At 40.2% G+C, this 106,154-nt stretch overlaps 2 protein-coding genes and 1 non-coding gene across 5 annotated transcripts; 1 reads left to right on the top strand and 2 right to left on the bottom strand.

The window, feature by feature from the left end:
- The first annotated feature begins 3,494 nt into the window (after window positions 1–3,494).
- PFKFB1 (6-phosphofructo-2-kinase/fructose-2,6-biphosphatase 1) lies at window positions 3,495–70,688 on the top strand. Of its 3 annotated transcripts, none has more exons than XM_060086621.1 (14): window positions 3,495–3,591; window positions 43,331–43,456; window positions 47,382–47,409; window positions 48,247–48,313; window positions 49,635–49,709; window positions 50,152–50,208; window positions 52,121–52,242; window positions 55,338–55,545; window positions 58,292–58,438; window positions 61,933–62,037; window positions 66,302–66,431; window positions 69,084–69,146; window positions 70,207–70,271; window positions 70,623–70,688. In XM_060086621.1, the coding sequence occupies exons 1-14, from the start codon at window positions 3,495–3,497 to the stop codon at window positions 70,680–70,682; spliced, it is 1,350 nt and encodes a 449-aa protein (XP_059942604.1). In that variant the 3' UTR covers window positions 70,683–70,688. The 3 variants fall into 3 exon arrangements, with proteins under 3 accessions (XP_059942604.1, XP_059942603.1, XP_059942601.1); XM_060086620.1 differs by having other exon boundaries at window positions 47,316–47,409; XM_060086618.1 differs by having other exon boundaries at window positions 47,301–47,409.
- A 2,295-nt stretch (window positions 70,689–72,983) lies between these two features.
- LOC132482145 (trophinin-like) lies at window positions 72,984–81,025 on the bottom strand. The gene is given in 14 exon segments (XM_060087234.1): window positions 72,984–73,059; window positions 73,150–73,678; window positions 73,681–74,893; window positions 75,687–75,801; window positions 76,350–76,411; window position 76,706; window positions 76,828–76,870; window positions 76,963–77,042; window positions 77,738–77,829; window positions 78,266–78,345; window positions 78,606–78,669; window positions 78,785–78,889; window positions 79,538–80,692; window positions 80,981–81,025. Coding segments are annotated over 14 exon segments (3,660 nt in total).
- LOC132482813 (small nucleolar RNA SNORA11) lies at window positions 76,036–76,164 on the bottom strand. The gene has a single exon (XR_009530979.1). It is a non-coding gene; the product is annotated as a small nucleolar RNA SNORA11 (small nucleolar RNA).
- Window positions 81,026–106,154: the final 25,129 nt, after the last annotated feature.

The following is a 106,154-nucleotide window of genomic DNA, read 5'->3' as shown; positions in this document are numbered from 1 at the left end:
TAATGAGATTCTCCCATATACTCCATACTTTGGGAGGATGGTCAGGATCTGTGGGCCACAGGTAGTCACACTTTATGCTTTTCCTCCATAGAGTTAACCCCAAATTAGAATTTGTGACTCAGCTCTTGGTCTTGAGTGAGTCTCTGATACTGAGTGAACAATTTTTTCTATAACCAGTTAATTGGAACTTTTTCTTTTGGTGGGGGGACTTTATTCTTTTGTTCTTTCTATTCTGCCCCGTTCAGGGTTGAGAAACTTTCTAGATCCTACTACCACCTTCTACCTTCAGACCAAGTTAGTTCCCCCACCCAGTTCCCTGGATAGCTCTCTTATAAAATTTACCTTGTTGAATGGGGGGTATTTGTACACATGTTCATCTCATCTAGGGCAGAGAGATGTAGATTGAGGAAGTCTCCTCTGTGCCAGGGCCTGAGCTGGACACCTGGAAACAGATCACAGATAACTGAGATCCAGTCCCCATCCTTAAGGAGCTCACAGTCTAGTAGGAAAGTAGACCGGTAAAAGGTGGATACTTGCTCAGATAAACAGAAGCATATAGGCAATGTGGGAACCAAAGCCAAGGCTTCTCAGAGGAGGTGAGCATTGAGCCTGGCCTTGAAGAGTGAGTCAGATTTCACTGAGAATGGAAGGGAAGAGAAGGCATTCCAGGCTGAGCAAAGGTCCAGAGGCAAAAAAGTACACAGTAAGTTTGGGGGCCTAGTGAGCCAGCTGGCACAATTTAACCACAGGGCTCTAAAGAGAGACATGACTGGAGAGACAGGTTTGATTGAGAAGAGCCAGGGCTGAGGACTTCCCATAAAGCTTGTTTAGTTTTCTTACTTCTGGGGATCAGAATTGATAACAGTGGTTAAAACACACACACACGCACGCGCGCGCGCACACACACACACACACACACACACACACACACATAGTTCCAGGTAGTTTTAAGTTGGGTTTTCAAGCCTGGACCCCAAGTTTACCCTTTCAGACCTTGTCAAAAGCCCTTTAAGCTCCTATCTCAGATTTCCTGCTGCTAAATTTATCTTTCTGCCTCTTGGCAGGGTCATGAGGACAAAATTGTAAACATAGAAGAGGGGTTCACGTGACTGGATTGATTACCTCGGACAAGCCACTTTCCCTCCCTAGACTTCAGTTTCCCTGTGAGGTTAGTGAGAATGTTTGGAAGGAGCAACTATGATGAGGAATATGTTTCTTTGTGGGCCATGGAAAACATACATGTTCATACATACAAAACATACATAATTCAGATTATTAGCCTTAGCAGAGTGATACCAGTTAGGAGACTTATTAGGATTAAGAGAGTCGCATCTCTTCCAAACTCTAGTTCTAAGACTCTAAATGTTCTGAGCTAATCTAGAAGACCACATTCTTAAATCAAGCTTGATTGATCAGTTAACCAAAGAAAAATCCTGGACTGGAGAAATCGGATCCCCAGTGTTCTATTTCTGACTTGGTGACTTAATTTACTATAAGATCTTAGGAAAATACTTCCCTCTCTAGGCCTCCATCTTCTTACCTGAGAGGGTTGGATGCAATGATTTCTAGGGGACTTCTGTATCACAAAACCAAAAAAGTAAAAGTGAATTCATCTTTCTAACTGATTGGCATGAGCTCTTTGTTTATTATAAATGTTAACCCTTTGTCATAATTTTGTAAGTTTCCTTTACTGAGCGTTTCCTGAATGCTCAGCATTACACCAGAAGTTGCATATTAGCCAAAGAGGTAACTGATCTTTTACTTCACAAAGGGAATCAGAGTGTTAGGTAGTATATAATGAACATTTTCCAGGTTACTTTATATGTGTTGACACATTGACTCTTCAACAACCCTAAGGGAGTAGGTACTCTTATGAGATGAAAACACCACAGCACTGAAAAATTGTCTTCTACCCAGGGTGTCATAGCAAGGGGCAAAGGTGGGACTCCACTCCAGTAATGTGACTCCAGAGCCCATTGCTTTTAACCACTGTGATCCACTGCCTCAGTAGATTCATTTAGAAGGGCAGGCTTTGAAATGTATTGAAAGTTTGGTATGATTTATACACAACAACTGGAGGGAATCTAACCCTTATGTAGACTAGGATCCTGAGAATGTATTTTAGGGAACTTCTTAAAAGGCAAAGTGGAGCTGAGAGCATTGGAGGTCAGGGATGGGAGATTGCTATCCCCATGAGATTGCCCCAGTGTTGCCCAGCTCAGTGGAAGAAATTGAGCTTCCTTGTAGCCAATCACTGGAGGTTCATCAAGGGGTGGGAAGGTTGCAAAACAATGAAGTAAGAGCACACTTGGACATCTTCCAGGTAAGCTATGCTGTTAGATGAGTACTACACATAAAAGCTTCAAAACAACTGGGGGATGGGGGAGGGTAAAGCAGAGACATCTGGGTAGGATGGCTCTGGCCTATGGACTTGTCCTACTTTGAGGCCATTGCTCCCAACTCACCACACTCTGCCTACTGCAGCCTCCCCCTTAAGCCTCCATCCCCATGACTTGGCATGAAGAACTTTAGTCTGGTTCTGGGTCAGATCACAATGCCTTTCTCCCTAAGGGACCTGATGGCAGTTGGCAGTCATGTGAACAGTTCTTATCATCTCTCCCCCTAGCAATGGCTGCATTCACTTCTCTTCCCAATGTGTCCGATTTACTCTGATTTATTTAACTTTGGCTGGAGAGAGCATAAAGATGATCAGATAGTGCCCATCTCTCCAAGAGTGTCCTGGGCAGCACATTTTAGGAGAGAGAGGCCCTTCGGTAGGAAAGGTAGCAGAATTCAGGGAAGACAAGGGTTGCAATGCCATTTGCGGGGGAGGGCATAGAGGCAGTAAACCTTCCACTTCCAGTTCAGACCTAAGATTGCTAGCTCAAAACATTGTGTTTTTCAGTAGGGACTTTGTGTTTGTGTGTTTGTACTTGGGAATCTTGCATTTCTGATGTAGATATCTGTTTCTGGGTTGGAACTTGACATTCTACTTGGGCCTGTTTTTTATTTTGAAGTTATGAAAGCTGCTGAGATCTGCCTGCATCACCTTTGCCTCCCCACCCCACACAGGATATAAGCACATGATCTTCGGTCTTTTATTTGCATACTCTACTAGTCCTGTCTTCATTGGAGGGAAGTGACTGGCCAGACATGGGCTGTCTTGCTGGCTGCCTTCCTTGTTGGGCTCCAACTTATCTCCTATGTACACAGCCCTTGGAGTTCAGAGGCCTCTGCTGACCTCTGTCTAACCTCTCCTCTGCACCCAAGCCCCCACTGGTACATACAGGAGCAGAGGCAGACAAGGCAGGCAATGACTAGGAGACAGGAGAGGGGCTGGAGACAGGCTGCTAGAGGGCTCAGAACCCCAGCACCTCCCTGTCCCAACTCTGTCTACCACCTGCTGTGACCACAGCAACAGAAGAGACAGCTAATAAGACAAAGTGAGGCCCGGTACCTTGAGGACAGTGGTGTCATTAGCTGCGACGCCTAAGATGTCTCGAGAGATGGGAGAACTCACCCAAACTAGATTGCAGAAGATCTGGATTCCACACAACGGTGGCAACAGCAGGCCGCAACGCAGGAGGGGCTGTAAGTGGGGTTTGCTTCCGTGGGCTTCAAGGTGGTGGTGGTAGAGTGGATGTAGAAGAGCAAAGGACATGCCCCCCAACCACCCCCACCCCAACCTGAAAGTTGGAATAGATGAGCAGCTGGATGAAATAGCTGTAGGATAGATAACAAGAGGCTAATGTCAAAAAGGTAGAGAAAGACAGACAGAAGGAGAGAGATGAAGACAGAGAAAGAATGAGGATTATATAAAAACCATCTTAATCAGAGGGATTTTTGACTAGGAATTTTTCCTTTCTTACCCAGAGCTTGTCTGGAATACTTCTTGTTTGAAATTTGATGTTTCTAGTTCAGTGTTAGCCTAAATGTTTTATTTTGGTGACATCAGTGAAGTGGCTGGAAATTAGTACTGTCTGATAGTGCTTGGGTGAAATAAGGTGATGGTTCCTGGCATTGTTTCTCAGAGGACAGGTGCAGGGTACACAACAGTACCGTATCATTGGTCGGTTTTGCTCCTCCCCTTTCTCAGGCCTCTTCTAATAAGCCTCTGACTGGGTTGGGAAAGGCTGGGTGTCCTTTCTCCTGAATTGCCTTCTTGGCATATATGGACACTTTTGCTGCTCTGGGGAGTTGAGGGAGAAGACATTCAGGGAAAGCCTGCTGGTGTAATGTTCACTTTGAAAATTGAAGAAAGAGTAGGTTCAAAGGGGAAGCAAACAAAACCTGTAAAATATATTTTTTAAGTAGAATATACCATTTCCCATAGATAACAGAGTACAGTTGCAGATCAAGGTGCTGCCAGCCCAAGAATTTTGGCCTGAGGAGCCATAAGGTGTGCAGAGATAAGACAGCTGTGGAGTGTGGGACCCAGACATCTCAAGGACCAGCTGACCAAGCTTCCACTATGCTAATGCTAGAGGAGGTCCAGGCTCAGGGCTAGTGAGGGGAGGATCCAGGAAGATGTAGGATGTCAAATATACTATGTAGAATGGAGGGTGTGGATAGAGGGAGAGGGGTAAAAACCAACCTCCTGTTCTTCCTCCTCCTCTCCACCAGCAGTTTCAATCTCTCATCTGGTGATCTAGGAGCCTGGATGAGACTGAGAATTACACCCCACCCTCACTCACCAAGCCACTCTTTACTCTTTCTAAGGGGCTGTTGGGTTTAGCTGGCAAGCAGGCAAGCCACTCTCTGCATACCTGGGTCCTCCATTGTTAGGACCCTTATATTCCTGGGAACTCTGTCTTTCAGGTTGGATAAATAATAGATATAAATGTTTGTCATATAGAGGGTGCAAAATAAATATGTGCTCACTTTATTTCTGAGCCCGTCTTTCCTCAGCTGTAAGACAGAATTAATACCTACTTTCCCATGTTGTTGAGGTGATTCAGTGATTCAGACTGCCTAGCTTTGAGTCCCAGCTCTGCCACCTCCTGCCTCTGTGACCTTGGACAATTCTCTTAACTTACCTCTCCTTCCATTTCCTCATCTGTCAAAAGAAGTTAGTAATAGTGTTGTGAAGATTAGAGAGCTAAAGCATATAAAATGCTTAGAAGAATGTCCAGTGCATAGTAAATACTCAATAAATATTATTATTATTATTATTATTATTTAAACAAGAAGGTGGGTGTGTGGTCTTTTTGCCCATCATATCCCCAGCATCAAGCCTGAAGCCTGGCACATAGCAAATTCTCAGTAAATGGTCGCTCTGTGCTACGTCCACTCTACCACTCACCATAGCCAAGCATGGGGCTCTATGTATACAAGACAGTAACTCATTAGTGATTGACTGAATTATGTCAGACCGCAGATATAATAAACTTAGATAGTGCCCTGGGCAATGTCTGCCTCACCTCCGTTGCTGAGGAGGCCAGGCTATTTACCCCAGAAAGATCTGAATTAATTCCTGCTTGGAGCATCCTCTCTCGAAGACCTGCCCACCCCCACAGTGGGCAGTGGGGGAGGGGAGGCACACAATCACTTAATGACTGTTTTGAGAATTAAATGCATTAACGTGTGTAAAGTGCTTGAACAGCTGTGTATATTCATCTGTGACTTGGTTTTTCGCATTCATTGTTATGTTTTTTTGTGCCATGTATAATATTTTTGCATGCAGTTGTAGTTTGTTTATTCTCCTTACTGTGTAATATTACATTTTGTGAATATCCCATGATTTACTTATCCATCTTACTATTGATGTACCTTTAGGTAGTTTCGTTTTGGGTTATAGACAATTATGCAATGAGGATTTTTGTCCCCATACACACACACACAACTTTTGGGATTTTGATTGGAATTACAGTCAATCTGTATATCAATTTAAGGATAATTAACATTTTGTGATATCGAGTCTTCTGTAAACATGGTGTGCCTTTCTATTTAGACTTTTTTGATGTTATTTGAGTGAAGTTTTATAAGTTAAAAGGGCTTATACATCATTATAAGACTTTATTTGCTTATTTTGTTGCTATTGTATACCTTTTTAGAAAATTACATTTTATACCAATTTATTGCTAATGAGTACAAATATAATTGTGGGTTTTTTTGTATATTGTATTTGCAACTAGCAAACCTGATAAGCTTTCTTATTAATTTTGATAATTTATATGTAAATGACAGTTTTCTTTTTTCCCTTCCAATCCTTATTTTTTTAAATCTCTTTTCTTATATTACTGCACTGCTAGGACCTCCTACCTTCAATACATGCACAGCAACGTCGAATAGAAATGTTAGTATTGTGCATGTTTATGTTGAACCTAATTTTAAAGGTAATGCTTTTAAAGTTTCACCATTGAGTAAGTTTGCTATAATTTTTTTTGTAGATACCATTAACAGGTTAAGAAAGTTCCAGTTTGTTCTTAGTTTGCCAATAGGATTTTTTTACTCCTATCTACTTTATTTACTATTATTATTATCCAATAATAATTATTTAACAGAAGATTTACCTTCTTAGCAATTTTTAATGTGTACAATATTATTAACTATAGGCAGTATGCTGTACAGTAGATTTCTAAGATGAATTTTTCTTGCATAACCAAAACTTTGTACCATTTGACTAATACCTTCTCATTTCCCCTGCCCCATCCCAGCCCTTAGCAACCACCATTCTATTTTTTGCTTTTATGAGTTTGACATTTTTAGATCCTTCACATATGTGGTATCAAGCAGTATTTGTTATTCTGTTCTTGGTTTATATCGCTTAGTATAATATTCTCCAGTTTCATCCATGGTGTTGCAAATGGCAGGATTTCTTTCTTTTTAAAGCTTGAATAATATTCCATTACATATATGCATGTATATGTACATTTTCTTTATCCATTCATTCACCAGTGGGCACTTAGGTTACTTCCATATCTTGACCATTGTGAATAATGCTGCGGTGAATATGAGAGTGTAGGTATCTCTTTGAGATCCTGATTTCAATTTCTTTGGATATATACCCAGAAAGGAGATTGCTGGATCACATAGTAGTTCTCTTTTTAACATTTGGAGGATTCACCATACTGCTTTCCATAGCAACACCGATTAATATTCCTACCAACAATGTATGAGGTTTCCCTTTATTTCCACATCCTTGTCAACAGTTGTATTTAATTTTTTTAAGATAGCCATCCTAACTAGTGTAAGATGATATCTCACTGTGGTTTTGATTTGCATTTCTTTGATAATTGATGATGTTGAGCATCTTTTCATATACCTGTTGTCCATCTGTATGTCTTCCTTATAGAAATATCTATTCAGGCTCTTGCCCATTTTTAAAGTAGGTATTTGGTTTTTGGCTGTTGGGTTGTAGTAGTTCCCTATATATTTTGGATATTAACTCTTTATCAGATATAAGGTTTGCAAACATTTTCTACCATTCCACAGGTTGGCTTTCATTTTGTTGTTTCCTCTGCTATACAGAAGTTTTTAATTTGATGTAATCCTACTTATCAGGATTTTTTAAAGATGAGTAGATGTTGAATTTTATAAACATGCTTTCTGTATCCACTGAGATGACAGGTTGATTTTCTATTTTAATCTATTAATGTGAATTACATTAGAGATTTTTCTTGTTTGGAACTTATCTTGAAATCCTAAGATAAATAAAAACTGCTGGATTTAGTTCATTAATACTTTGTTCAGGAATTTGGAATTTTGTTTATGAATGAGAGTGACCTGTACATTTTCCATTCTCATAGCTCCAGGTCCCTGTTTGACTTTTGTGTCATAAAATGAAGTGGGAACTATTTCCTTTCATTCTATTTTCTCACAGAGTTTGTCCAAGGAACTATTCGTTCTTTAAATATTTAGCACAACTTCCAGGTAAAAACATCCGGGCTTGGTGTCTTCTTGTAAGAAAAATTTTAATGGATACAGCCTTTTAAATAGCTATAGAATCATTCCAGTTTGCTATTTCTTCTTCTCAGTGTTGTTAAATTATGGTTTTCTAGGAATTTTTCTATTTCATGTCATTTTTCAAATTTATTTGCATAAACTTCTTATCTCCATCTTTTTAAAAATCCCTGTTGCATTTATATCCTCTTATCCTTGTTTGCTTGTACCTTCTCTTGATCAATCTTGCCAAAAGTTTGTCACTTTTATAAGTTTTTTAAAATAGTCAACTTTTGGCTTTCTGATTCTTTCTGTGATGTCCTTTGTTTTTTATTTAGCTATTTTCCTTATCATTATTCTTTTCTTTTCACTTTACTTGGATTTATTCTGTTGTTCTTTTTTTAATTTCTGGAGTTGGATGCACAGCTTATTATTTTTCAGACTTTCTTCCTTTTGAATATAAGCATCTGATTGTATAATTGGCCTACTAAACAGGGCTGATATTCCAAAGATGCACAATTGTATGGACATATGAATTTTTAAAATATTTCCAGGCCATTTGGTAAATAGGCACTGCTCCAGGCTTTCTTAGTTTCTCCATCACTTACCCAGTTGCTCTGGCCACCTCAGTCCCTTTCCCAGGACTGCTAAAACCTACAGATTATCATCTAGCAACTAAAGGGTTAATGCCTGACACAGAAGGAGGCCTCTACCAATTGGTGCCAAGCCCTTGGGCCAGCTTCTGTTTTGACAGATCAGTGCCCTTGCCATTTCCAGTTTAATTCCATTCTCCTTAGAGAACAAACTTTGTATGATTTCAATTGTTTGAAATCTATTGAGATTTGCTTTATGGACGAACGTGTGATAACTTTTGGTAAAAATTCCATGAGAACTTGAAAAAATGCACATTTTACAACTGGGTTCAGAGTACTATATACTTCAATTAAGTCATGTTTGTTAATCTGGCTCAAATGCTCTATATTCTTCCAGGATGTTGTCTGCTTGTTGATATGGAAAATTTGTTAATGTCGCCTTGTAACTATGTCAATTTTGAAGCTTTGTAAATAGTTCCAAATTTAGAATTGCTGTATATTTCTGGTATATTGAATATTTATCAATGTGTAAGGAAATTATTTCTGGTAATCTAGTATCATGGCATTTTGTCCTACAATTTTTTCCCTGATATTAATATATATGTATATATATTTGCTTTATTTAGCTTTATATTTGCCTGGTATATCTTTCTTACACTTTTTAAAAATGTTTTTAACCATTTTTATTGAAGTAAGTTAATTTACAATGTTGCTAGTTTTAGTTTCAACTGTACAGCAAAGTGATTCAGCATATGTATATATGTATTCTTTTTCAGATTCTTTTCCATTATAGGTTATTACAAGATATTGAATATAGTTCCCTGTGCTATACAGTAGGCCCTTGATGTTTATCTATTTTATATACGCTTGTATATGTTAATCCCAAACTCCTAATTTATCTCTCCCCCTCACCCCTGTTATCCCCTTTGGTAACCATGTTTGTTTTCTATGTTAGTGAGTCTATTTCTGTTTTGTAAATAAGTTCATTTGTATCATTTTTTAGACTCCACTTATAAGTGATCTCATATGATATTTGTCTTTCTCTGTCTGACTTACTTCACTTAACAGTATAATCTCTAAGTTTATCCATGTTGCTGCAAATGGCATTGTTTCATTCTTTTTTATGGCAGAGCAATATTTGATTGTATATATGTACCACATCTTTTTTTTAATTTTTTATTTTTATTTTTTTTTTGCTTTATAACAAATTTAATCAGTTATACATATACATATGTTCCCATATCCCCTCCCTTTTGCATCTCCCTCCCACCCTCCCTATCCCACCCCTCCAGGCAGTCACAAAGCACCGAGATGATCTCCCTGTGCTATGCGGCTGCTTCCCACTAGCTATCTACCTTATGTTTGGTAGTGTATATATGTCCATGCCGCTCTTTCACTTTGTCACAGCTTACTCTTCCCCCTCCCCATATCCTCAAGTCCATTCTCTAGTAGGTCTGTGTCTTTATTCCTGTCTTACCCCTATGTTCTTCATGACATTTTTTTTTCTTAAATTCCATATATATGTGTCAGCATACGGTATTTGTCTTTCTCTTTCTGACTTACTTCACTCTGTATGACAGACTCTAGGCCCATCCACCTCATTACAAATAGCTCAATTTCATTTCTTTTTATGGCTGAGTAATATTCCATTGTATATATGTGCCACATCTTCTTTACCCATTCATCCGATGATGGACACTTAGGTTGTTTCCATCTCCGGGCTATTGTAAATAGGGCTACTATGAACATTTTGGTACATGTCTCTTTTTGAATTATGGTTTTCTCAGGGTATATGCCCAGTAGTGGGATTGCTGGGTCATATGGTAATTCTATTTGTAGTTTTTAAAGGAACCTCCATACCGTTCTCCATAGTGGCTGTACCAATTCACATTGCCACCAGCAGTGCAAGAGTGTTCCCTTTTTTCCACACCCTCTCCAGCATTTATTGTTTCTAGATTTTTTGATGATGGCCATTCTGACTGGTGTGAGATGATATCTCATTGTAGTTTTGATTTGCATTTCTCTAATGAGTAAAGACGTTGAGCATCCATTCATGTGTTTGTTGGCAGTCTGTATATCTTCTGTGGAGAAATGTCTATTTAGGTCTTCTGCCCATTTTCGGATTGGGTTGTTTGTTTTTTTTGTTATTGAGCTGCATGAGCTGCTTGTAAATTTTGGAGATTAATCCTTTGTCAGTTGTTTCATTTGCAAATATTTTCTCCCATTCTAAGGGTTGTCTTTTGGTCTTGTTTATGGTTTCCTTTGCTGTGCAAAAGCTTTTAAGTTTCATTAGGTCCCATGTGTTTATTTTTGTCTTTATTTCCATTTCTCTAGGAGATGGGTCAAAAAGGATCTTGCTGTGATTTATGTCATAGAGTGTTCTGCCTATGTTTTCCTCTAAGAGTTTGATAGTGTCTGGCCTTACATTTAGGTCTTTAATCCATTTTGAGCATATTTTTGTGTATGGTGTTAGGGAGTGATCTAATCTCATACTTTTACATGTCCCTATCCAGTTTTCCCAGCACCACTTATTGAAGAGACTGTCCTTTCTCCACTGTACATTCCTTCATCCTTTATCAAAGATAAGGTGACCATATGTCCGTGGATTTATCTCTGGACTTTCTATCCTGTTCCATTGATCTATCTTTCTGTTTTTGTGCCAGTACCACACTGTCTTGATTACTGTAGCTTTGTAGTATAGTCTGAAGTCAGGGGGCCTGATTCCTTCAGCTCCGTTTTTCGTTCTCAAGATTGCTTTGGCTATTCGGGGTCTTTTGTTTTTCCAAACAAATTTTGAATTTTTTTGTTCTAGTTCTGTGAAAAATGCCAGTGGTAGTTTGATAGGGATTGCATTGAATCTGTAGATTGCTTTGGGTAGTAGAGTCATTTTCACAATATTGATTCTTCCAATCCAGGAACATGGTATATCTCTCCATCTATTTGTATCATCTTTAATATCTTTCATCAGTGTCTTATAATTTTCTGCATACAGGTCTTTTGTCTCCTTAGGTAGGTTTATTCCTAGATATTTTATTCTCTTTGTTGCAATGGTAAATGGGAGTGTTTTCTTGATTTCATTTTCAGATTTTTCATCATTAGTGTACAGGAATGCCAGAGATTTATGTGCATTAATTTTGTATCCTGCTACTTTACCAAATTCATTGAGTAGCTCTAGTAGTTTTCTGGTAGCATCTTTAGGATTCTCTATGTATAGTATCATGTCATCTGCAAACAGTGACAGCTTTACTTCTTCTTTTCCAATTTGGATTCCTTTTATTTCCTTTTCTTCTCTGATTGCTGTGGCTAAAACTTCCAAAACTATGTTGAATAAGAGTGGTGAGAGTGGGCAACCTTGTCTTGTTCCTGATCTTAGTGGAAATGGTTTCAGTATTTCACCATTGAGGACGATGCTGGCTGTGGGTTTGTCATATATGGCCTTTATTATGTTGAGGAAAGTTCCCTGTATGCCTACTTTCTGCAGGGTTTTTATCATAAATGGGTGTTGATTTTTGTCGAAAGCTTTCTCTGCATCTATTGAGATGATCATATGGTTTTTCTCCTTCAATTTGTTAATATGGTGTATCACGTTGATTGATTTGCGTATATTGAAGAATCCTTGCATTCCTGGAATAAACCCCACTTGATCATGGTGTATGATCCTTTTAATGTGCTGTTGGATTCTGTTTGCTAGTATTTTGTTGAGGATTTTTGCATCTATGTTCATCAGTGATATTGGCCTGTAGTTTTCTTTCTTTGTGACGTCCTTGCCTGGTTTTGGTATCAAGGTGATGGTGGCCTCGTAGAATGAGTTTGGGAGTGTTCCTTCCTCTGATATTGTTTGGAAGAGTTTGAGAAGGATGGGTGTTAGCTCTTCGCTAAATATTTGATAGAATTCGCCTGTGAAGCCATCTGGTCCTGGGCTTTTGTTTGTTGGAAGATTTTTGATCACAGTTTCAATTTCAGTGCTTGTGATTGGTCTGTTCATATTTTCTATTTCTTCCTGATTCAGTCTTGGCAGGTTGTGCATTTCTAACAATTTGTCCATTTCTTCCAGGTTCTCCATTTTATTGGCATAGAGTTGCTTGTAGTAATCTCTCATGATCTTTTGTATTTCTGCAATGTCAGTTGTTACTTCTTTTTCATTTCTAATTCTATTGATTTGAGTCTTCTCCCTTTTTTTCTTGATGAGTCTGGCTAATGGTTTATCAATTTTGTTTATCTTCGCAAAGAACCAACTTTTTGTTTTATTGATCTTTGCTATCATTTCCTTCATTTGTTTTACATTTATTTCTGATCTGGTCATTATGATTTCTTTCCTTCTGCTAACTTTGGGATATTTTTGTTGTTCTTTCTGTAATTGCTTTAGGTGCAAGGTTAGGTTGTTTATTGGAGATGTTTCCTGTTTCTTAAGGTGGGATTGTATTGCTATAAACTTCCCTCTTAGAACTGCTTTTGCTGCATCCCATAGGTTTTGGGTCGTCGTGTCTCCATTGTCATTTGTTTCTAGGTATTTTTTAATTTCCTCTTTGATTTCTTCAGTGATCACTTCGTTATTAAGTACTGTATTGTTTAGCCTCCATGTGTTTGTATTTTTTACAGCTCTTTTCCTGTAATTGATATCTAGTCTCATAGCATTGTGGTCGGAAAAGATACTTGATACAATTTCAATTTTCTTAAATTTACCAAGGCTTGATTTGTGACCCAAGATATGATCTATCCTGGAGAATGTTCCATGAGCACTTGAGAAAAATGTGTATTCTGTTGTTTTTGGATGGAATGTCCTATAAATATCAATTAAGTCCATCTTGTTTAATGTATCATTTAAAGCTTGTGTTTCCTTATTTATTTTCATTTTGGATGATCTGTCCATTGGCGAAAGTGGGGTGTTAAAGTCCCCTACTATGATTGTGTTACTGTCGATTTCTCCTTTTATGGCTGTTAGTATTTGCCTTATGTATTGAGGTGCTCCTATGTTGGGTGCATAAATATTTACAATTGTTATATCTTCTTCTTGGATCGATCCCTTGATCATTATGTAGTGTCCTTCTTTGTCTCTTCTAGTAGTCTTTATTTTAAAGTCTATTTTGTCTGATATGAGAATTGCTACTCCAGCTTTGTTTTGGTTTTCATTTGCATGTAATATCTTTTTCCATCCCCTTACTTTCAGTCTGTATGTGTCTCTAGGTCTGAAGTGGGTCTCTTGTAGACAGCATATATATGGGTCTTGTTTTTGTATCCATTCAGCCAATCTGTGTCTTTTGGTGGGAGCATTTAGTCCATTTACATTTAAGGTAATTATCGATATGTATGTTCCTATTCCCATTTTCTTAATTGTTTTGGGTTTGTTATTGTAGGTCTTTTCCTTCTGTTGTTTTTCTTGCCTAGAGAAGTTCCTTTAGCATTTGTTCTAAAGCTGGTTTGGGGGTGCTGAACTCTCAGCTTTTGCTTGTCTGTAAACGTTTTAATTACTCCATCAAATCTGAATGAGGTCCTTGCTGGGTAGAGTAGTCTTGGTTGCAGGTTTTTCTCCTTCATCACTTTAATTATGTCCCGCCACTCCCTTCTGGCTTGTAGAGTTTCTGCTGAGAGATCAGCTGTTATTCTGATGGGGATTCCCTTGTGTGTTATTTGTTGTTTTTGCCTTGCTGCTTTTAATATGATTTCTTTGTGTTTAATTTTTGACAGTTTGATTAATATGTGTCTTGGCGTATTTCTCCTTGGATTTATTCTGTATGGGACTCTCTGTGCCTCCTGGACTTGATTAACTATTTCCTTTCCCATATTAGGGAAGTTTTCAACTATAATCTCTTCAAATATTTTCTCAGTCCCTTTCTTTTTCTCTTCTTCTTCTGGAACCCCTATAATTCGAATGTTGGTGCGTTTAATGTTGTCCCAGAGGTCTCTGAGACTGTCCTCTGTTCTTTTCATTCTTTTTTCTTTATTTTGCTCTGCAGCAGTTATTTCCACTATTTTATCTTCCACCTCACTTATCCGTTCTTCTGCCTCAGTTATTCTGCTATTGATCCCATCTAGAGTATTTTTTATTTCATTTATTGTGTTTTTAATCAATGCTTGATTCATCTTTAGTTCTTCTAGGTCCTTGTTAACTGTTTCTTGCATTTTGTCTACTCTATTTCCAAGATTTTGGATCTTGGAAATAGAATCTTGGATCATGTTTACTATCATTATTCTGAATTCTTTTTCAGGTAGACTGACTATTACCTCTTCATTTGTTAGGTCTGGTGGGTTTTTATCTTGCTCCTTCTCCTGCTGTGTGTTTTTCTGTCTTCTCATTTTGCTTATGTTACTGTGTTTGGGGTCTCCTTTTTGTAGGCTGCAGGTTCGTAGTTCCCGTTGTTTTTGGTGTCTTGCCCCAGTCGCTAAGGTTGATTTAGTAGGTTGTGTAGACTTCCTGGTGGAGGGGACTAGTGCCTGTGTTCTGGTGGATGAGGCTGGATCTTGTCTTTCTGGTGGGCAGGTCCACATCTGGTGGTGTGTTTTGGGGTGTCTGTGGACTTTTTATGATTTTAGGCAGCCTCTCTGCTAATGGGTGGCATTGTGTTCCTGTGTTGCTAGTTGTTTGTTATAGGGCGTCCAGCACTGTAGCTTGCTGGTCGTTGAGTGAAGCTGGGTGCTGGTGTTGAGATGGAGATCTCTGGAAGATTTTCGCCATTTGATATTATGTGGAGCTGGGAGGTCTCTTGTGGACCAGTGTCCTGAAGTTGGCTCTTCCGCCTCAGAGGCACAGCACTGACTCCTGGCTCCTCAATTTGGGATGATGTGTTGTCTATTCATGTATTCCACAGATGCAGGGTACATCAAGTTGATTGTGGAGCTTTAATCTGCTGCTTCTGAGGCTGCTGGGAGAGGTTTCTCTTTCTCTTCTTTGTTCTCAGAGCTCCTGGGTCTCAGCTTTGGATTTGGCCCCGCCTCTGTGTGTAGGTCGCTGGAGGGCGTCTGTTCTTCACTCAGACAGGACAGGGTTAAAGGAGCAGCCTCTTCGGGGACTCTGGCTCACTCAGGCCGGGCGGGAGGGAGGGGCACGGAGTGCGGGGCGAGCCTGCAGCGGCAGAGGCCGGCGTGACGTTGCACCAGCCCGAGGCGCGCATCGCGTTCTCCCAGGGAAGCCGCCCCTGGATCCCGGGATCCTGGCAGTGGCGGGCTACACAGGCTCCCGGAAGGGCGGTGTGGACAGTGACCTGCGCTCACACACCGGCTTCTTGGCGGCGGCAGCAGCAGCCCCAGCGTCCCACGCCCGTCTCTGGGCTCCGCGCTTTCAGCCGCGACTCGCGCCCATCTGTGGAGCTCCTTTAAGTAGTGCTCTTAATCCCCTCTCCTCGCACACCAGGAAACCAAGAGGGAAGATAAAGTCTCTTGCCTCTTCGGCAGCTCCAGAATTTTCCCGGACTCCCTCCCGGCTAGCTGTGGCGCATTAGCCCCCTTCAGGCTGAGTTCTTGCCGCCAGCCCCAGTCCTCTCCCTGCGCTCTGACCGAAGCCCGAGCCTCAGCTTCCAGCGCTGCGCGCCCCGGTGGGCGAGCAGACAGCCTCTCGGGCTGGTGAGTGCCGCTCGGCACCGATCCTATGTGCGGGAATCTTTCCGCTTTGCCCTACCCAGGTATGTGGGGAGTTTCTTTCCTTTTGGGAGGTCTGGGGTCTTCTGCCAGCGTTCAGTAGGTGTTCTGTAGGAGTTGTTCCACGTGTAGCTGTATTTCTGGTGTATCCGTGGGGAGGAAGGTGATCTCTGCGTCTTACTCTTCCGCCATCTTCCCCGGAAGTCTCTCCCCACATCTTTTTTATTCATCCATCTGCTGATGGACATTTAGGCTGCTTCCATGTCTTAGCTATTGTAAATAGTGTTGCTATGAACATTGGAATGCATGTATATTTTCAAATTAGATTTTTCTCTGGATATATGCCCAAGAGTGGGATTATAGGATCATATGGTAGCTCTATTTTTAACTTTGTAAAGAACCTCCATACTGTTCTCCACAGTAGTTGCACCAATTTACATTCCCACCAACATTATAGGAGGTTTCCTTTTTCTCCACATCCTCTCCAGCATTTATTATGTGTAGATTTTTTAATGATGGCCATTCTGACTGGTATAAAAAATGTTTTTGATAGAGATATAATTCACCTACCATAAAACTCACCATTTTAAAGTGTACAACTTAGTGGCTTTTAGTATATTTGCATGGTTGTATACCATCATTACTAATTCCAAAACATTTCAACACCCCCCAAAGAAACCCCATACCCTTTAGTGTCGTTCCAGATTCCCCTCTCCCCTCAGCCACTGGCAACCACTAAAATCTACTTATTGTTTCCATAGTTTTGCCTATTCTGGACATTTCACATTAATGGAATCATACAATATGTGGCATTTTGTATATAGCTTCTTCCATTGGGCATAACATTTTCAAAGTTAACCTATGTTGTAGCATGTGTAGGTACTTCATTCCTTTTTATAGCTGAATAATATTCCATTATATAGATACACCACATTTTGTTTACCCATTCATGAATTGATGGAAATTTGGTTTGTTTCTGCTTTTGGCTATTATGAGTAATGCTGTCATGAACATTCTTGCACAAGTTTTTGTGTGCACATATGTTTTCATTTCTCTTGAATATATACCTAGGAGTGGAAATGCTGAGTCCTCTGGTAATTCTATCTATAATGTTTTGAGGAACTGATAAACTGGTTTTCAAAGTGGCTTCACATTTTACATTCCCAAAAGCAACATATGAGCATTCTAATTTCTCTATATCCTCACTAACATTTTTTTAAATTATAGCCATCCTAAGTGTGTATGAAATGATATATCACTGTGAGTCCCATTTACATTTTATTCATGCCTAATGATGTTGAGCATCTTTTTATGTACTTATTGGCCATTTGTATATCTTCTTTGGAGAAAAGTCTATTCAGATTCTTTGCTCGTTTTTAAACTGGGTTATTTGTCTTTTTATTTGGGTTGATTTTTCCTTTTTATATTCTGGGAACTAGACTCTTGTCAAATATATGGTTTGCAAACATTTATTCCCATTCTGTGAGCTATCTTTTCACTTTTTGAAGCACAAAAGTTCTTAATTTTAATGAAGTCCAATTTACTTATTTTTTCTTTTGTTGTTTGTGTTAGGTGTCATGTACCTGAAGCCATTGTCTAATCCGAGGTCACAAAAATTTATGCCTAGGTTTTCTTCTTCTAAGACTTTTATAGTTTTAGCTCTTACATTTAGGTCTTTGACTCATTTTGAGTCAATTTTTGCATATGATATGAGGTAGGAGTCCAACTGCATTCTCTGCATGTGGATATTCAGTTGTTCCAGCACCATTTGTTGAAAAGACTTCTTTCTACCACTGACTTGTTTGGGCAGCCTTGATGAAAATCAGTTGACCATAAATTAGAGAGTTTATGTCTGAGTTTTCAGTCCTGTTTCAATGGTTTATATATATATATATATATATATATATATATATATATATCCTTATGCCAGTACAACACTGTCTTTATTACTATAGTTTTTTAAATTAAGTTTTGAAATTGGAAGTGTGAGTCCTCCAACTTTGTTCTTCTTTTTCAGGATGATTTTGGTTCTTCTAGGCCCCTTGAATTTCCTTATGAACTTTAGATCAACTTGTCAGTTTCTGCAAAGAAGTCAGCTGAGATTTTGATAGGGCTGTGTTGAATCTGTAGACCAATTAGAGAATACTGACACTTTAACATTATTAAGTCTTAGGTCCCTGAACATGGGTTGTTGTTCCATTTATTTAGGTCCTCTTTAATTTCAACAGTGTAAGTTTTCAGAGTATAAGTTTTGCATTTCTTTTAAGTATTCCTAAGTATTTTTGACACTTGTAAATTGAATTGTTTTTATTAATTTCATTTTGCTTGTTCTTGCTTCTTTATGGAAATATAATTTTTTATATATTGATCATGTATCCTGCAACATCACTGAACTCATTTATTAGTACTAATAGATTTTTAATGGATTTCTTGGAATTTTCTACATGTAAGATCATGTCATCTGCAAATAAAGATAGTTTTATTTCTTTTCTTTTTTAAAATTTTATTTATTTATTTATTTATTTAACATCTTTACATATACATATATCCTCCTATCTCCTCCCTCTTGTGTCTCCCTCCGCAATCTGGAGGGCTTTTTTTCTTTTTCTTGCCTAATTACCCTCACTACAACCTCTAGTACAGTGTTGAAAAGATGAAGTGGTAATAGACATCCTTCTCTTGCTTCTGATTTTAGTGGATTAACATACAATCTTTCACCATTAAGTGCAATATTAGCCATGAGTTTTTCATAGATGTCCTTTATCTGACTGAGGAAATTCTCTTGTATTCTTAGTTTGTTGTGTGGTTTTATTATGAAGGAGTGTTTAATTTTTCAATTGCCTTTTCTATGTTCACTGAGATGATCATGTGGTTTTGGTCCTTTATTCTAGTGATGTGGTGTATTACAGTACTTGATTTTCAGAGGTCTAATTAACACTGCATTCCTATAATAAACCTAACTTGGTGACAGTGTATAATCTTTTATTTTTTCTGGATTCAATTTGCAAATATCTTGCTGAAGATTTTTGCATCTATATTCATAAAATATTGGGCTATAATTTTATTACTCTCTGATATCTTTGTTTGCCTTTGGTATCACAGTAACACTCAAGGAATGAGTTAGGAAATATTCCCTCCTATTTTATGAAACAGCTTTTGAAGAATGGGTGTTAATTCTTTAAATGTTTGGTAGAATTCTCCAGTAAAACCATCAAATCCTGGACTTTTCCTTGTGACAAGTTATTTTGGTTACTTATTCAATCTCTTTACTTGCTATAGATCAACTAGATGTCTTCTTGAGTCAGTTTTGGGAGTTTGTATTGCTTTAATAATTTGTCCATTTCGTCTAAGTCATGTATTGTGTTGGCATACAGTTGCTCATAGCACTCCATTATAATTATTTTTATTTCCATAAAGTCAGTAGTAATACTCCTCTTTCATTCCTGAATTTATTTATTTATTTATTTTAACGTTTTTATTGGAGTATAATTGCTTTACAATGGTGTGTTAGTTTCTGCTTTATAAATAAGTGAATAAGCTATACATATATCCCTCTATCTTTTCCCTCTTGTGTCTCCTGCCCTCCCACCGTCCCTATCCCACCCTTCAGCTAGTCACAAAACACCGAGCTGATCCCCGTGACTATGCGACTGCTTCCCACCAGCTATCTATTTTACATTTGGAAATGTATATATGTCCATATATATACTACCACTCTCTCACTTTGTCCCAACTTACCTTTCCCCCTCCCCATGTCTTCAAGTCCATTTTCTAGTAGGTCTGCATCTTTATTCCCGTCTTGCCCCTAGGTTCTTCATGACCATTTTTTTTTTTTAGATTCCATATATATGTGTTAGCATACGGTATTTGTCTTTCTCTTTCTGACTTACTTCACTCTGTATGACAGACTCTAGGTCCATCAACCTCAATACAAATAACTCAATTTCGTTCCTTTCTATGGCTGAGTAATATTCCATTGTATATATGTGCCACATCTTCTTTATCCATTCATCTGTCGATGGACACTCGGGTTGCTTCCATGTCCTGGCTATTGTAAATAGAGCTTCAGTGAACATTGTGGTACATGACACTTTTTGAATTACGTTTTTTTCAGGGTATATGCGCAGTAGTGAGATTGCTGGTTTGTATGGTAGTTCTATTTTTAGTTTTTTAAGGAACCTCCATACTGTTCTCCACAGTGGCTGTATCAATTTACATTCCCAGCAACAGTGTATGAGGGTTCCCTTTTCTCCACAACCTCTCCAGCATTTATTATTTCTAGATTTTTTGATGATGGCCATTCTGACCGGTGTGAGATAATATCTCATTGTAGTTTTGATTTGCATTTCTCTAATGATTAATGATGTTGAGCATTCTTTCATGTGTTTGTTGGCAATCTGTATATCTCCTTTGGAGAAATATCTATTTAGGTCTTCTGCCCATTTTTGGATTGGGTTGTTTGTTTTTTTGATATTGAGCTGCATGAGCTGCTTGTAAATTTTGGAAATTAATCCTTTGTCAGTTGCTTCATTTGCAAATATTTTCTCCCATTCTGAGGGTTTTCTATTCGTCTTGTTTATGGTTTCCTATGCTGTGCAAAAGATTTGAAGTTTCATTTGGTCCCATTTATTTTTTTGTTTTTAATTCCATTTCTCTAGGAGGTGGGTCAAAAAGTATCTTGCTGTGATTTATGTCATAGAGAGTTCTGCCTATGTTTTCCTCTAGAGTTTGATAGTGTCTGGCCTTACATTTAGGTCTTTAATCCATTTTGAGTTTATTTTGTGTATAGTGTTAGGGAGTGTTCTAATTTCATTCTTTTTAATGTAGCTGTCCAGTTTTCCCAGCACCACATATTGAAGAGGCTGTCTTTTCTCCACTGTATATTTTTGCCTCCTTTGTCAAAGATAAGGTGACCATATGTGTGTGGTTTTACCTCTGGGCTTTCTAAATTGTTCCATTGATAAATATTTCTGTTTTTGTGCCAGTACCATACTCTCTTGATTACTGTAGCTTACTAGTATAGTCTGAAGTCCAGGAGCCTGTATCCTCCAGCTCCGTTTTTCTTTCTGAAGATTGTTTGGCTATTCGGGGTCTTTTCTGTTTCCATACAAATTGTGAAATTTTTTGTTCTAGTTCTGTAAAAAATGCCAGTGGTAATTTGATAGGGATTGCATTGAATCTTTAGATTGCTTTGGGTAGTATAGTCATTTTCACAATGTTGATTCTTCCAATCAAAGAACATGGTATATCTCACCATCTATGTATCATCTTTAATTTCTTTCATCAGTGTCTTATAGTTTTCTGCATACAGGTCTTTGTTGTCCTTAGGTAGGTTTTATTCCTAGATATGTTATTCTTTTTGTTGCAATGGTAAATGGGAGTTTTTTCTTAATTTCACATTCAGATTTTTCATCATTAGTGTATAGGAATGCAAGAGATTTCTGTGAATTAATTTTGTATCCTGGTACTTTACGAAATTCATTGATTAGCTCTAGTAGTTTTCTGGTAGCATCTTTAGGATTCTCTATGTATATTATCATGTCATCTGCAAACAGTGACAGCTTTACTTCTTTTCCCATTTGGATTCCTTTTATTTCTTTTTCTTCTCTGATTGCTGTGGCTAAAACTCCCAAAACTATGTTGAATAATAATGGTGAGAGTGGGAAACATTGTTTTTTTCCTGATCTTAGTGGAAATTGTTTCTGTTTTTCACCATTGAGGATGATGTTGGCTGTGGGTTTGTCATATATGGCCTTTATTATGTTGAGGTAAGTTCCCTCTATGCCTACTCTCTGCAGGGTTTTTTTTTTTTTTTATCATAAATGGGTGTTGAATTTTGTTGAAAGCTTTCTCTGCATCTATTGAGATGATCATATGGTTTTAATTCTTCAGTTTGTTAATATGGTGTATCACATTGATTGGTTTGCAGCTATTGAAGAATCCTTACATTCCTGGGATAAACCCCACTTGATCATGGTGTATGATCCTTTTAATATGCTGTTGGATTCCGTTTGCTAGTATTTCACTGAGGATTTTTGCATCTATTTTCATCAGTGATGTTGGTCTGTGGTTTTATTGTTTGTATGATCTTTGTCTGGCTTTGGTGTCAGGGTGATGGTGGCCTTGTAGAATCAGTTTGGGAGTGTTCCTCCCTCTGCTATACTTTAGAACAGTTTGAGAAGGATAGGTGTTAGCTCTTCTCTAAACGTTTGATAGAATTCGACTGTGAAGCCATCTGGTCCTGGGCTTTTGTTCGAAGATTTTTAATCACAGTTTCAATTTCAGTGCTTGTGTTTGGTCTGTTCATATTTTCTACTTCTTCCTGGTTCAGTCTCGGAAGGTTGTGCATTTCTAAGAATTTGTCCATTTCTTCCAGGTTTTCCATTTTATCAGCATAGAGTTGCTTGTAGTAATCTCTCATGATCCTTTGTATTTCTGCAGTGTCAGGTGTTACTTCTCCTTTTTCATTTGTTATTCTATTGATTTGAGGCTCCTCCCTTTTCTTCTTGTTGTGTTTAGCTAATGGTTTATCAACTTTGTTTATCTTCTTAAAGAACAAGCTTTTAGTTTAGTGATCTTTGTTATCATTTCCTTCATGTCTTTTTCCTTTATTTCTGATCACGTCTTTATGATTTCTTTCCTTCTGCTACCTTTGGGGTCTTTTTGTTCTTCTTTCTCTAATTGCTTTAAGTGTAAAGTTAGGTTGTTTATTTGAGATGTTTCTTGTTTCTTAAGGTAGGATTGTATTGCCATAAAATTCCCTCTTAGAACTGCTTTTGCTGGATCCCATAGTTTTTGGGTTGTCATGTTTTCATTGTCATTTTTTCAAGGTATTTTTTGATTTCCTCTGATTTCTTCAGTGATCACTTGGTTATTAAGCCGTGTATTGTTTAGCCTCCATGTGTTTGTATTTTTTACAGATTTTTTTCCTGTAATTGATATCTAGTCTCACAGCAGTGTACTCAGAAAAGATACTTTCAATTCTCTTAAATTTATCAAGGCTTGATTTGTGACCCAAGATATGATCTATCCTGGAGAATGTTCCATGAGCACTTGAGAAGAAAGTGTATTCTGTTGTTTTTGGATGGAATGTCCTACAAATATCAATTAAGTCCATCTTGTTTAATGTATCATTTAAAGCTTGTGTTTCCTTATTTATTTTCACTTTGGTTGATCTGTCCATTGGTGAAAGTGGGTTGTTAAATTCCCCTACTATGATTATGTTACTGTCAATTTCCCATTTTATGGCTGTTAGTATTTGCCTTATGTATTGAGGTGCTCTTATTTTGGGTGCATAAATATTTAAAATTTTTATATGTTCTTCTTGGATTGATCCCTTGATCATTATGTAGTGTCCTTTGTCTCTTGTAATAGTCTTTGTTTTAAAGTCTATTTTGTCTGATATGAGAATTGCTACTCCAGCTTTCTTTTGATTTCCATTTACATGGAATATCTTTTTCCATCACCTCACTTTCAGGCTGTATGTGTCCCTAGGTCTGAAGTGGATCTCTTGTAGACAGCATATGTACATGTCTTGTTTTTGTATCCATTCAGCCAGTGTATGTCTTTTGATTGGAGCACTTAATCCATTTACATTTAAGGTAATTATCAATATGTATGTTCCTATTACCATTTTCTTAATTGTTTTGGTTTTGTTATTGTAGGTCTTTTCCTTCTCTTGTGCTTTCGGCATATAGAAGTTCCTTTAGCATTTCTTGTAAAGCTGCTTTGGTGGTGTTGAATTCTCTTAGCTTTTGCTTGTCTGTAAGTGTTTTAATTTCTCTGTTGAATCTGAATGAGATCCTTGCTAGATAGAGTAATCTTGATTGTAGGTTTTTCCCTTTCATCACTTTAAATATGTCCTTCCATTCCCTTCTGGCTTGCAGAGTTTCTGCTGAAAGATCAGCTGTTAACCTTATGGGGATTCCCTTGCATGTTATTTGTTGTTTTTCTCTTGCTGCTTTTAATTTGATTTCTTTGTGTTTAATTTTTGATAGTTTGATTAATATGTGTCTTGACATGTTTCTCCTTGGATTTATCCTGTATGGGACTCTCTGTGCTTCCTTGACTTGATTAACCCATATTACCCATATTATCCTTACCCATATTAGGGAAATTTTCAACTGTAATCTCTTCAAATATTTTCTCAGTCCCTTTCTTTTTCACTTCTTCTTCTGGGACCCCTATAATTCACATGTTGTTGCGTTTAATATTATCCCAGAAGTCTCTGAGACTGTCCTCAATTCTTTTCATTATTTTTTCTTTATTCTGCTCTGCAGTAGTTATTTCCACTATTTTATCTTCCAGGTCACTTATCCGTTCTTCTGCCTCAGTTATTCTGCTATTGATCCCTTCTAGAGAATGTTAAATTTCATTTATTGTGTTGTTCATCATTGTTTATTTGCTCTTTAGTTCTTCTTGGTCCTTGTTAAACGTTTCTTGTATTTCCTCTATTCTATTTCCAAATTTTGGATCATCTTTACTATGATTATTCTGAATTCTTTTTCAGGTAGACTGCCTATTTCCTCTTCATTTTTTAGGTATGGTGGGTGTTTACATTGGTCCTTCATCTGCTGTGTGTTTCTTTGTCTTCTCATTTTGCTTAACTTACTGTGTATGGGGTCTCCTTTTCACATGCTGCAGGTTTGTAGTTCCCGTTGTTTTTGGTGTGTGCCCCCAGTGGCTAAGTTTGGTTCAGTGGGTTGTGTAGGCTTCCTGGTGGAGGGGACTAGTGCCTCTCTTCTGGTGGATGAGGCTGGATCTTGTCTTTCTGCTGGGCAGGCCCACGTCTGGTGGTGTGATTTGGGATGTCTGTGATCTTATTATGATTTCAGACAGCCTCTTGGCTAATGGGTGTGGTTGTGTTCCTGTCTTGGTAGTTTTTTGGCATAGGGTGTCCAGCACTGAAGCTTGCTGGTTGTTAAGTGGAGCTGGGTCTTGGCGTCGAGATGGAGATCTCTCGGAGATTTTCTCCATTTGATATTACATGGAGCTGGGAGGTCTCTGTTGGACCAATGTCCTGAACTTGGCTTTTCCCCTTGAGACGCACAGCCCTGACCCCTGGCTGGAGCACCAAGAGCTTTTCATCCACATGGCTCAGAATAAAAGGGTGAGAAAAAGGAAGAAAGAAAGAAAAAGATAAAATAAGTAAAATAAGATAAAATAAAAAACAAAAAATAATTATTAAAATTTTTTTTAAGAATTAAAAAAAAAGAAAGAAGAGAACAAACAAACCAAAAAACAAATCCACAAATGATAACAAGTGCTGAAAACTATACTAAAAAAATGAGATTAAAAAAAACCCCAAAACAAACAATAAAAAAACGGACAGACAGAACCCTAGGACAAATGGTCAAGCAAAGCTATACAGACACAATCACACACAGAAGTATACACATACACACTCACAAAAACAGAAAAAGAGGAAAAAAACTATATATATATGTATGTATATATACATATATACATACATATATATATGCATATATATATGTATATATATACATATATACACACATATATATATGCATATATATATGTATATATATATATATATATATGTATATATATATATATATATATATATATATATCTCATTGCTCCCAAAGTCCACCTCCTGAATTTGGGATGATTTGTTGTCTATTCAGGTATTCCACAAATGCAGGGTACATCAAGTTGACTTTGGAGATTTAATCCGCTTTTCCTGAGTCTGCTGGGAGAGATTTCTCTTTGTCTTATTTGTTTGCACAGCTCCTGGAATTCAGCTTTGTATTTGGCCCTGCCTCTGGGTGTAGGTCACCTGAGGGCATCTGTTCTTCCGCTCAGACAGGACGCGGTTAAAGGAGCAGGTGATTAGGGGGCTCTGGCTCACTCAGGCCTGGGGGCTGGAGGGGTATGGAGTGCAGGGTGAGCCTGCAGTGGCAGAGGCTGGCGTGACATTGCATCAGCCTGAGGCACATTGTGTGTTCTCCCAGGAAAGTTGTTCCTGGATCATGGGACCCTGGCAGTGATGGGCTGCACAGGCTCCCGGGAGGGGAGGTGTGGATAGTGACCTGTGCTTGCACACAGGCTTCTTGGTGGCTGCAGCAGCAGTCTTAGCATCTCATGCCTGTCTCTGGGGTCCACACTGATAGCTGCGGCTCGCACCCCTCTCTGGAGCTCCTTTATGCGGTGCTCTTAATTCCCTGTCCTCACGCACCAGGAAACAAAGAGGCAAGAAAAAGTCTTTTGTCTCTTTGGCAGTTCCAGACCTTTTCCCGGACTCCCTTCTGGCTAGCCGTGGCACAGTAGCCCCCTTTAGGCTATGTACACGCAGCCAACCCCAGTCCTCTCCCTGGGATCTGACCGAAGCCGGAGCCTCAGCTCCCAGCCCCCACCCATCCCGGCGGGTGAGCAGACAAGCCTCTCGGGCTGGTGAGTGCTGTTCGGCACCAGTCCTCTGTGCAGGAATCTCTCCGCTTTGCCCTCTGCACCCCTGTTGCTGTGCTCTCTTCCGTGGCTCTGAAGCTCCACCCCCTCTGCCACCCGCAGTCTCCACCCGTGAAGTGGCTTCCTAGTGTGTGGAAACCTTTCCTCCTTCACAGCTCCCTCCTACTGGTGCAGGTCCCGTCCCTATTCTTTTGTCTCTCTTTTTTCTTTTTTCTTTTGCCCTACTCAGGTACGTGGGGAGTTTCTTGCCTTTTGGGAGGTCTGAGGTCTCCTGCCAGCGTTCAGTAGGTGTTCTGTAGGAGTTGTTCCACGTGTAGATGTATTTCTGATGTATTTGTGGGGAGGAAGGTGATCTCCGCGTCTTACTCTTCCGCCATCTTGCAGCTCCTCCCCATTCCTGAATTTATTCCTTTGAGTTTTCTCTCTCTCTATTTTTCTTGGTCAATCTAGCTAAAAGTTTGTTGAGTTTTTTAATCTTTTCAAAGAACCAGTTTGGGGTTTGTTGATTTTCTTTAATACTTTTCTATTCTGTATGAAATTATAATATCCCTCCTTATGGTTCACATACTTGTGAATTTCCCAAAGTTCTCTCTGATGTTAATTTCTAATTTCACTCCATTATGACTGGAGAACAAACTTTATATTATTTCAGTACTTTTAAGTTTACCATAGCTTATTTTATGACTTCGACTATGATGTATCCTAGATAATTTTGATGCGCACTTGGGAAGAATGTATATTCTGTTGTTTAGAGGTGGAGTGTTTTATAGATGTCTCTTAGGACTGGTTTGTGTACAGTGTTGTTCAAGTCTTCTGTTTCTCTGTTTATCTTCTGTGTAGTTGTCCTATTCATTATTGAAAGTTCCATATTAAAGTCTCCAAATATTGTTATCAAATTGTCTATTGCTTGCTTCAATTCTGTCAGTTTTTGCTCCATGTATTGTGGGGCCCTCTTCTTAGATATAATTATAATATATTCCTTACGGATTGACCCTTTTGTCATTATATAATGTCCTTACATATCTCTAGCAATGTTTTTTTTTTTATTTTTATTTTTTTTATATTTTTTTTTTGCAGTACGCGGGCCTCTCACTGTTGTGGCCTCTCCCGTTGCGGAGCACAGGCTCCGGATACGCAGGCTCAGCAGCCATGGCACACGGGCCCAGCCGCTCTGCGGCATGTGGGATCTTCCCAGACCAGGGCACGAACCCGTGTCCCCTGCATTGGCAGGCGGACTCTCAACCACTGCGCCACCAGGGAAGCCCCTCTAGCAATGTTTTTTATCATCTCTTTCATCTGATCTTAGTATAGCCACTCCAACTTTCTTCTGGTTGGTCTTTGCATGATATATTTTTTACATTCTTTTACTTTTCATCTATCTGTGTCTTTGAATCTAAAATGTATTTTCTGTAGGTATCATATAGTTGGATCTTGTTTTTAATCCAGTTAGACATTTTCCACCTTTTGATTGGATTGCTTGATCCATTAACATTTAATGTTATTATTGATGTAGTTGGATTTAAATGTGCTACTTTTAAATTTTCTATATAGATTATGTCTTTTTCCTTCTATTCCTCCTTTCTTCTGCATTAAGTTAATGTTACCTAGTTTAATATTTAATTCCTTTAATAATTTTTTCACTGTATATTTTTGAGATATTTCCTTAGTGGTTGCTTTAGGGCTTTCCATATACATCTTAACTATTAGAATCTACTTTAGATTTTTACTAACTTAATTCCAATAAGATATAGAAATGTTACCACTATGTATCTCTATTCCATTTTCTTTTTTTGTGCTATTATTTCATACATATCATATATTTACATGCTAAAACCCCAACAATACATTGTTATAATTGTTATTTTATATAATTTTATGTTTTAAGGAAGCTGAGAAAATTAAGGAGAGCACATATATACTTATAAAGTTTTTTTTTATATTTACTGTCTGATTCTGTTCATTTTTTCTATGGGTTTGAATTAACTTCTTATATCATTTCCTTACTCTAATATAACTCTTTGCTTTGTGACTTGGTTAGGCTATTTTAGTGAATTCTATTTCTCTGCTGTGTGAAGTCTTTGGTGTTACTTCTTGGAGGGCATAGACTTTGGGCTCACTTTGAGTATCTCTTTCCCTGATTACTCTACTAAGCTGTCAGTCTCATCTGGTATTACACTCTGGGATCCACTAATTATTAGCTGATTGCTATTATTTTTTATATTGCCCCAAGGCATACATTGCTCAGCAGTGTTATCTAATTAAACTCTGGCAAAAGTAGTCTTTGAGGTTAGCCCTGACCTGAGGAGGGCTCATCTTTTTTTTTTTAATTTATTGATTGATTTATTTAGTTTTGGCTGCATTGGGTCTTCATTGTTGGCTCTTACTTGCTGTGTGTGGGCTTTCTCTAGTTGCGGTGAGCAGGGGCTACTGTTCGTTGTGTTGTGCAGGCTTCTCACTATGGTGGCTTCTCTTGTTGCGGAGCACAGGCTCTAGGCGCGTGGGCTTCAGAAGTTGTGGCACGCGGGCTCAGTAGTTGTGGCTCGCGGGCTCTAGAGCGCAGGCTCAGCAGTTGTGGTGCACGGGCTTAGTTGCTCCGCGGCATGTGGGATCTTCCTGGACCAGGGCTCGAACCCGTGTCCCCTGCATTAGCAGGCAGACTCTCAACCACTGCGCCACCAGGGAAGCCCCCAGGAGGGCTCTTCTTAATTGGCTCTTTCTCTCTGGTGAACTAGCTGGTCTATGGTTTAGCTTGTTGCTCTTAATTAAGTGGACCTATTGTTTTCAAGAGCACCCTTAGGCTCTTGTCTTATGGATTGCTTCTCTCCATGGGCAAACCTTCTGATCTGCTGCTGTGGGTGCTGGGTGGGGAAGTGTCCTCTGGTCTTCTCTGTTTGCCTATCCTGGTGTAGTACTTCTGGCCTCTGAGCAAGTTGGAGTGAGGGTGATCAGGAACCCAGTATTCTCAGCCTACTGCACCTGGGGTATAACGAACATCCTATGGGTAGGGACTGGATGAGGGAAGGGCATCTCCAACCTCTGAGCTACATTTGCTACTGCAACTTGGAGCTGGAAGGGATGTGAGGTGCTGACTGTCTGACCCTCCCACTGAGGTACCATATCATTTGATTGGGTGAACTCTCTTTGTGGGAAGGGAGCCCCATCTTTTTGGCTATACACACACACCTGGAGTGGAGGTTCCATTAAACTAAACTTGGGGGGCAGAAGTGAGGATCATGGCAAAAATGCCACAGATTCTCACTGTTCTTACTGAATTTTGGTTGATTTTTTTGAATAAATGTTTCATGTGCTGTATCCCATTAGGATACTTTTCAGAGACTTTAAAAGGTTATTTTTTTAAATAATATTTGCCAGTTTTGCTTTTTTCACTGGGGAGTGGGTTCGCAGAGCTCCTAATGATGGAAGTAAAAGTCTCACAATTGATTTTTTTGTGTTGATCTTGTTCCTTCATCCTTGCCGAACTCACTTGTTAGTTCTAAGAATTTTTATACCTTTGGGGAATTTCTATATAGATAATCATGACATCTACAAATAGGAAATATTTTATTTATTCTTTTCTAAACCGTATGGTTTTTATTTCCTTTTACTGCCTTATTGCAGAGGTTAGAACTTCCAGTACTATGTCCAAAGAGTAGAGAGAGTGAACATCTTTACATTGGTTCTGATCTTAGGGGGCAAGTACTGTCTTTTACTTTTTAAAAATTTATTTATTTTATTTTATTTATTTTTGGCTGCATTGGGTCTTCATTGTTGCATGCAGGCTTTCTCTAGTTGCAGAGGGCAGGGTATACTCTTCGTTGTGGTGCACAGACTTCTCATTTCAGTGGCTTCTCTTCTTGTGGAGCACAGGCTCTGCACACGGGCTTCAGTAGTTGTGGCACGAGGGCTCAGTAGTTGTGGCTTGTGGGCTGTAGAGCGCAGGCTCAGTAGTTGTGACACACGGGCTTAGTTGCTCCATGGCATGTGGGATCTTCCCAGACCAGGGATCGAACCCATGTCCCCTGCATTGGCAGGTGGATTCTTAACCACTGTGCCACCTGGGAAATCCAAGTCTTTCACTTTTAAGGGTAATAATGACAATAGGTTTTTGTTGTAAAGATTCCTTATCAAGTTTAAGTAATTCATTTCTATTCATAACTTGCCAATAATTTTTATCACTAATTAGTGTTTAATATATGAAGTGTTTTTTCTACATGAATTGTCATATTTTTCTTCTTTAGCTTATCAATATTGTGGGTTACATTAATTGATTTTTTTGAATGTTCATCTAGCCTTGCGTACTTGGACTGAATCCCACTCAGTTATTGCATATAATTATTTTTATGCAATGTTGGATTCTATTTGCCAACATTTTCTTGATGATTTTTATATTTAAGTTCATGAGAGATATTGACCTATAGGGGTTTTTTGGGTACTCTATTCATCTTGTTTTGGTATCAAGGTAATTCTGGCCTCATAAAATTAGCTGGGAATCCTCCCTTCTCTTTTTGTTTTCTTGAAGTTATTGTGTAAAATTTCTGTTAATTCTTCTTTAAATGTGTGGTAGATTTCTCACATGAATATATCTGAGCATAGAGATTTCTATTTCTGGAGATTTTATTTTTAATTCAATTACTTTAATCATTACAGGACTATTCAGATTGCCTATTTCATCTTGGTTGAGTTGTGGCAGGTTGTGGTTTTCAAGGAATTGGTCTATATATTCTAAGTAGTCAAATTTATAAGAGTAAAATTGTTTGTAGTATTCCCTTATTAGCTTTTAAATGACTGCAGGATATGTAGTGATATAACCTATTTTATTTCTGATAATGGCCATTTGTGTCTTCTCTCTTTTTATATTTGTCAGTCTTGCTAAAGGTTAATCCATTTCATTGATCTTTTTTAGGAATCAACTTTTTATTGTATTCATTTTCTCTATAGTTTTTCTGTTTTCATTGATTTCTGTTCTTATCTAATATTTCTTTCCTTCTGCTTGCTTTTGTTTATTTTGCTCTTATTTTTCTAGATTTTTAAAGTGGTAACTTAGATTACTGATTTGAGACTTTTCCTTTTTCCGATGTAAGCATTTTGGTGCTATAAATACCCCTATCAGTACTGCTTTAGCTGCACCCCTCATATTTTGAGAAGTTGTTCTTTAACTTTATATCAGTGCTATGTGTATTTTCAAAATTTCTTTTGAGACTTCTTTTTACAGTCATGGATTATTTAGAAGTATGTTCTTTAATTTCCAAGTGTTTAGAGACTTTGCTGTCTTCCTTCTCCTGTTGATTTTTACTTTGATTCAATTAGGATCAGAGAATACACTATGTTTAATGTCAATCACTTTTGATTTACTGAGTATTGTTTAATGGCCCAAGACATGGAAATGTACCATGAGCACTAGAAAAAAATATTTATTCTGTTGTTTCTGGGTGTAGTGCTTTATATATGTCAATTAGATACTGCTGATTTATTGTGCTGTTTAATTCTTCTATATTATTGCTGATTTTCTGTCTAATGATTCTATTAATTCCTGAGAGTGTATGTTGGAGTCCTCAGGGATATACTTGTGCATTTGTCTTATTTCTCCTTTTAGTTTTTGCTTCATTTATTTTGAGGCTCTGTTGTCTGGTATGTGTACACTTTGGATTATTATATATTCCTAAGGGATTGATCTTTTATCATTATATAATTCTTTTTTGTATGTAGTAATTTTCTGTGCACTGAAGTCTAATTAACTGGATAGTAACAGCTACTCTTGCTTTTTTAAAATTAATGATTTCATGGTATATTCTTTTTTCTTTATAATATATATTTATTAACCCACTTAAACATGAAAATAATAAACCTACTACATGATAACATAAATAGCACATTTTTCATAAAAATAACTTTATTCCCCCTCAAAGAAGGTAAAGAAAAATTGTTTTATGAATTTGCAAATCTCTTTTATGTCTGGCTTAATAGAAGATAGATGTATTTTCGTACCTTCTGCATTCAATCTGTTGCAATGTGTTATCTTGGTTGAAATATATGAAGAAAATTTGTCCTCCTATACAGTAGCTTGGGAAAACAGCAATATGCTAATAGCCTTTAGTTTTAGATAATTGTATTTTTCTTTGATATTACACACAAATTAGACAATTGGTAGTTGCTTTTTTATATTGTGGCAGGAACACAACATGAGATCTACCCTCTTAACAATGTTTTAAGTGCATAATAAAGTATTATTAATTATAGGCACAATTACAGTAGATCTCTAGAACTATTCACCTTGTATGACCCAAACTCTATACCCATTGAATAGCAACTCCTCATTTCCTGGCAACAACTATTCTACCCTCTGCTTTTGAGTTTGACTATTTTAGATATCTCATATAAGTGTAATCATGCAGTATTTGAACTTCTGGAACTGGCTTATTTCACTTAATATAACGTACTCCAGGTTCATCCATGTTGTCACATATGACAGGATTTCCTTATTTTTTAAGGATGAATAATATTCAATTATATGTATATACCATATTTTCTTAATGCATTCATCAGTTGATGGATATTTAGGTTATTTCTATATCTTGGCTATTGTGAATAATGCTTCAATGAACATGGGAGTGCAGATAATTTCTTGATGATCCTGATTTCAAGGATAGTCTCTTAAACAAATTGTAGTGTGGAAACTGGATATCCACATGGAAAAGAATGAAATTGGACCCTTATCTTACAACATACACAAAAATCAAGTCAAAATTCGTTAAATATTTAAATATAAGACCTGAAACTGTACAACTCTTAGAAGAAAACTTAAGGAGAAAGCTTCATGACATTAGTCTAGGCAGTGATTTCTTGGATATGACACAAAAAGCACTATCAACAAAAGCAAAAATAGGCAAGTGGAACTACATCAAACTAAAAAGCTTCTGCATGACAAAAAAACTTAACTGTATTTGAATGGATCTATTTCTGGTTTCTCTATTTAATTCTTTTGATCTTTATGTCTATCCTTTGCCCATACTACACTATACCTTTATAATAAATCTTAATATCAAGTAGGAAGTTTCCTCCAAAATTGTTCTTATCTTGCAATTATTTTAGTCAATCTAATTCCTTTTACTCTCCATATTTTCAGAGTACAGGTATTTTGCCTCTTTAGGTAGGTTTATTCCTATGTATTTTATTATTTTTGATGCAATTGTAAATGGGATTCTTTCCTCAATTTCTCTTTCTGATCTTTTGCTGTTAGTGTACAGAAATGCAACAGATTTTTGTATATTTATTTCATATCCTGCAACTTTAATGAATTCATCAATGAGCTCTAGTAGTTTTCAGGTAGCATCTTTAGGATTTTCTGTGTATAGTATTATGTCTGCAAACAGTGACAGTTTTACTTCTTGTCCAATTTGGATTCATTTTATTTCTTTTTCTTCTCTGATAGCCATGGCTAGGACTTCCAAAATTATGTTGAATAAAAGTGGTGAGAGTGGACATCCTTGTCTTGTTCCTGATCTTAAAGGAAATGCTTTCAGCTTTTCACTGTTGAATATGATGTTAGCTGAAAGTTTGTCATATATGGCCTTTATTATGTTGAGATAGGTTCCCTCTATGCCCAATTTCTGGAGAATTTTTATCATAAATTGTTGAATTTTGTCAGAAGCTTTTTTTGCATCTATTGAGGTGATCATATGGTTTTTATTCTTCAATTTGCTGATGTCATGTATCACACTGATTGAGTTGCAGATATTGAAAAATCCTTACATCCCTTGGATAAATCTCACTTGATCATGGTGTATGATCCTTTTAATGTGTTGTTGGATTTGGTTTGCTAGTATTTTGTTGAGAATTTTTGTGTCAGTGTTCATCAGTGACATTGGCCTGTAATTTTCTTTCCTGTGGTATTTTTGTCTGGTTTTATTATCAGAGTGATGGTGGCTTCATAGAATGAGTTTGGAGTGTTCTTTCTTCTGCAATTTTTTGGAATAGTTTCAGAAGGATAGGCATTAATTCTTCTCTAAATGTTTGATAGAATTCGCCTGTGAGGCCATCTGGTCCTGGGCTTTTGTTTGTTGGGAGTTTTTAAATCACAGTTTCAATTTCATTACTTGTGATTGCTCTGTTCATATTTTCTATTTCTTCCTGGTTCAGTCTTGGGAGATTGTACCTTTCTAAGAATTTGTCCATTTCTTCCAGGTTGTCCATTTTACTGGCATCTAGTTGCTAGTAGTAGTCTCTTATGATCCTTTTTATTTCTGTGGTGTCAGTTGTACCTTCTCCTTTTTCATTTCTAATTTTATTGATTTGAGCCCTCTCCCTGTTTTTCTTGACTCTGGCTAAATGTTTATCCTTTTGTTTATCTTTTCAAAGAAGCAGCTTTTAGTTTCATTGATCTTTTCTATTGTTTTTTATCCCTAGTCATTTATTTCTGCTCTGATCTTTATGATTTCTTTCCTCCTACTGACTATGGGTTTTGTTTGTTCTTCTTTATCTAGTTGCTTTAAGTATAAGATTACATTGTTTATTTGAGATTTTTCATGCTTCCTGAGGGAAGATTGTATTGCCATAAAATTCCCTCTTAGAACTGCTTTTGCTGTGTCCCATAGGTTTTGGATCTTCTTGATTTGTCTTTAGGTATTTATTGATTCCCTCTTCAATTTCTTCAGTGATCCATCGGTTGTTTAGTAACATATTGTTTAACCTCCATGTGTTTGTTTGTTTTACAGCTTTTTAAAAAAATTGTAGTTAATTTCTAATCTCACAGAGTTGTGTTGGAAAAGTTGCTTGATATGATTTCAATTTTCTTAAATTTACCAAGGTTTGCTTTGTGGCTCAGCATGTGATCAATCCTGGAGAATGTCCCATGTGCACTTGAAAAGAATGTGTATTCTGCTGCTTGTGGATGGAATGCTCTATAAATATCAATTAAGCCCATCTGGTCTAATGTGTCATTTAAGACCTCTGTTTCCTTATTGATTTTCTGTCTGGATGATCTGTCCATTGATGAAAGTGGGGTGTTAAATTCCCCCACTATTACTGTGTTACTTTCAATTTCTCCTTTTATGGCTATTAGTATTTGCCTTATAAATTGAGGTACTCCTATTTTGGGTGCATATATATTTACAATTGTTATGTCGTCTTCTTGGATTGATCCCTTGATCATTATTTAGTGTTCTTCTTTGTCTCTTGTAACAATCTTTATTTTAAAGTCTATTTTGTCTGGTATGAGTATTGCTACTCCAGCTTTCTTTTTTTTCCATGTGCATGGAATAACTTTTTCCGTCCCCTCACTTTCAGTCTGAAGTGGGTCTCTTGTAGACAGCATATATAGGGGTCTGTTTTTTTGGTATCAATTCAGCCAGTCTTTTGATTGGAGCATTTAATATGTTTAAATTCAAGGTAATTATCAATATGTACATTCTTATTGCTGTTTTGTTAATTGTTTTGAATTTTTTTTTTAGTGTTTTTCTTCCCTTCATCTTTTGTTCCCTTCTCTTCTGGTTTGATAATTATCTTTAGTGTTGTGTTTGTATTCTTTTTTCTTTTTTGTGTATGTATCTATTGTAGGCTTTTGTTTTGTGGTTATCATGAGATTTTGATATAGCAGTCTCTCTATATACTATATACAAGATAGTTTTAAGTTGCTGGTCTCTTAATTTCAAATGCATTTCCAATATCCTACATTTATACTCTCCTCACGATTTCTGGTTTTGATATCATCTGTATGCAGATGATTTCCTACCTTTACTGTATGTTTGTCTTTACTGTTGAGCTTTTCCATTTGTAATTTTCTTGTTTCTAGCTGTAGCCTTTTCTTTTCCACCTAGAGAAGTTCATTTAGCATTTGTGTTAAAGCTGGTTTGGTGGTGTTGAATTCTCTTAGCTTTTGCTTTACACTTTTGATTTCTCTGATGAATCTGAATGAGAGCATTGCTGGGTAGAATATACTTGGTTGTAGGTTTTCCCCTTTTGTAACTTTAAATATATCCTGCCACTCTTTTCTAGCCTGCATGATTTCTGCTGAAAAATCAGCTGATAAGTTTATGGAGATTTCCTTGCATATTATTTGTTGCTTTTAATATTTTCTCATTGTCTTTAATTTTTGTCAGTTTGATTAATATGTGTCTCGGTATGTTCTTCCTTGGGTTTATCCTGTATGGGACTCTGTGCTTCCTGGACTTGGGTGACTGTTTCCTTTCCCGTGTTAAGGAAGTTTTCAGCTACTATCTCTTCCAATATTTTCCCACGTCCTTTCTCTCTCTCTTCTCCTTCTGGGACTCTTATAATGTGAATGTTGTGCATTTAATGTTATCCCAGAGGTTTCTGTGACTGTCCTCATTTCTTTTCATGCTTTTTTCTTTATTCTGTTCCACAGCAATGATTTCCACCATTCTGTATTCCAGCTCACTTATCTGTTCTTCTGCCTCATTTATTCTGCTATTGATTCCTTCTAGTGTATTTTTTATTTCAGTTATTGTATTGTTCAACTCTGTTTGTTCTTTATATCTTCTAGCTCTCTGTTAAACATTTCTTCAACTTCTCAGTCTGTGCCTCCATTCTTTTCCCAACATCTTGCATTATCTTTACTATTATTACTCTGAATTCTTGTTTGGGTATTTTGCCTATCTCCACTTCACTTGGTTGTTCTTCTGGGGTTTTATCTTGTTCTTTCATCAGGAACATATTCCTCTGCTGTCTCATTTTGTCTAACTTTCTGTGTTTGTGGTCTCTGTTCTGTGAGCTGCAGGATTGTCATTTCTTTTGCTTCTGGTGTCTGCCTCCTGCTGGGTGAGGCTTGTCTAGAGGCTTGTGCAGGCTTCCTGGTGGGAGGGACTAGTGCCTGACCACTGTTGGTTGGGGCTGGATCTTGTCCCTCAGGTGGGCAAGGCTGTGGCAAGTGGTGTATTTAGAGGTGGCTGTGGGCTCAGGAAGACTTTAGGCAGCCTGTCTGCTGATGGGTGGAGTTGTGTTACTGCCCTGTTGGTTGTTTGGCCTGAGGCCTCCCAGCTCTGTAGCCTATAGGATGTTGGGTAGAGCCAGGTCTTTCTGCGAAAATGGCAGCTTCTAGGAGAGCTCATGCCAATGAATACTCCCCAGAGTCTCTTTCTCCACTGTCCTTGTTCCCACAGTGAGCCTCAGCCACTCCCTGACTCCCCAGGAGACCTTCAACGACGAGAATGTACATCTGAACCAGGCTCCCCTCTGAAGTCACTGCTTTTCCCTGGGTTCTGTGGCACATGAGAACTTGTGTGCACCCTCTAAGAGTATAGTTTCTGTTTCCACCAGTCCTGTGGAGTTCTTGTGATTAAACCCCACTGGCCTTCACAGCCAAATGCTCTGGGGGCTCCTCCTCCCAATGCCAGACCCCCAGACTTGTAAGCTTGATTCAGGGCTCAAAACTCTCACTCCTGTGGGAGAAACTCTGCAATACAATTATTTTCCAATTTGTGGGTCACCCATCTGGTGGGTATGGGATTTGACTGCATTGCGAATGTGCTTCTCCTACCATCTTTTTGTGGCTTCTTCTTTGTCTTTGTATGTAGAATATCTTTTTTGGTAGATTCCTATCATTTTTGTTAATGGTTGTTCAGCAGTTAGTTGTGATTTTGGTGTTTCTGTGAGAGGTGGTGAGCTCAAGTTCTTCTACTCCACCATCTTGTCTCCAACCCCCATAACCAATCTTCTTTTATGGAAGAACCCTGAGGTATGAACAGGTGGTTTCACACAATTCTAAGGTACATCTTTCTGGAGGGACAGGAACAGACCAGCAGTTCACTGAGTTCTCATTACCAGGTTCAGTGACACCCCTTGCTCTTCACCATTTCTTTTGGTTCTCCACAGCATACATTTTCTGGCCCATTTCATGAAAAGGAAAGGTATCATGGAAAATATCCTAGAGAGTAGTTGAAGGCACTAGTGAATGCAGGTCAATGAATCCCTGCAGTTGAACCATCCAATTCTGCCTGGCTCATACCTCTTTGTGTTCCCACTGGGTAGTGTTCCCTCTGTTGTCTCTGCACCCCGGGATAATGTGACAAGGTAGCTCTGATACCGTCTGTGCAGGTTTCTCTCTGTTCTGTCTGCTGCAAACTAGCGGCTGCACTCTCCTCCAAGGCTCTGAAGCTCTCCCTCTGTCCTGGCTGATCTCCCTGCCGGTGAGGGGACTTCTCAGGGTGTGGGACCTTTTCCTCTTTCACAGCTCCCTCCCAGGTGTGCAGGTCCTGCCCCAATTTCTTGCCCTCTTTCTTTTTTTTTCTTTTTTCTTTTGTCCTACCCTGTTACGTGGAGATTTTCTTGCCCTTTCAGGAGTCTGAGGTCTGAGTCTGCCAGCATTCAGTAGATATTCTGTGAGAATCATTCCACATGAAGGTGTATTTTTGATGTATTTGTGGGAGGAGGTGAGATTCATATTCTACTGCCCTGACATCTTGATCTTGTCTCTCATTCAAAAATTTTTATAACAGATACTTTTAGACAATTCCATCGTCTGTGTTATCTGATCATTCATGTCTGTTGATGGTCTTTTTTCATGTGAGTTGAGATTTCTTAGTTATTTGTATCTTGATTGATTTTAGTTTGTATTGTGGACATTGTAAATATAATTTAAGACCAAGAGTATTGTTTTTATCCTATGGAGGTTGATATTTTTGTTTTACCCTTCTGTGTATTGGGGTTCCAACATCAATTAAGTTTTTGAAACTTTCATAGTACTATTTAGACCAGTACGGTGTGTGCACCACCTAGTGGTCAGTGTGGGACTTGGGATGATTCACTTTCCAAATCTTTGGTAGGCTAATTAGGGTCACATCAAAGTACTCACAGATCAAACGTGAGCCCAGCTGTTCAAAACCACTTTCTGCAATTTCTTTTCTAAACTGTTCCCTCTCCCATAGTTTTTCAGTACTTTCCATTTCTCTAGGCTCCCATTTTCTGTCCTTTGTTCAGAAACCACCCACTTTCTTGGTAGTATCACTTCCAGAAACAAGTTGCAGGAGAGAGAGGAAAAAATAATATGAAGTTTAGTTTTGTCTCCTTGATGCCATGGCTCCACCTAGAGAAAGGACTTTATCCCTGAGATTTTTGATTACTGGAAGTTCCCTTTATGGACCACTCTTGCTTCTGAACTACATTTGTTGTCACTACTCCCACTGTGGGACCAAAACAGAAGTAGAGTAAATAAAAACCTGAGGAATTTCTCACATTCTCACACTTAGGAGTTCTCTTTTCCACTCCTTAGGCCATAACATCAAGGCTTCTCCTGTATTGCACTCTGACTGTTAAACAATGCTCACCTCTGGGTTTCATATCATGTCCAATTCAGGCTTAGGATGCTTGAGGGAAAAAAATAATGTTGAACTCATAACCGTTTAGGTGGTATTTCAAACTCTGATTTTTTCCCAATCCATCTGCCTATATTTACTTTTCAGTTTTCAAATAGGTGTCCATGAATTCTATCAAGGTTTTATATTCAAGTTAGTTAGTGAGAGATAAAAGAAGGTCCCAGAACTGGACCCAGCTGCATGTGTTTTGTAGATGGCTTCTAGTTGATTCTTGCTTTTTTGTCCACTCTGACAATCTCTGTCTTTTAACTGGTGTGTTTAGAAAATTCACATTCAAAGTGATTATTAGTACAGTTGGATTAAAATCTACCATCTTGCTGTTTTTCTATTCATTGCATTTGTTCTTTATTCTCTCTCTCTCTCTTTCAACTTTTCTTATTTTATTTGAGTATTTTTATGATCCCATTTTATCTCCTCTATTTACTTATCATTTATATATCTTTTAAAAAAAATTAGTGGTTCCCTGGGGTTTACAATGTACAGTTTAAAATAATTGGGTTTATCTTCAAATAACACTATATTGTTTTGCATGTAGTCCAAGTGCCTTACAATAGAATATTCCCAATCTTACTCCCTTCCCTTGTGTCACTATTGTAATCATTTCATTTTTACATTTGCTATAAACACCCAATACATTGTTACTATTATTGCTTTAAACAGTTGGTTTGTTTTAATTGGAAATATAGTTGACATACAATATTATGCTTCAGGTTTACTACATAATGACTTAACATTTGCATATATTATGAAATGATCACCACGATAAGTCTAGTAACCATCTGTCCCCATACAAAGTTATTATTATTACAATATTATCGACCATATTCCTTATGCTGCATATTACATCCCTGTGGCTTATTTATTTTATAACTGGAGGTTTGTACCTCTCAATCCTCTTTACCTATTCACCCCCCACCTCCCCTCTGACAACCATCCATTTGTTCTCTGCATCTATGGGTCTGTTTTCATTTTGTTTTGTTTGTTTTTTTTATTTTTTGGATTTTGCATATAAGTGAGATCATATGGTATTTGTCTTTCTCTGTCTGACTTATTTCACTTCACATAATACCTTGTAGATCCATCCATGTGGTCGCAAAGGTCAAGATTTCATTTTTTATGGCTGAATAATATTCCACTGTGTGTGTATACATATAATATAAATTATATATATATATATATATATATATGACAGATCTTCTTTATCCATTCGTCTATTGATGGACACTTAGATTGCTTCCATATCTTGGCTATTGTAAAAAAAATGCTGCAATGAACAGGGGGGTACATATATCTTTTGTTATTAGTGTTTTTTTGTTTTCTTCAGATAAATACCAAAAAGTGGAATTGCTGGATCATATGATAGTTCTAGTTTTAAGTTTTTGAGGAAACCCTCACTGTTTCCATAGTGGCTGAACCAGTTTACAATCCCACCAACAGTGCATGAGGGTTCCCTTTTCTCCACATTAGTCAGTTATTTTTTAGAACAATTAAGAACATGGAAAATAAAAAGATATATTTTGCCTTCACGTATTCCTTTTCCAATGCTCTTACTTTAATTATGTAGATCCAATTTCTGACCTATATCATATCCCTTCTGCCTAAATAATGTCCTTTAATATTTCTTATAAGACACATCTGCTGGTGATGAATTTTCCATTTTTGTTTGAAGAAAAGTCTCTATTTTGCCTTTATTTTTGAAGGACATTTTTGCTGAATTTAGAATTGGATTGGCAGGGTTTTTACTTTCAGTATTTTAAAGGTTTCATTCCACTATTTTTTGGCTTATGTGACTCTGATACAAAGTCTCATGTAATTTTTCTTGTTCCTCTGTAAGTAAGGTGTTCCCTCTACCCTTTTCCCCTGACTGCCTTCAATATTTTATTTTGCCTGATTTTCTGCAGTTTGAATTTGATATGTCTGGGTGTAGTGTGGCTCTTTTAAAAATTTTGTTTAGCCTGTTTTGTGTTCTCTAAGATATTTGGATCTGAGGTTTATATCAATTGCTAATTTTGAAAATTTTCAGCAATTATTTCTTCAAATATTTTTTCTCCATTCTCTCTCTCCTCTCCTTCTAGTATTCTAACTTGATAGTGTCCCAAAGCTCTTGGATATTTTGTTCTTTTTTATTTTTTTACCCTTTATTTTTTTCTCTGCATTTCAGTTTGTGTAATTTCTATTGTTCTAGCTTCAATTTCACTTATTCCTCAGCTGTGTCTAGTTCACTAATAAGCACACTGAAGGCATTCTTCAGATCTGTTAATGTGTTTTTTCTCTTATATTTACATATGATTCTTTCTTATAAATTTTATCCCTTGCTGCTATCTTATCTGATCTTGCATGTTGTCTAACTTTTCCAATATAGAAAAGTATTTAACATATTAATCACAGCTATTTTAAATTGCCTGTCGGAAATTCCAACATGTGTCATAACTGAGTCTTGTCCTGATGATTTTTTTATCTCTTCAGACTATGTTTTTTTCTTTCCTTGATTCTTCCCTTTGTGCTGCTCTCTGGAGGCAACTTACTTCTTGCATTCTTTAAAAATAAAGTCTGCTATTATTTTACTTGATTTATTTTAGGCCTGTAGTGGAGAATAGGGGACTAGGGACATACTATGTTATTCTGATTAAGTCTCAGTCTTAGGCAGGCTTATCCTGAGTCATAGAGGTGTGACTTTCCCAAATGTTCCTGCCCCTCCTCTAAATATAACTGTGAGCCTAGCACATATTCCTATCCCTCCTGGGTTAGAGCAGTTTTTCAAATTTTCTCCTTCACCTGTGGTGAGTTCCACCTGTGCCCTCAATTCCTATTGCCATCCTTCTGCAGAGCAAGGCTTGTTTTCCTTAGGGGAGATAGAGTAGATTGGTCTGGGCAGAGTTTCAGTGGTGTTGCGTATTCCTCTCGGCTAGCTTCAGTGAATTTCCACCAGTGCGCTCAGACTACAGTTTTATTGCTGTTCCCTGTGAAGGTTAAGGCCTTTGTTCCGCGGTGTATAAAGACAGAATGCTTTGGGCACAATTTCAGCAATGGATGCTGTTCTGTTTCCCTCCCCAAACCAGAACTACAGGATATCTTTCTCCGGATTCTTCTCATTCTTCCCTGCCAGCACCTGGTGGAGTTCCTAGGGGGAAAGTCTGCAAGAGGATTCAAAACCACCTATGTCTGCAGCCCCCAGGGGTTTCACATTCTCACACTAACACACAACCAACTTTTAGCAATTCATTAACAAATTTTAGCTGTTATCTTCTTATGACTTTACATATTATTCAGTAGTATCTGCAAAAGATAAGCAAGTACCTGGGCCCTGTTGCTCCCTGTAGATGCCTGTGTCTACAGATTATGGGTTAGCTTTTTGCACTGCAATCTCAGATTCCTCATGAATTCAAGAGAGGACAATTTGCAATTTTCCAGTTTCTGTTTTCCTTGTTATAATGGTGGGCGAGATGCTCATTCCAATTCTACATCTCTGAGTTGATACCAGAATACCATGTGAACCTGAGGATAAGATTTGAGGCTCTCTTTGTCTTCCAGCATCCATACCCCAGTTTACAAATTCCCCCACGATGGTGATAATGGTGGGTTTACCAGCTCGAGGAAAGACCTACATCTCCACGAAGCTCACACGATATCTCAACTGGATAGGAACACCAACTAAAGGTATGTCCCTGAAACCCTTTGTTCTACAGCCCTCTATAGGCCAATGATGGAAAATACAGTAAGGTAGCTGACCTCAGAAGGGCAAAACCATGAGTAAAGGAATGTCTCAAACTATTATTACCAGTATTAGGACTAATACTATTACTGCTGCTGCTGCTGCTCTACTACTACTACAACAACAACAACAACAACAACAACAACAACTACTACTACAACTACTATACTACCACCACCACCACCACCACCACCACCACCACTAACCTCATAAATTTTTACAGTTTCTTAAGTACATATTCTGTGCCCAATCCCGTGATAGGTGCTAAGCATAAGAAAATTAGAAAGATTAAATATCTGTTTTCAAGGACCTCTATTTTTGTAAGACCTCAAAAAAAAAAACCCTATGAGTAACATACTACTTTTATCACCTTTATTATGACTTCTACACCAAAAATACGATTCTTAATAGCATTACCATTTCTTCACAACCTTAAGGTTTTCTTTAAATTTTAGGCGTGTGAGGAGTCAAGCACTTCAAAGCCCCAGCCTGGAGTCCCCCACAAGGTCTTCAGTAAAGCAGGGAACTTTAGCTCACCTCTCCTGTCCAGAAGGCATCTGCTTTCTCCAAGCAACTCCTTAGGTCTGAGCCTGTCTGTTCCCCCTCCCCAGCCGGAAGTGATCCTGCCTCTTTCCGCCTCCACAGGGGTCGCCTTCCCTGCCTGTCAGCCTCCTCCCTCACTCCCTACTTCCAGCTTTCCTTTCTCCCCAATGTGAACTCTTTTCTGCTTACTACCTCTTATTCAAAAATCATTCTTTTCTATGCTCCATTTGATTTCTCTATCCCCCACCCTGTATCCCCATTCCTATTTGATTCCTCCGTTCCCCCTAGGAAGACTGTGTTTCTCTGGGCTCCCAAACCAATGCTTCCTACAGACCCCTCTATGCCAGCCAACCTTAGTCACATAGTGTGTTGTTGTAGTGTGTTGTGTGTCTGGGTCTCTCGCCCCAGGAGCTGCTCTGGGATAGAGGACTAGATCATATTAATTTCTATTGCTTAAGTAGGACCAAATTAAGACATTTAGAGTCTCTAAACGCTAAAAGTTAGGGTGCCCCCTACATCATATGTAATTCAGAATAAAATCAGTAAATGTAAGAAAGTCTACCAAAAGTTTTTATTTATCCCCCAATGACTATTGATGCTTTTAACGTATACCAACTTAGCTAAAAATTTTTACTGGGACTGTGTTCCTCCTTTACTGGTACACTGGGACACAAGTGCTTCGCCTCTCCCTCTTGTGGAATGGAGCACTGCTCCCCAGTGTAGAAAACACTTCTTCTTGGGCATTCACTTGCTCACTCAGTCAGTAATTATTTGTTGAGCACACAGCTGTGCCAAGGCCCATGTTGGATGTTGGATCCCTGCCCTCAAAGAACTCACATCTATTTTTTTAAGTTTATTGGAGTATAATTGCTTTACAATGTTGTGTTAGTTTCTGCTATATAACAAAGTGAATCAGCTATACGTATACATATATCCCCATATCCCCTCCCTCTTGCGTCTCCTTCCCATCCTCCCTATCCCACCCCTCTGGGTGGTTACAAACCACCGAGCTGATCTTGCTATTCAGCTGCTTTCCACTAGCTATCTATTGTATATTTGGTAGTGTATATATGTCCATGCCACTCTCTCACTTCATCCCAGCTTACCCTTACCCCTTCCCGTGTCCTCAAGTCCATTCTCTACATCTGCCTCTTTATTCCTGTCCTGCCCCTAGGTTCTTCAGAACCTTATTTTGTTTGTTTTTTAGATTCCATATATATATTTGTTTGCAAACGATATTTGTTTTTCTCTTTCTGACTTACTTCACTCTGTATGACAGACTCTATTCTTAAGTTCTAAAACACCCATGTAGGAAGAACTAGTATTATCACCATTCCACAGTTGATGAAATTAATGCCCAAGAGGTGATGTGTCTTGTCTAAAGGCACATGGTCACTAAGTGATGGAACCAGAATATGAACCTACCTCTGGTTGATTCCAAAGCCTGACACTCACTGTGGCAGGTCTGATACTTGGTGCTACTGATGGGAAGAAGAAAGAACCCACATTGGCCCTGTGCTCTCCTCCACGCTCTTCCTCTTATTTCCCTTGACCATACCAACACCCTATCTCTCTGCCCCCTTCCCTCCCTCTCTGCAAGTATTCTCCTCCCCCTTCTCCATTTCTTCTTTCTCTTCATGTACTTTCTCTTTCTCTAATTCACTGGTGAAGAGTTGCCCAGTGGTTTTCCATGTGCCAAAACCCATACTATGCACTGGAGATGCAAAACTGGATGAGATTCACAACCTGTCCTTGAAGATTTCTCCATCTGGCTGGGATGCATAAGAATACAACATGTTACTGAAGAATCCCAGAGCAGGGTACTGAGGGACCTCACAGAGGAAATCACCTACTGGAAGGCAGTGAAAGCTTCCAGATAGGGTGTATTTGAGCTGGGTGTGTCCCGTGGGAGGAGTAGAACATTGGCAGAAGAGAAGGGAAGAAGGAGGAGTTCCTGTAGGACTGCAGGCTCTGAGGAGCCTCTGCTGAGCATAGGGGCACATGGGACAGTGGCAGATGGGTCTCTGCTCTAATGCACCTGCTTCCCACCTGCTCCACTTGCACAGAAGCCCTCAGAGTCATGTTTCAAAGGCAAAGCTTACCATATCTATAGCCACCAAGGCCTTGGCCTGCAGGTTTAAATCCAAGCTTCTTAGCCTATCATTCAAGGCCCTTCACAGTCAGCCCCTGACAGCCTCACAAGCCTCAGTCACAGTGGATGACTCATGTTCTGCCTCCTGCCAATGCTATACCTTTGCTCAAACTCTTCCTCTACCTGGAATGTCTTTGTTCCCCTCTCCCACGCCCTATGCCTGCCAATAAAAGTCCTGCCTTCCTATAAAGACTGGTACAAATGCTGCTTTATCCAAGAAACCATCTGAGATCACCGCAAGCTTAGTTAGTCTTTCCTTCCTCCTTGCTCTTTTGCATGGCTCTGTCAGAGCACTTAACAAACTGGGTGAGAGCTCTCTGTTTACTGGTTTACTGTTTACTCTCTTTTCTACATGCTAGATTGTGAGCTCCTTGGGGCCCCATCATGCAGATCTAGTTCATCTCTGACACCCCAGGACTCATGTCCTGATTCAGAAAGTAGGCATGAGAAACTCTTTATTGGATAAATGAAGAAAATATTACATTACCTCTTTGCCTATTGTCCCCTCTTTCCCCCTTCCCTTCCCTCCTCTCTGATTTTTCACCATTACAAACGAGAAAGTGTGGCCTAAAGAAGGCAATAAATCTAGACTCTCTGTCTTGATACAGAAAATGTAATAACTTTGGACTAGGTTTCAGGAGGCCCAGTCTAGTTATGTCCCAAGCTGACTCAATGTTTGACCCTTGATGACTGATTTTACTCCCTGGGTCCCAATTTCTTTATCTTTCCAGTGCAGTAATGTACAGAGCACAGTAATAATATATAGTGATACTATGGGCATTAAAATGTTTGGAGTTTATGATAAAATGGAATAGTGGAAAGATCACCAGCTTTGGAACCAAACAGTCCTTGGTTTGAATCCCAGCTCTCCACTTATTAACTATGAGAGTTACTCCCTTGATTTCCTCATTTATAAATGGGAATGATGATTCCTACTTTTCAGGGGTGTTGTAAGGAGTAAATGAGCTGGTAGCCATAATTTGAAGCTTTGTAAACATATTATATAGCTACAAACTATACCTTCTTTTACCTCTGAGCTACCTCCCAGAAAGGACATTATTTTGCCACTGGGACCTTCCCAACCTCTTCACCAGGGCTCCTGCTTTCAGTGTTTAATTTAGGCCAGTATCGACGAGAGGCAGTGAGCTACAAGAACTACGAATTCTTTCTCCCAGACAACATGGAGGCCCTACTTATCAGGAAGTGAGTACCTAATATTTTAAAGACCTGTGCTGCCCCCTGGCTGAGGGAGGCCTTTGTTCAAATGATGGTGGAGTAAGGCAGAGCAACTTGGGTTAGCAAAGAGTCCACCTAGAGTCTCAAAGGGTGGTTAGGACAGCCCTTCTAATATCTTAACTGAAGCTTATTTCTGGTCATATCCATCCCCTGCTTAAGAACTTTTAACAGTTTCCTACTTCTGACAAGAGAGAGTGGAAACTTAGCCTAGAATTTAAAATAAAAGTCTCAGTAGCTTGGCCCACTCCAGTCTCATCCATTCAACCTCAAGTTGTCTCTCCTCTACAAGACTCTGAGCACTTCCAGAACAGAGCCTGGGTCTCATTTATTGATCCATATCCTCTTAATAGAACTCAGTAAAGAGTAATCACTAAATAGATTTTTGTCAAAAGCATAAATACATTTCCACATTATTACCTGTGCTTGCCCTGTTACATATGCCAGGAATGCCTTCTCCTTCACAGACCATATATTCAGGCTCTTCTTGGGTTCAAGAACCAATTCAGCTTGAGCGCTATTAGTTTAAGGTTTGGAGCCCTTAATATTATGGCTCTGTCATTAGTCAACTTTTCCTGGGTATGTTACTTTATACCTGCACCTAAGATGTCTACACAGAGCCATTTTCAACGGTGTGATCTCTCTGTGCTTGTACCTAGAATATAGGAGACCCTTTGTAGATATTCAACAGATGAATAATTTAATGTAGGACATCTGAGAGATAGTGCAAAATATAATGCAGAAAAATAGAGAAGAGCCCATTTTGGGTATAATGGTTGTTTCTGTTTCTTTCTTCATCTTTTTCAGGCAATGTGCCCTAGCAGCCCTGAAAGATGTCCATAACTATCTCAGCTGTGGGGAAGGTCATGTTGCGGTAAAGAAACTTGCATTTTTTCTTAGGTTTCTGCTGGGATGGAGAAGAACTAATATATATTGAGCAGTTACTATGTTCTAAACATTATTCTAAGCACTTTGCACATATTTATTTAATTTCCATGCTCCCCCATGAGATAGGTATTGTTATTATACTCCATTTTATAACCCAGAAGAATGTCATGCAGAGAGATTAAATAATTAAATATTTTACCAAGGTGGCAGGCCAGAACTGGAATACAGGTTGTATAGCTCCAGAATCTACACTCCTTTTTCTTTCTTTAAAAAAAAAATCTATCTATCTATCTATCTATCTATCTATATACATATATATATATTTGGCTGTGTCAGGTCTTAGTTGCGGCACATGGGATCTTCATTGAGGCATGCAGGATCTTTTGTTGCACCACGCAGGATCTTTCATTGTGGTGCATGGGCTATTCACTGTGGTGCACAGGCTTCTCTCTCATTGTGGCATGTGGGTTTTCTCTTCTCTAGTTGTGGCGCACAGGCTCCAGGGTGCATGGGCTCTGTAGTTGTGGCACACGGATTCCAGAGAGTGTGGGCTCTGTAGTTTGTGGCACGCAGTATCTCTAGTTGAGGCACGTGAGCTCAGTAGTTGTTACACATGGGCTTAGTTTCCCCGCAGCATGTGGGATCTTAGTTCCCTGACCAGGGATCGAATCTGCATCCCCTGTATTGGAAGGCTGATTCTTTACCACTGGACCACCAGGGAAGTCCCCAGAATCTACCTTCTTAACCAGTATACACTACCACTCCATCCCCAAGAATTCAGCAGGACTACACTAGAATTTGACTGCAATACAAACATTTTTAAGTTCTAGAGATTTAGCTAAACATTTAATCAATTTAATCTCATAGAACTTTGGGATTTGCAAATTCTAAAAGGGCTTCAAAGAGCTCCAAAGTGATAGGGAAGGAAGAAGCTTCACCTAGGAGTTGAGAGAATCAGTTCCAACTCTGCTTTGTCAGAGTTTGTGACAGTTTGTCTCTCTGTGACGTTGGTTAAGGCAAACCCTTCCTCTAAGCCTCAGCTACTTTATCTGTAAAATAACCCTAATAAAACCCCACCATTTTCCTCTTGCTTTATTATGTCTACAGAGTCTGCTACATTTCTGGGCAGGCAGTGAGGGCTCAAAGAGTGCTTGAGAAATTGATATAAGCCATTTCCAAATCCTTCAAAACCCTGTTCAAGTTTTATCCCCTTCTGGAATCCCTCCACTTAGCACAGGGATTGTCAAAGAGTAGGCATTCTATCAGAGCCAGATTCAGAGCAAACCAATCTCATCGTGTGCCTCTAGGTTTTTGATGCCACCAACACTACCAGAGAACGACGGTCACTGATTCTGCAGTTCGCTAAAGAACATGGTTACAAGGTAGAGTAACTCTCCAACTCTTATCTAGAGCCTACTCATTTAACAAACACCAAAGAAAGGCAACCCAGGGGAGGCAGAGTTGCCAAATCAGCTACCATAGGGTCAGAATTCTAATTTAGTTGTAGGGCTTTTCAGGTCACAGTTAGAAACAGCAGAACAGAACAGAACAGGAAAGAATAGGTGCCACATTCGGCAATGGAAGATAATTGCTGACAAGCTGACACTGTGGGGGTGGGTATGAGGAAGGAGGAGAGAGAACCACTACAATTCAGGGCCAATCTGCCTCATAAAACTCAGAATCCTGAAAGCACCACTGTATGAAATTATGTTGTCAGAGATACCTCTAAAGATGACTCAGAGCCATTGAGAAGGAGTCAAGCTATGTTTGACTCCTACCAAACATAATTCCTTGCTGGAAATCTTTCTTCTGTTTCTTTTATAGGTCTTTTTCATTGAGTCCATTTGTAATGACCCCGACGTCATTGCAGAAAACATCAGGGTAAGGAGCACCAGTCACCTTTTCTTCTTATTTTGTCTCAGATTTAGATCATACCTAGAAATACCTCTGTGCAGTTAAAGGAGGTATCTTCCCTGAGCTTCTCCTCCCACTTCCTATAGGAAGTATTCCCTGACCATCCTGGCATACAATGATTCTGTGGAATTCCTTTAAGTAGTGGAGAGGAAACTAAGGTTCCAAGAGAAGTAAGTTGTCAAGGGTTCATACAGCCAGGAAGAGGTAGAACTGAGACTGGACCTCAAGCCTGGATGTCTGCCTTGAAAGCTCTTTTTTTCTGCCCCACAATTCGTATCAGAGCTATCACTGCTCTTTTCTACAGTTTCTAGGCATGTGGTCTAGATTTAGATCACTCACTACAATTTATTGTTCCCTATTTCATTAAATTACTGTATCTTGGGGACAGAGGAGACCTTAAAGCTCACCTCCTTCAACACTTCATCAGAAACTTTAAATCTTAGCTAATTGTTTGTGTAGATTTTCTCTTTGTACCTCCAGTGTGGAAGCTCATTGCCTTCATTAAGCGCAGTCCAATCAATCTGAATCCGCCTCCCTGTAATTTCCACTCAGTGGTCCTAATTTTGCCTCTTGAGGCATAGAATATGTCCAAGTCCTCTCTTTCCTTTTCATCCATCCACCTATCTATCCATTTGTTGATTAAACATAAATTGAATACATACACCTGGGCTGAACCTTTCTGGGTACTAGAGACAGAAATACATAGGGGAGAGCCTGGCCCTTGAGCTCACAGTCTAGTGAGGGAGACTGACAATTTTATAGACATAATTCTGTGAGATCAGTGGTGAGATGAAGAAACAAATGAGGCTGTGGCAGCACAGTGTTGAGGACCTAACCTTGCATGGGAAGCCTTCTCAATGAAGGTAATAGCTGACCTTCATCTTGAAGAATGCATAGGAATTTGGCAAGTAAAGAATGGAAAATAGGGGGATAGCACATACTAAGTATGGCATCTATGGAGAACTAGGAATAGCTTAGGTTGTCTAAAGCAAAGTATGTGGAGGTCTAGAGGAGCAATGGGAGAGGAGGATGAAGAAATCATTTGGGGCCCAATCATAACACGCCATGAGTCACCTGCTAAAATATTTCATACTTTGCCCTAAAAGATGTGAGGAAATGGTGAAGGGTTTCAAGCAGAGGAATTCCATATTCAGATGTGCATGTTAGAGATATCCTTCTGGCTGCTAGTATGGGAAAGTAACTAGACTATAGACAGAGTAACCAGTCACAAAGCTAGAGTGAGCATCCAGGAAAGAGAGAATGGAGGCCAGCTGGAGAGATATTTAGAAGATACAGTGGGGAAGATTTGGTAACTTCTAAAAGGTGGGGGATGATAGAAAGAGACACATCTAGGATGACTCCCAGATTCATTTTATGCTCAGGTGACTTGAGTAGATGATAGTGACATTCAATGAAATGGGGAATGTGGGTGGAGAAGGTAGATATATTAAGGGATTAGGAGTTGCCAGCCCCTCAGAAATCTAAAGCCAATATATGCCATGTTATCCCAGTAAACACTCAATACATGTAAGCCATTATGACCCCTGGCCAAGATCTCCTGTTCCTTTTCTTCAACCATTTCTCTCACCACAATTTCCAGGCCACTTATAAATGTTTCTCTTAAACAGTGTGTGAACTGAATATAATGTAACAGACCTTGTTTGAGCACACAGGGATAAGGAATGAGGAGTTAACACAGTTCAGATTCTCTTCAACTGACTGATTTTTTTAAACTTGGGCATGACCCTTTCTCCAAGTCTCAACTTCCTCATCTTTATGATGAGGAATGTTGTACTCAGTAATCTCTAAGGGCTCTTCTCAAGGGCACTGTCAGAGTCTCTGTCTCCCATGGTTCTTCCATCTTTCTCCCTTCGTCCAGCAAGTGAAACTTGGCAGCCCTGATTACAAAGACTGTGACCGTGAAAAGGTTCTGGAAGACTTTCTAAAGAGAATCGAGTGCTATGAGGTCAACTACCAACCCTTGGATGATGAACTAGACAGGTAAGAACCCAGAACCCCAAAGTAAAGGTCAGGATCCTTAGCCCAGTTTTGATGTCCTGTAGGACCTGGAGGAATGCCTTCCTTCTCTGGGCCTCAGCTTTATTTGTAACATCAGGAAACTGTACTTGATTTGTCTTCAAGGGCCCTCCCAGCTCTAATTATCCATGAGGTGGTGATTCCTTGATGTGTAAGGTGTTCATAAGGGGCTTGAAGTAGTGTTTTCCTGAACAATATGGACATATTAGGACCCTGATCTCAGGGGGGAAAAATGTCTCTCTCCTGTGGTTGTTGCTATTATGTTTTCAAAAGTATTCTTCACACATGGATGACATTTCAGCTTCCAAACATGTTCACCATTTTTGTTTCATTGAATCCCCTCGGCATCCCTGTTAAGGGGCTTGAAGTAGTGTTTTCCTGAACAATATGGACATATTAGGACCCTGATCTCAGGGGGGAAAAATGTCTCTCTCCTGTGGTTGTTGCTATTATGTTTTCAAAAGTATTCTTCACACATGGATGACATTTCAGCTTCCAAACATGTTCACCATTTTTGTTTCATTGAATCCCCTCGGCATCCCTGTTAAGGAGGCTGAAATAGGTCTTATGATCATAAATTTTCAAGAAGAGGAGATAGCATCTTAGAGAGCTGAAACCACTTGCTCAAGCTTCTACCACAAGTCAGGAGGTAGAGCTAGGATTCTAACCACATATTCTGTCTCTTAATCATGTCTGTTTTCACAACACGCATGTACCTTCAATCAATAAGTATTTGGATTCTTTGGGCTATGGTGTACATCGGGGCTGTAAATAAGGGCAAGAGAGGTAGGTTCTATCCTCCGGTAGCTTCCATAGTGCTTTGACATATGGGAAGATACATTAAAAATATGAAACTTTCATTCACAATACCAACTAAAGATTGGAGAGGTGTTAGCTGGCAGTACAGGGAAAATGTGAGTTTTAGATGTAGGGTATACCCAGAACCTCACTTTCTTTCAAAATTGATTGTGATGAGAAGATACTCTGGTCACTCAGACCCTTTGGGCCCCAAGTAAGAAGTATAAGGAGGCTTCTAACAGTCATCACCACCCAAAGAAGTTTAAAGAGCATCCTTCCAACTTTGTCCAACCAAAGTCCCCAGGGGTGAGCATTGTTACTGCCTCACTTCTTAGATGGGGAAACAGACCCAGGGCAGGGCAAGGGCTTACCTGAGGCCACACAATGAGTGAGTAGAAGAATATATACTCAAATTCTTGTCTTCAAACTTCCATCATAGTTATCCTCCTCCCACATCCCTATATCATAAAAAGTGTCACATGAGGCTTAGACACTCAGGACAAGGGGCAGGACCTTGTGTACAATTGTGAATATTGTTCACTGTGCCAGGTCACAGGTGCACTTGCTTTTCTCACCAAGACGTGTACTGGAGTAGGGGAAACTTTTTCAAATTTCCACAAAGGCACTGTATGGGTAGTAGCATATAGTGGAAGAAGTTTGAAGGAGGGGAGCTAAAATGAAAGAACAACATTGAGAAAGCCCCTAGCCTTTGGCCTAGACTGCTGCAGGTACTCGGTGTTTGATGAATCAGTTTGGGTCTGAAGGCAACTGATTCTGAAAGTTGGCTTTATCTAATTGTTTTTCCATCAACAGACATTTACAATCCATGCATCAAGGCCTACCCCTAAGCTGTACTCTAGGAACCCAAAGAGGGAAGGGCTATCTATCTCTGTTCTGATAGAATGCCCACTTGGTTGAGGAAGACAATGAGTATGCAGTTGACCAGAATTGTGGGGATGGTAAAGCAAGTGTGGTGGGGAACACAGAAGAGGGGACCCAGTCCAACTTGGAGGAAAAGTTCTGGAAGAACATGTTTACCCAGTAGGTGGACTAGACATGCGTTTAGGGCACCAGCAAGGTAGAGTCCACCAAAAATAAGAAAATAAAATCTTGAAAGCTTTTAATAGCTTGTATTTCAAAAACAGCATCAAGGTAGTCAAAACAGAAAAAATATAACCAGAACTCAGTAGAACTTTTTCATGTTATAATATAGCTTATAATTTTTATTTTAAATTACACATGATGGGGGTAAGCATTAGCTACTATAATACTTTTGATATGAAGTACCTTTAAATGACTTCACATGATCCTGGGCTCAAAGAAAACTTTCTAAAGAGAGTGAATGTACTGGTTCTTTAAGGATGGATGCATAGGAGCTCAGCTTTGGAAATCAGGCAATTAACATATTTGCAAGGAAAGAGAACAGTACCTTGCAATGGCCTAGTTAAATCTGAATAAAAGTAGAGGAGTACAGAGAATATTTCAGCAAAAGCATTAAGGCTAGAATGAAACAGAGAAGTTATGAGCATGGACATGGAACACTGAGGTGAGGCAAAGCAGGACCAGTGTATGAATGCACCTAGAATGTCAGACTAAGCTACGGAATTTGGAAGTTCTCCTAGAGCCACTCAGGACCTAGTACCAGGAACAAGGCAACAAGGCTACATCAGATATTTTCTACTTAGGTTCTGAGAGTCATAGATGAGATGGTTGGAGAGTTTGACATTAGGCAAATCAATTCCTCTCTCTGTGTTTCAGTTTCCTCACTTATCAGAGATAATAATCTCTGCTTCCTAGGATGGTTATGAGGACTTATGCACTTTGAAGCCCCCACCCCTGCCAGATGCATACACACACACAAAATGGTCAGCAAATGCAAGTGGCCTGTGAGATGTTGGAGACAGTCAGGGACACAGAGGATTACTGTTTCTCTCTGAGTATGTCAGCAGTGTGAACCACAAAAGAGAGAACCCTAGATGCCTGAAGTGTGAGGAGTGAAAGTAAAACGACAGTCTGGCTCAAACTGAGATTGAGGAAAGGAGAGAAAAGGAGATGGTAGCAGGCGGTGAGCTCCTCAGAGTGGCCAGGAACCAAGTCTCTAGAACAGGCACCCAGAACAGGGCAAGGTAGAGGAAAGGTAGGTGAGAGCTGGGTTATAGAGGAGGCTTGAAGGCAGGGTGTGTGGTTGGGGCTTTCTCTTGGGATCAGCCTCTCCACCATCAGCCCCTGAGCTGCCCTTGCTCCTGCTTGGGTTGGCCCAGCCACCTGTCCTACATCAAGATCTTCGACGTGGGCACACGCTACATGGTGAACCGAGTGCAGGACCATATCCAGAGCCGCACAGTCTACTATCTCATGAACATCCACGTCACACCCCGCTCCATCTACCTATGCCGGCACGGTGAGAGTGAACTCAACCTCAGAGGCCGCATCGGAGGTGACTCTGGCCTCTCAGCTGGGGGCAAGCAGGTAGGGATGGCCCCATGCACTCAGAGGTGTTGGCTGAGCTGGTCCAGGTGGGCTGCGGGTTGGTGGGGTGGCTGCTGCCTGGGTCCTGAGAATGGGGGGACTCAGTGGCAGGATAAAAGCAGGTTCTGGTCACTCTTGCTCTTCCACCCCATCAGCCACTCAGTTTTGACCCATTGAATGGCTCCCAAGTGCCAACAGCATCTGCAAGTCCGATGGCTTGGTCCTGGTGCTCCAGCCCTTCCTAGATCTGGCTGCTCCTCCAGCCCCATTACAATAAGCACCCTCTCTCCTGCCTGACTGGTCCCCTCATCTTTCTCACAACTCTGTGCTTTTGCTTGTGCAGTTTCCCCACCGAGGCTGTCCTCCTCTGTCCCCTCTGTCAGCTGGTGACCGTCATTTGCACAGATACCTGCCTTAAAGTGTCCCACCTTTGAATCCGTCTTCTCCTCCATTACTCAGGGCCGATGCTACTCCCCCAAACCCCCACTACAGGTCATCACAGGGTCAGCACTTGTCCCCCACCAGTTACCGCTTCTTTTCTGCCCTCCCTCCTCCACCCCTTCCAGGACCCATCTCCTGCTCCATGAGCTGGTCCAGGAAGCCCTCCCTTGTCCTTTCCTGCCCTCCTAGGCAGGTCACCTGGGCTCCATCCCCCCCACTTCTGGCCCATCTCTGACCCTCACGGTGGGAGTCTCTTTGTAGCTGAGAATAGTGAGCTGCACATTATGGGTGTTGGCCAATTATAGAGACACATTTTCCTATGTTTGGCCCTGTCCCTGGGCTTGTTACCACAGTTATTGTTCTTGCTGGGAGGATGGTTTGGGGTGGAAAAAGTGAGAAATGAGGTGCAGGAGGGAGGGAATGTCCTCTTTTATTGGACACCTCTGCACATTCACTGCACCATCTGCTTCCACATGTGTGGCCTCATTTAATCTTCACAACAGCTCTGTGCAGTGGCCATTACCGTCACTGATTTATGGATGAGGAGGCTGAGGCCCACACAGGAACAGAGAGTGGCCCTTGGTCACACAGCCAGTAAAGGACAGAGCCAGGACTGAAAACCAGGCCTTCATGCTTGCTCCTCAGCCTCCCCCACTGCAGAGCTGGCAGTGTCACAGGCAAGGCATCGCACCGGAAGGCCTGGTCCTCCTGGATCATTTTCTCTTACTTTCAGACTGGTAGCCTCCCCTCGAGGTAGACTGTGACCTCTGACTCTCGCCTCTCTCGCAGAGTCAGAGACCACTGGAGGAGCCACCTTAACCCGGGGCACCACCTACAGCCAGGGGTCTCTTGGTTAGGGCTGTCCGTGGCTTTGCCTGCACAATTTAGCACCCAGTTTGGACACGTGGCCATCTCCACCCAACATGCCTCCTTGAACAAAAGTGTGCGCATGTACATGCACATGCTTGGCCCCAACCTTCATGGTAAAGGGCACAGTGCACCATGCATTGTTTACAAAGCAGTTTCCCATCAACTGTCACCCACCACCAATCACAGTAGCTATCACTATGTGCCAGGGAATGCTCTGGGTGCTCCCTGTCCACTATCCAATGTGACACTCACAGAGACCAGGCTGAGTGAGCTAATGCTGTTTGCATTTTATAGGCAGGAGATATGAGGCCAGAGATGGCCAGGGACACGTCCGAGGCCACACGGGCATAACCCCCATCGCCTGTCTCCCAGTCAGGACTCCTTCCACCAGAGCACACTGACTGCTGACTCATAATCCATAATTAGAATGTGTGTACACAATGCCTATATTTGTACATGAAAATGTGTGCCTGTATCTGTACATTTGTGCAGATGTTCCTCACACACCATCTGTGATGAATAACATGCCTATATGCAGAAGAAAAGTGAACCACTTGCTCATCTGGGCTCCCACAAACCTAAGTGGTTCCTTTTGGTGCTGTCACTGTTTCCCTCACTGGACTGGCCATGTCTTAATAACAGGGCACCCCAGTACCCAGCACATGGCCACACACACTCAGTAAATGTTTGAATGCCCTTAGAACCTGGGTACCAGGTCTCCTGCTCAAACAATGAGAATTCACAGCGTCAAAGAGAAAGGTACCCACATCCCACCCCCATACACTTCCAGACCACACTCAGAGTACCCAGAACACTAGAATTTCCTGCCCAGAGTCTGCTTCCATTACCTACATGGGCATATCCCAGAGTCTGTTCACCTGAGAAAAGGCCACGTCACAGAAGTGTTCACCCCTAGGCAAAGGGGTGGCAAAGGGGTTACTGTTTGTGTGTCATGGAGATTGGTGGAAATATGGTGTGGACAGAACTTGTTCCTGTGACTGGATTATCCATAAACGTGTACTCAAGGCACCTAGGGGTGCAGGATGGAGCAAAAATGGGAAAAGGAGGCAAGTAGACTATGAGTGGAGTGCTTCCATTTGTACTTTTGGCCCAGGCTCCACAAATGTTAGAGGTGGGCTGTTTGAATGAATGAACAGTCAAGTAGGAGGTTCTGTGAGCAAACATCAGTGAACGCACACAAACACATATGCACATATACACACATGAATACACATATTCTTCTCTATTCCCTTGGTCCTTAGTCACATGGGCAAGAGTATGACATTTTATAAATTGGGAACATTTAAACTCTACTTTTGCTTGTTCATCGTCACTCCATTATTTGTGGCAGATCTGAAATTCTTCTCATGGTCACCCTGTCTTCTTTCATCTCTCTCTCTCCTCTGCTCTCCCCCTTTGCTCCCCTACTCCCCAGTATGCCTATGCCCTGGCCAACTTCATTCAGTCCCAGGGCCTCAGCTCCCTGAAGGTGTGGACCAGCCACATGAAGAGGACTATCCAGACAGCTGAAGCCCTGGGTGTTCCCTATGAGCAGTGGAAGGCCCTGAATGAGATTGATGCGGTGAGATGGAGGGGGATGGATTTCCCGGTGGATGGTGAGGCTTGACTCTAGGCTTATCCCCTGGATTGCCTCTACTCTGGCTCATATGGGGAACCTAATTAATTCAACAAACATTTCTTGCGCTAAACACTGTCTGTGCCTTGGGGATCCAGTGAAGGCCAGAACAGACAAGGTATTTATTCTCATGGAGCCCAAAGGCAGACCGTGAATAAGACATTGCATTGCATGTGACAAAAGTTTGTGAGAGGGGAAGTGCAAGGGACTATAGAGTCTCAGAAGGTGAAGGTACTCTTGACAAGACAGTGGTGGAAGATTTAGAAGGAAAGCTTCCTAGAGGAAGCTGGAGATGAGACAAGAAGCAGGCAAAATGGACTGGGGTGAGGGGATAATTTTAATTCGAGAAATAGGGAACAGTTCATGTGAAAGCCCAGAGGTGAGAAGAGAGCATGGCATGTTTAGGTAACTGAGGAAAAATAGCAGAGAGTCTGGGACAGTGAGTGTGAGGTCTGGAGAGAAGGGAGATGAGGTTGGAAAGGAAGACAGCTTATAGGGCTTTATAGTCCATGTTGAGGGATTTGGATGCTGCCCTAAAAATGGGAAGCCATTGATGTGGTCTAAGTCAAGGAGGAGTAGCCTGAATGTGATTCACATTTCCTTAAAAATAGACCACTCTGGTCATGTGTGGAGACGAGGTGAGCAGAAGGCCAGAATGAGAATGCATACCAGTATGGAGATGGCTGCATTAGTCTAGGCAAGAGGTGAGGGTGTGATGGCCCATATGTATATTGGAGATGAAATGAAGAAGAAAATTTTGGTAAATATTTCATCTGACCCTCATGACATGGCAGTCTCTCTTTAGAGTCAGGTTTTTCCATGAGCTTTTTGAGAAGGTGTTTCCTCTCCATTGTCTCACCTGCACCATAGGTACACTGACAACAGGTTAGACACTAAAGTAAAAGCTTCACCACAGATGTAGATAACTTGTGTGTAGGTAGGTTAACCTGATTGCCTGCTAGATAAATACAGAGAAGTATGTTTGTGTATACATAATACATATATGCTTAACTGTAGATGTACAGAGACACACATATTTAGAAAAGGGATATACAGAATTGTTATACATATCACATATATTTGTTATAAAATACATGCAAGCAACAGTTCATCATAATTGTTCAGTTATTGTTTGTTTCTGGCCCACATGTGGTGTAAACATTTATTGGATACCTACTCCATTTCAGGCTCTGGAGTAGTGCTGGAGACAGAGATTTGTTCCTGTCTTCACTGGGTTTTCAGAAATAAACCAAGGTAGACAGAGGAATGCAAAATAATGTGTGTGATACAGGCTCTGATGGGTTAGAATGTGGGCACACAGATGTTGGGGCAAGGCATCTGGCCCAGCCATGATCTGCCTAGAGGAAGTGATACTTAGCTAAAGCCTAAGGGGTGAGTAACAGTGAGCCAGAGAGAGAGGATCAGGAATAGTATGTCATGCAGAGAAAGCAGAATAAGCAAAGAGGGAATTGTGTGTGTGTGTGTGTGTGTGTGTGTGTGTGTGTGTGTTTGTAGAGCTACTAAGGTCATAGCAGTGCAGATGGAAAGGGAAGAAAAAGGAATAGATCTGAGAGAAATTTAAGAGGAAGAATCTCAGGAATTAGCTATGAGGGGATGGGTAAGGAAGAAGGAAGAATTTAGAATGATGTCTAATTTTCTGGTTTCTTTTCCATTCAGTGATATATTAATAATTAGATATATTAATCTAATAACATTAGATTAAATTAATCTATTTAAATTACTATATAATCTAAATAATATTAATTAATATAATAATATATTCCATTGATTGAGTTTTTAAAATGTGCCTTGTACATTCTGTACTAGTCTCTTTTACATATATTATCTCTAATATTCAAACTACTGTTATGAGGTAGTTATAATTATCCTTATTTTGCAGATGAGGAAAATAAAATTCAGAGAAGTTAAGCAATTTTCCTTGTCAATAAAGTCAGTGGCCACTTCAACAGGCAACAGGCTCCCAGCATGCCTCAGAATAGAAAGTCAAAGACAATCTGGAAAGACCTTGTGTATATACAGGGTGCACTTTCTCCTATGGACAGTGTCAGTTGCAGGTTTGCCACTGCCTGTCTTCTTGTAGGCTGGGGCAGGGTTGAACCTAAACCCTAAGGGAAGCTTGGTTGATAGCTCAAAAGACAAAAACCAGAGCACATTGCTCCCCTACAGGCAGGTCTACTTGGAATCTACACAACCAGATGGAAATCTTACAAACCCAACATCACTTCCCACCTCTACCAGCAGCCACCTCACTTCTGTGGATTTCTCAGTGGGAACTCATTATCTGAGCCCTTGATTCCTTCTTTGGGTGTGGAGATTGTATCTCCCCAAGGACCACTCTGAAACTGTTAGGAATTTACTAATTCTTGCCTTCTGAGAAGTCTGTGGATACCTGTTTCTTTATCTGCCAGAGGTCCTGGAGCAGAGGTGTGGGCAGGAGGGATGGGAAATGCTATAACACAAGAAAACACTGCTGTGGATGTGCGTACACACATGTGCCTGCCTACACAGTCACAGACATCCACCATAGGTATGTTTACACTCACAGACATGCACTTCACAGACACATGGACCCAATAGTCAAACACAAGTTCCCTCTTAGATGCATCTACCAATCATATTTGCACCATTCATGCACACACATACATACTTACAGACAGACACACCTAGAGATACATATCACACTCACTATAGACACACATGCAGTCTTTGCATATATCTACATCACATAGACACATAGAGGCACACCGGGGACATATAAACAGTACAGACACATAACCTCAATCATATTACCACAGATTAACGCAGACTTCAGACATAGGTACACAGATACTGACACATATAATCAGGGACATACACACTCACAGATACACATACCACAGACACACTGAGACCCACATGGAGGGACAGACCACAGAGACACCCATGCAGGCACATTCTTAGATGATCAGACAGTCTGCATACACACACACTCACACCAATACACTATACATCTGCTGAGACAAATACACAACCAACAGCATAGGACCTTAAACATACCACAAATACACACCATAAGCATGCTGCACACACACAGATAAACACAGTCACAAATCCCCACAAATTTATAAAAATACACACTCATATATACAATGCACACCTATAAACCTATTGGGACAACCATAGAGAAACACCAGATACCCACCATACACTCAGCCTGAACACACCTATACACATGCACTCATTCTCACATCCACACAGCTACACACCTTGTGCATACATACACACATACATTCAGACAACAGACACAGACCTAGAGCTGTGTTCACAGAAACCCAGGTGCTTGTGTGCTAACGTTCCACAATCATTGGCTTCAGAACTATGGTAGAGGCTGTGGGGATTCCAACTTATGAATACTTTTGTCCCCAAATAATTTTTCTCAGGGTGTCTGTGAGGAGATGACCTACGAAGAAATTCAAGAACACTACCCTGAAGAATTTGCACTACGAGACCAAGATAAATATCGCTACCGCTATCCCAAGGGAGAGGTAAGGTTTGGAGGGGTGGCCAGACTCTTAGAACTCCTCCCCAGTATCTCTATTCCAACTACCAGGATTCCATATTTTCCTAGACAGCTTTAAAAACAGGGTAAAGCAAATTTTGCAGCATCTTCCATCCCACAAGGCACATGATTATCTGGCCCTTGGCTGTCTCATTCTTAGCTATAGACAACTGATTCCTCTGTTTTTTAAAAGCTACACATTTGCATGATTATTTTTCTGTCTTCTTTCAGGAGGGCTCACTTTGTCCTAGACTTTGTCTTTGATACCCTTACACTAAAGGTATTTGAAATAGTTCAATATACTCTAATTTCCTGACATTTTATTGCCAAGTTGCCTAAAGCTCCAGCCTCTCTGGACTGTGGGTTGGAGTCCCAAGGGACAATGGCTAATGGTTTATCCAACTTCTTTGCCACCACATGAACCAGACTATCAGTTCCCTATTCCCATGTGAGGTAAATCCTCGTTGTTTTCAACCCAGTCTCCATTTAGCCAGTTCCACATGTTAGAATATTTATTAGTCATACTCCATTTCTGATACAGATTCCAGGGAACAATTATCAGAAAGCAAGATATCAGAGAAGAAGAAACAATAGATATCCTGTGTTACAAAGCACTTTCACATTTGTATTTTCATCCTCAAAAATGACATTATGAAGTCAGTCCGACTTTATATATTTTGAGGCTATGTTGTTAGAGGCATACAAATTTAAAGCAATTATATCTCCTTAGTGAATTGTATATTTTATTATTACATAGTGAGCAAGCCTCTTTCCCCCTAATAATGCTTTCTGCCTAAAAGTGTATTTTATATGATATTAATATAGCTATATAAGATTTCTTCTGGTCAGTATTTGCCTAGTTCATCTTTAGTCATTTACTTTCAACTTCTCTGTGTATTTTTGTTTTGTTTCTTATAGACAGCATATAGTTGACATTTATTGGTTTTAATAAAAACTGAAAATGTATGTCTTTTGAATGGTAAATTTGGTACACTTACTTTTATTGTAATTACTGATTTATTTGAATTTCTTTCTATTATCTTATTTTGAGTTCTCTAGGCTTAGTTTATCTTTTCTCTTTTCCTCCCTTCTTTAGAATTGATAGAGTTTTTACATCTATATTTGACTTATACAATCTCTTTCCATTCTTTTAGAGTTACTCTTAACATTTTAATATGTGTGATTGACAAAATCTAAAAATCAATGTCTCCACCCACCCCCTAAAACAGTATAAAAATGTTACAACTCTGGTCACTCCCTCTCTTAACTTACATGTTAATTGTTGTTTTGTATTTTACTTCAAACTTGTGTCTTATCCCTCAAATGACTTATTATTGTTATTAATAAATTTATTATTGTAAGCACAACTTACTAAGTAGATGTTGATTGAATTAATGCTTACTGAAGCACTTCAATTTACAACAATCTATCAGAATATATCACTATTTTTTCCTATAATACCAACATATTATATTTTTTAAGTTAAATCAATATTACCAGAGTAGAATTATTATAAATGCTAGACAAAATAGAGCTACTTCCAAACAATTAATAAACTTTGTACCCACATAGATGGATTTTTTCTTTTTTAAAAATTTTATTGGATTATATTTGATTTACAATGTTGTGTTACTTTCAGGTGTACAGCAAAGTGATTCAGTTATATATATACATATATTCATTCTTTTTCAGATTCTTTTCTCATAAAGGTTATCACATAATATTCAGTAGAGTTCCCTGTGCTATACAGTTGGCCCTTGTTGGTTATATATCTTATATATAGTAGTGTGTGTCTGTTAATCTCAAGCTCTTGATTTATCCCCCCCCCTCAGTTTTCCCCTTTGGTAACCATAAGTTTGTTTTTTGATATCTATAAGTCTGTTTCTGTTTTGTAAATAAGTTAATTTGTATCATTTAAAAAAAAATAAGATTCCACATATGTATGATATCATATGATATTTGTCTTTCTCTAACTACTTCACTTAATATGATAAGTGAAGTGAAGCATCCATGTTGCTGCAAATGACATTATTTCATTCTTTTGTATGGCTGAGTAATAGTTCATCATTCATATATATATATATATATATATATATATATATATATATATATATATATATATATATATATATATATATATATATATATATATATATATATATATATATACCACATCTTCTTTATCCATTCATCTGTTGATGGACATTTAGCTTGCTTCCATGTCTTGGCTATTATAAATCGTGCTGCAGTGAACATTAGGTGCATATATCTTTTTGAATTATGGTTTTCTCTGGATATATGCCTACGAGTGGGATTGCTAGATCATATGATAGTTCTATTTTTAGTTTTTAAGGAACCTCCATACTGTTCTCCTAGATGGATTTTATATAGCTGAAAAGGGGTAAAATCACTTATCCAATTAAAATAAAATTCTTATTCGCTAAAAAATAATATTGTATACAGTCAGTCTTTATTTAGATTTAACCACATATTTACCAATTCCGTTGATCATTCTTTCTCCTTACAGCTCAAGTTTTCCTTCTGGGTTCAATGTCTATCTTCCTTTAGAAGTTTCTTTAGGAGGATCTGTTGGTAGTAGACTCACCTTTCTTTTTGTCTAAAAATGTCTTTTGGGGGGTGGTCCTTAATCCTAGATGGTATTTTAGTAAGGTATAAAACTCTAGGATGACAGTTTTCTCTCAGCACTTTGGAGATATTATCCTCACTGTCTTCTGGCTTCTAACATGGTTAAGAAGTCTCCTGCAAGTCTAATTGTCATTTCTTTTCTCTCTGACTGCTTTTAGGGTCCTTGAGTCTCTATTGCTTTTAAGTTCCACTCTGATATGTCTACATATTAATTTCTTTTCATTTATCTTGCTTGGGGTTAATTGGACTTCCTGAATCTGAGGACTAGGATTCTTCATCGATTCTAGAAAATTCCCAGACATTATATCTTTAACTATTCCTCTCTCATATTTTCTCTATTATCTCCTCGAAATGCAATTAGATGTGTGTTAGTCCTGTCTCTATCCTTTATGTCTCCTAACTTCCTCTTATTTTCAATCTCTTTGCTACATTCTGAGTAATTTCTTCAGCTCTATATTCCAGAACAGTATTTCTTGATTTGTATCTAATCTGCTGTTTACTCTATCCATTGAGTTTTCCATTTTAATGACTATATCTTTCATTTATAGAAATTCTACTTAGTTCTTTTTCAAATCTAGATCATATATTCAATAGCATCTTATTTCTTCCTTAAATTTTTGATTCAATCTTTTATTTCTTTCAAAATCTCAAGCATATTCACTTTATATTGTGGATCCTTTATCTTAAGTTGTTAGGGTTCTTGTTGTTTCTGCTTATTTTTACTCATGATAGATTATTTTCCTTGCATGTTATGTGAGCTTCAGTTTGATGAAAATTTTTCTGTGGGAATCCCATGCAGTCTGAGTTGAGAGAATCCAGAGAGAATTTCCATTTGCTTCTTCCAGACACTCTTGGGAGCTAACAACTTGAAATCACTTTTTATTAAATTCTCAGCTTAGCATTTTCTAAAACACATAGGTAGTATAATTCTGAGCCACAAATCCACCTGAGGATAGGCTTGTGGTTATACATTCTTACAGGAGGCTTTTCCAATTTTTTTCCACCAAGATTCAGGCAGAGACAGATATATTTTCTTACTGGTTCCCTTTGCCTGTGGATATATTTTTTAGTTTATAGTTTTGCTGAGGATGTAGTCCTTTGAAGGTCTCAGATTTTTGTGAGTCTCAGTCCCAAATCTCCACCTCGTACACAGCTAAGGCCTTGTCTCGTGTTTCTATAAGGTTTTAAAAGCTCAAGGCTCTTGGATACTGTGATTGGCAAATGCCCTCATGGGAGTTGTGGCTTCTATATCAATTTATCACTCTTTTTTCCAGCTTTTCTTCATTTTGGAACCATATATTCATAATGTTTCCTTCATTTTCTTCAAAGATCAGCAGTGCGGACATTTATTTTATCCAGATTTTCTAGGGAATTTTAGTGGAAATTTTATTATTGTTATTTACTCCACTATATTGGTTGCCCCATTTAATAGATGAGAAACTAAGGCCCTAAGAAGAAAGTGAGTTGCCTGAGGTCATACTGCTGGACCAACAACTGAACTGGCACCACAGCCAAGTTTTCCTGATTCCTAGTGTAGAGCTCTTCTCCTCTGGGCAAATGTGCCTCATCTCCTCTTCTTACCCAAGTGTTTCTCTCCCTTTCAGTCCTATGAGGATCTGGTCCAGCGTCTGGAGCCAGTTATAATGGAGCTAGAACGGCAGGAAAATGTATTGGTGATCTGCCACCAGGCTGTCATGCGGTGCCTCCTGGCCTACTTCCTGGACAAGAGCTCAGGTACCACTGTTCTCTCTGATCCTGGCATGGGAGCTGCATGTGAGCTGAGACCCTGACACCAGAAATTAGTGGTTTATATCTTAATAGTTAAGAGCACAGGATCTAGAACGAGGGTGCCTATGTTCAAGTTCCTGCTCTGTCACATAATACTTTTGGCAAATTACTTTAACCTCTCTGTTCTCAGTTTCCTTATCTGTAAAATGAGGAGAATAATGATGAAGTTTAAATAAATGAACATATTTAACATAAAGAGCTTAGAACAGTTCATGACACAAAGTATGGGCCATATAAGTGTTAGCTGCTATTATTAATATGTGTTATTCTGAGATAACATTTTCAAAGCCAACCTTAACAGTCTGCCTCAACCTGAAAAAGCTGAGCCAGTATTTGTCTCAGGCATGCTGTTCTCAGGTGGAATGGGACCTCTTGTGACCTCTTGATTTTGATTATAGGTTTCTGTCTTTGCTATAGGGATGATTTCCCCAAGATACTGATGTTTTCATTTAAAATTTTTAAATGATTATTTCTTTTTATAAAAAAACATCTAGACATTTTAATTTACAGAGTACCTACACTGACTACAAATACTGAAATGCAAACTGAGGCAGCTGGCCTGGCAAGGGACTGTTGTGTCACATTCAGGTGGGAGAGTCCATTTCTGACATGGATGCTGAAGCACTGACATCTCCAGGATACTGGAGGGAGGGAGTGTGAGGACAATACAAAGTCATATTTGAAGTGTACAATATCCTGCAGACTTGGATCTTTTCTATGATGCTAGCTTCCAAACAAAGGGCACTTGTAATATGGAGTCATCTAGAATTGGAACACTTGGGACTTGAAAACTTGACATTGGGCAAGTAATTTCCTCTGCTTGGTCCTCAATCTCTTCAATGGAAAAAAGATGACAGGGGTTGGGGTGGTACTGCTAGATTTCTGATACTGTCCACATCTCTACTGCTCAGTACTATTTTTGAGACTGTGAGGCCTGCCTTGTAACCCCAACTGTGCAGAAGAGGAAATAGAAGCTCTGAGGGATGAAGGAATTGCCCAAGATCACAGGGCTCAGTGAGGCAGGGAGAGGTACCAATCTCAGGTGCATTCCAGAGACACCTCACTTCAGACACATGTGAGGTGCATGAGGTGCATGCATCTCCCGTTTGCACACTGCTTTACCCACTTACTACCCACTTTCATGCACAGGCCATGCCAGCTTCTCACAGCTGTCCTAAGAGCTGGGCCAGGCAGGACTGGGCACATGCTCTTGCCCCTATCACTCAGGTGAGGAAACTGAGACCCAGAGAGATGGTGTGACTGAGAACTCAGACCCATAAGACCTCAGAGCTGGGTCCAATCCTGTGCTATGAGAGATAGGAACTTTGGGGACCAGAAAGATAAAGGACAGGGCTGAGGTCACTTGTCCAGGCAGTGGCAGAGCTGGGTCAGAGACCTCAGGCAAGTCGCTTCCCTTCTCTGAATCTATTTTGTCACGTGTGAAGTGAGGAACAGTAACTCGCGCAGAGTATCAGTGAGGATGGTTTGAGATAGTGCACCAAAAGCACTGGGCCCAGCACCTGAAGATGATGGTGACAAAGGCAAGGAGGAGGAGCAGACTTGTTGCCCAGGAAATTGCCAAATCTTATGTTTCAGGAGGCTGAGTGGGCAGTGGCGGGCCTTAAAATCCTAGGGTGAACCTCAGGGACAGGGAGGCCATGAGGGGTGGGGTTCTGGCTCAATGAAGGGAGATGGGGAGCTGTATAAGTGGCCTGGGTGGTCAGGAGGTTGGGTGTCTGCAGAGAAGAGTGAGGTGGGGGTGTCACCCCACAACACTGTGAGTCCCTCGAAGGCAGTGGCAGCAGACTGCAGTGGGAAGAGCACACATTTGGCCTCAAAGCATCCTGGGCTCGAGTCCCAGCACCGCCACTTCCTGGCTATGGGACGTAGGGCAAGTGTCTTCCCTCTCAGAGCCTCAGTGTCCTCATCCATGGAATGGGCCTGATCATCACCTCCTATCAGGGCTGTCTGGTGAATGTCATCAAGGCCATATGAGTAATTGCATGTGAATATTCAGAACAACTTTATACATAATCCTCAGTAACTGGAAACAAGTGAATTGGTGAATGCTTGTCCATCAACAAGTGTCCCAGGAGTCAGAGGGCACAGGCCTGGGCTGGGGAGAAAGCTGCAGGAGCTGCCAAGGTGCATGTACACCTCAGCCAAGGCCCCGGCGCATAGTAGGGCCTCAGAAAACACTTGCTGAGACCTGTTGTGGGCCTTTGTGGTGGGGGAGCCCATGGAAGGGCTGAGGTTGGGGCTGGGAGGGAGGCCTGCCTTGGTCTCATGTTTGCCCTGTGGGTGAGGAGGTCGGCCACCTCCGAGGTGACAATCCTCAGCATCTGGGGGACTCAGGGTCTGTCCGCGATCCCCAGGGCCCTCCTTCCTCCCTGCTCCTGAGGCCGCCTCTCTGCTCTCTTCCTCCCTCCCCACCCTGCTCTCAGCACTGTCTCTGAAGAGTGTGGGGGAGCAGGGCCCAGGTGAAGACAACCATGGGGAAGGGGGTGGAAGGGGAGAGTGCTGCAAGCCTGGAGGCCCGGGGAGGTGGTGCCTGCCCCAGCACCCTGTCTCTGAGGGCTGCTCTCTCCTCCTTTCTAGATGAGCTGCCTTATCTCAGGTGCCCTCTGCACACAGTGCTCAAGCTTACACCTGTGGCTTATGGTGAGTCCCCTACCTTCATCTGGGGAAAAGCACATAGACACCATGAGCATGCCTGCAGTACCTAGCATTTTCCCAGCAGAGTCCTGAGAGAGATTTCCTGCGTGCATAGTTGGATGTCTTGGTAGAGGCAGAACTGGTGGTAGCAAGATGAGAATGAGGAAGGACTGAGGTGACCTCTAAATCTGGGACCTGGCCCCAGCTTTCTCTGTCTCTACCAGAGCATCAATCATACAGCACAAAGCTGTAGAAGAGGGGGTCCCCAAAAGGGTCCAGATGAATAAGTGTATGTTGGGGCCAGATTTGAAGAAAGGGTTCAAAGACCAGCCTGGGCAGTTGAGACTCTCTTTGGGGGCATTAGTCAGCTCTGGAATGTTCATGAGCAGAGAAGAGACAGACTCAAATCTGTTCTGGGGTATGAACAGGGCAGATGGTGTACTGAAGCCTGAATTAGTGTTCAATCCACAGGGATGGAGCTAAGGGGGCTTCCATAGGCATTGGGCCTCCTCTGCCCACTCCAGGCCCCAATGATACCACCCTCCTCTTTCTTCAAGCTTCCTAGAACTCCCTTGTGACCTTCCATACCTCTGATGTTGCCATAACCATATAGCTCTGGAAATAAACTTTACCTGGGACTGGTCGCCGCAAGGCAGAGGACCCAGGACTCTTCCACCACTTTAGCACCTAACACAGCTGGGAGGATCCACAGAGCTCCATTGTTATTATTAGGTTTCTGTCTCACAGACAAGAGCTGGGGAGGGGTGAAAAATCATCTCTTGTCATCTCTCATTCCCATTGACAACTGGGCAAGGGAGGCTCAGAGAAGTCTGAGACTATTAGGGGCAGAGCTGGGGGGATGCCCCGTTCCTGTCTCTTAAGCCTAGTGTCTTCCCCTGACATCACACAAGTGGTCTAAATTCCTCTCCCTAAAGGGCAGTCACAGTCTGCACACAGCGTGGAGCTGGGGGTGTGGGTGGTGATGGGTGGAGGAGGGAATGACACCTCAGGGAAGACCTGTGCTTACCCGGGTGGCTTATGGATGAATGGGTTGTTCTTTTCTGAGGCTGCAAAGTGGAGTCCATCTACCTGAACGTGGAGGCTGTAAACACACATCGGGAGAAGCCTGAGGTAGGTGAGGGACTCTGTGGCCTAAGTTGGCACATGGTGAAAGCACCCTCCCCTGCAGAAAGGCAGCCCCAGTCCCACAGAGCTTGGGTGTTTCCACCAACATGTAGAATAACCAGCATCCAGAAATGCAGGAACCGCAGCCCGGACTCAAGGCACCATAGACACCCACAGCTAGAGCAACCCTGCCTAAAAGGCCTCTGGCTGAGGTTCCCCCAGGCTTGCCTGAGAAGAGGGTCAGGATCCAGGCTTGGCTGAAAGAGGGGAGCCTGGCAGTGAGGGCAAGAGGCAGGGAGGGGCGGGGGCTCCACACTGCTGGCTGCTTCCTGCTAATACTGGGTTCTCTCCTCTCAGAATGTGGACGTCAGCCGGGAACCTGAGGAAGCCCTGGACACCGTCCCTGCCCACTACTGAGCCCTTTGTAAGACATAAAACTGCCTCTGTCCTCGCTCTCTTTCACATTTAGGAGCTGCTATTGTTGCTCTTCTCTTACACTGAGAACACTCTGGAGTTGGCCTCACTGAAAGAGACCTGCTTCCAGTGAAGAAACTCTCCTCAGCTCCAAAACAGGTCTCGATTTCTAGCTACAACCAAGGAGCTGTCTAGGTCAGGATGAAACTTTTTCCTTCTTAATTCCTATTCCCTGATCAATAAAGACTTCTCTTTCTGCCTACAAAAGGGGAAAGGAGGTCATTGTGCGGCTTTTCTCACAAGATCCTCTTAAGATCCTGACCCTATGAAATGGCTCTGGTGCTATCGGTGTATGGACTGGGTGAGAACTTCCTGGAAAGAAGGGCTTTGGAGTAATACCTCCAAATGTGAGGGTGGAGATAGGTCCATGTGAGTGCTTATGGCCTTGTTACTTCGTGGGCAACATGGCTGGGAACATGACACCTTCATCCCTACATTCGAAGAAGAATCTGCACTCAGACCACAGTTTTCCTTCCTTCTCCAACTCTTGTTGCCATCCTGAGTGATTTCACTGTCCATATAAATGATTCCAACAATACCCTGGTCTCCTAGTGCCCTGCCCCCTCAACTTCAGTGAGCATCTTCCCTTCAGCCACTCACTCCTTGGTTGGCATCATCTAGATTTCTCTCCAGTCTGACTTCTTAAATACAAGCATCCCACTATCTGACCACTGGCCCCCCAGTCCTTAAAACTCTCTGTGTCATCCACAGGATCCCTAGCAGCATGCCTCCCACACAGCAGGCATGTATGTAGTATTTCTTGAATGAACAATATTTGTTCTTGTACTGCATCAAGAGTATAGTCCCTTGATTCCTCCATTATCTCCCAATCCACCAGTCCTCTTCCTCTTCACTGTTCTTCCATACCTGGCCAGCTTGGATCCTACATTCTATCTCTTCAGCCAATCTCCATGCAGCTACTGTGGGCAGATAGCAGCAACCCAGGTGCGAAGAGACAGACTCATACACCCCCTGCCTTTGTTTGTCCTTCCATCACAACCACCAGCAAGACCCAAACCTAGTATAATCCACATCGCCTTTTTTTTTTTTTTTTGTGGTACGCGGGCCTCTCACTGTTGTGGCCTCTCCTGTTGCGGAGCACAGGCTCCGGATGCGCAGGCTCAGCGGCCATGGCTCACGGGCCCAGCCGCTCCGCGGCATGTGGGATCTTCCCGGACCGGGGCACGAACCCGTGTCCCCTGCATCGGCAGGCAGGCTCTCAACCACTGCGCCACCAGGGAAGCCCCACATCGCCTTTTTTATTGGGATCACTGCTTGAAGCAAATCTACATTTATCTCCTTCTAGAGCCACCCTTAAATCCTGTTCAAAGTCAGGGTCACCCTCTATTCTCTGGTATTCTATCCATCCCACCTCCCCAAGGATGGGTTGACTCAGTCAGTTCCTGACTATTCCATATCTATATCCTGCCCTTCTCTATTGGCTTTTGCCCCCACAGTCTATGCAACATGCTCAGGTCTCTCTCCTATCCCAAGAAAATCCTCCCTTGTTCCCATGTCCACCTTTAGTTACGTCCCTCTATACCCCTCCCATTCTTACACAAATATCTCAAAATGAATCTATACTTACTCTCCAGAACTGTCTCCCTTTGCCTTCTGTTCCAGGCTTTCCCCTTCTAGATCCTGACTTAAGGTATTATCCCCTTGCCTGCTATGCTTTCCCCACATCTCTACCCCACTGAAGTCATACTTGCCTTTTAGCCTAAAGCTGGAGCCCACCTTCCCCAAAGAGCTATGCTGATTTCTAGCTCTTCTATGAACCCAAAATGTCACTCACAACAACTTAGGCACATTAAAAGACAGAACAAACTGCAATTCATTTTTCAAATTTAATGTAACTCATATCAAATATGACAAGACACAGAAAGCAAACAACAAAGCAGGATTGGCAAACAGATTTTTTCATAGTGTGTCACCCTCAGCTGATTGGTAATATCTGCTTAGATTGCTGTGTGGACAAAGATTCCAAGGATGTACCTTGGCTCCATGGGAAGGACTGCTGCAATTCATTAGCAGTATCTGTAAACATGTGAAATAAATCTGAAAACAAAACACCAAACAGAAACACATTTTAGCACCAAATATACTACATTCTCATACTTCCTTCATTGTGCTCATCTCCCCATCCTGCCCTCCCACCTTGGGGTTTCTTATAACACCTCCCAGCTCTTATACCCATCCCCATCGGCCTTGGATATGAAAATGTTGTAATTACCTGAAACCTCACTAGCCATAGGAGAAGCTACAGGCACCAAGGCTGGTGGCTCCACCACCAAAGCCAACAGCATTGCTCGGTCCACCACCATAGCCAGCACTGCTGCTTGGTCCACCGTTGAAGTCAGCATTGGTGCTCGGTCCACCGCCATAGCCAGCACTGCTGCTTGGTCCACCGTTGAAGTCAGCATTGGTGCTCAATCCACTGCCAAAGCCAACAGTAGAAGTGGGTCCACCAATAAAGCCGGTGCTGGTGTGGGGTTCACCAGTAAAGCCAGTGCTGGTGTTGGAACCACTGCCAAAGCCAATGATGGTGCTCAGTCTTCCATCGAAGCTGGTATTAGGCCCACCGCCAATGCCGTCACTGATGCTGAGGCCACTACTAAAGTCAGCACTGGTGCCAAGTGTGCTGCCCAAACCAGCATTGCTGCCCAGCCCACCACCAAAGATATCACTGGAGATCAGTCCACTACCAATGCCAGAGTTGGTGTTCAGTCCACCATCAAATCCAGTGCTGGTGCTTAACCCATCACAAAAGCTGAAACCAGCACTGGTGCTGAGTCCATCACCAAAACTGGCACTGATAGGACCACTAAAACAGGTGCTTGTACTAGGAGGGCCACCAAAGCATAGGTTGGTGTTAGACACACTGCCAAAGCAGAAGCTGGTGCTGGGGGCTCCACCAAAGCCAATGCTGGTGCTGGAGCACTGCCAAAGTCAGTAGTGGTGTTAGGTGCCCCACTGAAGTCAGTACTGGTGCTGAACACACTGCCAAAGCCAGAGTTGGTGCTGGGTGCACTGCTGAAGCCAGTGCTAATGCTGACAGCACTGCTAAAACCAGCACTGGGGTTGAGTGCACCACCTAAGCCAAGACTGGTGCTGAGTGTACCACCAAAGCTGGCACTAGTGCTGGGAGAATCACCAAAGCAGAAGCTGGTGCTTAGTGTACCACCAAAGTCAGTGCTATTGCTGAAAGAGCTACCAAAGGAGACACTGGTACTGAGTACACCATCAAAACCAGAGCTGGTGCTAGGAAAGCTACCAAAGCAGATACTGGTACTGAGTGTGCCACCAAATCTGGCACTGGAACTGGGAGAGCCACCAAAGTAGACACTAGTGCTGAGTGTGCCACCAAAGCCAGTGCTGGTGCTAAGCACACCACTAAAGACTGCACTGGTGCCAAGTGTACTGCCAAAGCTGGTGCTCATACTGAGTGCATCACTGAAGCCAGCAGGGGTACTGAGTATGCCTCCAAAGCCAGAGCTGGCTCCACCACTGAAACTTGTACTGGTGCTGAGTGGGCCACTGAAACTAGAGCTGACCCCACCACTGAAGTTGGTACTGGTGCAAGGTGTGCCACCAAAGCTAATGCTGGTTTCACTGCTGAAACTAGAGCTGGTGCTGGCTGCACCACCAAAGCTAATGCTGACTCCACCACTGAAAGTGGAGCAAGTGCTGGGTGTGCCACCAAAGCAAATGCTGGCTACGCTGCTGAAGCTGGCACTGGTGCTGCATGTGCCACCAAAGCTAATGCCAGCTCTGCCACCAAAGACATTATTGGGGTTGGGTACACCACTGAAGCTAATACTAGCACCATCACTATAGCTAGCCCTGGTGCTAGCTCCTCTGCTGAAGTCAACGTTGGTGCTGGCATTTGCATTTTCTTGGGCTCTGGCCTCAATTTCAAGTGAAAATCTGCCCCAGGCCTGAGCATCATCGCCTAACTCTTCCCTTGTTAGGCAGTCAATATCCATGTCATCCCAATTCCAGGGCCCAGCCACAGCTTCCTCTCCAATACCCATTTGGGCTCTTGCCTCAGCCCTGGCCTCAGCCTCAGCTACAGCCACAGCTGCAGATTGGACTTCCATCTCCACTGCCTCCCGGCACTGCACGGCCCAGTCCTTGGGGTCTTTCTTCTGCACCTGAAATGAGAATTCCAATCATTATAAGAAAAATAACATTTGTAATTGTGTATTAAATACCTACCATGGGCTTTGTATAAAACTAATAGTAGCATTAAAAAAAAAAGTCTTAGTTGTTGGGACTCTATCATGGGTCAGTCCTGAGATCCAATTTCGGTTTGATAACTTAGGCGCTGTGTGACCTTGGACAAGCTACTTAATCTCACTGATCCTAAGTGTCTTCATCTGTAATATGGGAAACGATAAGAGAGTATGTTGTGGATTGAATGTTTGTGTCCCCCCAAAATTCACATTTTAAAGTATCAACCTCAAATGTGACTATATTTGGAGGTAGGCCTTTATGCAGGTAAAGTTTAATGAGGTCATAATGGTGGGTCCTTGATCCAATAGGATTAGTGTCCTTATAAGAAGAGACTCTCTCTCCACCATGAACACAGCAAGAAGGTATTCATCTGCAAGCCAGGAGGAGAGGCTTCACTAGAAACTAACCCTGCTGGACCTTGATCTAGGACTTCCAGCCTTCAGGACTATGATAAAATAAATTTCTGTTGTTTAAGCCACCCAGTCTATAGTATTTTGTTATGGCAGTTGAGGAGACTAACACGAAGTATGAACAATGAAGGAAACATTGTAAACTTTACGTCAAGCAGCATTCTGGGACATAAATGAAGTTCCATATGCTTACATATGAACTTCAGACTGCCCTATACCTGCCCATTCCTGTACACTGCCTACCCCAGCCAGGGACGTTCTGTACCCTTAATATGCCAAGTCAGGGCAGCTCTCCTATTACCTTGCATGCAAACTTGAGAACTTTCATCTTGCTAGTCTCATGGTAGGAGCACAAGCCCCAGAAGAACTCATATTCAGGTGGTCTGCTGTTGGGGACCCTCTTGTATTCCAGGTACCTTGAAGAAAGGAAATGAAACTTGCTTTTAACCAAGCAAACCTGTTGTCTAGCCACTTGGGACCAGGTGGCAACCTCCTTCAAAGACAAACTAAACTCAGCTCCTGGAGAAGGATTTCCAAGGCCCTCCTTCCCTAGACTCACTCCAAAACACAGTTCATGGTCTTGACCTCCAATACTGAGCCATTTCCCATTGGACCTGTGCAAAGTAGTCACTTGGTGTTGCAGGGGATGCATGTATAGGGCATGGTGTCACAGGGAGGCCAAAGTATCCTGCCACCTGTGAGGAGTAAACCCAAGTTTCTATCGGGTGTGTTGTAAACAGAGGAGCCATTCTTTGGGCATTCTGGTCTGAGCACACCCCATAGCAAGGGCCTTGTGTTTGGTCTGGCCCAGCCCTGGTATGGTCCACCATGGACTTAGTCCTAGGGAATAGGATACCCATACCTCTAAAGGTAGTGTAAGAAAAGGGCAATCAAGCACTTTCTGGACCAGACCAGCACACTCAGAACACTTCATGGCCTGACAAAGCCCCAAAGCACCACTTACTTCTGCTTCACAAACTCGTCTGTGATGAGCTTCCTCACTTCCCCAAAGAGCGAGTGGCTTACCTTAACAATGGGAAAAATAACCCATGAACCAAGATCAGAACTTCCCACATGGGAGCAGAGGCATTTCCCAACATGGAAGAGACCTCTCTAGTACATAAGACCATCTCAATGAACTCAGGAAAGTAATGAACACATGGTCACTAGAAGCAGGCAGTTGAGGCCAGTTGGTTCTTTATCAGAATGCCCTGAAGGTCTATCTTATATATCAGCTTAGAACAGAAAAATGACATAGGAGAAAGGGGAAGCAGAGAGTTCAGGACCATTTCCCCATCCATCCAGGTCAGAGCCCTGGACCCTCTACCCAGTCCAGCAACCCCGCCCACTCCACCAGACCACCAGGCTGATGCAATCCTGGGACCATCCTCTCTTGCCAAAGGACAACACGGACAGCAAGTGCTGACAGAGCCCAATCATACCCAGGGTGCAGCCCCAACTTGCGCAGCACCTCCCAGATGACAGCTGCAAGGGGAGGCAAAAGGAAACAGGGATAGAAAATGAACATGTGGAATTCCGACCATGACCCCCATTCAGCTGCCAGCCCAGCCACTCACCCTCATTGGCCTTGTTGCCATTCATAAAAATGACACTCAGAATCACCATAAGAAGACCTAGTTTGGGTGTGTCCTTGTTCCTAGGGAAATAACAGGACAGAGAGAAGGTTTACATCCAGCAGCCACCTGCAGAAAAATACACACCAGCCAGCCTACTAGGTTAGCTTCTCCCAGATTCTTCAGATATGAGAGAATTCTGCCCAGTCTATGCTTCAAGCGCTATGTGACCCTGGGCAAGGCACTTAGACTCTCCTATTTATAAAATGGGAAAATCACATTCTCCTCTCCCCAGGTTGCTGAGAGGATAGAATTGTACTTGTATTTGTCAACCCACTACAACCCGGACACCCAGCCAATATGAGTCCCTTCTTTCTCTTCCAGACCCCTCAGCTCCAAAAGAATTCTAGGCATGGCCCCACTGATGTTCCTGCCCTTCAACCCTCATTGATTCACCCATACCAGGAAGCCCTTCCTTGAGAACCACTCTACCAAGATCAATAGGAAGAGACAAGAAACAACAGAGAAGCTTCAGTAGATACAGAAAACTTGACAGTAGGAATGACCTGCCCCAGGCTTCTACACCCTCCAGTCAATCAATCATAATCAGGCACCACTACTATGTGTAGGGCTCCAACTACGTGTGGGATATGGAAAATGGGTCTTTAGGCTCTGTCTTTCTTGACTTCCTAGGGGATGTGGGGAGAGGACAGGGATGGAGTAGTACCATGGACAAAAGCAGAAGCCTCCCTCCCATCCCAGCCCTTTCCCAGCTTACGTTCCCAGGATGCCTGCAGAGGATTCCTGAATGCTGATGAGAATATACAAGCTAATTTGTTTATCAATTTCCTTCATATTGACTCGAAACATCTGCCAAATAAAAGAATAGCCTGTGAGGTCGCAAAATTCAGCCTAGGCAGTGAAATAATGCATGTAAAGCACTTAACTAACACAGCAAACAGGTAACAAATGTACTATTGTTATCAAAATAGTCTTTATGCTTAATGGGACTCTAGGGAGACAGAGAATGGAGGATGGAAGGGAGAGGTGAGCATCTGAAATATACTACAGGACATGTCCAGCAGTAGACAGAAGCCAGGACTAAGCTGGGTGGCTTGGGTCCTAGCTGTACTTGCTGTGTGACCTGAGGCTAGTCTACGTCCCTCCGTAGGCCATCGTCTGCTCATTTGCACAGTGATGGGGCTGGATTAGGGAGTCTCTGTGGCCCCCCCCAAAGGGACGTGTACATCTTTGTTCCATTCAAGACTTCCCCATTGTGCCCATCCCACAGAGGATGTCCTTTCACCTTCTCCAGAGCATAGCTTGCTCGTTCAATGATCTCTGGGAAATATTCATCATATTCTTGGATGACATCCTTCAGCATGACTGCAGGAAGGGAGAGGTGGGAGCAGCTTGGCTGAGAAGGAGCCACAGAGCTGCAGCCCTTTTGCCAGCCCTATGGGGTTAGTGTAGTCTGAATCCTGAACTGTGTTAATGGGAGATGCCAGCCATGACAGAGTGTGAAAAGGGCAGGGGAGGATAGATGAGAGAATGAAGAGGCCATAAAACTAAATGGCTACCCCCAGGGCAGGGAGGAGAGAGGAGTAGAAAGGAGAGCTCAGGGAGGAGGGTTGGTATGACTCTACCTGAGCGCTTGATGGGGATCTTTGTCTGGTCCTTAACCAACAGGTATTTCACCAACTTATTTGCCTGGGAGAAGAGGAATATATGGGAAGATCTCAGTATGTTTTCATAAAACTTGGAAGAATGACAGAGAAGAGGGGAGGTGAAGAAGAGAAGAGACTGGGCAGCATTGGATTCTTACCTTTTCTTGCAAAGTGGCCACATCTTGGGATAGCGGAGGCCTCTGGCCCCATGGAATCCACCTATAACTACCACCACCTCTCTCATCCCCGTTCAGATGCTTGGACTGCATCATCAGAAAGAAGGAAGGTCCAAAATAACCAGATGAAAGAGATGGCTCTGTCTCCTCACCCTGCCTGTTCCTGAAAGTCCCCTAAACCCTCCCTGTAGGGGTCCTGACCTTAACATTATCCACACTGAGTTCTAGATTTGTCTTTCATTGTCTTCCGGGCAGGTGTTTCATTTCCCTGCCAAGACAGGAGCAACCCAAGGGCAGGGTCTGGTTCTTCCTCTTCTTTTGGCCACCACTGGCTCTACTAGCTGTACCCCTTCAACAAGTCACTTCACCTCTCTGGGACTTGGTTTTCTTATCTGTAACACTGGGACCTAGCTGGTAAGAGTTACTTTAAAACATAAAAGCATAACCTGTGTGACTATACCCAACACAAAGCCTGGTGCATGCTAACTACTATGTATTGATAAATACAAGTTGAATTATATCCAGTTTGTAGCTAAGTGTATGGATGTCTTATTTCCCCACCAATCTTTGAACTGCCAAGCAGCAGGAACTATATCACATTCCTCTCAGCATCTCTCACAGCCTATGTGAATGCAGGGACTGGCTCAGTAAACTTAAAAGAACAAGTGAACAAACCAGGTGGATAGGAATGGAAAAGAAGTACAGAGTTAAGGATGGTGATGTCAGAGATCTCACCTTTCAGTTCCTCTTGCCCCGGGTCCTGGTTGTGGGCTCCAGACTCAACTGAGCCAGGTAGTCATCTGCCAGGGCCTGGACAGCAGCAACGACCTGAGTCTCAAGGGCACTTATGTTGATCTGAGGGGTAGCCATCTTGACCTGGGCCCCTTTGTCAATTTGAGTCTGGTTTTCACTTGTCTGGGCTTTAGTGTCAACCTTCCGAGCCCTGTACACTCTCTTGACCCGGAGGGTGGCTGCTAGGGCTTGTTTTGTGACCATTTGACTGGCAGGTGGGGCCTCAGAGATCTCACAGGGAGAATTTGGGCCCTTATAGGAAGCCTTCTTGACCTTGGATTTTTTGGGCCAGATAGCTGCTGCTGAGGCCTCAATCTGCCTGGTAGCTGTCTCAATGGCATCTGGGGCCTCTAGGAGTTCAGTGTCAGTATTTGTGCCCTTTACAGTTGCTTTCTTGGCTTTGGAGGCTTTCTTAGTTCGGATGGAGGTAATTTGGCCTTGGGTGGTAGCTGTGTAGCTGGTGGATGGAGCCAGTGAGATCTCAGTGGCATTAGCTATGGCCTTATTGTTAGCCTTCTTAGCCTTGAGAGCTTTCTTAGGCTTGATGGAGGCTAACAAGGCTTGATAATTGGCTGACTCAGTGGCAATTGGAGCCTGGATAGTCTGTGGGATGACTGGCACGTTTAGGGCCTGCAAGGGTAATTTGATCTGTGTAGTAACACTCTCACTGCCAGTTGGAAATTGGGAGCCTCGGGCTGCCTTAGCAGTAACTCTCTTTGTCTTGTTGGCTTTCTTAGGCTGAGCGGTGAATGAAGAAGCCTGAGTATTGGCTACCTCAGTGGTAGCTGAAGCCTGGTTGATCTGGGGGATGATTGGCAGGTTTAAAGCCGGAAAAGTTATTTTAGGCTTGTTGGTGGTAATCACATTGGCAGGTGGAACTGGAGGGGCAGCGCGTACTGTCTTAGTGATAGCCTTAATAGGGGCCTTCTTGGTCTTGCTTTTCTTAGGCTGGTTGGCAACTGGTGGGTCCATAGCCAGGGGGTCCTTGGTTGATGATAAGAGGGTATGCATCAGCAAGACACTATCTTCTTCTGTTGTCTCAGCCTGTACATCTGGAGGGAAGTGAAGCCCCAGGCTCCCAGGGGGAGGCAGAGGGCCCTACACACTTAAGATTATAACGTGCTGAGCCACCTGGCCTCCCTACAACCCACCCTTTCTACAAAACCTCCCTCTCCTCTGAATGGTGACTGATTGAACGGGAGGGTGAAGGAAGAGGAAGGGAGCAAGAAATAGGCAGGTTTTCTTCACCTCCTCCTCCACCATGCAGGGGAGGACTGAAACAGGTTAGGCAGGAAATTATGCAACTACAGAGTGGTAGGGGCTCAACAGCCTTAAATGAACTCAGAATAGGGCAGATGGCCTGCCAAGAATGCAGAGGGGCCTCACCTGGAGCGGGGGCATCTTATAATCGGAGTCATTACTCCTATCCATTTTTCTGGAAGGCCGAGAAAGGGCCTGAGTCAGGAAAGAATAAGAGGGAGGTGGACATTCATCAGGTCTCCTGCCAATCCTGAAGGAGGGGGTTCTGATCAAACCTTGGGCCCCAAACCCTTCAACTACTGGGTTCTCATACCTAGAAACCCAGACCATCTGGCTTCCAAATCCTAGCTCCTTTTGCCTCCAAGAAACTGCAAGTCAGCTCTCGATCCTGCCCCTTTACCCTACAAACACCCTTACCGCAATTCGGTAGTGCGCATGCATATCAAACAGAGGCGTGAGGGCAACCGCAGGCGCTCAGCGCGCAAGTGCTTTGGTGGACTGGACAGCCTGACCACCTCAATCCCACATAAGCCCTCTGCCCTCAGAGCAGCAGAACATCTTGACGCCACTCCTGACCCACTCTTTCTAACTGCATCTCGTCTCATTCCAACCCTTCCCCCAACACCGGTCCCTCTCCCTCCGCTCTGCAGCACCTCTTCGTTCCGCCCCTTCCCCAACACCATACACCTCTCCTCTGCAGTACAGCCACGCAGCGCACTGCCCCGTCCCCAAACGCCCCCTCCCTCCGCTCTGCTGTACTCCGCACCTTCTCTTCTCTTTATATGCCCCCTCCCTCCGCTCTGCAGTAAGTGCCTGCACCGCCCCTTCCGCAACACCGCACCCCTACGTCCACGTCTGAAAGTGACCATCCTGCCCTTACTGCAACATGGTTACCCCACCCACAAATCCTATGGTATTAGGCTTTTGTGTAATCCTTCCCAAATGCTACCAGGTTCTGTCCCTTTCTTTTCAAACCGGTATCAACCAGGTCCTAGCCCCTCTTTTCTCCCCTCTGAGCCAGGTCATTTCAGATATATAATAAGGATTCTGCCCCTTACTTTTTCTAGCTCCCAATCTCTACTTTCTGTGGCCCAAACCAGGTCCTGCGACCTCTCTCCAGTTTAAACGAAGCCTCCCATTGCCTATCTCCCTGCCTAATTGGATCGTGTTCCATTCTTTCTACGGCCTGAACTATTTCTCCATCTCTCTTTTCTGCAGTCCCAAACGGGTCTGCATCCCTCCTTCCTGCAGCCCGAACTGAGTCCAGATCTCTCTTTCCGTTGCCTAAAGGGGATTCTGCCCCCCTCCTTTCTCCCTTGCAAACCGAGTCCAGACACCTCTAAACCCGACCACTTTTATGCGGTTAGCTCCTGAACCTCTAGCAGGTTTCCTTCAAACCTTAGGGGTGTGTGGAGTCAAGCACGTCAAACCCTAGCCTGGAGGCCCCCACAAGGTCTTCAGTAAAGCAGGGCACTTTAGCTCACCTCTCCTGTCCAGAAGGCGTCTGCTCTCTCCAAGCCTCTTCTTAGGTCTGAGCCTATCTGCTCCCCCTCCCCAGCCGGAAGTGATCCTGCCTCTTTCCGCCTCCACAGGGTCGCCTTCCCTGCCTGTCAGCCTCCCCCTTCACTCCCTACTTCCAGCTTTCCTTTCTCCCCAATGTGAACTCTTTTCTGCTTACTACCTTTTATTCAACAATCATTATTTTCTATTCTCCTTTTGATTTCTCTATCCCCCACCCTGTATCCTCATTCTTATTTGATTCATCTGTTCCCCCTAGGAGGACTGTGTTTCTCTGGGCTCCCAAACCAATGCTTCCTACAGACCCCTCTATGCCAACCTTAGTCACATAGTGTGTTGTTGTAATATGTTGTGTGTCTGGATCTCTCTCCCCAGGAGCTGCTCTGGGGTAGGGGACTAGATCATATTAATTTCTATTGCTTAAGTAGGACCAAATTAAGACATTTAGAGTCTCTAAACACTAAAAGTTAGGGTGCCGCCTACATCATATGTAATTCAGAATAAAATCAGTAAATGTAAGAAAGTCTACCAAAAGTTTTATTTATCCCCCAATGACTATTGATGCTTTTAACGTATATCAACTTAGCTAAAAATTTTTACTGGGACTGTGTTCCTCCTTTACTGGTACACTGGGACACAAGTGCTTCGCCTCTCCCTCTTGTGGAATGGAGCACTGCTCCCCAGTGTAGAAAACACTTCTTCTTGGGCATTCACTTGCTCACTCAGTCAGTAATTATTTGTTGAGCACACAGTTGTGCCAAGGCCCTTGTTGGATGTTGGATCCCTGCCCTCAAAGAACTCACACCTATTTTTTTTTTCAGTTTATTGGAGTATAATTGCTTTACAATGTTGTGTTAGTTTCTGCTGTATAACGAAGTGAATCAGCTATACGTATACATACATCCCCATATCCCCTCCCTCTTGTGTCTCCTTCCCACCCTCCCTAACCCACCCCTCTAGGTGGTCACAAAGCAAAGAGCTGATCTCCCTGTGCTATGCAGCTGCTTCCCTCTAGCTATCTATTTTATATTTGGTAGTGTATATATGTCCATGCCACTCTCACACTTCATCCCAGCTTACACTTCCCCCTCCTCGTGTCCTCAAGTCCATTCTCTATGTCTGCCTCTTTATTCTTGTCCTGCCCCTAGGTTCTTCAGAACATTTTTTCATTTGTTTTTTAGATTCCATATATATGTGTTAGCATATGGTATTTATTTTTCTCTTTCTGACTTACTTCACTCTGTATGACAGACTCTATTCTTAAGTTCTAAAAACACCCATGTAGGAAGAACTAGTATTATCACCATTCCACAGTTGATGAAATTAATGCCCAAGAGGTGATGTGTCTTGTCTAAAGGCACATGGTCACTAAGTAATGGAACCAGAATATGAACCCACCTCTGGTTGATTCCAAAGCCTGACACTCACTGTGGCAGGTCTGATACTTGGTGCTACTGATGGGAAGAAGAAAGAACCCACATTGGCCCTGTGCTCTCCTCCACACTCTTCCTCTTATTTCCCTTGACCATACCAACACCCTATCTCTCTGCCCCCTTCCCCCCCTCTCTCCAAGTATTCTCCTCCCCTTCTCCCATTTCTTCTTTCTCTTCATGTACTTTCTCTTTCTCTAATTCACTGGTGAAGAGTTGCCCAGTGGTTTTCCATGTGCCAAAACCCATACTATGCACTGGAGATGCAAAACTGGATGAGATTTACAACCTGTCCTTGAAGATTTCTCCATCTGGCTGGAATGCATAAGAATACAACATATCACTGAAGAATCCCAGAGAAGGGTACTCAGGGGCCTCACAGAGGAAATCACCTACTGGAAGGCAGTGAAAGCTTCCAGATAGGGTGTATTTGAGCTGGGTGTGTCCCGTGGGAGGAGTAGAACATTGGCAGAAGAGAAGGGAAGAAGGAGGAGTTCCTGTAAGACTGCAGGCTCTGAGGAGCCTCTGCTGAGCATAGGGGCACATGGGACGGTGGCAGATGGGTCTCTGCTCTAATGCACCTGCTTCCCACCTGCTCCACTTGCACAGAGGCCCTCAGTCATGTTTCAAAGGCAAAGCTGACCATATTTAGAGCCACCAAGGGTTCCCTTGGCCTGCACGTTTAAATCTAAGTTTCTTAGCCTGTCATTCAAGGCCTTTCACAGTCAGCCCCTGACAGCCTCACAGGCCTCAGTCACAGTGGATGACTCATGTTCTGCCTCCTGCCAATGCTATACCTTTGCTCAAACTCTTCCTCTGCCTGGAATATCTTTGTTCCCCTCTCCCACACTCCATGTCTGCCAATAAAAGTCCTGCCTTCCTATAAAGACTGGTACAAATGCTGCTTTATCCAAGAAACCATCTGAGATCACCCCAAGCTTAGTTAGTCTTTCCTTCCTCCTTGCTCTTTTGCATGGCTCTGTCAGAGCACTTAACAAACTGGGTGAGAGCTCTCTGTTTACTGGTTTACTGTTTACTCTCTTTCCTACATGCTAGATTGTGAGCTCCTTGGGGCCCCATCATGCAGATCTAGTTCATCTCTGACACCCCAGAACTCATGTCCTGATTCACAGAATAGACATCTGAATGAAATATTACATTACCTCTTCTTCTTTTTTTTTTCTTTACATCTTTGTTGGAGTATAATTGCTTTACAATGGTGTGTTAGTTTCTGCTTTATAACAAAGCGAATCAGTTATACATATACATATGTTCCCATATCTCTTCCCTTTTGCGTCTCCCTCCCTCCCACCCTCCATATCCCACCCCCCTAGGTGGTCACAAAGCACCGAGCTGATCTCCCGGTGCTATGCAGCTGCTTCCCACTAGCTATCTATTTTATGTTTGGTAGTGTATATATGTCCATGCCACTCTCTAGCTTTGTCACAGCTTATGCTTCCCCCTCCCCATATCCTCAAGTCCATTCTCTAGGAGGTCTGTGTCTTTATTCCTCTCTTACCCCTAGGTTCTTCATGACATTTTTTTTCTTAGATTCCATATATATGTGTTAGCATACGGTATTTGTCTTTCACTTTCTGACTTACTTCACACTGTATGACAGACTCTAGGTCCATCCACCTCACTACAAACAGCTCAATTTCGTTTCTTTTTATGGCTGAGTAATATTCCATTGTATATATGTGCCACATCTTCTTTATCCATTCATCCTATTTTGCGGTACGTGAGCCTCTCACTCTTGTGGCCTCTCCCATTGCGGAGCACAGGCTCTGGACGCACAGGCTCAGCAGCCATGGCTCATGGGCCTAGCCATTCTGTGGCATGTGGGATCTTCCCTGACCTGGGCACGAACCCGTGTTCCCTGCATTGGCAGGCGGACTCTCAACCACTGGGCCACTAGGGAAGCCCCATTACCTCTTCTTTTAAAAAAAATTTATTGGAGTATACTTTCTTTACAATGTTGTGTTAGTTTCTACTATATAGCAAAGTGAATAAGCTGTACATATACATATATCCCCTCTTTTTTGGATTTCCTTCCCATTTAGGTCACCCCTGAGCATCAAGTAGAGTTCCCTGCACTATACAGTAGGTTCTCATTAGTTATCTATTTTATACATAGTATCAAAAGTGTATATATGTCAGTCCCAATCTCCCAATTCATCCCACCCCCCATTCCCCTTGGTATCCATATGTTTGTTCTCTACGCCTGTGTCTCTATATCTGCTTTACAAACAAGATCATCTGTACCATTTTTCTAGATTCCGCATATATGCGTTAGTATACAATATTTGTTTTTCTCTTTCTGACTTACCTCACTCTGCATGACAGTCTCTATTTCCATGCACATCTCTACAAATAACCCAATTTCGTTCCTTTTTATGGCTGAGTAATATTCCATCATATATATATATATACCACATCTTCTTTACCCATTTCTCTGTTGATGGACATTTAGGTTGATTCCATACCCTCGCTACTGTAAATAGTGCTGCTGTGAACATTGGGCTGCATGTGTCTTTTTGAATTTGAGGTTTCCCCAAATATATGCACAGGAGTGGTATTGCTGGATCATATGTAACTCTATTGTTAGTTTTTTAAGGAACGTCCATCCAAATCTATTACCACTAACAGTGCAAGAGGGTTCCCTTTTCTCCACAACCTCTCCAGCACTTATTGTTTGTAGAATTTTTGATGATGGTCATTCTGACCGGTTTGAGGTGATACTCCATTGTAGTTTTGATTTGCATTTCTCTAATAATTACTGATGCTGAGCATCTTTTCATATGTTTGTTTCCCATCCGTATGTCCTCTTTGGAGAAATGTCTATTTAGGTCTTCTGCCCATTTTTTTGATTGGGTTGTTTGATTTTTGATATTGAGCTCCATGAGCTGTTTGTATACTTTGTAGATTAATCCTTTGTCAGTTGCTCCATTTGCAAATATTTCCTCCCATTATGAGGTTTGTTTTCTTGTCTTGTTTATGGTATCCTTTGCTGTGCAGAAGCTTTCAAGTTTAATTAGGTCCCACTTGTTTATTTTTGTTTTTAATCTAGGAGGTGGATGAAAAAAAGGTCTTGCTGCAATTTATGTGAAAGTGTGTTCTGCTTATGTTTTCCTCCAAGAGTTTTATAGTATCCCATCCTACATTTAGACATTTCATCCATTTTGAGTTTATTTTTCTGTATGGTGTTAAAGAATGTTCTCATTTCATTTTTTTACATGTAGCTGTCCAGTTTTCCCAGCACCATTTACTGAAGAGATTTCCTTTTCTCCATCGTACAGTCTTGCCTCCTTTGTCATAGATTAATTGACTGTACCTGAATGGATTTATTTCTGGGCTTTCTATCCTGTTCCATTTATCTATATTTATGATTTTGTGCCAGTCCCATACTGTTTTGATGACTGTAGCTCTGTAGTAATGTCTGAAGTCAGGGAGCCTGATTCCTCCAGCTCCGTTTTTCTTTGTCAAGATTGCTTTGGCTATTCGGGGTCTTTTGTGTCTCCATACAAATTTTAAGATTCTTTTGTTCTAATTCTGTGCAAGATGCCATTGGTAATTTGCTAGCGATTGCATTGAATCTGTAGATTGCCTTGTGTAGTAGAGTCATTTTCACAATATTGATTCTTCCAATCTAAGGGCAAGGTATATCTTTCCATCTGTTTGTGTCATGTTTGATTTCTTTCATGAACATCTTATAGTTTTAGGAGTACAGGTCTTTTGTCTCCTTAGTTAAGTTTATTCCTAGGTATTTTATTGTTTTTGTTGCAATGGTAAATGTGCTTGTTTCTTTAATTTCTCTTTCTGATCTTTTGTTGTTAGTCTATAGAAATGCAAAGGTTTCTGTATATTAATTTTGTAACCTGCAAATTTACTGAATTCATCGATGAGCTCTCGTAGTTTTCTGGTAAGGTCTTTAGGATTTTCGGTGTAGCATCATGTCATCTGCAAACAGTGACAGTTTAATTTCTTCTTTTCCTATTTGGATTCCTCTTATTTCTTTTTCTTCTCTGATTGTCATGGCTAGGACTTCCAAAACTATGTTGAATAAAAGTGGTGAGAGTGGGCATCTTTGTCTTGTTCCTGATCTTAGAGGGAATGCTTTCAGCTTTTCAACCTTGAGTGTGATGTTACTTGTAGGTTTGTCACATATTGCCTTTATTTTGGTGAGGATTGTTCCCTCTATGTCCACTTTCTGGAGAGTTTTGATCATAAATGGTGGTGAATTTTGTCAAAAGTATTTTCTGTATCTATTGAGATGATCATATGGTTTTTATTCAATTTGTTGATGTGGTGCATCACACAGATTGATTTGTGGATATTGAAAAATCCTTGCATCCTGGGATAAATCCCACTTGATCAAGTTGTCTGATCCTTTTAAAGTATTGTTGGATTCACACTGCTTGTATTTTGTTGAGGATTTTTACATCTATGTTCATCAGTGATATTGGTCTGTAATTTTTGTGTGTGTTGTATCTTTGTCTGGTTTTGGTATCTGGGTGATGATGGCCTTGTAGAATGAGCTTGGGAGTGTTCCTTCCGCTGCAATTTTTTGGGAAGAGTTTCAGAAGAATAGGTGTTAACTCTTCTCTAAATGTCTGATAGACTTCAACTGTGAAGCCATCTGGCCCTGGACTTTTGTTTGTTGGAATATTTTTAATCACAGTTTCAATTTCATTACTTGTGATTGGGCTGTTCATATTTTCTATTTCTTCCTGATTCAGTCTTGGAAGGTTGTACCTTTCTAAGAATTCGTCCATTTCTTCCAGGTTTTCCATTTTGGGGCATATAGTTGCTTGTAGTACTTTCTTATGATCCTCTGTATTTCTGTGGTGTCAGTTGTAACTTCTCCTTTTTCATTTCTAATTTTATTGATTTGAGTCCTCTCCCTCTTTTCTTGATGAATCTGGCTAACGGTTTATGAATTTTGTTTATCTTCTCAAAGAACCAGCTTTTAGTTTTATTAGTCTTTGTTATTGTTTCTTCCTTTCTATTTCATTTATTTCTACTCTGATCTTTATGATTTCTTGCTTTCTGCTAACTTTGGGTTTTGTTTTTTCTCCTTTCTCTAGTTGCTTTAGGTGTAAGTTTAATCTGTTTATCTGAGACTTTTCTTGTTTCTTGAGGTAGGATTGTATTGCTGTAAACTCCTCTCTTAGAACTGCTTTTGCTTAATCCCATAGGTTTTGGATCTTCACGTTTTGATTGGCATTTGTTTCTAGGTATTTTTAGACTTACTACTTCATTTCTTCAGTGATCTCTTGGTTATTTAGTGGCATATTGTTTAGCCTCCATGTGTTTGTGTTTTTGTAGTTTTTTTGGCATGTAATTGATTTGTAATCTCATAACATTGTGGTCAGAAAAGATGCTTGATACAATTTCAATTTTTTAAAATTTACTGAGGCTTGATTTGTGACCCAAGATGTGATCTATTCTAGAGAATATTCTGTGTGCACTTGAGAAGAAAGTGTATTCTGCTGCTTTCGGATGGAGTGTCCTATAAATATCAATTGTCGATCTGGACTAATGTGTCATTTAAGGATTGTGTTTCCTTATTAATTTTCTGTCTATATGATCTATCCATTGTTGTAAGTGGAGTGTTAAAATCCCCCACGATTACTGTGTTACTGTCAATTTTCCCTTTTATGGATGTTAGCATTTGCCTTATGTATTGAGGTGCTCCTATATTGGGTGTAAAAATATTTACAATTGTTATATCTTCTTGGATTGATCCCTTGATCATTATGAGGTGTCCTTCCTTGCCTCTTGTTACACTGTTTATGTTAAAGTCTATTTTATCTGATAAGAGTATTGCTACTCCAGCTTTCTTTTGATTTCCATTGGCATGCAATATCTTTTTTCCATCCCCTCACTTTCACTGTGTATGTGTCCATAGGTCTGAAGTAGGTCTCTTGTACATAGCATATATACAAGTCTTTTTTTAATGGTTTCCATTCAACCAGTCTATGTCTTCTGGTTGGAGCATTTAATCCAGTACATTTAAGGTAAGTATCAATTGGTATGTTCCTATCACCATTATCAAAATTGTTTTGTGTTTGTTTTTTTTAAATTAATTACTTTATTTATTTATTAGTTTCTGCTTTATAACAAAGTGAATCAGTCATACATATACATCTGTTCCCATATCCCTCCCCTCATGCATCTCCCTCCCTCCCACCCTCCCCATCCCACCCCACAAGGCGGTCACAAAGCACCGAGCTGATCTCCCTGTGCTCTGCGGCTGCTTCCCACTATCTATCTACCTTACGTTTGGTAATGTATATATGTCCATGCCTCTCTTTCACTTTGTCAAAGCTTACCCTTCCCCCTCCCCATATCCTCAAGTCCATTCTCAAGTAGGTCTGTGTCTTTATTCCCGTTTTACCTCTAGGTTCTTCATGACATTTTTTTTTAATTCCATATATATGTGTTAGCATACGGTATTTGTCTTTCTCTTTCTGACTTACTTCACTCTGTATGACAGACTCTAAGTCTATCCACCTCATTACAAATAGCTCAGTTTCGTTTCTTTTTATGGCTGAGTAATATCCCATTGTATATATGTGCCACATCTTCTTTATCCATTCATCCGATGATGGACACTTAGGTTGTTTCCAGCTCCGGGCTATTGTGAATAGAGCTGCAATGAACATTTTGGTACACGTCTCTTTTTGAATTATGGTTTTCTCAGGGTATATGCCTAGTAGTGGGATTGCTGGATCATATGGTAGTTCTATTTTTAGTTTTTTAAGGAACCTCCATACTGTTCTCCATAGTGGCTGTACCAATTCACATTCCCACCAGCAGTGCAAGAGGGTTCCCTTTTCTCCACACCCTCTCCAGCATTTATTGTTTCTAGATTTCTTGATGATGGCCATTCTGACTGGTGTGAGATGATATCTCATTGTAGTTTTCATTTGCATTTCTCTAATGATTAATGACGTTGAGCATTCTTTCATGTGTTTGTTGGCAGTCTGTATATCTTCTTTGGAGAAATGCCTATTTAAGTCTTCTGCCCATTTTTGGATTGGGTTGTTTGTTTTTTTGCTATTGAGCTGCATGAGCTGTTTATAAATTTTGGAGATTAATCCTTTGTCAGTTGCTTCATTTGCAAATATTTTCTCCCATTCTGAGGGTTGTCTTTTGGTCTTGTTTATGGTTTCCTTTGCTGTGCAAAAGCTTTGAAGTTTCATTAGGTCCCATTTGTTTATCTTTGTTTTTATTTCCATTTCTCTCGGAGGTGGGTCCAAAAGGATCTTGCTGTGATTTATGTCATAGAGTGTTCTGCCTATGTTTTCCTCTAAGAGTTGGATAGTTTCTGGCCTTACATTTAGGTCTTTAATCCATTTTGAGCTTATTTTTGTGTATGGTGTTAGGGAATGATCTAATCTCATACTTTTACATGTCCCTGTCCAGTTTTCCCAGCACCACTTATTGAAGAGGCTGTCCTTTCTCCACTGTACATTCCTGCCTCCTTTATCAAAGATAAGTTGACCATATGTGCATGGGTTTATCATCTCTCGGCTTTCTATCCTGTTCCGTTGATCTATCTTTCTGTCTTTGTGCCAGTAACACACTGTCGTGATTACTGTAGCTTTGTAGTATAGTCTGAAGTCAGGGAGCCTGATTCCTCCAGCTCCGTTTTTCGTTCTCAAGATTGCTTTGGCTATTTGGGGTCTTTTGTTTTTCCAAACAAATTTTGAAATTTTTTGTTCTAGTTCTGTGAAAAATGCCAGTGGTAATTTGATAGGGATTGCATTGAATGTGTAGACTGCTTTGGGTAGTAGAGTCATTTTCACAATATTGATTCTTCCAATCCAGGAACATGGTATATCTCTCCATCTATTTGTATCATCTTTAATTTCCTTCATCAGTGTCTTATAATTTTCTGCATACAGGTCTTTTGTCTCCTTAGGTAGGTTTATTCCTAGATATTTTATTCTTTTTGTTGCAATGGTAAATGGGAGTTTTTTCTTGATTTCATTTTCAGATTTTTCATCATTAGTGTACAGGAATGCCAGAGATTTCTGTGCATTAATTTTGTATCCTGCTACTTTACCAGATTCATTGATTAGCTCTAGTAGTTTTCTGGTAGCATCTTTAGGATTCTCTATGTATAATATCATGTCATCTGCAAACAGTGACAGCTTTACTTCTTCTTTTCCAATTTGGATTCCTTTTATTTCCTTTTCTTCTCTGATCACTGTGGCTAAAACTTCCAAAACTAGGTTGAATAAGAGGGTGAGAGTGGACAGCCTTGTCTTGTTCCTGATCTTAGTGGAAATGGTTTTAGTTTTTCACCAGTGAGGACGATGTTGGCTGTGGGTTTGTCATATATGGCCTTTATTATGTTGAGGAAAGTTCCCTCTATGCCTACTTTCTACAGGGTTTTTATCATAAATGGGTGTTGAATTTTGTTGAAAGCTTTCTCTGCATCTCTTGAGATGATCATATGGTTTTTCTCCTTCAATTTGTTAATATAGTGTATCACGTTGATTGATTTGCGTATATTGAAGAATCCTTGCATTCCTGGAATAAACCCCACTTGATCATGGTGTATGATCCTTTTAATGTGCTGTTGGATTCTGTTTACTAGTATTTTGTTGAGGATTTTTGCATCTATGTTCATCAGTGATATTGGCCTGTAGTTTTCTTTCTTTGTGACGTCCTTGCCTGGTTTTGGTATCAAGGTGATGGTGGCCTCGTAGAATGAGTTTGGGAGTGTTCCTTCCTCTGAAATTGTTTGGAAGAGTTTGAGAAGGATGGGTGTTAGCTCTTCGCTAAATATTTGATAGAATTCGCCTGTGAAGCCATCTGGTCCTGGGCTTTTGTTTGTTGGAAGATTTTTAATCACAGTTTCAATTTCAGTGCTTGTGATTGGTCTATTCATATTTTCTATTTCTTCCTGATTCAGTCTTGGCAGGTTGTGCATTTCTAAGAATTTGTCCATTTCTTCCAGGTCGTCCATTTTATTGGCATAGAGTTGCTTGTAATAATCTCTCATGATCTTTTGTATTTCTGCAGTGTCAGTTGTTACTTCTCCTTTTTCATTTCTAATTCTATTGATTTGAGTCTTCTCCCTTTTTTTCTTGATGAGTCTGGCTAATGGTTTATCAATTTTGTTTATCTTCTCAAAGAACCAGCTTTTAGTTTTATTGATCTTTGTTATCGTTTCCTTCATTCTTTTTCATTTATTTCTGATCTGATCTTTATGATTTCTTTCCTTCTGCTAACTTTGGGGTTTTTTTGTTCTTCTTTCTCTAATTGCTTTAGGGTCAGGTTGTTTACTCGAGATGTTTCCTGTTTCTTAAGGTGGGATTGTATTGCTATAAACTTCCCCCTTAGAACTGCTTTTGCTGCATTCCATAGGTTTTGGTTCATCGTGTCTCCATTGTCATTTGTGTCTAGGTATTTTTTAATTTCCTCTTTGATTTCTTCAGTGATTACTTCGTTATTAAGTAGTGTATTGTTTTGCCTTCATGTGTTTGTATTTTTTACAGATCTTTTCCTGTAATTGATATCTAGTCTCATAATGTTGTGGTCGGAAAAATTACGTGTTATGATTGTCAATATTCTTATATTTACCAAGGCTTCTAATAATATATTTTTTATTAAAATAAAAAGAAAATAGTGGAAATAACTACCACAGAGCCCAATAAAGAAAAAGAATGAAAAGAACTGAGGACAGTCTCAGAGACCTCTGGGACAACATTAAACACAACAACATTTGAATTATAGGGGTTCCAGAAGAAGAAGAGAAAAAGAAAGGGAAGGAGAAAATATTTGAAGAGATTATAGTTGAAAACTTCCCTAATATGGGAAAGGAAGTATTTAATCAAGTACAGGAGGCACAGAGAGTACCATACAGAATGAATCCAAGGAGAAATACACCAAGACACATATTAATCAAACTCTCAAAAATTAAACACAAAGGAAACCTATTAAAAGAAGCAAGGGAAAAACAACAAATAACACACAAGGTAATCCCCATCAGGTTAACAGCTGATCTCTCAGCAGAAACTCTACAAGCCAGAAGGGAGTGGCAGGACATATTAAAAATGAAGAAGGAGAAAAACCTGCAACCAAGATTACTCTACCCAGCAAGGATCTCATTCAGATTTGATGGAGAAATTAAAACGTTTACAGACAAGCAAAAGCTGAGAGAGTTCAGCACCACCAAACCAGCTTTAGAACAAATGCTAAAGGAACTACTCTAGGCAGGAAACACGAAAGAAGGAAAAGACCTACAATAACAAAACCAATACAATTAAGAAAATGGTAATAGGAACATACATATCAGTAAGTACCTTAAATGTAATTGGATTAAATGGTCCAACCAAAAGACACAGACTAGCTGAATGGTTACAAAAACAAGACCCATATATATGTTATCTACTAGAAACCCACTTCTGACTTAAGTACAAGTACAGACTGAAAGTGAGGGAATAGAAAAAGATATTCCCTGCTAATGGAAATCAAAAGAAATCTGGAGTAGCAATACGTATATCAGACAAGATAGAGTTTAAAATAAAGACTATTACAAGAGAGAAAGAAGGACACTACATAACGACAAAGGGATCAATGAGAGAAGATACAACAGTTGAAAATATCGATGAACCCAACATAGGAGTACCTCAATACATAAAGTAAATGCTAACAGCCATAAAAGGGGAAATCAACAGTAACAAAATAATAGTGGGCGATTTTTAACACCCCACATAGACCAATGGATAGATAATCCAGACAGAAAATAAATAAGGAAGCAAAAGCTTTAAATAACATAATAGACCAAATAAACTTAATTGATATATTTATGGAACATTCTACCTCAAAGCAACAGAATACACGTTCTTCTCAAGTGCTCATGGAATATTCTCAAAGATCCATCATATATTGGGTCAAAAATAAAGCCTTGGTAAGTTTAAGAAAATTGAAACCATATCAAACATCTTTTCCAAACACATTGTTATGATATTAGAAGTCAATTACAGGAAAACAAACTGTAAAAAAAAAAATCACATGGAGGCTAAACAGTAAGCTACTAAATAACCAAGAGATCACTGAAGAAATCAAAGAGGAAATGGAAAAAATACCTAGAAACTATGAAAAAGAAAAAATGATGACCCAACACTTATGGGATGCAGCAAATGGAGTTCTAACAGGGAAGTTTATAGTAATAGAATCCCACCACAAGAAACAAGAAAAATCTCAAAGAAACAACCTAAATGTACACCTAAAGCAACTAGAGAAAGAAGAACAAACAAAACACCAAGTTAATAGAAGGAAAGAAATCATAGAGATAAGAGCAGAAATAAATGAAATAGAAATGAAGAAAACAATAGCTAAGATCAATAACACTAAAAGCTGATTCTTTGAGAAGATAAACAAAATTGAAAAACCTTTAGCCAGACTCATCAAGAAAAAAAATGGAGAAGACTCAAATCAATACAATTAGAAATGAAAAAGGAGAAGTGACAACAGACACCACAGAAATACAAAGGATCATAAGAGACTGGTACAACATGAACTAGAAATGAAAAAAGTGAGAATGTTTCCTTGCTCAAATCACATTAAGTGGATTCCATTATATTACTTGCATTCATTTTTAAGACAGTCATAAATGGTTACATAAAATACAGGAATACTATCTGTTGAAGAAGTTGATGGTTCTTATAGTCAATGTATGTATTCAACTTATAAATGTTTCTGCATAATCTCTGACTCAACAATACCATTCCATGCCACTCCAAGAATTCTTCCATCAAAAGTAAAAGCTCCAGCACATAAAGACATGAACCTCTATGTCCATTACCACATTTCTTGAAATCATAAAACTGTTTGGAACTTAATAAATGTTTATCAATGGGTTTTGATTGAATGAAATTATGGCTCACTCATAGTACACATTACTGGGTGTCTACTAAAGGTAATATGGTAGTGATATATGCTAGATATCATTAATATAATAGAAACACAAGTGTTTTGCAACTAAAAATCACTATACACTGTATGGCTTTAAAAAAGAATGAAATGCTGATACATGCTATAACATGGATGCACTTTGAAAACATTATGTTAAGTGAAAGAAGCCAGACACAAAAGGACAACTATTGTATGATTCCACTTATATGAGGTAGTTAGAATAGGCAAATTATAAACCCAGAAAATAGAATAGAGTTAACCAGAGGCTAAGGGGAGGGGAAAAATAAGGGGTTATTGTTTAGTGAGTACAGTTTCTGTTTGGGATAATAAGAAAGGTCTTAAAATGGATAATGGTCATGGTTGCTCAACATTGTGAATGTACTTAATACCAATAAATGATACACTTAAAAATGGTTAAAAAAAAGAGACTGGTACAAGCAACTTCATGCCAATAAACAGGAAAACCTGGTAGAAATGGACAATTTCTTAGAAAAGTACAACCTTCCAAGACTGAACCAGGAAGAAAGAGAAAACATGAACTGACCAATCACAAGTACTGAAATTGAAACTATGATTACAAACACACAAACTGTGATTCCAACAAACGAAAGTCCAGGACCAGATGGCTTCACAGGAGAATTGTACCAAATATTTAGAGAAGAGCTAAATGCTATTCTTCTCAAACTCTTCAAAAAAAAGTGCAGATGGTGGAATACTCCCAAGATAATTCTATGAGGCTACCATGAGCCTGATACCAAAACCAGATAAAGATATCACAAAAAACGAAATGACAGACCAATATCACTGATGAAGATAGACACAAAAATCCCGAACAACATACTAGCAAACTGAATCCAACAACAAATTAAAAGATCATACACCATGATCAAGTGGGATTTCTCTCAGGAATACAAGGATTCTCTAATATAAACAAAGCAATCAATGTGATATACCATATTAATAAACTGAAGTAAGAAACCCATATGACCTTCTCAATAGATCCAGTAAAAGCTTTTGACAAAATTCAACATCATTTATGATAAAACTCTCCAGAAAGCAGGTATAGAGGGAACCTACCTCAACATATGAAGGGCCATATATGACAAACCCAGAGCAAACATTATGCTCAATGGTGAAAAACCGAAAGCATTTCCTCTAAGATCATGAAGAAGACAAGGATGTGCACTCTTGACACTATTATTCAACATAATTTTGGAAGTCCTAGCCACAGCAATCAGAGAAGAGAAAGAAATAAAAGGAATCCAAATTGGAAAAGAAGTAAACCTGTCACTGTTTGCAGATGACATGATACTATACATAGAAATCTTAAAGATGCCACCAGAAAACTACTAGAGCTTACCAATGAATTTAGTAAAGCAGCATACAAAGCTGCTTTGTAATCTCTTGCATTCCTATACACTAACAATGAAAAAGCAGAAAAAAAATAAGGATACAATCCTAATTACCATTCCAACAAAAAGAATAAAATACCTAGGAATAAACCTAGGTATAAAAATAAAATACCTAGGAATAAACCTACTTAAAGGGGCAAAGAGCCTGTACTCACAAAACTATAAGATACCGATGAAAGAAATCAAAGATGACACAAACAGATTGAGAGATACAACATGCTCTTGGATTAGAAGAATCAATATTGTGAAAATAATTATACTACCGAAAGCAATCTACAGATTCATTGCAATCCCTATCAAACTACCAATGGCATTTTTCACAGAACTAGAACAAAAAAATTTTCACAATTTGTATGGAAACACAAAAGACCAGAACAGCCAAAGCAATCTTGAGAAAGAAAAACGGAGCTGGAGGAATCAGACTTCCTGACTTCAGACTATACTACAAAGCTACAATAATCAAGACAGTATGGTACTGGCACAAAAACAGAAATATAGATCAGTGAAATAGGATAGAAATCCCAGAGATAAACCCATACACCTATGCTCACCTAATCTATGAGAAAGGAAGCAAAAATATACAGGGGAGAAGAGACAGCCTCTTCAATAAGTGGTGCTGGGAAAACTGGACAGCTACATGTAAAAGAAAGAAATTAGAAAATTCTGTAACACCATGCACAAAAACTAAACTCAAATGGATTCAAGACCTAAATGTAAGGCCAGACACTATGAAACTCTTAGAGAAAAACCCAGGCTGAACACTCTCTGACATAGTTGCAGCAAGATCTTTTTTGACCCAATTAAACTTTTTTGACCTAATTAAGCTTAAAAAATTTGCACACCAAAGGAAACCATAAACAAGACAAAAAGATGACCCACAGAAAGGGAGAAACTATTTTCAAATGAAGCAACTGCCAAGGGATGAATATCCAAAACATACAAACAGCTCATGCAGCAGCTCAACATCCAAAAAACAAGGAAGCCAATCAAAAAATGGGCAGAAGACCTAAATAGACATTTCTCCAAAGAAGACTTAAAAATGGCCAAAAGGCACATGAAAAGATGCTCAACATCACTAATTATTAGGGAAATACAAACCAAACCTACAATGAGGTATCACCTCACACTGGTCAGAATGGCCATCATCAAATATTCTACAAACAATAAATGTTGGAAAGGGTGTGGAGAAAAGGGAACCCTCCTACACTGTTGGTGGGAATGTAAATCAATACAGCCACTGTTGAGAACATTATGGAAGTTCCCTAGAAAACTAAAAATAGAATTACCATATGACCCAGAAATCCCACTAATGGGCATATACCCAGAGAAAACCATATTTCAAGAGACTCCCAGGAGCAGTACAAGAGGGTTCCCTTTTCTCAACACCCTTTCCAGCATTTATTGTTTGTAGATTTTTTGATGATGTCCATTCTGACCAGTGTGAGGTGATACCTCATCGTAGTATTGATTTGCATTTCTCTAATGATTAGTGATGTTCAGCATCCTTTCATGTGTTTGTTGTCAATCTGTATGTCTTCTTTGGAGAAATATGTATTTATGTCTTCTGCCCATTTTTGGATTGGGTTGTTTGTTTGTTTTTTGATATTGAGATTCATGAGCTGCTTGCATATTTTGGAGGTGGAGAACAGTATGGATTTTCCCTATAAAACTAAAAATAGAACTAACATATGGCCCAGCAATCCCACTACTCGACATATACCTTGAAAAAAACATAATTCAAAAAGGGTCATGTACCACAATGTTCATCACAGTACTGTTTACAATAACCAGGACATGGAAGCAACCTAAGTGTCCATCGACAGATGAATGGATAAAAAAGATGTGGCACATATATACAATGATATTACTCAGCCATAAAAAGAAATGAAGTTGAATTATTTGTAGTGAGGTGGATGGACCTAGAGTCTGTCATACAGAGTGAAATAAGTCAGAAAGAGAAAAACAAATATTGTATATTAAAGCATGTATGTGGAAACTAGAAAAATGGTACAGATGAACCGGTTTTCAGGGCAGAAGTTGAGACACAGATGTAGAGAACAAACGTATGGACACCAAATGGGGAAAACCACGGGGTGGTGGAGATGGTGGTGTGCTGAATTGGGTGATTGGGGTTGACATGCATACACTGATGTGTATAAAATTTATGACTAATAAGAACGTGATGTATAAAAAGAAATAGCTAACACATAGCTTTTGTATGTGCCAGACCAGTTCTAAATACTTTTTTTTATATTAACTCATTTAATCCTCACAATAAACCTAAGTGGCAGGTAAAAAAAAAATCTAAAAATAGAACTGCCATCTGACCCAGCAATCCCACTACTGTCCATATACCCTGAAAAAACCATAATTAAAAAAGTCACATGAACCCCAATGTTCATTGCAGCACTATTTACAATAGCCAGGTCATAGAAGCAACCTAAATGCCCATCAACAGACAAATGGATAAAGAAGACATACAATGGAATATTACTCAGCCATAAAAAGGAACAAAATTGAGTAATTTGTTGAGACGTGGATGGATCTAGAGACTGTCATACAGAGTGAAGTAAGGAAGAGAAAAACAAATACCATATGCTAACACATATGTATGGAATCCAAAAAAAAATGGTTCTGAAGAACCTAGGGGCAGGATAGGAATAAACACGCAGACATAGAGAATGGACTTGAGGACACGGGGAGGGGGAAGGGTAAGTAGGGATGAAGTGAGAGAGTGACATTTACATATATACACTACCAAATGTAAAGTAGATAGCAAGTGGGAAGCAGCCACATAGCAGAGGGAGATCAGCTCTATGCTTTGTGACCACCTAGAGGTGTCTGATAGGATGGGTGGGAGGGAGACACAAGAGGGAGGAGATATGCAGATATATATATATATATATATATATATATATATATATATATATATATATTCACTTTGTTATACAGCAGCAACTAACACAAAAACGTAAAGCAATTTTACTCTAATAAAAATGTTAAAAAAAAAGAAGACATAAGCACCCCAATGTTCATAGTAGCACTGTTTACAATAGCCAGGACATGGAAGCATCCTAAGTGTCCATTAACAGAGGAATAGATAAAGAAGATGTGGTACATATATACAATGGAATATTACTCAGCCATGGAAAAGGGATGAAATTCAGTCATTCACTGAGACATGGATGGACCTAGAGAGAGTCATAGAGTGAATTCAGTCAGAAAGAGAAAAACAAACATCATATATTAATGCATGTATGTGGAATCTAGAAAAATGATTTAGATGTCCTTATTTACAAAGCAGAAATAGAGACACAAACATAAAGAAATGTATGGATACCAAGGGGGCAAGGGGTGGGGTTAGAGAAATTGGGAGATTTTGGTTGGTACCTACATACTACTGATATTATGTATAAAATAGACAACTGATGGGAACATACTGTATAGCCCAGGGAACTCTACTTAGTGCACTGTGGTGACCTAAATGGGAAGGAAATTCAAAAAATAGGGGATATATGTATATGTATAACTGATTCACTTTGCTGTGTAGTAGAAACAAACACAACATTGTACAGCAACTATACTCCAATAAAAATTAATTCAAAAAATTTAAGTGATTACTGAAGAAATCACTTCTGCCATTTTGCTTCTTGCTTTCTATATATCTGATATCTTTGCCATTTATTAATTCCTGTAGTGCAGTGTTCTTTTTGTTTGATTGATTTTTCTTCTTTTTTACAATTGTATTCTGCTTTTATTTTCTTTCTGGATTTATTTTAGTTATTCGTGGTTCCCATGATGATGACATTTAGCATCCTAAATTGGTAACAATCTTGTACACAAAATTCTTCCCCTGTATATCTCCACCCTCCTTATGTTGTTCTTGTCCTAAATTACATCTTTCTATATTTTGTATCCATTATTATGAATTCATAATTATTGTATTTTGCACTTGTATTTCAAATCATATGGGAATCAAAAAGTGATCTTACAAACCAAAAGCAGAATGATTCATGCTTTTGTATTTACCTATGTAATTACCTTTAGAGGAGTTCCTTTATTCTTCATATGGCTTCAGTTTATTGTCTACTATCCTTTAATTTCACCTGAAGGACACGCTTTAGCATTTCTTTTAGGGCAGTTCTACAAGTAATCAACTCCTTCAGATTAGTTTATTTGGGAATGCCTTAATTTCTTCTCCATTTTTTGAGAAAATTTTGCCAGATATAGAATTCTTGATTAACAGTTTTTTTTCAGCACTTTAAATATGTCATTTCATGGTACAGAATAGTACTGGCAGAAAAACAGAAACATAGATCAATGGAACAGGATAAAAGCCCAGAATTAAAACCATATACTTATGGTCAATTAATCTACAACAAAGGAGGAAATAATATAAAATGGAGAAAAGACAGTCACTTCAGTAAGTGGTGCTGGGAAAACTGGATAGCTACATGTAAAAGAATGAAATTAGAACATTCACTAACACCGTACACAAAAATAAGCCCAAAATAAATTAGAGACCTAATTTTAAGACCAGGTGTTATAAAACTCCTAGAGGAAATCATAGGCAGAAAACTCCTTGACATAAATTACAGCAATATCATTTTAGATCTGTCTCCTAGAGAAATGGAAATAAAAACATAAAAATGGGACCCAATTAAAATTAAAAGCTTTTGCACAGCAAGGGAGACCATCAACAAAACAAAAAGACAACCTACAGAATGGGAGAAAATATTTGAAAATAATGTGACTGACAAGGGATTAAGCTCCAAAATATACAAACAGCTCATACAGCTCAATATCAACAAAACAAACAACCCAATCAAAAAATGAGCAGAGGAACTAAGTAGATATTTCTCCAAGGAGAACATACAGATGGCCAAATATCACATGAAAAGATGCTCAACACCACTAATTTTTAGAGAAATGCAAATCAAAAATACAAGTTATCACCTCACACTGGTCATCATCAAAAAGTCTACAAACAATAAATGCTGGAGACGAAATGCTGGTGACGAAAAAGGAACCTTCCTACACTGTTGGTGGGACTGTAAGGTGGTACAGCCACTATGGATAACAGTATGGAGTTTCCTTTAAAAACTAAAAGTGGAGCCACCATATGATCTTGCAATAGTACTCCTGGCCATATATCTGGAGAAAACTACAATTCGAAAAGATGAACACCCCAGTGTTCATAGCAGCACTATTTAAGGTAGCCAAGGCATGGAAGCAACCTAAGTGTCCATTGACACATGAGTGGATAAAGAAGATGTGGTATTACTCAGCCAAAAAGAAATTAAAAAAGGAATGAAATAATGCCATTTGAAGCAACATGGATGGATGGACCTGGAGATTACCATAACTAAGTGAAGTAAGCCAGAGAGAGAAAGGGAAATTTCATATGATATCACTTATATGTGCAATCTAAAATATACCAATGAACTTATTTGCAAAACAGAAATAGACTCACAAACATGGAAAAGAAACTTATAGTTACCAAAATGGATGGGGGAGAGTGATCAATTAAGAGTTTGATATTAGGACTTTCCGGGTGGAGTAGTGGTTAAGAATCTGCATGCCAGTGCATGGGACATGGGTTCAATCCCTGGTCTGGGAATATCCCACATCCCATGGAGTAACTAAGCCTGTGAGCCACAAGTACTGAGCCTGTGCTCTACAACCTGCATGCTGCGATGACTGAGCTTGCGTGTGGCAACTACTGAAGCCTGCATGCCTAGAGCCCATGCTCCACAACAAGAGAAGCCACCGCAGTGAGAAGACCACACACCACAATGAAGGGTAGCCCTTGCTCACCACAACTAGAGAGAAAGCCCGCGGACAGCAGTGAAGACCCAACACAGCCAAAAACAAACAAACAAACAAATAAATAGTTTGGGATTAAAATATACACACTACTGTATATAAAATAGGTAACCAACAAGGGCCTACTGTATAGCACAAGAGGCAATACTCAATATCTTTTAATAACCTATAATGGAAGAGAATGTTAAAAAAAGAATATATATGTATGTATGTATATATATATGTATATATATATATATGACTGAGTCTCTTTGCTGTTCACCTGAAACTAACACAACATTGTAAATCGACTGTTTTTCAATTAAAAAGTAAAAAAGACGCTCCAGAAAACTCCATTTCCCTTCTGCCATGTGAGGGTACAGCAAGAAGAGAGCTGTCTATGAATCAGAAAACCGACCTCACCAGACACAGATCTGCCAGCACCTTGATCTTGGGCATCCCTGACTCCAGGACTCTGAGAAATAAATATCCATTTTTATTAAAAAAACAAATAAAAATTATACTGTGAATAAGGGTATACAAATCTCTTCAAGATCCTCTCTTCAATTATTTTACGTATATACCCAGATGTGGAATTGCTGGATAATACGGTAATTCTAGTTTTACTTTTTCGAGGAACTACCATAATGTTTTGCACAGCAGCATTATACATTTCTATGGATAGGGCACAAGGGGTCCAATTCATAAACATCATCTCCAAAACTTGTTTTTTTTTTAAGGTATACTTGTGTAACATATTACATATTGTAATTGTTACAATATATAACAATTCAGGTGAGCAATATTGTAATTAGATATTTGTATATGTTGCAAAATATTTGTCACAATGTTTGATTAGCACCTGTCATCATACGTAGTTGCAATTTTCTTTCCTGTAATGAGAATTTGTAAAATCTACTCTCTTCTGTTTTTTTTCGTAGCAGTTCTAATGAGTGTGAAGTTGTATCTCATTGTGAATTTGATTTGCATTTCATTAATGATTGGTGATGCTGAGCATTTTTTCATATGCTTATTGGCCATTTGTATATCTCCTTTAGAGAAATATCTATTTAAGCCCTTTGAAAGAATTATTTATATATTCTAGATACTAAGTGCTTATCAGATACATGATTTGAAGATCTATTCTCTCAGGCTATCGGTTGCCTGTTCACTCTGTTGACTGTGTCCTTTGATGTATAGAAGTTTAAATTTTTCTTTTTTTCTTTTTTATTGAAGTATAGTTGACTTATAATGTGATATTAGTTTCAGGTGTACAACATAGTGATTCACTATTAGATAGATTATAATCCATTTAAAGTTATTATATTATATTATATTGGCTGTACTCCCTGTGCTATACTTTACATATTTGTATCATTTATATTATACATAGTAGTGTGTACTTCTTTTTTTTTTTTTTTTTTTCTGGTACGCGGGCCTCTTACTGTTGTGGCCTCTCCCATTGCAGAGCACAGGCTCCGGACGTGCAGGCTCAGGGGCCATGGCTCACGGGCCCAGCCACTCCACGGCATGTGGGATCTTCCCAGACTGGGGCACGAACCCGTGTCCCCTGCATCGGCAGGCGGACTCTCAACCACTGCACCACCAGGGAAGCCTTAGTGTGTACTTCTTAATTGCGTTTGCCTATCTTGCTCCTCCCCCTCCCCTTCTCCTCACTGGTAACCACTAGTCTTTTCTCTGTATCTGTAAGTCTGTTTCTGTTTTGTTATATTCCTTAGTTGGTTTCATTTTTTAGATTACATGTATAAGCGAAAACATACAGTGTTTGGCTTTCTCTGTCTGACTAAACTTCACTAAACATAGTAAAGGTCCACTCATGTTGTTGCAAGTGGCAAAAGATCATTTTATTATGACCAAATAACATTCCATTGTGTGTATGTATGTATGTGTGTGTGTGTGTGTGTGTATATATATATATATATATATATATATATATATATATATATGTATATTATATAGTCACATCTTCTTTATCAATTCATCTGTTGATGTACACTTAGGTTGCTTCCATATATTGGATATTCTAAATAATGCTGCTATGAATATTGGGGTGCATGTCTTTCAAATTATGGTTTTCATGCACTGTGGATATGTTCCCAAGAATGGAATTGCTGGATCATGTGGTAGTTCTATTTTTAGCTTTTTGAGGAACCTCTATACTGTTTTCCATAGTGGCTGCACCAATTTACATACACATCAACAGTGTACTAGGGTTCCCTTTTGTCCACATCCTTACCAATATGTGTTATTTGTTATCTTATTAAAATAACCATCCTGACAGGTGTGAGGTGATATCTCTTCGTGGTTTTGCATTTCCCTGATGATTAGTAGTGTTGAGCATCTTTACACATGCCTTTTGGCAGTCTGTATGTCTTCCTTGGAAAAATGTCTATTCAGATCTTCTGCCCATTTTTAAAATCAGATTGTTGGCTTCTTTGATACTGAATTGTATGATCTCTTTGTAAAATTTGGATATTAATCCCTTATCAGTCATATCATTTGAAAATGTCTTCTCCCATTCACTAGGTTGTCTTTTTGTTTTCTTGATGGTTTCCTTTGCTGTGCAAAAGTTTTTAAATTTAATTTGGTCATTTTGTTTATTTTTGCTTTTCTTTCTGTTGCCTGAGGAGACAGATTAAAAAAAATTAAGACTTATGTCAGAGTGTATAGCCTATGCTTTCCTTTAGAAGATTGATGGTTTCCAATGTTACATTCAGGTCTTTAAACCTTTGGGGCTTCTTTTGTACATAGTCTGAGAAAATGTCCTAAATTCATTCTTTGATATGTAGCTGTCTAGTTTTTTTCTACATTTGGTAGACTTCATCTGTGAAGTTGTTGGAGTCTGCATTATTGTTGGGAGTTCTCGATTTATGATTCAATTTTAATACATGTAATTGGTTTGTACAGATGATCTATTTCTTCTTGATTCAGTCTTGGAAGATTGTATGCTAATAATAGTTTATCCATTTCATATAGGTCTCCAATTTGTTGGCATTTAACTAGTTGTACTATATTTTTATGATTGTATTTCTGTCATATGGATTGTAGTCTCTCTGTTTCATTTCATATTTTGTTTATATGAGTGCACTTTCTTTCTTAATGAGCCTGATTAAAGTCGATTTTTTTTTTATCTTTTCAAAAACACCACTCATACGTTTGTAGTTTTGTTGATTTTTC

This window comes from Mesoplodon densirostris, chromosome X, assembly GCF_025265405.1.
Source record: "Mesoplodon densirostris isolate mMesDen1 chromosome X, mMesDen1 primary haplotype, whole genome shotgun sequence".
NCBI classification, from domain to species: domain Eukaryota; kingdom Metazoa; phylum Chordata; class Mammalia; order Artiodactyla; family Ziphiidae; genus Mesoplodon; species Mesoplodon densirostris.
This window is presented reverse-complemented; position numbering and strand designations above follow the sequence as displayed.

What these genes read in the sequence shown, in the direction of transcription:
- PFKFB1 (XM_060086618.1), top strand. Translation starts at nt 3,495, where the DNA reads ATGTCTCGAGAGATGGGAGAACTCACCCAAACTAGATTGCAGAAGATC. An exon ending in GAGGCCCTACTTATCAGGAA is followed by an intron (nt 47,410 to 48,246) that starts GTGAGTACCTAA and finishes CATCTTTTTCAG; the next exon opens with GCAATGTGCCCTAGCAGCCC. An exon ending in TTGGATGATGAACTAGACAG is followed by an intron (nt 52,243 to 55,337) that starts GTAAGAACCCAG and finishes GGGTTGGCCCAG; the next exon opens with CCACCTGTCCTACATCAAGA.